The following is a 144179-nucleotide window of genomic DNA, read 5'->3' as shown; positions in this document are numbered from 1 at the left end:
ATGTATGAGTTATTCATCCAATAAATTCAATTTACAAATAAAATATTCATGTTTAAGGAAGTCTCATGAAAAATACTTGTGTGTTTTGAATTTTGAAAATAACTCCTGCTGCTTTTTTTAAAACAAAAACTGAACCTCTTAGAAAATGGAGGGTGGAGTAGATTATGGAAAAAATGTTTTTATTTTCTCAGGCTCTCATGGGAGGAAATGTTTGTTTGCTTTTGTATTCAAACCCTGCCAATTAATCTCAGCCATCAGTCTGATTGATGTTTTAGCATTTGTGATCACTTAAAGTCAACATAATTATCATCCCCTGAAATCTGACATTTCTTCATGATACTGTATCTGTACCATACACTTTTAAAATCTTTTTAATCTAAGAAAGTCTTATAATTCCTGGTCATAAAATATCTATCCAGAGTCTTGGCCAATATTTCACAATAATGTAGTGTAAAAATATTAAAAAATAAACTTAATATATTGAAAGATAAGTAAATGAACAGATTTGTGGCTAATAAAGCCTGTAAGCCTCTTTTGCTATTAACTCTCTCAAAGGCAATAAGATACATTAGAGAACATATACTAAGGAAGCTAAAGGTACAACTACATTGAATAAGTCACAGGATATTATAGATAATATCTGGTTTAAATTTTAAAATATTTTTATTATTTTAAAATGTCATTCTGCAAGGGAGGTAGATGGGAAGGGGCATAATAAGATAAGGAAGATAAAAGTGGCTGTATTTGTAATATGGATTAAGAGGAGTTAATTATAAATCTCCTGATTTCATTGCTTATTTAAATATAAATTGCATGAGCTTAGATCCCATGTACACATAAGATATGCTATCAAGTGTTCCTTTTCACTTGGATGTTGATGCTCAGTACATCACTTCTGTTTTGGGTGTTTTTTTCCTAAATGTAAGTGCAAAGGGATGACTAAACTTCACTATTCCTTCATGCAGAGAAAGATTATTGTCTTGATGAAGGAAAATCAAAACTAACAATTTAAAGGGAATTCACTTTGTCAAAGAAAATGGAAACTATCTGCTGACTTAGTGAAAGGAGAGAGTGTCCACTTAGGTTGTTAATTAAAAAAGATAAATAACTAGGGGGAAAATAGGTCTTGTTTTCATTCATCTATTAAATAGACATCCCTAGCAAGCAATGGGTATTATTTGGTGAAACTTGACAAGACTGCTTGAGATAAATCCTATCCACAGTTCCTCTTCAAAGATAACTATATTTGCACTTCTACACCTTTCATTCAAGGCTTTTTCAAGCAGTTTCCAGTCAGTGTCAGTGAATTAAACCTTTCAACAATGCTGAGAGATATTGAAAGTTTTGTATCTCTGTTTCATGACTCGAAGTATAAAAGTTTAAAGCCTTAATCCATAAAAGGCCTTCAATGTCTGATGTAACAGTTAACTGGAATATTAGGGAGACCAAATCTAAAACATAGGTTCTCAACTCTTCCTTTGTCTACAGTCTAACCCTTGTGATGCTTAAACTGCATTATCCTCTCAAATGAATTTCTCAGGGAGAAGGAAGATATTACAGCTAAATTAATGAATGTTAGGATGGTTTAATAAATAACTGGAATAAAAATAGTAAGCAGTTGGAAACCAGGTTTCCTTACTCTCAGGTGAGTACAGAGTGAAACTCATACATAGTGAAACAGGGTCATTCTCTTTTTCTCAAATTTTACAGTCCAGTGAACTTGTAGTGAACCTTTGCAAAGTGTACATCTTCAAAAATGGAAATAGGCAGTGATGTCCTACTGTCATGTGATCAAATCATTCTCCAGGAGTATAAGAGAGAACAGAAGTAGATTCTGAGTGGACTCTTCTGAGTTATGGACTGACATCTCTTCCTAAAACATGTTTTAATGGTGGAATATGAAGACAAGGGATTCAGAAAAGAAAAGAAAAAATGGAAAGGAAAAAGGAAAGTCAGATGGGAAAGGGGATGAAGCAGGGGAGGTGAAAGGTAATGGAAGACTGGGCAGAAGTGTTCATATACCATATGTTAATAAATTAAGAACTGTATTACATTTAAAAGGCTATACTGCTTCTAATTCTTCAAACAGCATGGTTATCTCTGTAAAGTATGGCTTTCTACAGTACTGAGAAACCCACCATAGTACCTGTAAGTGTATTATTAAAAATAAGAAGACACCAGTTTGTGTTCAGACCAATGTTTGTTTGGATGCATTTTTTATATTTCTGTAACGCCAATAAAGAGAACTACTTGAGTCCAAATGAAATATATTGCAACTTTCTTCATGAGATGAAAGCAAAAACAAATCACGAAATATATTCTGAAAAGATCTGACATGAAAGCAACATCGTACTGCAGCTATGGTGTAGCTTTTCTTCTAACCAGCATAAATCGATAAAAATGACTATTAATTCTTCAACAAAATTCTGAAAAGGAAATTATTTTACAAATGAAAATTCTAGTTTTGCATTGGCTGTCCTCTGGCCATCTTCCAAGCATTTACACTTTTTCCCATAAAACTGATGACTCAGTCTGGTTCCTATGCTTCTGATTCTGTTAATAAAATGCAGGCTGGAATTTACAAAGGAATCACAAGTCATGAATTAAGAATAATGTTATGCATCTTAGCTCCTTCTGCTTCTACTAAACAAATGAACACTCTCAGAATAGCTTTGAAAGAATGAAATGTTCATGTGTTTTAACAGAATAAATGAATATGAAGTACATTTCCTTCCATATATAGTTAACATGTCATATAAAGTTAAACATATTTAATCAGAGTTGTCCATTTGCTTTTCCAAAGTCAACATCTCTTTTAAATTTAGTAAGAAATTGAATATTTTTTCTGTGGAACTTGCATTTTTCATTTCCTTATTTGATTTCAGGTTGTATTTCTTCATTTTTATGGTTTGGTTTCTGATTTTCCACTATACTGTAAACTTATTTTTATGATTGAATTTTTTTTTCAGTGAAAATGAAGATTTTTGTACTGTGCTTATAGATGGTTATTGGCACTAAAAATGAATGACTCCTACAGTAGTTTATAGTTCTTGGATGAATAATATTTTGTGCTCCTTGGTTTGCATGTTCACCATCATCTTGCACATCAGGTTTATCAGGTTTTTAAGAAGAGGAGATAAAGCTACTTTTAAGAACATAAGATTTACACTGGTCATTACTGATATAAATAACATACTTCCAGCATTATTAAATGTGGAAAGAAGAAAGTAAATTCATTATTGACATGTTCATTTAAAGACTAACCTTCATAGATGTACTTGTGTTAGCTCTCCACTTTCATTCCTTACTTTGAATTGCTTACTTTGCATGTTCTTTTCTCTCTTCTTGTTGTGGTTGTTGCCTTACTCCTCACTCTTGCTTTGGCTCCCTCTCTCCACTTCTGCCTTTTTCACAAGTACTATCCTTTCCAGTTCTTTCTGCCTACTTTTTATCACCCCTGTTTGTCTATGGAATAGCAGTCATCATGATGAGACACACACAACCGATGAGCATATAGCATAAGCAAATGCTGTTTGTTGTTAACATTGTTTGCCACATCAGGTTGATGTTAAATTTTTGAATAAATCAATTAATTTTCTTAAAAATAAAAGTACTGGATGAGAGATGCATTTACTCTGGACTAGCCAAACTTTACAAAATTTGTCCAATTCCTTTCTCTCTAGCTCTCCTCATCCTCTTTCTCTCTCACAAGTGATGAAACCTATTATGTGTTCAATACCTCTAAACTCTTCTAAGCATCTAATAATGAATAGGCATGAATAGTAAAAATACCTAGCTCCTGCAAGTACCTGTACTGGGGGAGTTGGTGGGGTTTATTTGCTTCAGTTTCCTACAACATTGTGTAGAACAATATTAAAATTATCTCTTATAAACAAATGTTTTTGTGTTTTGTTTTGGTTGGTTTTTTTTTTTTTTTTTGTTTAATGTTGTAGAATTTGGATATATTTTGTAGAAGTTTGTTTAATAGTTTTCAATTTTTTTTAGTTTCATATCCAAAATCTGAGATCCAAGTACTAAGCACTGTATAATAAAGGCTCAGAATTTTTTTTTTTGATCTGCATCTTCAAGGTCTACCTGGAGCAGACAGTAGATGCTCAGAATTTATTTGAGTTCATGAAAAATTGTAGATGATAAATTTACCTGATCACTGAATAGGAAGCATAATTGTTGCATTCTCTTGAAATATTTTACAGACATTAGCTGTATTTAAAAAAAAATACAGTAGCTGTTGACTTCAGAAATAATGACCACTTGCCTTAAAGAATGTTCGTTTCTTGTAATAGTGCTCAAATTGCATTGCCTTTGCTTTCTGAAAACCTGTGACAGCACACTTTAAAAAACTTCCTGTGTGCTGCTGGCCTTTTTTTGAGATGACTATGCTATCACTTTGGTCTCACTGATTGATGGATAATATGGTGTGTCACTGACCTGATGTATCCATAAGTTTTTGAAAAAATGTATACAGATTGTACTAGAGTCTGACTAATTTCCTTCAGCACTTATTAAGCTCCTGTATTCCAAGTATCTGATTGTCTATTGAGAACAATGAAAATAGCTTACAAGACCATTTTCTCATAATATATTTTCCACTTCCAGTATCTTTTTCATGTGCATGCCTTTCACAAACTGCCTCCATATATATGCTCTAAAAGTGACATACTGATTAGAACAGCATGGAGAAAAATGGTGTAAAATTGTATGAAGTAGGTATTTCCCTATGTGTATTCAACCACATAAATTGAATTTTGACCTTTCAATGACTTCTCCAGCTCTGAACAGCTAATGTTTCCTTATATTATATTTCCAACTGCTTTGTAGAAACTGTTCCTTTCCAAAGAAAGATAGCTCCCATTAAAAAATCAAGCAAAGAATTTTCTTTTTCATTTCATCTTGAAAAGGAATGACTATTGGTATTTTCATAGAAATTATTTTAAGTTTTGTATAGTTTTGAAATATGTAGTGAAAGCAGAAAGCATTGAGTTAAGGTTGTCTTTTGTTAAAGTTCAGAAACTCAATCAAATTTTGCCTTCTAGAGAACTAGCTACCTGTTTCATATTACTGAAAAGCAGGAGATAGCGACAGAAACAAATGTTTCACTGCATCTAATTCTATTGTTTCTAAGAAACATTAAACAAACTGCAGTTTTTGTGATGTGAAACTGTATTGAACTAGATACTTTCCAAAGTTTCCAGTACTTTGGATAGAGTCTCCAGTCTTAATTGAGGCCTCTATAAACATTTCATACTTTCTTGACATTTAGCTACTGCACAACTTGAGTTTATGTTAAAGATGTCTAAAGTCAAGACACTCACTACCACTTAGTATTATAATATTTAACATTTTTTTGGAGGTAACCTAACAGCTCAGCTTTTTCAGGACATTAACATATATAGTAGAAATATTTAATTCTAGTCACAGCGGAACTTTTGATCTCAAGGCACTTCATCCAGTCTATATTCCCATGTACAGAAGGATATTAAGTAAGGTACAGTTTTGGTGTAAGCTGGGTTAGTTTTGAGTACGGTTTTCATTGCACAGCTTGGTCAGCATCTCCAGTGTATCCCTCATATCAGATGGCATAGGCAATTTCAGTTACATTAGATCTATCACACATTTACTTTCTATCATATCCTGCAATAAATCAATATGTTTGGGATATATCAGATTCACTCTTTATATGTAGCAATGTTTTGTGCGCGGGCTTGTGTTCCTTTCCCAGGATTGTAGTTGTGCTGTAGCCCAGACAGTCAGAAACTCAGCAGATCACTGCTAAAAGATCTAGGCCTGTGATTAGTGTTTTGCACAAAGGTAAGACAAGAGGATATCATACTATCTTTCTCTCTTCTCACGTATCACCATCCACCAATATGCATAGTTCATGGTAATTTTGAAAAATATTTGTTTAGGCTTTGCCTGCAAATCACAGTCACTGCTCCATCACTCATAGCTGCCTGTTCCTCCATGGAGTGGAGAGGTGCAAGACAGCTTTTGCCTAGTATAAACCTGAACAATTCTGCTCTAGTAAATATTCAAACCACATCTATTCTTTCAACAGCTCCTAAAAGCTTCATTTTAGTCTTTTGTGCCTTGCCTGCGATTCTTCTGGCAGTAAAAAAAAAAATCAGTCTGTAATTGTTTATGTACTCTGAGGTGACCTTCTCCCTGAGAAGACTTGGATATGGGGAGGAAATTCTGTCCTCTAAAATATGATTCTGTGCTGCTACTTTAAACTCCAGAGAGCAAGTAGTGATAATAACTCATTTTGTGGTTGTGTTTTCTCAATAATTCAGCAAATATGCCTAATTGACATAACCAACAGTGCCATAAATATTAATCCCTAAGAAAAGGGAAACACAGGGATTCCAAATAACTTATCTATGATCTCATAGCATTTAAAAAAAAAATGCTAGAGTAGAACTGGTATTTTGGCTTATAGGTCACTGTCACTGTTGCATCTCAGCCTAGAGAAGTCTTATTATCTACGTCCCATGTCAAGTCTAAAAATGAGTCCTGAGTGTTGCAGTGGACAATGGAAGTCAGGTTAGTGATACATTTAACTTAATTAGATGACAACATGCCTAATTACAGCAATACCTAAGTTCATGGTTGGTAATCATAGTAATGAAAAAGCTGCAGAATATATTGAATAGCCAGTACCCAGTATAAACCTGTTCCAAAGCCACCAGTTTATGGCAGATCACCCAAAGGCACCTTTTGGTAAAGATTATTTTCATTCTGAAATCTAACCTTTAGAACCTGGCCATGTAACCCAAGTGTGTTTCAGGAAACTGCACCTCTTCTGGATAAATACAAAATACTTCCTCAAAATCATAATGGCTTTTAACAGGCCATTACAGGAATGCTTTCTCTAAGTAAGTAAATAGTTAATAGATGAGGCAGCAATCTAATCAGCTGGATAATCAGTTCAAGACCCTGACTCTAGTTAACCTGTACAAATTTAGACCAGGCCTCTGCCCTTCAATATAGAAAGAATTCTATTACCTGTTACAGAAGCACACGGATGTATTTTCTAAGAATATAAGATGCCCATTGCGGGTTATACCAAAGACCAAGCTAAACACCCCCTCTGTCAATGCAAATGCCCCAGGAAAAAAATACAAATGTGTGTAAATATGCATTCCCAATAACCAATGAGCTCGAAGCTCAGGGGCTCCTGGTGACAGAAGCAGGATATTCCATAGTGTAAATAAAATGTCATGTCTTCTGTGAAACCATCCAACCCCTTTTTGAATCCTTTAGCACTGGAAATGTTTTGTGGCAAGGAGTTCCACAAGTCCTCTATGCATGGTGTATGGACGTGTTTTCTTTGGTTTCTTTTGTATGTGCTAGTTTATTTGATACCCTCTTGCTCTTGGACTAGAAAAAGCAGTGAAAAATATTTCCTTTCCCCTTCCTTGCACCAGTCATGGTTTTATTATCTGAGAATCAGCCAGTCAGAGCATGAAATTAAACAAGACATTAAACCCTAAACCCTTGAAACTTGAGTAATAGGTTACTTGAGTAATAAGTAACTTTAAGTTACTTGCATCTTACATCAGATTTCAAGAATTTTGTTTGGACTTACATGATTTGTTTTCAGTGTTATCTAACGTAACAGTTTTATATAGTCTAGCTAAATTTCCAAGCCCAAATCAAGGACTGAAAATACTGCTTTGAAACGGAAGTTTTAAAACGAACTGCAATATTTCTAGCACACAGCAAAAAATGTTGAGAAGGCAGTTTGCTTTTACTCTATAAATACATCTGACAAGTTTTCTGATACTCCTCCAGAAGGTTGACATTTGAGTCAAATGGAGAAACCTAGAAAACATTTATACAAAAAAATGAAAGTAATAAAAGACAGACATGAGTTGATTAGAATGAAAACAGTTTAAGCCACCCTTCACTACTTAACCTTTTTAACCAGTGCTTTTTTAATGATGATTTGGGAAAAACATACTTAAGCAGATGGTGTCATTAACTGAAGATGTAAATCTTCATAAAACTACTAATGAAGCCTGACATTTTCCTCCAAGGTTAAAACAATGTTACATTGATGTTTGTCCACTTCTGTGAAGGAAAATACATTTAAGAAGAATTTGCTGAACACTAGAAGCCACTTAATTGAGATTACACGGAGTATGACTTATCATTTTGATTATCAAGCTCTTTGTGTCTGCAGTCATGTAGCAGCAGCAGCAACTTTTTGTCTAGACCGATGGAGCTTTAAAAACTCTGTAGTTACTATGTGGGTGCTTTTTGCTCTCTGTCAGTCCTTGCAGTGCTTTACAGCTTTGTTTGAGTTTACTCAGCACACTTGTGAGCATCACATTTTGGAATCATTTAGGAAATACCACAGCAAGAGGCTTAGTTTGCAAAAACACTAAAGTAGATAATGAGAGAGCTTGTTTGGTGTTTGGTGGGAAAGATGGCATTTTGACCAATGCATGAGGTGCATTTGCCACAGAGGACTGATATTACATCTTGACTTCAGCTGGCAATTAAGCTACTTTTGTAGTAAAAGTCTCATTTAAGGCCAGATGGTAGCATGTTTTTGTTTCTAGGTAATGATAGGTAACTATGTAAGGTGAGAGGGCAAGACCTCTTTCACTTATTGTAATGTGCCATGCCTTGTTTTGGTTCCAGTCAGAAGGCACAGAGCACACCTGACCGTGACAGCAGCTAACACTCTCCTTTGATTTTATCTTTACTTGTGAACTGTACTTTAGAGGTTAACTAAAGTTTACTTTTTATTTTCCTGTATTTTCTGCATAGTTTTTGCAATATTTAATGCTATATTCATTAAGTCAATATATTCCAAAGATGCCATTCTGTGTAACTTTCTGTGCCATTTCTTTTTCCTATCATAGCATTTCTTTATATTTGCCAGAAAAATGGGGTATTTCAATATAGTAACACTGACTGTGGAAATTTTTTTGTTGGCAATCTATGTGCAATAAAAGTCATTAATAAAAAAAGAAAATTCAGTAGAAGATACCTCAACAGCAGTTTGAAATATGTTTCACGTGTTCTCTGTTATTTAAATTCTCAGTTACTAACTGTTTTACAAGGTGCAGTAATTTTGTCTTGGCAGAAATGTTTATTCTCTAGAATATTGATCTTTCAAAATATCCTTATGTACCTGGAAAATTAAAAATATTTAATCTAAAATCTGAATTACTGGTATGAATCAGTCACACTGGATGCAAATCACAATTCCATGTAATGTTACAGTTGAGCAGTTTCTGTCTTAATCAAGCTTCTGGCTCATTAGCCCCACACTAATATTAAAACCAAGATCTAAGTCCATTTACTCTATGATGTAAAGAATGTCTCTTTATTGACTCTCCTGTCTTTAGAATGTCTTCTATTTTTAGCGTCTTCTAAAATGTTACATAGTTTATTAATATTTTTTCCCTTTGCAGAAATTATTAGTCTCTTATATTCACTTTAAGGTTTGTGGATATTTTTTTTAATCAGTTTAGAAAACATCACTTTCATTGAGTAGTTATCCAGCTTATTTTGTCAGAAGTTTACCTATTTTCTAGCAAATCTGATATCCACCTTGTGAAGCAAGTCTGGCCACAGAATTTGAACATGCTATTGTATCCTCTTCAGTTTACGACTGTACCTCATTTCGTTTCTCTCTAGATGTAATCCATCTTCCCATTCGTAACTGACTTGACACAGTTCACTAATTTTATCTGTTCCACATTATTTGTGGTCATAAATGCCCATTTCTTCTTCTGGTATTGGTGTATAATTGGGTTCATTGTCTCTTTGCTGACACTTGCTGAAAAATGCTTTGCTATTCTAATGCCATTATCTTTTATATTCAAGTTATTCTGAGTCAAAATTTTCTTCTCAGTAATACTGTGCAAAGAAATGTGGCACCAACTTTGCACTGCCCGTGTGCTGTCTGCCATGTCTTGAGAGGCTCTTCGTTCTTTTTCTGAAGTCTGTCTTTCAAGTGCTGAGATTTTTTGTAGAGAGCTGCACTACAACAGTAGATCAATAAATAGGACAGTAAAATTTTTTCCCAAGAATATCTTGAACAGCTTGATTCACTTATTCCTTTGCTGCCAGACAGTGTTCATAATGGCAGAAGGCATCATTCCTCCTGCATCATCCCTCCTGTCTTCACCATCTGAATAATTAGGTGATTGAAACATAAAATATTAAAAGAACTTGGATCTCATTACCACCCATTTTCTGGTCTTCACTTGTTCTTGAAGGTATATGCCTAATTGCTGAGGTGGAACCAAACCTATTTGAAAGTTTCCAGTGTGAATGTTTTAAATTTATCATCTCACTAGATCTCAGTGTTCAAAATGTGTTTGTCTTAGAAACATAGATGATTTGCTGACAAACTTGTTCTTGGAGGTTTTTTCAGCCTGTCTTGCAGGTACTGTTGATCTTATGTAACAAACTTCAGAATTAAGTATCACTACTGCATTTTGAGCTACAGCATTTAAACAATGTAATAACAGACAAGTAGAATGTCCCTATGCTTGAAGTTTGAGAGTATTTCTGTGGCATTTTTGTGGCACTTCAACAATGTTCTGGCCTTTTTTCAGAAGGGGGCATGGGGCGGGGGGGGGAAAGAAAGAGTAATTATTGGTTTTGAAAAATGCTTTTAACAGACTTGGGTGACTGGTCTGATATGCTGCTGAATTTCATAGGAAACTTTGTTACTGATATAAGTTCTAAATTTTGATTGATACCACAATTTCGATTAACTTCAAATTCTATGATTCTTGTTCCCACACTCCCATGGGGAGGGAAAGGAAGAATGAAATAGAAACACTGAGATGACTCTTTAAGGATTTTTTCAGATCACATGGAAAATTCTTTCACTGGCTGAGTCTGCTGCTTAGCATTGGCAAAAATTAATCTATTTAGTTTTATCTCATAGCATATCAAGTATGCACCTAGCTTTCAAGACCCCTTCTTACCTGTACAACCCAATTCCTTTACCACTACTGTATACTACAAAATATGTGCATGATATCTTGTGTCTTTCTGATATGGGTTTTTATGTCTCTTTTGCAGCCTTTTCCATGTGTAAGTGACAGTGTTGGATAATGATGGTTTGGGGTGCTCTTGTGACTTTCTTCTCTCAGGAAGTTAATAAGTTCCTTTGCCAGGATAGACTGCAGACACTCACTTAGATATATAATATAACAAAGCGTAAAAATAAGGTTTCATCTCAAATTATCTTTATTTTTCTCTCATAATTTATTGTGATAGAAGGCTTTTAAAATTGTCTTAATTTTAGCAATGAATAATGGATGGAGTAATTACATAGAAATAGCATTTAATTATGCTTTTCTTCTTTGCACAATATGACCTATTAGCTACCATTATTGAGGCTCATTAAACTGCAGTAGACAATAACACTCACACAGTGTGTCTTGGTCATGCCAGAAACCTTTTGTACCCTTCTGTACTACTTGACATTGCTTTATTATGTTTGAGTGATTGCAATGAAATATGAACTCTATTGTAGCTAAAATCAAAAATTCATAACTAATTAATATTTGAAATAATTCTTAGTTTGCAACCCTAGAACTGTTCCTGAATGCTAGCACTTTATGCTCTTTCAGTATAACTTTCTAGTGTTTTGAACTAAAATTAATAACTTTTCATTAATGGAAAAGCATATGGAATGTTAAATACATATACCTAATTCTACTCATGAGCCATGAACTACCCTTTGTCCCAAATTAACACAATCCTTGAAAAATGATTATAACAAACAGTTAAACTAACCTGAAAATATGAATATGAAAATGAAGGACTGTCCATTCAGAGTGAGAGATATCAAATTTGGGAAATGAAAGGGATTTTTTTTGTAGAGGGAACAACCATATGGATGAGGAATTGGTTGGATGGTTGCATCCAGAGGGTAGTGTTTGATGGCTTGATGTCCAGCTGGAGATCAGTGACAAGTGCTGTCCCTCAGGTGTCCATATTGGGACTAGTACTGTTTAATATCTTCATCAGTGACGTATACCATATGTTCGAGTACACCCTCAGCAAGTTTCCAGAGGACACCAAGCTGAGTGGTGTGGTTGACATGCTGGAGGGATGGGATGCCATCCAGGGGGACCAGGAAAAGCTTGAGAAGTGGGCCCACGTGAGCCTCATGAGATACAACCAGGCCAAGTGCAAGGTCCTGCGCATGTGTTGGGTCAGTCCTCGGTATCAATACAGCCTGGGGGATGAAGGGATTGAGAGAAGCCCTGCCAAGAAGGACTTGGGGGTACTGGCGATGAAAAGCTGGACATGAGCCAGCAATGTGCACTTGCAACCCAGAAACCATTTCCTGGGCTGCATCAAGAGAAGCATGGCCAACAGGTCGAGGGAGGTGATTCTGCTCCTCTACTCTGCTCTTATTGGACCCTACCTGGAGTACTGTGTTCAGCTCTGGAGTCCTAAACCTGTTGGAGCCAGTCCAGAGGAGGGCCACAAAAGCAATCAGAGGGATAGAACACATGTCCTATGAGGACAGACTGAGAAAGTTGAGGAGAGTTCAGCCTACAGTAGAGAAGACTTTGGGGAGTCCTAATTGTGGCCTTTCAGTACTTAAAGGGGGATTATAAGAAAGATGGGGGATAATTTTTTAGTAGGGTCTGTAGTGATAAGAAAAGGGCTAATGGTTTTAAACTAAAAGGGGGTAGATTTAGACTAGATATAAGGAAGAAGTTTTTTACGATGAGTGTGATGAAACACTGGAACAGGTTGCCCAGAGAGGTGGTAGATGCCCCAACCTAGGAAATATTCCAGGTCAGGTTGGACAGGGCTCTGAGCAACCTGATCTAGTTGAAGATGTCCCTGCTCATTGCAGGGGGGGTTAGACTAGATGACCTTTAAAGGTCCCTTCCAACTCAAACTATTCTATAATTCTATAATATGAAGTAAAAGAATGAGGAAAATAATCTTCTTGTATTGGTAAATCAGAATTCATACACTCACATCCGTGAAAGTGCTGAATGACTGATAAAAAAATAAAAAAAACTTCCAGTGAACTGAGGACCTGAAATATAATAAATGGCAAAACTATAGAAAGTCAATGCCAATGAAGTGCTATGAGTAATACTCTTCACTGTCTGCCTGAGAGAATCTGATCCGATTTCTGGATTTGTTCCTTTTCCTTATCAGGCCACCAAGTAACTGCAGGATTCTAGCCAACATACCCTTTTGCTAAAATAAGCCTATGTCTTTGGATGTTCTCCAGCCTTTGCTGAAAGCATAGTGAGTGCTTTATTTTTCCATACAGTTGGTGCCCCTTCAGCATTTAACCCATACTTGGTAAAATATGTCTGAGTACAATGAGTGTGAAAATAGATACTTAGGAACCAAACTGTTCCCCTTCAGTTACTTATGGGAAAGGATGCTAGGAAAACAGGTATAATTCCAGAGTGTGAATACTCAATAAAATTCACTCCAGGAAATCACAATCTGACTTTAGTGAGAGCAGGAATAGTCAAGTATAGCCTCCATAATGAAAATTAAGCTACAAAACTGTGAGGTTGCTATAAGAAAATTCTGTTTGCACCCTACAGTTGAGCTAGTTTGCCAAGCTTCACAAGTTTTTATTTATTGTGCTTACAAAGTAGCTAATACAAAACCAGAATACAAGTAAGTTCATACTGTCCTTAGCACCTCATCTCACACCACCTCTTTGACAGCCTGATGCTGCAGTCCCAGCTCAGACAAATATCCTTTCTAATAGTGGCTAGCCCCATCCTTTGCAGCAGATGTCAAATGGATGAGTAACAATTATTTCTGTGAGTAGAGTACACAAAGGTTTAAATATCTCTTTCAGAAGCAGTTACTCAAACAAAGCTGAAAAAGCATAGAAATATTTAACTGTAACATTTAAATGCGCAAAACACACTTACACAGAGGTAGAGGAGTCAACTTAGAGAAAATCTTTGCAAGGACTTGTAGCCTCACCGAGTAGCTTATTGTCCTTAAGGATGAGCCATCTCCTTGAAGTGAAGTAAACCAGTGACTACAAATATGCAGGGGTGTCAAGTATTTCAGCTGTACTATTCCAGTCTTGTTTTACATATACCTCACTCTCTATATATTATGCAATAAGCAAGAATTACCAAATTGAACTGTAATTTCACTAGAGTATCAGTTAAGTTTTTATCTATTTTCTATTTTAAAAGATTAAAAAAACATGTAAATACCTTGGAATCTAATAGTCAGATTAGACAATGGCAGACTGAAGTCTTTCATTTGCCACTTGAATTTTTGTCATTACATACCACAGTAGTGCTGGGGGTAAAACACTATTTAGTAGGAAATGCCATTTATGCTAATATGAAACAGTAGCTTAGAGTTGTTGCCTCTAGCACTGCATGTGTATGTCTGGAGAACTACTGTTGTCCAGTGCAGTGCTGAGCATATGAAGGTTGAGCAAGGATAAGAATTTCCTCCTTTTCCATGAATTTACAGATATTGAATCAGAAATTTTTATGACTTCAATATATTATCCTTGACAAATAATGGTTTAAAAGAGTAATATAGTTTTACTTGCTAGTTAACTTTAGGAAAAAGCACTTTAAAAACCTAGGAGAATCTTTCATCTGATTATCTTTTCATTTGAAGAGCAACAAACCAAAGTCACTTGTACAAATATTTGGCAGTGATATCGGCTAAGATCATTAGGAGCTTTAAAATCCCAATGAATTCTGGAGGCTTGGCAAGCTGCCAATGTGACTTCCCAAACTCACAGGCCTAATGCAGGTTATGTAAGACAAGATACAGACAGAAGACTAGATAATTCTGACTGTTTGACACAATTTACTCATACAGTATTCAACTATACTGTATAAGACAGTTACTATTTGAGATGCATTTAGTATGCTGCAGGTTCTTCAGTGCTAAACCACAACCTTCAAGTAATGACAGATATGATGCAATCTGGGATGCAGCAGCTGCTAATGAGTATTAATACTGCATAGGAAAAGCAATTGTTTTTCTTGGCCTGTCAGGCTGGCTTTGATTAGAGAAATGCAGCAGAAATATTCAATTAAAGAGCTCTTACAGAAAAATGGCCTGTGCACCTTATTCTTAGAGTATTTCCAGTGTGCAACTGGACCTTTATAATTCCCTGTCAGACTTGCCAAATCCTGTTGAATTTTAGCTTTTGTTTTGCTTTCTTTAAATACTTTTCTTTTGCAGGCTTTTTAAAAAACTTAATTAATGTGTCATCGCAATCTTTGCTGAGTGAATAACACAGCCGCAGCACAAGGACCACAGCACAAGGTAAGGAGACTACACTGGTAGCTATTGCAGGGTTCTATGTATTTTCAGTCAAATTAGTCTTGTCTATAGAGTGTGTACTTGTCTTTCAGTTTTGTGTATTTTTATAATCAGTGGATGAAATGCCTTGTTATATTTAAGGTATAGTAATGATGGCATATAAATCTCTGCTTCTCTCATCAAACCTTCACTATACAACTGGATTGCATTTCCTATAAAGTGGGAAGTTCTTTTCTAAGGGTCTGAGACATGGCTGACCTTAGGAGCCCAGACTCCTAGTCCAGACACAGCACCTGCTGTCAGGCACGTTAAGCAGTCCTTTGCCAACCCCTGCTTGCCAGCTCACTTGGGAAAAGATTTGAAAGTGCACGTTCAGAGCAACAATACTTCAACAATTTCTGTTACTGGGGCTTGTGAGTCTATGAGGAACCTGTCATCTCCTCAGAGGTTTTTTACACATTTAACTGGCAGCTCAGTGTCTTGGCTACAGGAAGGCTGCGGGTCAGAGACAAAACAAAACTCAGCTCCTTTCTCTGTTTCCATGTAGACTATATTCAGTTCACTTCTCTTCAAATGTTAACTAGAGATAAAGACAAGGAGCTGCCATCTGGGATGTGTGATCCCTCACTGTAATTTGACCCTCATTTGAAAATGCCCTTATTAGGGGAAACACAGCAAGTGGACAAAGAACACAGATATTCCTCCTTCACCCAGGAGTGAAGACCCTCTAGGCTAGACCTCCATTCATTGACAGGTTGGCACTGAACTTGCCTACTTAACTTGTAAACCAAAGACATGAGTTTGTAGGAGCGTATGCTTTAAACAAGTTTTACAACTAATTGTCTGGTTTCCTTCACACCTGTCATCCCTGTAATGAGGAACTAGTACATGCTAGAGTTAAAGGAATGAGAACAAGTTTGAGAGTGCATCACAGCACATACATTTCTTTTGTCAGTCTCTGATTTGTTTCTTCCTTAGTATTTACCTTCTCCATCCTATTTTTAACTGTGATAATATTGCAAAAATCTCTATGGAGAAGTATGATTTTTACAAGATAATAGACAGTAGTTGTCAAAATGGAAATACCTTTCATTTGTGGCATTCTGAAAAAAAAATCCTCTGCCAGTTAACATGGCTATTCCTTTCTAACTCTGAATTTTGTGTAATATGTGTATATAACTTGGTTATTTCCTAACTAATATCTTTGTCAAAATCACATGAACTGTGGAAACATTGAGATATATTTTGTTCAGCTTTGCTAGCTTTGCTGAGCATGATGGGGTGAAGGATGCTAATTTTAGCACAGATCAGCTGATGTACATTGTTATTCCTGGAGAAATTTGGTCATGTGCCTAAGTCCTTTCAAAGTACAAAGCATGATAAGTGATGGGAAAAAAACTCTTGTTCCTTGTGAATTTGTGGCAGTAGATCTACTCTTTTGCTTCACAGCAGCCTGTGTCTTCCTACTAAATATTTTTCTGACTACTTTACTTACCAATCTTCTCAGTCAAGGAAAAAAATCTAAAAAAATGAACAAAGTGTTCATATCTGTATTGTGTAAGTCCCCCATATTCAACCTAGATGGAGCACAACCTTGTTCAAAGCACTGCAATATATAGATACCATTGTGCATATGGGATGGACAGAACTAACTGAAGTTTCTCAATTTCTTTTGCTTCTTTTGTCAAATAAAAATCAGATTTTTGGACACTAATTGTTCATACCCTTTTCTAGCCAGTATGGTATAAAATTGAATAATGTTCTTTTTTGTTTTTCAGTTACCAAAAGGATCAGTTACCTGTAAGAGGGGAAAGTAGTAACTTAGAGTGAATCCTTTAGACAGGAGTGTATCCTAAAGGGCCATAAAAATCGGAGACTTGATGTCTTGCTGTGAAAAGGTGACAAGTCTTTTTCTCCGAAAACTTTGTTCAGTACAAAGTCCAAATTCTGTATTAAAAAAAAAGCAATCTGTCCTTCCTTAAACCTTTTAAACACAGCTGTCTGTCATGGGATTCATTTGTTGCTAAAATCAGAATCACTTTGTGCCTGAACAGATACCCAGGATGCTCTTTTTCTCAAATGATCTCTGTAGAGTCCTTAACTGTAGATCAAAATTTCTGATTTTTTATACCGGTTTTAAAGGGAGTATTGAAAGGAAATGCTCTGTTTCCTAGAGCTAGTCATGGGCTGTTACATTTGGAGAGATTTTACAAAGTAGTTTCCTCACTGGTTTGTCAGTGCTATTACCTGAAGGACTTGACGGGCTTAAGTTGGTGTACCTCATTCCTTCCCATCTGTCCACACTACTAGACAGGGATAATGGCTCCAAATCCTTTGTAAATATGAAAAGAACTCCCAGTGCTAGAGAGACTGCTAGAGAGAGCAAACAGAGCAGATACAGGTCACCAAAAATGAAGGGATTCCTGATAATAAGTGAGGAGTGTTATGGAATAGAAGGGAGTGCTCTTCATACTGTTTAAGACCATGTTTGAAGGACTTTCTTGAATCAAGGTCAAACCTCATTAGGTATATGTGGTGGTTTGAGCACACAGGAAAACTGAGCACCATGCAACCACTCGCTCACTCCTTCCCCCTCAGGCATGGGAAGGAGAAAATAAAACAACCGACTCTGGAATCGCGATAAGGATAGGGAGGGATGATTCATCCATTATGGTCATGGGCAAAAGACAGACTCTTTAGGGGAAGAAAAAGAGCATCAATTTAACTCAAACACCACCACCACTTAACAATCAAACAGAGTAGGACAGTGAGAAGTATAACCACATCTTAAAAACACCTTTTAACCCCTTCTTTCTTTCCAGGCTCAGCTTTGCTCGATTTCTATATCTCCTCCACTCAGTGGTGCAAGAGGCAGGGGGTGGGGGTTGCGGTCAGTTCATCACCTGTTGTCTCTACCTCTCCTTCCTCCTTAGGAGGAGGACTCCTCACACTGTTCCCCTGTTCCAGTGTGGGGTTCCTCTCATGGGAGACAGTCCTCCATGAACCTTCTCTGACACGAGTCCTTCCCATGGACTGTAGGTCTTCCCAAACTGCTCCAGGGTGGGTTCGTCCCATGTGTCATAGTCCTCACAGTGACAAACTGCTGCAGTGCGAGCTTCCCTCAGAGTCTCACCCTTCTTTGGGCACAACCACCTGCTCTGGCTTGAGGTGTTCCATGAGCTGCAGGTGGGCATCTCCTCCATGGGCTGCAGGGGCACAGCCTGCCCTTTCACCACAGGCTGCAGGGGGGTCTCTGCTGTAGCACACCTCCCCCTCCTTCTCCTCCTTCTTCCACTGACCTTGATGTTTGCATAGGTGTCTCCCTCGCAACTCCTCACGCTCTCAGGTTCCCCTTCTTAAATACGTTATTGCAGAGGCGCAGCCTTGTCCAGAGTTGGGTCTGACTTGGAGCCAGGGAGCTTTGAGAAGCTTCTCACAGGGGCCACTGCTGTAGACCCCTCCCCTGCTACCAAACACCCCTGCCACACACACAAACCCAACACAGTATAGAAGTGCAAATTTTGATTTAAAATGTCATCCTCATTTTTCTTCTGGCCTGATAATTTCAGGCAAGCAACCTGACAAAGAGAATTGGGCAAAACATTAATTTTAGATTTTTCAAGAATTCCAAAAGTCTTTATGCTCATAATTCTTAGTTCATTCATAATCTCATCAACCTGGTTACCCAGAGATTTATTTTCTCTACCAGTCCCAAGAAATAAACCCTCATTTTCATCATTTTCTTTGATGTTATTGGAATGCTAGCATTCCAAAATTTTAATCTAGTAGCACCTTACATCTTTTCTTATTGGTTCATACAATCGATTTCTGTAAAATATTTATGTAGGAAATCCATTGGGTATATACTGCCAGCTTCTGAAATCACACATCTGCCTTCAGTTTTCAGTTGGCAACAGAAATCACTGAGGAAGTTATATAGAATTAAAAACAAAAGCCTATGTTAATGCAAATTTAAAATAGAATTCTGTTTTTTGAGTACACACCAATTAATTCAAAGATTCATGCTCACTGACAGCACTGTGTATACCTTTACTACTGTACTCCCTGACAATTAGAACTAAATTTTAGAAATGAACCTGAATGAAATCATTGCTACAACATCCTGTCTATACTTTATGGTAACTGGGGTTTTGTGTGGGTTTGTTTGGGGGTTTTTTTAGGTTTTTGTTTGGGTTTGAGTATTTTCTGTGGGTTTGGGTTTTGGATTTTTTTGGTTCTGTTGTTTGCTTTTTCTTCTTTATGGCCTAAAATCTAACTGAGTACAGATAGAGGCAGCTTTATATTTACAGTGTGCTGAACTAGAAGTCTATATCCAGACCTTTCTGAATTTCAATCTTTTTTATAATTACAGCTCTGGGTGTGAATGTAACTGCTTGTCCTGATTTTTATGGCATTGGAATTTGTGAACTAGTAGAAGTATTTAACTTCTTTTTCTCTTGCATTTTCTTCCCACTTCCTCTCTTTTCCATCCATCTCTCCCAGTAGAAATAGAAAGAAGGAAATGTAGAAAAATAAGACACTTGTCAGTACCTGGTTTTGATGGGATTTTGCACAGTTTAAACTTCTAGATGAGAAGTGGTCAGGATCCAAACCAGAAATCTACGTGAAATAGGAACTGCAGTGAAATATTACATTACAAATAGAAAGAAATATGGTAAAATTATTTACAATTTTATGAGCCTGTAGTCTGTTTCGTGTTGTGATACTCACTAGCAATCTCCAGTGATTTCCATAAGAGAAAAAGTATTTGATTTTCTCATGAGACTCAGTATTCACAGAGCAATATCCTAATAGAGGAACAATACTAAGTGCTTTTTGTTAAGGGAGCAAGAGAAAAGCTGATGTGTCCTGCTGTATTGTCACAACTGAAATCTTCTAAATAACTGAATTTGATCATTAAGAAAAATTACTTTTGAGATAATATCAGAGAAGGACAATGTATTTAACCTGTGCTTTGAATGCAAGCAGAAATTAGTCAGTTGATATCTGTTCATCTGGGAAGCTTGGTGCTGACAGTTTTGTTCTGTATGACAAATACAACTTCAGATAAATGACTTTGATTTCCAGAGTTTGACTTGAGTGTTTTTCAGAAAACTAAGCTGCAATTAAAGAGAAACTAAACAAAGAAGTTGAACTCTGTCAAGTTATAGTGATTGATCTGAATAATCACTACCACTGCTTCATTTTCACTGATTCAGTAAGATTTTTGGAAGTACAGCACACATCCATGTACACACACAAGAAAGTGGCTTATCTACTTGTCAAATTGTTTAAGCCACTGGTTATCAAGGGACCTGATCAAATATAATGAAGAAAGAAATCTAATTAGTTACAACAGACAAACAGATAGACACACAGTGATGACTAAGAGGGAAATTATTTTGTATGAGATTTCAGGGACTTCTTAAAAAAAAATATGCTTTTTTTCCACCAAGAAGGACATAGAAATTCACTGTGGTGTTCCCAGGCTCAAATTTCCATTTTACCTGAGCTGCCCACAGAACTTCAAATGTGTTCTCCCAGATTCCATCAAGTGCTCTAAATTCTATATTTTAGGACTATTCTGCTTGAATATGTGAAAATATTTAGTCCTAACAAATGGGCAAGAGTCACGTCTCCCCCATCAAATGCATTCAGCAGCAATGCACCACTTCTGAGTCTTGCCTTGTCAGCTTCCCTTAATTCTGTCCTGGAAGTACATGAAACAACAATTTATTCTGCCATTAGCTACGTTGTTGACCTTTGCTAAGTGAGCTAATATCAACCATGGTGATACTTTTTTCAGCCTTGATTTACCCTCTAGGTAGATCAGTGAAACACTCACATTGCTGAATATTTATAATCAGTCTGGATAAACTTTGAACGAGGTTCTTGAAAAAGATAACAAAGAGTTGTTACTTTTTTGAGCCATCCTGTCTCTTCACAAAGGGTATCCAAAGACGTTCCAAAGTTACTGTGGATTAGCCTTTGAAGTGGACTAATTAAATTACATGAAACCTCTGTGTGGTGATGCTTAGTCAGAGTCACAGGAGTTCAGTTCAGTTCGGTTTAGCTTAATGTATTTTGAAGTGAATTGCACCAAATCAATTATTCCATTTAAATTTTGGATGAACATGTTCATATGAGTAGTAAATGGGGTTAAGTAATCTACTTTAAACTCACACCTTTAGTTAACTTAATTAAATTTTTGACCATGCCCATGTAGCCTCAGTCAATTTCAGCATTTATATAAGCACAAGGAAATTTAGTCCCCAATCTTTTATCTTTTTTCTGTTCAATATCTTAGAATAACTAGAGAGAATGTAGAATTACTTATTTTCTGAAAAAACTTCCTCCCTCTGTCTGCTTGATTAAATCAGATCAAAGAGTTGCTGAATGTATTTCACAAATTCAGAATTACAGTAATGCTGTCATAGGTGCTTGATCTTAAAATAGCTAAAGAAATATACTGCTTACTTAGGTAAGTAGCATTCACCATAGTTGATACTCAAGGAAAAAAAAAATTAATAGTTTCTGATCTCTCTGCAGAAAAATTAAGTGTAGAATCTTCTCAGTAATTATCTCTTAGACAAAATCAGTTTTGAATTAGAGAAATTAAATCAATTTATTGCCAATTAGCAAATGTTTCATTACGGATTCTTGAGTTGAAAAAATAAACAAATAAACACTTAGGGAAAACATCTCTGCTTCCATCTGGACACATGTCCTCTCCCCTTCCCAGTCTCCAGTCTCCTCGCTGCAGATTACACTCAATCCCTCCAGGGAGGCGACGTGTGGAGCAGGAGATGGGGGTCAGTGTGTTGTGGTTCCTACTCAGCTGCTCCAGTGTGGGTTCCTCCACCGGCTGCAGTGCCTCTGTGGTCATTCCTCTTCCTGGATCTCCTCCCTGTCCCCACTCAGGTTTATCTTTTGCTTCTGCCCTGCTCAGGAAGGTTAAGTTTGCTTTGACAATTTTCCTGCTCTAGCATCCCTCCTGCCCTGGTGTATTTCTTGCTTCTCTCTTGCCCCTGCCCCCGTGTTGTCTCTTACATCTCCTCCATTGTCCACCATCCCTCCTTTGGTATTCTTTTCTTGGTGTTTACCATCAATAGTTACACGTCTTCACAGAGGCACCATAAACTCATCACATTGTTTCAGTTTTGGCATGCAGTAAATCTATGCTCTCTGTTGTGGAGGTGGCTGGAAGCGGCTGTGTCTGGCACAGGGCAGCAACTGGACCCTCCTACACAGGTTCCCCCTGTTCACCTTCACTACTAAAACCCTGACAGTTATGTCCAATACAGTAATGGGCTCTTAAATTTCTTGTTTGGTTAAACTCAGACTATAAACTTGACCTTTAGACAGCCAAAAGGTGTAGACTGTAAATAACAAATTTCCTGTTATTATTCTGCACCCTTTTATGCCTGAGACTATTCTGCTTCTGTTGGTGACCATTTTAATAACCCATTGACCATTTTTTATAGTCTTCATCGAGACAAAACTTTCTTGGCTGCTAGAATGATGATGTTTCTAAAGTGACACAGAAATGTTTCCCTATAAACGAATAATAAAGGCCTTACCATGTTTGAGACATTTGCTTGCAAAAATGGTATCTGCTGGGAAAACCCAAGCTGTTAAGAGTGAGATATTCATCAATTTCAATACAAAAATCAATTCAGAATTTTTTTCAGTTTTAAGTTTCACTTAGACCTTGGCAGTCCCTCCCTAAACAAAACCAACAAACACTCTCTGAGAGGATGGGCATTGCCCACATCAGATTTTCACCATGACTTGATAGTTAACTGGTGAACTAAATCAAGAAGAAAAACAAAAAATAAAGCCAGATGAGTTCTTGCATCTTGTTCAGTGTCACCCAAGGGCAGAAATTAGTTGCTAGGCTGAGAAAAAGCCAAGGCTGCTTCTTATGAAGACAGTGATACCTCATGCTGTCTAACATTTTCGTTAAATTTTTGGCTAAATGAAATTGCCTGTTGCTTCTCCTTGGCACATTTTCTTTTTTTGTTGTTGTTGCATTCCCAACAATCACTTCAAACTCTGTAAGGCTCTTCAAAGTAGTCCTCTTACTACAGCAGGGCACTATTTAGCTCAGCATTTTCAGTGGGAAATGTATGCCTGCCCTGCCTACTCATCACCAAACACCAGAATATTCACTCATGGGTTAAGAAGTTGGAAACTATAGCTCTGCTAGCAAAATCTGATCATGAATCTAGAGCAAGTCATAGATGAAGTAAAAGGAGAGAAAAGATGCATTGGGAAGAATGAAAGTCAGAGGGTTTCAGCATAGTTCAAAATCTCCAAAGTGGAAATCAAATCCAAAATCAGCTTTTGCATCTTATCCTTAAGTTAAATCACCTGAAATTAACACTTTCATATTAAAAGGTAGAGGATTATAAAATTAAATTTTGATCCACGATTCACAGATTATCTGCGTGAAATGCCAGGGCAACATGCATGCATCTTGCATGTCACTTCATGACAAACCTTCTGAAACATGACAGGTCAGTAAGTTACTGTGGCTATTGGTTGGTAAAAACCACCCAGGACATCCTACATCACTATTTTTTTCAAGTGAAACAATTCCAGGATCTCCAAATATCCTTTATACATTTATATAATCTCTATATAAACACCTTTTTGATGTTTTCTATAATAGTTCACATAGCTGTGTAATCATGAACATTTTATTTCAAATTAAGGAACATATATTCTGAATTTAAGCATGCTTTTTACTTCACTGCATGCAAATGCATCCAACATAAGAGCTAGACTAACTGCATTATGTATTCAGGTTTTTCACAGCTTTTAAAGACCTTTAAAAAAAACAGTTTTAAAAAGTTTTCATACCCTTCTCGGTGAGTGACTCCACTAGTTTGTAGGGCAGCAGCCAAAGATGGTTTTGTAATGAAAGCTTCCAATGTGTGAAGGAAACTTTAAGTATCATTATGCAGATCATCATTTTGCAGCCACTCGTATCTGAACAGATGGTGAAATCAATTCAAATGAATATGTAAACATATTTTCAAAGATCACAGCACCCTAAAGGAGAGTGCTAGAATTTATTTTTCTTGAAGACTTTTTGATGTTTTAAAATAAGACAGAGATAAGACTACTGAGACAAAGGTTTTTCACTGATAATTACCATTTTAGATGTCTAAATCCAAAGTTTAGATCCTTAAAATCTCTTCACAGCTTCAGAGGTTCCAGAATTTCCAAAGTGTCAAATTTTAATGCTAAAAAGACCCTTATAAGCCAGCATTTCTGAATATATTACATATTTCTATGTGAATAAATTTGACTACTGTTTGACGCTTAGTTTACACTGAGGGTCCAGTGACATTCACAGCTTGGCAATTTAGATGTTTTACCTGGTTCAAAAAGTATGACTAGTGCTACCTGTCTACCTCTCAGCCAAAATTTGAGAGGATACACGCTTTTCTTACAAACTACAATCCACCTACAATCCACCTGGACAACTCACCTGGAATATATGAGACTCAATACTTGTCTTGTCCTCTCCGGCACTTCCCTTCTCTTCCTTACCTTTCCTTCCCATTATCTATATTCTATGCCCTTCTGTTTTCTAAATTCTGATTTTAAATCAGCTGTGGGCCATTTATGACTGACTGAAATCACAAAACTGCAATTTTCTTATGATGATAGACTTTAAGTGTTACACTCCTTCATATTGGAGCAAAGCAAGAACTCTTATGGTAGGTGTCTGCAACTACCGCAGAATTAACTTGTCATAGGATACACTGAAAATCACATTTATTATTGCCAAGTGCAGACAGAATGGAGTTTGATTTCAGGCAGTAGGTAATTCCTTTGAACACTGAATTACCTCTCTGTACATTGTTAGCAGACGACATAAACCCAAGTCCTGTTTCCGACTTGCGCTTACCCTACTGCACTACTGTGAAACCACATTTATTATATTGCACTAAGAGCTTTGAAGTTTCAAACTGATGATCATAGAGAGAGGTGAAAAGCTTATAGCTTTGGTGAAATCTAGTATACACGTAACGAGAGGTTGCATTTAGGATATTAATTTTTACAGAATGAATGACAATGTAAATAATTTTTCAAAATCCTCTTCCTATTTTCATTGTCTGAATGTCCATTAACTCTTTTAAGGAATGGGATGATTGCCCATATTTAAATAACTCTTCACACAATGAAAAAAAAGTGAATCTTAGTATTTTCACTGAGATGTCTTGTTATTCTTGAATAGTAAAGCAAGGACATTTATTGCAGATTGCTATCTTGTTACTCGCTCTTGCTGAATTATAACTTTTTTTTACTAGTATTCCAAGATATTTGAATTAGAAGTGATGCCATTTACGGTGTGAATATCAGCTCCTACATTCTTTAAAGCCTCAAGGCCACTATATATTTTGCCAAACAAACAAAGTGTCCATTCTCCTTCCCTCTCTTTGCTGCCTAATCCCTAGGTGTTGCCAGAGTGCCCCTGAGAAGAAAACAAGGACCAGTTTTTGTATGCATTTTGCAAATGGCACATTAAATCATGCACAATCCTTATGTGTGACACTAACAGACAATTTAACTATCGTGAAAGTCTTTTGGAGTGTAACTGACTAACATCTCTTTTCACCTTCTCTGTAATTTCAGTCTCATCTGAAACATGTCTAGTTAACAGGAACAAAGAGTATCCCTAAACCCATTTTGTCATATTATTTTCAACTCTCACTGAACCAAGAGTTCCCATGTCAATTCAGAGCATCTTTTCTCTATTCCACGTGATTTGTTTCCTTACTACCCTACAGTTTCAAGTACAGCAATTCAGAAGTTGGCCATAGAGTTTGCATATGGGAAGACAATTCCAGACAAAGAAAATCACTTGCAGCTAAGCAATTTTTCCTCTTGGCAGTGGTCTGTGCCTACCTGTGTCTAAAAGCAGTTTCCCTGTGCAAAAAAAGACCAGACTTTCTGATGTCAATGACAAACTCTCTTTGTCACACACATATTTATATAACTGGACAGTAAAAGAAATCTTAGATTGAAGGAATAATTATGAATTTATTATCAAGTATAAAAGAACATGATTTGTATGACAAGTTAAACAATTAAGCTTTAAAATATATTGCACAATAGTTGATTGGAAAGAAAGGTAAACAGTGAAATCATTTTTTCCTACTATTCCAGTATAATCAAGACATTAATCAAGCCATGCAGCTTTATCATTTCATTTGTCACAGTGTATGTCTACTGTAGTCCTCATTATGCACAGAGGAGCTTCAAGGGATCTGCTGTGTGACATAACAGTAATTGTCTGATGTTAAGAAATCTCTTGATCAAGATGATAGGAAAGATTGCAAAGGCTGAAGAATTTTAAGATTCTAGAAAAATAGTAAGTAATAGCAATTTGTAGGAATAAATCAAGAAGATCCCATTAATTGTTAATATCTTAGAATATCTTAGAAATCTTAATAAAGAAAATTATTATAGAGAATTATTAAAGAAAATTATTATATTTTAAAGTCCATTTTTCCACTCACTTTTTATATTTATTTTTCCTTTTTCTAAAGCTTCCAGAGTTTTTTTGTGTCTATCTGATTGAAAAAAGGCAAATCTCTCATATGCCATATATCTGCTGTAGCTCTAGCAAAGTGCTATTGCAGCTCATATAAGAGCAGAAAAATATGAAAGAGGAAAAAGTGTGTATTAAAAAAATAGCACTTTACTGCCTGATATTGTGGAGAACTTATGCTGTGTATCATGTGATTATACTACCAAAAAATCTTTCTTTGGCATGTGTAACAATCTGACAAGATAATTATCAAAACATTATCAGGAAAAAAATAAATATAAGCAAATTTTTTGTAAATACAAACCAGAGATATTTAAATTTTAGTTTGATTTGCCTGTAATAGTCAAGGCACAGAAATGCCACTCTAAGTTTACACTCATTTCCGAAGCCTGAAGGGAAATAAGGTCAACAACAGCTGAAATATTGTCTGCCAGTATGTGTCTTTGTTAGATTTATATTTGATTGGTTTGATAAATCCCTTTCCTGAAATCAGATTATGGCAAGATGTGGTGATGTTTTTGCAGCAAAAGGCTACCCCTTTGTATTGAAATAAGCCTAATAACCTACAACCTAGAAGACGTAGAATCCTTGAGACAAAATCCTCACTTACTGTCAATATGAACTGAGCCACTACGTTAGTCATGGAAAGAGGAAGACATTTAGATGGCAAAACTACTATACAGTATTCATGAACAGCAGAAGTTAAAGGAGTTCTTGTGTATTTCACCTCACCCTGTACAATATAATGAAATTATTTTTTCAGTTACTGCAATACAGCTGGAAATAGGTTACTGAATTTTTACTGAGTGAAAATCTGTTGAAACAAAATGCTTTGAAAATGCAGTGAAACTAAGCAATAAATTCAATGTATATTTGGGTAATTGAACTTTGAATGTGCATGGCAGATGATTTCTCTAGATATTAAAAACCTGTGTCACTGAGACAAATTTTCTCATTGCTTTTTCCAGTCAAGAAGTTTCTGTCTGCCTACAATTTAAGGAATTGACTTGTTTGATTTGTCTATTTAAGCATGTTCTCTGGAAAACCTTAATGTATGTTTTATTCTTTCTATAAAGTTTAACGGTTTGTGACTCATTTTTCAGGTGGCCAACCCACAGGGATTTGTTAATGGAAGATATTATTTCTGCTTTTCTAAAACCATTCAGGGATAAGTTGGTCATCCCTAATTGGGAGACAGTAAGGTCACAAAATATTTGTAATTTTGAAGAAAATCTTAGGATGCTTATAATACATAAGCTGTAAAAATCAGGATAATGAGGTGAAGAAAAAACTTTTTTGTTAGTGCATTTTTGTATATTTTTTGTTTGTGTAAGCACTTCATTCATTCATATCTTTTTACCTGTGCTGTTAAGACCTGTTGGCAAGTTCGGAAACCCGCTTTAATTGTCACTGAAAAATTACTGGACATTGTCTTGGTCATAATCTCCATTCAATCCTCCTGACTGTCACTGAACAGAGAAAGTAAGATGGCTCAATAATTTATATTATTGCCTTAAGACAAGTACCTGCACAAGCTTGTACCTTACTGAAACTAGCAAAACTGCCTTCAAGTTCTAAACAATTTCTATAGAAGTGATTCTTTAATAGGATAAACATCTTTATCTGCCTTGGTTTAATGTTTATTTTCCCTTAAGACTGCAATTATACAGCTGGCAAACAGAGAATTGTCTCCTTAGTTATTCCTCAGCTTAAATTTATAGAGATTCATCCAAACAGTCTAGCAACTGAAACGTGAAGCTGCTTTGGAAGATCTGGTTGAAGATATCTCTTAATACTTGCACCTGTCATTTCTCATTGTGTTTCAAAATAGAACTGCATGCATGGGTAATAATTCACATATGAGTGAAATGCAAGTTATGGTGCATTGAGTGATGCAAGCTGGGTGTGTTGATACTGTCTGGTAGCTTGAGGTCCTGAAGAGAACTTTTGAGATCAAATTTGCTGTGCCATCATCTGCACATGAAGGATATTTTATCCTAGTCATAAGAACCTATGATCATAAATGTTTCGGAAAGTATTTTGAGAACATGAATAGAAGCAGATCATGTAGCTGTTTCTTGGATCCTAACAAATCTCATTTATGTACTTTTATAATTCAGTGTCTTAATCAACTAAAATTGAAAAGAAGGGAAGTATAATGCCCTACTGACAGTAAATATGATCAGACTTGTTTCTTTCTGGACTATTAAACCATATGATAGAGAACTCTTGCTTTACTGCATTTGAAAGAAAAAAAAGTTCTTGCCAGGAAATGTATACTGGCTGTAACTTTTAGAGGTCTTCTGAAAGTGTTTTGATAAAAATAGATCACAGTGGAGACTCTGAGACAAAAATGTGCTCAGAAAGAAGTAATTGTGACCTCATTTTATGTCAGAACATTTTTTGTTGTATTGCACTGTTTCCCTATGTTCGTGAAAATGTTATCTTAGGCTGATTGCTCAAGGTGCTGACCTGCAGATATAAGACATTTTGAGAGATTTTTCAGTGTAGACTAAAACCTGTTTTGAATCTTATCATCCAAGTAAATACCCTAACCTTTACACTTAAAAGGCACACACTTAAAGCATTCAAAGGCTTCTATTTTATTTTGAATCAAAAAATCAATCAAAAAATGAAAATAAATCATAAGAAGAATGCTATTATCTCTCCTGTGTTCTATTCACAGATCTTTCAGCTTAAGGCAATGATTTATATCAGCTTTACAGGGGATTACAGCAGTCACTTGATAGTTCATAAGACACTAGAAATTCAAGTGGTCGCTTATTTTCAACTTGTAACAAAAAAAGGCCCAAGGACCTGCTGTTAATCATTCACGTCACCATTATTAGGCTGTCTTTAACAACATTCTGAGTGGTATTTACCCATGAACTGGTACTTGAACAGCTTGCATAACATGTGCCTCACTCAAAAATAAATCACTATCAAAACGTTCATATCCCCAGACATGTGACTATATCATTAGCAACGTCTGTTTTCCTGCATGACCTTTTTCAATCTATTCTGAACTGTCTTATTATTCTTGACACCACCAGCATTTGACATCATGTGAAAGATTTCAAAGTAAGCGTTTGCAGGTGTAATTGCTAAATGAAATCTTGTCTGACTTTTCATTACCTCCTGGAAGAGCTGCATTCACTTTTTGCAATGGCTATCCTGTAGAAGTAGTAGAATATACTGCTCAAGGGTATTTTGCAGACAGAAAGGCATTTTCTGCACTGACTGTTTTTACATTATGGCATACCCTGATGATTTTGAAACTAACTTTATGTTAATATACCTGACAATGTAAGACACTCTTGCAAGCACACGAACATTAGTCGCAAACCTAGATATGTCTTATCATCTCATTTTTCAAGCTACTAACAAATGCAGAGATAAATTGCCACACATTGCTTGCCCCAAGGACAGTGAACTGTAGGTTTCAAAGCAGAGAAGACTAATTAGTCACCTTTCACTACCTCAAGGTCAGAGGAATAGGTTTTTTGTAGCTGGCATACAGTGATCATCTGTGTTCTCTTATGGTTAGAATGTCCCTCTCCATTTTTACCCTCCTTTACTTTCAGTATAGGCAGCCATGAGGAAAAGACTGAGATACTGAAGTCCTATTTTTTCAAAGTGCTTTGGTTATCATCAAGTCTTTGTATAATAATTTATTTTCTTCATGGAGTCAATTGATCACACAGTCATCTTGGCTGTGTTTTGGTAAGTGGGTAGTCAGCTACTGAAGTCTGTTTATCTTCACGTGTATTGTCATGAGTTTTGTATCTTTTTGATGCGTGTCAGGATTCTGCAACTTTGAAGGCTAAAGCCATCTTGTATTTCTATGTGTTTAATGTTCATATGTGGTAAATGATTGTCCATCCTCATTCAAGCTTGCTTCTTATGATGTGTTTGAAATAGCTTAATGCTACATTAATGCTGAAAATAAGTTTTTCATCATTTATAATGCACTGTATGATGTCTGTTCATTCACAGCTGTTTAAAATTTCACAGTGTAAGCTTTTTCACAGTCAAAATTATTTTCTTTAAAACATCCAGTAACAGTCAGATTTTGCACCATACAGTATTCATCTAGCCACAACTATTGCTCAAGTAAACATTTCATAATTTAATAATTTAAAAAAAATCTCACTGTAATCCTGTAATTGATGACACACAACTACAATGCAGAGGCATATAATCTTTTTTAAATGGGTTTATTTTACCTATGAAAGTATGACAACTCTTCAAGCTTGGCCATGCGATTCAAATCAGACCGTCCACAGCCATGTTATACTTTAAGAAGGGTAGATGTAACGGGTATGTTAGATTTTCAAGAGAGAAACAACTTCCTCTTGTGCTGTAGGAGAATGAAAGCAAAGTTGTGATAGACGCTCCAGAAAGAGTTCTGCTTATTCTGGAATATGGCCAAACCTTATTAATGCAGTTCTCAAAAATGTCAGATTCATCATGAAGCAAACACTCCCTTTCATCTATGACATCTGTAAAGCACATAACATAATAAACCTACTAGCTGGCATCTTCATCATGCTTTTATTTTTGTTTCTATTCTGTTCTCTCTTCATTTAGTCAGTCATACAAACAGAACATTTGCTTCCATCCAAACTGCAGTGTCCAAAGTAGTTTAAAAGAAAAATCCAGTAAGTCTGTAATTAAGAACAGGGGAAAATATGAATATTGGTTCTGGGTCCATGGTAAATTGACAAAAGAAAGGAAATTCAGACTGTGATTAAGGATGAAAGACTGTCTTTGAAACCAACAATTTAAATAGCTTTTTTTCTAATCTATAGCTAAGAGTATTGCATTGTATATTGTGCTTATAGCAAGATTTTGGAAATATTCATTCACTGCATTCAGAACACATGTAAATGCAGAGTACATTGTGGACTAAGTAACAGCAAAACTTCTGAATGAATTGCGTTTCTTTCCTTTTGCACTTTGAGTCATACAATGCAAGTGAATTTCATTCTTTCTCCTTTAAATATGGCCTTTTAATGTGGCATTATGAAAAGATTAAACAAGCTCTATTTTACTCAGGATTGTGAAACAGAAAAGATTTGACTCAGAATGCAGCTTTTATTATAGACAAACATCTAACTTTTCTGTAAAGGTCTGTAAAATGAGTGTTGATCCATTGTTTTTTGGGGGTTTTGTCTGACTGGGTAAGGTTTCTCTGCACTCTTCACAGCAGCCTGTAGCAGACCTGAATTGTAGAATTAACAGTTCAATCACTATATTGATTAAATTTAAACTGAGATTTTGCCCCTGAGAATGTAAATGAATCAGATCAAACAAGTGAGTATATATTTCAAGCACTAGAGCTGTGTAACTGGCTACAGGATTTCACCCAAATTGCAGAATAAGCACAGGCTGTGAGACATTACTGGTGTACTGACAGTGAGTCTGGAAGCCAGGATTTCTGGACTCTGTAGTTGCTCAGTGTTAAATCAGGGACTCCAGAAATCCCAGGAAGGATGTTTGACAAAAGAGAGGACCTTCCTGCTCATGCCTGGAGTGGGAAGAAGCTGAAAACTCCAGACTCTTAATCTCATTTAAGGACACTTATGATGACTAAGAGCCCTTGGGACTTCCAAGCACTTCAGGGAGCCTCGAATATTGCAAGAGCTCTGTGGTCACCAAGGCGGAGGAAGATTGCTTGGCAGTACTCCTTTCAAGCTTGAGAATCTGAATATCTTCAAGTCCTTGTGACCTGTTTGAGAATACACAGGGTTAAAGTGGAAGAATCTTTCAGGTCTTTTATAGCAGTTGGTTTAACAGGTGCCTGATGGGGAAAAAGCTAGCTTTCAAAGAACCAGCATCACCCAGTGGAAGTCTGGTCTGTACCAGCACATACTAGTACTTGGTCAGTAATTCACATGATATGACAAAGTCCAGGTAAAAATTTTCTTCTTTTTAAACTTATCATACAGATTGCATGCAAAAAATACTTTGACATGCATTTGTTTGAAACAGAGCCTGAAAAGCATGCTAATAAGAGTATCTTTAAAAACTTTGTATTATATCAAAATCAAATCTTGTTCAATGTCCTGTCCCTCACAATCAACAAGAGCAGTTTCTTAAAGGAAAAAAGAAATAAGGTATTTATCCTCCAGCTTTCCCAATTCACTCACTTCATGTCACTAATAATTCTGTGGGCTCCCCATCATATCTGTTGTCAGTAGCCTCTCTCCAAACCTATAGAAGCTATTCTATTTCTCTCAACCTACCTCCTGTCTTTTGATCCATATTTTTTCATTTTAATGTAATTTTTTTGAGATAGGATGAACAGGACTGTAGGCAATGTGTGTTCTAACCAAGTTGCCTATTTTGTTCTTTTTTCTATTCCTGATCATGGCTAACGCTTATTTTTGCCTTTTTGCCTGCTGAAAATTCTATCTGATATTTTCAAAGAGCTACCTACAAAAACTTCAAGAGCTCTTTCATTCATCATAATAGAGTCTGTTATTGTGAGTATGTCACTGGGTGATTTTTTTAAAAAAATAATTACCTTGTAACTCATTTGAGTTAATCTGCCACTTTATCTTCCAGTTTCTTGAGGCTTCATCCAAATATTCTAAGACTTTTTTGTAATACTTCACATTCAGCTTTGACTCTTCTGCATGATTTCATATTCTCAGCAAGCTCTATCACATCATTGCTCGTATAATTTTCAGATTTATTTGTGAACATATTTAACAACAGAGACCCAAACAGGTCCCTGTAAATGTGAAAACTGACCATTTGTTCCCATGTTTTGATTCTTACCATGGGAAAATCTTACCTGGTTGTCAAGTTCGCCAACGACACCGAGCTGTGTGGTGCAGTTGACATGCTGGAGGGAAGGGATGTCATCCAGAGGGACCTTGACAGGCTTCAGAGGTGGGCCCATGCAAACCTCGTGAAGATGAACAAGGTCGAGGGCAAGGTCCTGCACATGGGTCAAGGCGATCCCAAGTACAAATACAGGCTGGGTGATGAATGGAATGAGAGCAGCCCTGTGGATGGAAAGCTGAATATGAACCAGCAATGTGTGCTTGCAGCCCAGAAAGCCAGCCATGTCCTGGGTTGCATCAAGAACAGTGTAGCCAGCAGGTCGAGGGAGGTGATTCTCCCCCTCTACTCTGCTCGTGAGACTCCACTTGGAGTACCATATCCATCTCTGGGGCACTCAACACAAGAAGGACACAAACCTGTTGGAGTGGGTCCAGAGGAGGCCATGGAGATGAGCAGGGGCTGGGGCACCTCCCCTATAAGGACAGGCTGAGACAGTTGGGGTTCTTCAGCCTGGAGAAGACAAGGCTTTGGGGACACCTTATAGCGGCCTTCCAGTACTTAAAGGGGGCCTACAGGAAAGCTGAGGAGGGACCTTTTATCAGGGAATGTAGTGATAGGACAAGAGGTAATGGCTTTAAATTGAAAGAGGGTAGATTTAGCTTAGACTTAAGGAAGAAATGCTTTACTGTGATAGTGGTGACGTACTGGAACAGGTTGCCCAGAGAAGCTGTGGATGCCCCCTCCCTGGAAGTGTTCAAGGCCAGGTTGGACGGGGCTTTGAGCAACCTCGTCTAGTGGAAGGTGTCCCTGCCCATGACAGGGGGGCTGGAACTAGATGATCTTTAAGGACCCTTCCAACCCAAACCAATCCATGATTGTATGATTCTATGATCTCTGACATCATAGTTTATTTAGGAACTTTTATGTAGAATATGCTAAAAACCCGAGAATTGGGGTTTTTTTGGTCTATTAACCAAATTGCCTTTTATTTTCTCACAAGTTTATTGCTGTCTTGGAGAACTCTGGTGGATGTATCAGACATGGCTTTCTTCTACAAAAGCTGTGTTGATTCTTTGTAGCATGCAGTATTTACCCTCAGGTCACTTTTTCCTCTTGTTTCTACTATTTTGCCCATTGTGGAGTTCAGGCTGATCTATAATTATCCAGATCATTATCCAGCTTTCTTTCACAAGCTGGCATTCCTACTGTCAACTTTTTATTCCTCTAGCAGCAATTCCCATTTAAGCAGTACTTTAAACTCACCCATAAAGAATAGTTCCAGAGAGGGAACGTTCTCATCTCCTCTGTGATGAAAAACAATATGTAGAATTTATCTACTTATTTTTCTGATAATACTTTCGTTTTCTTGCATATTCTCTGTATATTGTCTGTCTCTGCCTTATATATCTGCCCTGTTACGTTTTCAGTAAACTGTGAAGCAATGGAAACTAAATGAAAACACTCCCTTTTGCACTACATCATGTATGTCTGATTCTGAAAGCACGTATGAAATCCCATTAAAATTTTCATCTTATAACTCAGAAAGTGGATGTGGCTTGTGGTGGAGTTTTCTGGCAAATACAGCATTTCATCAAATGAAACGAGTCATATGTTTATTTGGTTCAGATCTACTGTGGAAATTAAACCTGATCAATATGATCTTTGTAATTGAAATAATTTGTTTTGCAAGGGTAAAGACAATTTAATGATGAATTTGGGTCCATTTTTTAAAGTGCATTTCAAAGAAAAGTTAAGGACAGTATAAATTTTGTAACACAGTAGTCATTATACAAAAGGATGAGCAGACTATAACTCTCAGAGCATTCTTGAATTAACTTTTGAATGATCTCAGCAATGCTATTGCCTGTAATTTCTCCCTTTCTGTATGGCAGGTGAGTTTCTGAATATTTTGAAAGTGAACTGTTATGATTTTTGATGATTATTGCCTTATTATTTTTACAAATGCCATCATCTGACTGTTTCTCAGATTTATCAGAAAATCTAGGGATTATCCAGGAATAATTTACATTCCAGCACGCGTGTTCTCATCACAGGCCCTTGTGCTAGACTGTACCTTAATATTGTATGCTGTGGATAAAGCATAAAGACCTTTGCACTTATGTCATAATTTATCTTTTTTCTTGCTTATTAAACCTTTATGCAGAAGTGGGCTGAGAATCCAATTCTGAATAGAAGCAACAATCAAATCGGGCAAGGTGAGCAATAATGTGGGGCATCATCTCATGTACTGCACTAGGCAGCCAGGAGGGAAATGGGGAAGAAATACTTGGCACCTCAAATGTCTCAGGTATGTGGTGTCACATCGAGTCCTATACCACAAACAGCATAAATGCTGTAACTGAACTAAAACTGCTATACTTTCCATAGACCACTGAGAAATCACTTAAAGTACCCCATATATAAGCTTGCAGGGGTAGTAGTTTGTCAGACCTCCTCTGCAGGTAGTTTAGAAGGAGGAACTATGAGTGTTAAGCCCACAGTTTATGTTTTCGGATATCTTTTTTGTACGCTTCTTTTGTTATCTCTGAGTCAAAGACTAGACTGATTATAATGTTAAAGTGCAAAATCTAGTTCCCTTAATGGGGAAGTAAGCTTCAAATGAGCAGGACCATTGCACTTAGAGCAGCATAAGCCCAGAGTCTCATGAAGCTCAGCTGAACCGTGACATTTTTTGGTATATGGTGGATTTGCATCCAGAAAGATTCAGGTTGGATATTAGCATAACTGTTTGTAACAATAATATTTCTGAAACATGGACAGGAATTGCCCATCGAGACTTTGTTATCTCCTTTACTAGAGAATTTAAGGACTGGCTACACAAACATGTATCAGCAATGACAAAGTTCATCTTGCCTTGTGCCTTGTGCCAGAGAACTCAGTGACCTCTTAACTGTCAGCTTTATTTTCTTATGATTCTATGAAGATTTGAAAATAAATATAATAAAAGCTCTGAGATGCTCACAGACTGCAGTAAAGAAGCCATATAATGTTTTCAATAAATGACACCAATGCTGTCTTCCTGGGACTTTTGCCAGGTAAGTGATTTGAACTACAACTTTTCTGAACACTTATACTACTGAATCACTCCGTTTATTTCCAGTGATGCCTTTATTCCTAAATCCACATAAATAAATTAGGCACCTGAACAGAAGGGAACACATTCTGATTGTTAGGAATTGATTAGTATGCTATGAATACTAATAAATATAAATACCTCTAGGAAGAACATTTCTCTGATTTAGTCCATTTCTTTTTTGACCTTTGGAGACCTCTTTGAATTCTGATCGCTGTGCAGGTCATCTGATTAGTAACTTGTACATGTAGATCTCAGAGGGTTGTATGAGTCTTTTCTGGCTTTCAAGCCTTTTAATATTGTCAATGGAAAAAGGAAAGTTTTCTATGGTCAAAGGCTCATTCTGGTATAAATTTTAAAGATGAAATCCAATCAATAGTGTTAATTACTGCAAAGTAATTTAGTTATGGCATAGGTATAAATTTGAAAATTACCTTAAAAAGTACCTAAATCCATAAATATAATATACATTCAGAAGTCAGGTATGTTATATGTGAGATTATTTGATATCCTAATAATATCCCTTGTTTGTATAAAAATAGTATAGACCCTAATTATCACAATCTATTTCTTTTCTAAAAAGATGATTTTTTTTCCACAAGAGCGAAGCAATAGCACCATCTAGAAGAAGTATACTTTCAGTTATGTGTTAGTCTTTTCACATCTATCTTTTTCCTCTTTCTTTCCTACTGGGTGGAAGATAGCCCTAATGTGCTTCTCAGTGTCCTAAATTAGTCAAATTTGGGTAGACTTTTATTACTTTTATTATTTGTATAAGGTATTAGAAATTTAAATTGAATTCATATCCTTCTATTTAAAATAAGTTCTCTATAAAAATTTTCAGTGAAATAGTTGTCGTAAAGAATTCATTAGCAGAATTTTTTTCCTTTATATCAGACTGAGAAATGGCTGAACCATTCTTGACATTTTTCCAAGTATGAAGATAAAATCAGATATTAAGCAGAAAAAGCCTACACAAATGGATAAAGCTTAGAAAAGAATAAGAAACTGAGAATGGACCTTAAAATTGAAAATGCTGAAAAACTTGAGTTAAGCCTTGATACACCATCCAGGATTTGTGCTCATGTCAGTAACACTGGGACAATATTAACATGTCACATGACAATAATGTAGCTTGCAAAAAATTCTGTCTCATATAATACCATGACAATACTGATAAAATTTTCTCCCATAAAAAAGACAATGACATAAAATTTTACCTGTAGGCTAATATCAATTACTCAAGTGTGCAGTACATCAAAAGCAAGATTCACTGATCCTGGATCAATGAATGGCTAACTCGTTGAATTGTTAAACTCATTCTCTGTGCAGAGGATAAATGAGTGAACATCCCTCTCTGGGTATCTCTGCTGGTAATGTAGATTCAGGAGCCAAATTCAAGACTGCTCTTACTATGGATATTTATGCTTTACATTTGGAATTTCTGTCTCTAATTCTGCAGCTGATCCTACCTGACACCTGAGATGAAGAAGCCTCATAGACTGTCCAACACAGTTTTTGTGTTGCACCAATTAGTGTGACTAACATCATTTGAGTATTTGCTATCTTATTGTCTTGAGTATGCAGTGGAATGCTTTGCTTTGTTTTTTCTAGCTTGCAAACATATTGCCTTATATTTTGGAAGGGCTAGGATTTTTCCAGTGCAGCAGTTTGACAGAAGAACGTTGTTTGGGTTTTTTTTATTTAATTAAAACACAATGACTTGTGGAAATGAAACATTGTAGCAATGAGTTAGTTTCAAGAAAACATCTTTTGGGAAAAGTTTCTTATGTCCAGCATTGGATTTTCCAGGAAAGGTATATAAGTAAAAAAACAAGGCAGTGGTCAACATCTTGAGAATTACTTAGGATACAGCACCCCTAGATTAAATCTGTAGTCTGAATCAGAAAAAAAAACCAAACACTGGAACCAAGATTTCTCAGATTCCAGATGCAGGTTTCCTATTCAACTTTTTAAAAGTGTGTTAAAGAAAACAAGGTCAAAGAGATGAACATTGTAGCTGGGAAGAAAGGGGAGTATTTTTCTGTCCTTTGCTTCATAGTGATGATAAAACTTTGTGTCAGTTTCTTAAACTTTATCTGATGCTTTTACAGGATAGACCTATAATGTACTGTCATGGTTTGAGCTCAGAGGGCAACTGAGCACCACACAGCCACTCACCCTCGCCTTCCCCCCTCAGCGCTGAGGAGAAAATAAAGCAAAAGGCTCTGTGGTTTGAGTTCAGAGGACCACTGAGCACCACGCAGCTGCTCACTTCCCTCTTCCCCCCTCCAGTGCTGGGAAGGAGAAAATAAATCAAAAAGATTGGGAATCAAGATAAGGACAGGGAGAGATGAATCACTCATAATGGTTACAGGCAAAAGACAGACTCGTTAGGGGAAGAAAAAAAGAACATAAATTTAATACAGACACTAACAACAATACTTAACAGACAGAGTAGGACTGTGAGAAGCATTACCACATCTTAAAAACACATTCCTCCATCTGTCCCTTCTTCCCGGGCTCAGTTTTGCTCCCAATATCTCCACCTACTCCCTCCCAGAGGCCAAGGGGGCAGGGAATGGGGGGTGTGGTCAGTCCTGCCACTTCTTCCTCCTCAGGGAGGGAGGGAACTTCTGGCATTCCTCCCTGCTCCAGTGTGGTTGCCCTCTCACAGGAGACAGTCCTCCACAAACTTTCTCTGATATGAGTCTCTCTCATGGGCTGCAGCATTTCCTGAGCTGCTCCAGTGTGGGTCACCCCTGCATGTTGCAGTCCTCCCAGCACCAAACTACAACAGCAGGGGCTTCTTCCCAGTGTCCCGGCCTTCTTCGGGCACAGCCACCTGCTCTGGGCTGGGGCCCTCCACAGGCTGCAGGTGGGCATCTGCTCCACCATGGACCTCTGTGGGCAGCAGGGGGACTGCCCTGTCCTCTCACCACGGACTGCAGGGGAGTCGCTGTTCTGGCACACCTCCCTCTCCTCTGTTTTTCCACTGACCTTGGTATTCACACATATGTTCTCATCGCAACTCCTCCTCCCAACTCCAACTCCTCCTCCCAGATTCCCCTTCTTAAATACGTTATGTCAGAGGCACAGCCACCATTGCTAACTGGCTCGGCCTTGGTGCAAAGGCGAGTCTGACTTGGAACCAGGGGAGATTCAAGAAGCTTCTCACAGGGAGCCACCACTGAAGCCCCCTCCCCTGCTACCACAAACCCCCATCACTCACTCAAACCCAAGACATCTACAACAAACTTTTGATTTTTTTTTTTTCCTAGAAGAGTAAGCCTGTTGTTTGTGTCTTTGTCCCCAAAATTTGAATTGATCTTTTATTTTCTCTGGGCCCTGGCCATAAAGTTGCAATTGAATTAGGAATTATAGGGAAAGTCAAGTATCATGGAGAGGGAAGGACAAGCCTAGTCTGTTGTTATTGTCAAAAATATGTGCCTTTTAAATCTTCTTGCACAAACTGGAATTTTCTCAGCATGGGAAGTTTTGTGGTGGTGCTTATTACATTACTGCAGTTCAGCTATGAGGTGAGATAAGCATGATAGACATAAGTAATAAGGCAGATCTACATTGTGCAAAGGAACTTCATACATAGATAACTGAACTAGCCTCAAGCAGTGCCAATACAATCATGTGGCACACACAGCATCCTGTTCTAGAAAATAAACCATATTTCCCATGGGTGTCTTGTAGCTCAAGCTTCTTCAGATCATGGTTATTACCCTGTTGGAGATTCCTGTTTGGCAGCAAGTGGGATGACTGCTAGTTTGGAGGCAGCTACACTATGCTCCCTGGCATACTGCAGACATACCTGGTGAGACTTTCACTGTTCCATGAGGAGACAGAATCACCAAATGGGAGACTGTAAAATTGTAGTAGAGACCAAACTCCCTAAAACTTGTGTTTCTTCACATGTAGAGTGCCTTCACTGTGCATAAGCTAAATTTTGGACAACCTGGAGAAGCTGTAAATTTACGAAGTATAGAAAGCACTACTCCACAGCTTCAGATGAGAAGTGTTTTGGACCTTATGTTCTGTGGTCCTATAGGTGGAAATTGTCACAACTACACAACTGAGGTCTGGCATCTTATGTAATATGAATATGGTGGAAAGACCTATTACGTATCAGTTGATTTTCCTACTAAGCACAAGTTGGAAGAGAATCGATAAGAAAAATGGCACAACATAACCAGGAAAGATGGTATATGATCTCTAACTTTTGATTTTTTTTCAAGTCAGTTTATAAATTACAGGAACAGGACATATGGCTTTAATATATTTCAACTTACATTTAAAGTGTATTAAATGTAACTGATTTAGATTTTTTTTATTTCATGTTCTAAGTACAAAGAAGCAGGACATTAGTATTTAGTGTTCTTTTAATTAAAATAGCAGTTTACTCTAAACCCTGGAATTAATTACTTTTTGAACTGCTTCTCTGCTTTACTAATAATGTTTGACAGCTTTAAAACAGAATAGCTAAACTTGAAGCTATTCATTTTAGACAACTGATGTAGAATACACTGAGTAAGCTGAACTGTAATTTAAAAAACTGTTATGTTCAAGTGCATCCTATTTGTTTAACCATAAAGACCTCTGTGAAATTTTGCATGTGTGCACTATGAATGAAAGGCCATTCAAAAGATGGAAATCAAAGCTAATTTTAATGTTATTGACCTAATGATACTAAATTTTGTCCTAGCTACGACTTTAAAGAGCTGATTATTTTTCCATGAGCCCAGCCCTTGGGGGGGAAAAAAAAAAAAAAAAAAAAGATTTGCATTTTACAGGAAATGTGTACTAAAAATGCTGGAGTTTAACATATTTTTCTTAATTATGAAGAAATGTTATAGGACTTAAATGAAAGGCCATGCATTTCAAACTGGAAATTGAGAAAAGTTTTCATCTGGTAACAACTTACTAATGTAAATAATAGTCAAAGAAGAACTCTGTATTTATAGTTATATACTTGGAGAAAGTACAACTTTAATGCCTATTAACACTTTCTCCCAAAGTGTAATATAATAATTTTGCCTAATTTAGAATATTTTCATGCCAATCTCCTAACAGTAAAACCCCCATGTATGCAGAACAAGAAAAACACCCCAGATAACTTCAGGTGTGTGATGGTTTAGCCCCTGCCGGGGTCTGAGACCACGTGGCTGCTGCCCCTCCCCCACAAAGGGAGTGAAATACCAAGCCCCGAGACTGAGATAAGGAAAGGTTTAATACAACAGTGCAATAGCAACACAACAAACAACAACAATAACAATAACATTAATAGTGATAACAATGAACAGAGCAAAATATCTACCAATACAGCAGTGAGAGGACCAGATGTATAAAACCACACGCCCCGTGCTCCCGCGCCAGGATGTGACATCCGCATGGTATCTGAATAACCCGGCTAGAGCTCCCCGCCACTGCTGGGGAAACTTAACCCTATCCTGGCTAAACCAGGACAAGGTGTTAATAAAGTAGGCTCCTACACAAGGCCACTGACTTCTGGAAGCAGTAAAAAGACCCAAGTAAGGACAAACATGACATCAGTATGTCCTGCACCATTATAGACAGGGTCCAGCTGTGTGAACCATATGCAATATTGGGGTGGTTTCACCCCAACAGGCAGCTCAGTCCCACACAGCTGCTCACTCACTCCTCCCCAGTGGCATGGGGGAGAGAATCAGAAAGGTAAAAGTAAGAAAACCTGTGGGTTGAGATAAAGACAAATTAATAGGTAAAGAAAAAGCTGCTCATACAAGCAAAGCAAAATAAAGAAATCATTCACTACTTCCCATCGCCAGGCAGGTGTTCAGCCATCTCCAGGAAAGAAGGGCTCCATCACTTGTAATGGTTATGTGGGAAGACAAACACCATAACTCTGAACATCCCTTCCTTCTTTCTTCTTCCCCATAGTTTTTATTGCTGAGCATGACATCATATGGTCAGGGATATCCCTTTGGTCAGTTGGGGTCAGCTGTCCCAGGTGTGTTCCCTCCCAGCTTCTTGTGCACCCCCAGCCTACTCGCTGGTGGGGTGGTGTGAGGAGCAGAAAAGGCCTTGATGTTGTGTAAGCACCGCTCAGCAGTAACCAAAATGTCATTGTTATCCACACTGGTTTAGTCACAAATCCAAAACATAGCACCATACAAACTATTATGAAGAAAATTAACTCTATCCCACCCAAGTCCAGTATAGATACACAGGCAACAGTCTCTTCCAGACATTTGGAGTGCTACAAACACTCCCTGCAGCAGCAGTTGCCAGCCCCACTTGTGTAGGTGCTGCTGGGGCATTGACTCTTTGGAGTACTTTTCATGTTCTGCCCAGGTCAACTGTTCCCATTTTGGGGATGCTACCACTTGAATTTGCTTGCATTGCTGAGAACCTCAGCATGATTCTCTTTTCACTCATGGTCACTGTGTTTAAAACTCAAACACCTCCTGGAGGTTGTAAACTGGGTGGTACACTCCTGAACGAACTCTACCCTGGTGGACGCTGTCTCTGAGTCCTTCTGTCACATGAATTCAGGTCCTCAGAAGTATTTAGATTTCTACTGTCAGGTGTTGATCTGACATTTAATAGTGGAGCTTCCCAGATTTTTAAGTATTTGTAATGAAAGAGTTTTACCCGAAAAGGGTTAAATCTACAATATTGTCCATTAATATCCAAGTATCTCCACTAGGAGTATGTCACACTTGCCTTCATATATGTACTTTTTCCATCCCCTACCAACCTTTCCTTTTCTCCCCACCTCAAGATTAAGAACAGAACAAGATAATGGAAGTCTAAACTATGTGCTAATCTAGAATCTAGTAATTAAAATAGAACTTCATTTGGACTGATAAATGTGTATCCAACATCTTCAGTGAAATGTTGTTGATTTATACCTGCTGACCAAGCTAGGCTTCTGCTTCTAATTCAGTGTTCCCGTATAACTCTTCCTCTTTTACTGTCATCTCAATCTAGTTTTCAGTACATCATTTATTTACTTGTAGCTTTGCTGTATATGCTACATATATAACTCGTGTGCTAGATATAGCAAAGATGCTGACTTGGCAGTTATCAAATTGCATGCAGCATCCAAATTCCTCTTCTCTAAGATATTATAAATAAGTGCCCTTTGTGAACTGGGTCTACAGTAATGAGTATTCTCATGGCATCTAACAATAACTAATTTGAGTCCAAAATGTGTGACCTGTCACTGCCTCTCTCACAAGGATGGAAACTTTGGTAAGACAGCATAATTCATGCTCTTCTTTCCACAGCATGATATTACAAACATTCCAATTAAATAATAAAGACAACCTACCCAGCCTCACTAGTGTAAAGAAAGTATTTGTCTTAAAATATAAATTGAGTCCTATTAATAATCCCCTGGAAAAACGCATTTAATCACAGTGTTCCACTGGAATAATAATGAAATAAAAATTAGTTGAACTTTCCAATTAATCCTTTTAAGATTCCATACTATTAGGTAGAAGAAATGGTGTGTTTTGTCTTCATAAGGAAGTAATTTATTTTGTCAATGCCAAAGAGAATATTTAATGAACTTCAGGAAAATATGCAAGTATCTTTATAACTAAATTAAACTTTGCCTTAATATGCAATGAAGAACAAATACATACAGTCCCTACATATGTCATATTATCTTTAAATACAGTTTTCAGGTGGGATCCCCATTTCATATTTGGATATATTTACCGTAAACACAGTTATAGGAAAAAGTGTGCAGGGAAAACTGCAATGGGATGGCTCAGAGCTAAGTGCACATCTATACAGTCTACTTTGAATATTGTGCTGAGGTCCCAATGACATCAATCATTAGGCTATAATTTATTACCACAATAGTTATCTGCCTTATTTCCAGACATTTTCTATTCACACACATGGCAGACCAATAGGCAAAAGAATGCTCTGTTTTCATATTTGCATATAACTAGTTAAAGATGATATAGGAGGAATTTTCTATTCCCTCGTGGCTCAAAAGGGAAAGTTCTCCTTCAGAAGAGCGACAGGAGCGAGTCCCAGAACCGTCTTACTTGTGTGAGCAGAAAGTTCCTGCAGCTCATCAGCAGCTTACTGTTGGCTATCTATGGGCACTGGAGTCCCCCTATGAAGTATGCAGTCACTTGATTTTATTGAGAAATCCATCCTACAATTTACATTTCACTCCTCCACTTTGGAGCCTTTTGGTTTTATCAGATGCTTTCATTTTGGATTAACATTTTCTATAGTTGACAACATATGGGGAGGATTCTTTTTTCCTCCCTTTTTTAGGATTGAGCAAAATTTCTGCAAGGAATCCTTTTAATTCCAGTAAATATGGAAATGAATGCTCTGAGTTGTATGAGTATTCATACTTGAATTGGCATAGTTCAAAAAGGATGAATTTAGAAACCTCAAAGTTGGCTTATTTCTAGTCTTCATTACACAAGATAAAGCAGTGTTATTATGAATACCTAATTCCAAAGTTCTGCATATGCATGTTTATGTATCTCTGTAGCATTTGATTTTAGGAAGATTTAAAAATGTGAAATATAGTTTAGGATATAAAAGTGAAAGATAGCTTAGTTATTTTACGTTTGAATAATTCACAAACTTTTGTTTGTGTAAATATGAATCACAGAGGAGTATATTTCCCCATCCAATGGATTGCTTTCAGTATTTAAAAATAGGTAGGTATATCAGCATTTTGAACCATTTTTAATAAATCTTTGAATCTTTTAATATCATATTGTTCTTGAATCTAATATAGTCTTTCTTAGTATTAAATAGCAGATTTAATAATAAAGTAATTACAGACTGTTGAAATATTTACCATTTACCATTCTATATTTATAATTTATTACTTCATAATAAATATCAGTTTTAATTCTTCAATGCATTTGCCCAACTTAACATTCTGCCAAAAACAATGCTGCATTTGATTTTGCAATAGAACTTAATTTATTACCAATAATTGATTATATGGTGGTTATCAGGTTTAAAGGGTAACATGTAACTGTGATATAAAGATCTGAGTATTATACCCCAAGCATGGGCCAGTCAATGTTACATGGTACCCAAATTTAGTAGCACTTTCTTACTGTAATATTAGTGATTTGTATTAGACTGATCTATATAAAAGATGCCTGTTGTGTGGAAGCTAGCTGGAAGTTATTCTTTAGAAAAAATGCAAATAGCCATTTTTAAATAAGTTTTCATTGTGTGGTAAATTATAGAAGTTTTGTAAAGAGCAAGCTATCTATTCTTAAATTAATTTTAGCTTCTGCCATTTCAATTTTCAGTTAAGCATATTCCCATGGCTTATCCATAGTTGTCTTCAAATTCTTAGACTGTGATTGGTGATTCAGAATATAATCTTGGGAAAGATTTACCATGAGATTCATGCAATCTTACAGTTGTTTTGTTGAAAAGAGCTTATTTATAATTTTTTCTTGGCTTCTTTTTTTTTTTTTTTTTTTTAGCATTAGTTATTTTGGCCAGAGAGTAGTAATCACAAAATTCCTACTGGATGAGTTAGAAATGAGAAAATATTTTCAAATATTCCTGTTTAAAAACTTTCTTCCAGATTTTGCCAATAATAAGGATGGAATTTCTTGAGCTCTTTCAGGTATCAATATGTCTATGTTTAAGTCATAAACCAACTCACCAACATGTGATTTACAAAAAAAAATCCCATTCTGTTAGGAATGACCCTTATTCTTGAAATGGTAAAATCAAAGGTTCTTGAAATCCTTAATTTAAGTGCCAAATATATCTCAGCTTAACAATTGGAACCCTGACTAACACTTTTGCAAGTATCATTTGCTCCAGAGAAGACAATCGGCAGTTTTCTACATCAGTGGCCTCCAAACTTTTTTGATCACAAACACATATCAGTAAAATATTTTTAAGCATGCATCCTCTATATATATATATATGTATTTATAAATTACATACATGTACTACTGTACTATTTTGTAAATTATAAAACATATACAAAAATAGAAATTTAAAAGGATGCGATAAAGATGAAATAAACAGTATTTTAAAAAATATTTTTATTTTGTTTATTAATGGTGCAAAAAATATTTTCTTCCCACACCCCAAGGGGTTGTATTTTGCACCCCATGCGTGCACAATCTCCCCCCATTTTGGAGACCACTGCTCTAGATAAAGCAAAAAAACCTGAGTACAGTAGGCAACCTTGTCAATTCCTGTATTGCGCAACAAATACTTTTTAATTCATCCCATTTCAGAGTAAGACTAATCAAATGGGAAGGAAAAAAAAAAAAAAAGAAAAAAAAAGTAAGCATCCTGTAGAAGATATGTCAATTATCTAGTTGAAATTGTGGGGTATCATGTAAATCCAAATTGCACTTAATAAATCCTGAGCTAATCATGAGTAACTGAAGATAAGTGTCAGATTTTTCTTCTTCCCTTGTTTAAACTTCTTTCTTGTCATATTTCAGTGTTACCGCCCAGACTGGCTTCTAGAAGGGAAATGCGCTTCAATTTCCAATAAAAGTTTGTGAGAAGAGGTGTTCTAACCCTGTTGTGTTCAGGAAAGCCTTTGCTGGAAGGGTGCAAACCCAGAGTCCTCCTGCACTTACAGGAGAGAGGTCTACAAATGACCAGAAAATGGATAATGAGAGAACAGATTTTATTTTAAGGGATCAAAAGGTGCCATTATGCTGATATCAAACAGGGATATATATATTATGCCTCTCGGTAGGTATTTCATCACAAAAAGAATGGAGAATATTTCAGTTTTTCTTGTTTCAGCTTCTATCCCAGTTGAAAATAAAATTGGGTAAGTCCACATTAATAAGTAACTCAGTGCAAAAGGAGCTTATCTCAAAGGTTGAATGGTTGGTACTGAGATCTCCACACCTTCTCTTTAGCATTAGCTTTACTCTGTTCCTGTGGACTATGTGCCCTTTAGAAGTTGGAAAACAGACTGCTCCTGGAACACATTTCTCAGTTTAGTTTCATCCCTAAGTAAAACAGCTCACACACTCAAAGACTGCTCAATTTGCAATCCAAAATGCAGTAAGTGGGGGCAATTGGGAGATTCACTTCAAAACACACTTCTAATCTGAACTAAAACACGAACATAGATGTGCTGATGGGCTTGGTGATTCATTTTAGCATTTCCAAATGTCACACTGTGTATAGCTGTATTATTCTGAGCCTGTAGTTTGGATTTGTTACATTCTAGCAACAAAAACCATTCACAAAGAGATTGTGACAAAAAGTACATATGCGATTACATAGTTCAGCACAGAATCCACACTGTTTTTAAAGAAAGTGTAGAGAAGTGAAATATCACTCTCTTATTTCTTCTTTTCCACCCTCAGATGCGTAATTGCTCTCCATAAATCAGGAAGCCAATGCCTCCTCTGTTTCATAACTTTGCTGTTTCTTGCAGTTCAAGGAGTCTTTCGGTAGGAATGTGGGAGTAACTTGTGGCTACTTTGAATCCTTTGTGTCTTTTATCTACACAAAGAGGAATTAATTCACTTAGTTATTAAAGGGTGTAGTTAGAAGAGCAGTCAATGGCAGAGCAGGGATAGGACAGCAAAGAAAAGGTATAAATGCTGGACAGATTCTGTTTTCACAAGAAAGATTTTAATAGAGAAAAGTACAGGGGTAATTTACCTAGGATGCCTCCACGTTGGGGAATTTTTAACTGAGATTGAATAATCTTCCATTTTAACTGAGACTGAATAATCTCCTTTGGTTCAAGGAGAAAATAATCCAGATATACTCCTAATTCTATTATATGTTACAAATGAAAGCAAGCTAATTCAATCCTGAATATTAAGGAGTTTCTTTTTCTCAGTAACCATAAGAACTAAACTGTTGCCCTCCTTTATGCCCCGTTGTCCCCCATTGCTCACAAAATCACAGAATCATGGAATGTTGAGGTGGGAAGGGACCTCTGGAGGTCATCTGGTCCAACACCCTTGCTCAGGCAGGGCCACCTACAGCCACTTGCCCAGGATTTACTTCTGCTATTTGTCATATAAACACATAGATTAACTACAGAAGGGTGAAAGTAAGACAGATTTTTTTTTCTTTTTTTTTTTCTTTTTTTTCTTTTTTGTGATTGAAACACCACGATAACACAGTTCAGAGGCAAAATCTTTTCTTCTCTCCATTAAAGTGTCCAGTCCTTCACTTAGCTACAAATGGGAGACTCTACACTACTGTTTCTGACAAAACTGTTAGAAATATTTTTGTACTTGTTTGTCTTTTTTCATTTTGTAATGTTGATTTGAAAATGTTCCATTGTGCTTAAATTGGTCTCCAAATGGTTGATCTGCTTTCTATCATGCTAACCATCCTCAGGCTGATCAGTGTCTTAGGTTAGCCTAAAGATGTTAGACCACAGGAAGGAAGTGCTTCATATCTTGCTGAATAAAATATTCGGTGTTCAAACAAACTCCCATAAAAATCAATAGAAAAACTCAGCTGTGAAAATGAAAGAGAGAGGCTCACAGAATGCCCTATATGAAGAGATTACCATGTAATGGATGGTTTAAAACTACAAAGAATAACAGTGTATGTACTGAATCAAGGAAAATAAAATTTCAGCTGACATCCAATAAAGAACTAATAAAAGTACATTTCTAATTCAAAAGTGTAGCTGTCAATCCATGTAATAAAATAAGGCAGTGTTCTTCTCTAAGGAAAATGCAAAACTTAAAACAAACTTAAACCCATTTAAAAATCAATAGGACTCTTACCAAGTAAAATCCAAAGGATTCCAAACAGTACTAACATGTCATTTGAGACAATTGTTTATGGTCATTATTCTTTTCTATCAACTTTTTTTAACATTTCGTGTTTTATTAAATGTGAATACCTTTCTTGCTTTTTTTAGTTTACAGCCTAGTAGAAATGTAAGGGTATGGTTACTGGCTAATTAAGGATGCAAAAAATACACACTGAGTATATAAAAACCCATATAAAAAACAGGTTAGTGAAAGGTGCATGCTGGCTGGTGAGCTACTACCTTTTTAGAAAGAGTATTTACCAAACCTCACATAAACAGGTTTTGCAACAAAATGAGAAATAAAGCTAAAAAAGTTGGTAGGCAAGACTTTAGTAGTTGTATGAAGTTTGAAATTTCAAACTCTCTACAGAAGGGAGATGTATTGAGGTAGAAAGTGATTTTGACCAGTCTCTAACTTACAAACCCTGTGTGCTCTCTTACATATGCCTTTGAACAAGCTTTTAGAGTCCAGCTATGTAGATCCTGATATATCCCTTTAAGGTCTCATTAGCAGAACATGCAATGGCCACTGTGGCCATTCTTCAGCTATTTTGTGGATGTCTCACTCCATAATGATGGCGACTGATTACATTTTACAATATTTTAAACATTCCTGGTATCTACCACATGCTATTTGTCAATACTATTGCAATGGTATCCTTAAAATTAAGACTGAAAATCGAACGAGATCTAAGATCTTTAAAGATTAATACACCCTATTTCAGAAAAGGAAAAATATTGAAGCTCGCTGTTATATGATGTGACACAGCACATTTTCCCAGAACAGCAAAATCAGCTGTTTTGTGCCTAGTTGTTCTATAACCTTTTTTTTTTTTTTTTTTTTTAAAGTAACTATAACTTGAAACTTAGCCATATGGATGTCTGCATCATCCTGCAGAAGAAACATCTGACTGTCGATAAACACTCCTATGACTGTTTTCAACACTATCTTTCTTCAGTTACTCTACTGTTGCTTGACTAAGGCAGACTGCACATCTGTATTACAGAAGTTTATCCTATGGATAAATCAGGTGACTTTCAATTACTGCACAAATAAAGTTCTTTAACTTGAGATGGGAGAGAATAGGGAAGGTCAGAGAAATTGCTGAGAGGGTTAGAAATCAGAGTAGGACAGCTTATTAAGATTAACAGCTGCAGACTTGATATTGCTAATGGCAAAACAGATTACACAAAACATAGGTGAATCCTTTCATGAAGTCTTCCATCTTCTATATTCCTTTATTATAAGGAGCTTACTGCAGAGCCCTGTAGCTGAATCCTGTGCCCTTCTCACCCAGCAGGATTTTTAAATGCTCAGAGTCAGGCTGGTTGGGGTGATGCCTGGCTGGCTGATTGAATGGATGAATTCTGCTAGCCACAATCACCTCAGACTTAGCCTAATGTGCATGCTGCTGCTGCTGACTGACTGCATTCGTAAGCATCGATGACAGATACATTCCTGATTTCAGAGTACAGAGCAGACAATCCACAGGCTGAAAAAAGCCCTGAGGTTATTTGTTAAAGCAAGGCCAGTTACTGGAAAAAAAAAATAATATCGAGGCTTCCTCATCATTCACCTTCTAGAACATCAGTTGTGCTGTTCAGTGCTGTCCCAAAGGGAGTAAAGGTACCCGCCTCGTTAAAAAGCTGCCCTAAAGACAACAGGTCGCCCGACTACGTGCCCACCAGGTAGCCGGCAGAGCCGGGGCTGGGGGACTCGACCCCGGCGGGCAGCCCGGCTCCGCGGGTGCGCACCGCCCCTCCGCGCCCGGCCGCGGGGACCGCCTGCAAGCAGCGACCGGCGCCGTCTGACCTGCGCTCGCCTCCCCTTTGCCTTTCCTCACCCGCTCAACGGTGCATCCCGGACTGTATTTGATTTTTAATAGATTTGCAGCCTCCTCCCCAACACCCTCCCGACCCCCGCCCCGCCCCGCCTGCGCGCTTCCAGACACACTTTTCTCACTGCAAAACAGCGTGAGCATCAGGTGCGGGCGAGGAGGAGCGGGGCCGCCCCTGCCTCCGAGGGGCTGGCTGGGCGTGGGGAGCCGGGGGAGGGGGCTGACTGTGCCCCGGGGAGCTCGGCTGGGCTCCCCCTCCCCGCGGGGGGCGGCGGCGGCTTCCCCGCGCTGGCCCTTCCCCGGGCTCGCCGCCGCAGCGGCGGTGAGGAGGGGTCGGGGGATCTCATCCTGCTCCCCTCGCACTTCTCTGGCACAAACCGTCCCTTCTCCTCGGCGCCCCCCCGCCGCCGCGCTTCGCCCCTGCGGGTCCCCGCCGGCCTCCCCTTGCCCGGGCCGGGGGGTGCCGGGGCCGCGGCGCTGCGGGAGGCGGCTGCCGCGGCCCTGCAGGGCCGGCTCCCGGGGCCAAGGGGGGACACTGCCCTTTCTGTCCAGCCACTCCTTCTCCTCCTCCTCCTCCTCTCTTGTTTTTTGCTGAAATCATTTCAGCTTCTCTCAGAACTCTTACTATGAATATGTTCTCCCTGCTCTACTCTCCCCCTCCCTTCCCGCCCTGGACACTAGCCCTCCGCAGCCTCGTCAAAGGGATGGGTGTTTGGGGTGGGATGTAGCTGGGGAGGAAGATAAATCTGAGAAAGGGAGGGGGGGAGCGAAAGGGAGAGATTTTGTTGTTGTCTCTAGGCGGATTGGAAGAGGCAATCATTATATCTGCGGCCGGAGGATTAGCAGCTAAACTTTTATTGCTCCCTTTTGTGTGTGTGTGTGTGTGTGTGTGTGTGCGCGCGCGTGAGTGTGTGGAGGTGTGTAAGTGGAGAAGTCGCCTCTCAAGGGGGAAAACCTTTTCTATTTTCCTTTGGCAGGTGCAGTTCAAGGAGGAACTCATGAGCATTTTGTCTGATCCATGAGCTGATTGGGGAGGGGAAACGATCCCTTCCTCTTACTCTTCCTTTCTCAGTTTTGAAATAATTCTTTCTCCACCACCGCCACCCTCCCGCCCTTCCCCTCCCCTTCCCCTTCCCCTGCACTGAATGAATGGAAGAGTCTCCAGGGTTTTCTTCTGCTTCTCGCCCTGGACTGGAGAAGTGAGGGGACATCTCTCTACCCTCATCCATCTCTATCTCGCTCTATCCATTCCCGAGAGGATTTCAGACGGTGCAATGTGTTTCCAGCCTCTTGCCGTTGCTACCACTTGATACTATGCTACGCGCAGGGAGAAGATTTTGCAGAAATGGATTTGCTCGATTTTAAAGGATTTCTTCTCTAATAAGGATCGCATTGCACACAAATATGACTAAATCCCCTATTTGGTAAATCTTTCTTCCCCCCACCCCTCCTCTTTGGGTTCCCTCCCGCCCGCCCCCACCCCTTCAGAGGAGCAAGCACAGGGAGCTGATGACGGACCCATTAATCCCTTCTTCAATGCATCAAAAGAAGCTGAAGGGCTGGAAGTCGCTGGGCTCGGAGTCCTGCAGGAAATGCTTCGATCTGCTTTTGGTTTTGTATGAAACTGGTGACTAGGGGCTCGGCTCGCCCCGCCGCCGCCGCCGCCGCCCGCCGGCACCTGGATGCGCGGGCCGCCGCCGCCTTGCCCGCCGCCGCGATGCAACGCTTGTGGTGGTGCTCATGGTAGCTCGGCTGTGATGGGATCGAGCCGGCGGTGATTATTTGAAGGCGGTGAGGGAGAGCGAGTGAGAGGAAGGGCTGCTCCGCTCTGCTGTGTGTGGGCTTCGGGATTTTTTTTTTTTTCCTTCTTTTCCTACTTCCATCCTCTCCCCGCCACTGGAAGTCCTCCCGTATCTAAATGGAATTAGTGGAGACCGAAGCCCCTTGTGTAAGGAACAGACATGACCCATGGGCGCAGCTTCTTTCACAGTGAGTATCTATCTCCCCTTTCCCGCCCGCCTTCCCCCCCCCCGCCCCGGCTGAGCTCCGCCGCCGCGCACGGGCTCCTGCCCTCCGCTGCCTCCACAAGTAGCGTAACGGGACGCCCAGACCTCCGCGGCGTGGGGGTAAACTCCCCCCAAGCACGCACAACACCCCCTTCCCCGCCACTCTGCGGTGCAGCGGCGGGGAGCCGGTGTCTGTCAGCCCTGTGGGGCGGGGGGCTGGAGGATTTCACCTGGGCGCGACGTGTCTGACGGCTTTCGACGTGCCGGGGGAGGGAGCGGGGAAGGGCCCCCGCCGTCCGCGGCGGTGCGGCGCAGCCCCAGCCGGGGCTCGAACCGGCGGTGGAGCGAGGGGGCGCGGGGGCGGCCACAGCGGGCGCGGATCCCGGAGGGCTGCGGGGCGGGGGCGGCCCCCTGGGGAGAAATCCTCCAGGAGCAGCGGGGAGGCACCGAAACCTAACAATTACACGTCGAAGATACCCCCCCGCCCCCCCCCCCCCCAGGGGCCTCAGGCTGCGTGGATGGGACCTCTTCTCCCTCCTCAGTTTTGCAGAGGGTCACTCTACTGCAAGGGGCTCGGCTGGCCACAGTTCCTTCCAGCACCTCTCTCGACGCCCACACCTGTAAAATAGCAGCTCTTATGGCCAGGTATTGCTTGTCCAACAATTCTTCGCTAGGCTAAGCCATGCCTATGCCAAATCACAGCCTCCAAAAAGCTGCCTGGCCAAGAGATAAATCTCCTAACGTACGGCTTGTAATGGAAAAATGCACAGATCCGAAAAAATGCGAAGATGCATAATCAGAGGGGCACTAGAAAGCATGATTATAATTACACCCGTGATTAGGAGGGAAAGGGAGAGGAAGAACACAGAGAGAATGGAACAAGAAATTTGGTGGAAACTTCTTTAAAATAATTCCCAAACCCAGATAATCACAATACTGTTGCTGTACTGCCAAAGCTTCCACAGTGACAGTTTTCAATGAGTGAAGATTGCACCACTGGTCTCTCTGGGGTCTTTTTTTTTTTTTTTTTTTTTTTTTCCTCTGTGAGGAACACTGTTCTTTTCCTGTGGCTTGAGAAAGAAAAAAGACAAGGGGTCATAGATTAAAATGGAGTGCCTTGACTGCTTAAGTAAAAAATACCATGTTATCTTTTTCCTTAAAGCCCATAATTTTAATTACTTTCATGGCAATATACAGATTTTGGTGATGATGGTGTTAATGTCACGAAATCAAGAGGCTTTCTCTTTTTTTGAAATGTGGGAGACATACTTCACTTTATTTATCCACATGTGAGATATGATACGTCCAGAAAAACTTAGTCTCTTAGTTTCTTCTTATTACATTTTATTATCAAGATTATTTTGATTCCTTATTAATAATAAATACTTACATGATGATACATTAAGTATAGCTCCCTGCTTTGGAATAACACAGCTCTGCGACTTGGAAGTATCCTTTCTAGCGGTTACAGCTAGAATTTAAAAGTCTGTGCTTTGTCTGTAATCTTGGTAATAATATCTCTGTGACTTGGGCCAACTCTCCTTACTTCTCTGAACTTCAATTTTTTCCATATAGAAAAGGAGGGGAGAGCTAATAGATAAAGGTGCTTGAAATGAACCTGTAAGAGTCAGATATGAGTTGTTATTAATTGGCTAAGAAGAAACATTTCTCACATGGGGTTTGTTTGGCTGTTGTGCATCCTGTTCCAGCTTCTATAAATTTGTGGGCAAAAAGAACACCGGCAGCTGGCTCCGTATTCTAACACCAATCCACCTTACACTTATTGAGAAATTAGATTTTTGACTGGTGAGAATTACAGGCATAGATGCAGTATGTTCACTGCATGAAACACAGCTAAAGTAAATGAGCAACTTAGTAAATGGGCGAATCCTGCATCTCCTTTAGATTCTGACACAGCCGGAGGGCAGAGTCCCAGCTAGCGTGTATTTCCAGAATCCATCCCTGAGGAGAGTAAGGGCATGAATGGTTGGGTAGCGTTCAGATCCGAGCAGAAGATGTAATGTTCTCACTGAATGCCCATGACACAGAAGAGTTTTTAACTACCAGCTCTGCCAACATCCGTCTCTGTTAGCTGAGGGATTCAAAAAGACACGGGGGCTGTGAGCCTGACCAAGAAATAGTGAATATGCTGCCAAGCCTTCATTTTCCCAGAACTTCAGCCTTTCCCTGCTTAATAAGGTAGCCATCATCCATGCCTCAAACCCTGTGTCACACAGGAAGGGTCAAAGACATAGAAATAGAGATCTCAATGCCATCAGAATACTGGAAATATGGAGACTGGCTTCCTTTGGGGTAAAAATTGTACACTATTTGCAGTATAAAAGCTGAAAATGATGAAAGCACCATCTTTGAAAGGATCATTTAGGTAGCTAGTTACTAGCCCATGATGACTTTTGGTGTCTTTGGGGGATAAGAAGAGGAAAGTGTGCCATTCAGTTACATTTGTTAAAGACCACAGGTCTGTCAATTCCTCATCACAGTCAATAATACAAATGACAGCTGATCAATCCAAAATACTCAGAATAAACAACACAGCTTCACCTCCACTTTAACTTCAGTGCGGTCTGGCCAGTATGTCTGGGCCTAACACCGAACTAGCTGGGGTCAAAACCCCAAGCACTCCAAGAACTGATGGGTATGTTCTCTTACGCTCTTGCTATCCCACTGTCTCCAATAGCCAAAGAAGATATGGGAGATGACAAGAAAATGCTATCATCAGTGCATGATTTCTTTATCAGGTAGCTAGCTAGTCACTTTGGTCTTCCAAAGCAGTGTCATTATGACTGACCAAAGTGTTTGCCTCTTAGCCTGTTCTAGTTAAAATGTTATATTTGGAAACTCCCAGAAACTCAGGAAGTATCTCAGATTGAAGTCCATCTCAGAAAGGTCACATTTGTTCCCAGGAGGTATAGCTGTCCTATCACAGTTGGAGATAGGAGATTTCTATTTGTAAAATGGGCTGCAAATTCACTGCAGCACAAAGAAACACCCTCTCCACAAGTCAAACAAACTAGATTAATGAGACTGTTAAACACACACAATAATTTACTTCACTGGGGACTTGCAAATGCTTTGATGGATGTGAAGAACCCAACCCCTCACTTCTCTCATACTCCCAGTACTCATTTTCAAATTTTATTGTGCCATAGTGAGAGACATTAGTGAGTCCAGTGGCACTGAAACTTAGCCGGCCTTTGTCTCCCTCTGTTAAAAGCAGCCACTTTTCTATTACTGGCTGAAGCGAGTATATTTATAAATAAATATTGGTAAAATGTTATTTTCTCTAATATTAAAAAAAGAAAAAAGTAGGAGGCAAACATCAGTGCCTGGGGATTTTGTTTTAAACCCAAAAGATCTTCTCTTTATTTGGATACATTTTCAAAAATTAATACTTACAAGGACAGATCAAAAAGAAACTTGTTTATACAAAATGTTCAATTTAAAGATGCAAGTAAACATTAAACTTTTTTTTTACAGTAATTCTATTCAATTTGTATTCTTCTAAAATAAATGTTTACAACTGATTTGATTGCAGGCACTATCACACTGTGATATCTAATGCATGTTTCTCTTTCAGTTGTAGCAAGTCTAATCATCCTACATTTGTCTGGGGCAACCAAAAAAGGAACAGGTATGTAAACTTCAGACATTTTTTTCAGACATTAGAGTTCAAAGTATGGATTTGAGCTGTTAGTTTAGTTCTTGAAATTTTCAGTAGTTCACCTACTTCCAGCATCTGTCCTTTGTTCATTTGTTCTTTGTGTTAGTGTGCCTGTACACACACACAAATCCAGTGGTACCTTTTTTAAAACAGGTTAGTGATCTGATCCACAGCTAGATTGAACTAAAGACTCAGCCTGACTCTAACTAAAGATTGTGAAGTACCCCCACTTTCAGCTGGGAAGTCCAGTTTGGGCACTGAGCTTAAGATCTTTTTGCTTGTTGAATTAGAATTCAAAATCTGAAATTGGGTATCATGGGTGCATTTGTGCAGGGCAGAGATAGAAATAGGTTGTTAAAAGCCCTGGGTGCTTAATGTTGTGAGAGCCAAGCAGGGAGAGTTGCTAAGCACAGAGTGTGTCTGAACGTGTGTCTGAATGCTCAGTCCCTACGGGCATGAATTCAAGAAATTAGGATCCATGTCGTACTTAGCTTGGATACAGACCAGGAAGAAAGAGAAATGCTTGCAGAGCATAAGGCAGATCTCGGGTGGTTAAAATCATCCTTGGAAGGTGCCTGTCTCCCTCCACTGATCATAAGAGGGAACCTCAAACAAACTTGGCTCTACACATCTGAGGTTTAAGTTAGATGGGACACTCCTTGGATATAGATACCTCATTAGGAGCAAAACACAGGAGTCCTCTTCAGACACCTGTGTGAAGTCTACAACCTAGTATCCTTCCTTTTAATTCCAGCCTAGCTATTTTTCCCTCCAAAGAATCCATCTTATTGTAGCCTATTTGTTAAAGCATGGTGCCCAGGAAGTGATCCTTCATCTTCTTCGGCCTGAACAGACTCAAACCTTTGTCTCCAGGCTCTCTGCCAATGTGCAGAAAGGAGTGCAAGAGTTTCAGGGCTAGGAAGAAAGCAAACAAGAAGGTCTGACTCTGCTTTCTGATGATTCACAACAGAGGAGGAAAGTTCTGGGCTGTGATTCCTGGCCTCAGAGCTATTTGTTAATTTTATCGCAAACAGCAAGATAAAAATAATCTATGAACCAGAATCCAGGAATTCCCCTGTCTATCTCTGTCCGGTAAATATAGAGTCAAGCTGCTGAAAATTCAAAACATTTTGTATATTCTATGCTAATTCTGTGGGTTTTTTTCCTTGATTTTGCAACTCTGATGTATTCCTGTATTATGGCACATAGCTTGCTGATAGAGCACATGCTTGAGCCTTTTGAGATATACGAGTGGGAAATTCATGTCTCCCATTTCTTGAGCATGTGTTTTCCCTACAAGGTTATTATTTAAAAAGCAATATAAATAAGTCTTCCCCTTGACATCCAAGCCTCTTCTCTGCTTTGAAAAAATATTTTGAGTAAGAATTAGATGTTTGTACCCCTAAAGAACAGTCCCGCTTTCCTCCAGGTCAATGATCACACACTTAGTCTCAATAGAAAAAAGCTGAGGCCACTGACAGAAGGGCCTGTTTTATTCTGTAAGAGTTCTAAGTGTCATGTGAGCTAATTATATAATGCTTAATGTGATTGTTTCACAGAAAAGCAAACTACTCCCGAAGGACAGAAACCAGTGCAGTGTGGAACTTGGACAAAATATGCAGAAGGAGGCATCTTTACTTCTCCCAATTATCCCAACAAGTATCCTCCTGACAGAGAGTGCGTCTACATTATAGAAGGTGATCAGCTGAAGAATCTTTATATTCTATCATCGACTATATATGTATATAAAAAAAGTGGTTTTATTTTCTTATAGGTGAAGAGTAGGTAAGCCTATATGATCATGATAAATCTTTTCAAGACATAAGATTTAGAGAAGGTCTATTTCTGCACTTTTTGGTATAAAAATTTAAAAATTTTATAGAGCATACCAAGAAATACTGGAAAATACTTGATTTATTTCCTGACATCACTCATAAATTAGTTCAGGTGATAAGTATGTATGAGTCACTTAGTAATAAACACACTATAATTTATTTCAGGATATTCAGAGAATGAATAGAACCTAAAATTCTGTAACATGACAGAAGAAAGCATATTTAAAAATGAGTAAAAAAAGTGAACACAAGAAATAAAAATGTTTTTGACTTTCATAAAGATGTTTTAAACTTACCATAACTGAATCAGGGATGACATGTATAGCTAGGCTAAGTACAGAAAAGAAAGTCGTACAGAAAATATCCATATAGTGAATGTAAAAATTATTTTCTATCCAATTGTTCATGAGAAGTGAAAACAAATGGAAAAAAAAAAACCCAAAACAAAACCAGAAAAGAATAAACATTAACACCAAACAGCTGTAAGACACAGTTTTTTAAGAGTAGACAGTTGCAGGCATGGAGGTGATGTAAGAAAGCCTAGAGGTATATTACAAATAACTTATGCAGTTTCTTTTCATCAGCCTTAGTACAATGGATGTTGAAGGGATTGTTGTAAAAATGAATCTGTGGAAAGAAATAGAGATTAGATACTGTCAGAGCTTAGTAGAAAAGATGAATCAGGTACAGAATGGTAAGTCATTGGAACCAAGAAGATTCATTTATGAGTTGTGAATACATGCAGAATACAATACTGACGCTTGTTCCATCCATGCTTGGTTGGACAGAATTATTAACTACAAATGATGGACCAGGAATTATAGAAATACTTATTTTACTAAAGATGCGGGAAACCAAGAGAGATTTCCAAAGGTGTACAGCTGATTCAAATTGAACTAGCTCCTTTAGAACCCCCCACTAGGCCTTTCCAGAAACCAGTCTGTCTTTCCAAATCTAGTACCAGCTAACTAAAAGAAAATATTTTACAAAAACCTTTTGGGGAAATGATGCATAGTAAATGTATGTATTGTTTAGGAGAACAAATCACAGCAAAATGACTGAGATCTCTGCATTCCACCTTAGTGCTAGCTAACCTGGCAGAAGTCAGAAGTAAAGAGGTGATTATAAATCATGGAGTCAAACCCTTTAAAGAAAATTTATGCTTGTCCAGTCTTCCCACTTGAGTCCAAAATTTAAGCAGATGTGTGGTAAACATTTCTTCCATAATTTGGTCATTGATTTAAAATAAAAGTATTTTTTTAAAAAGATAAATGTATATGTTCAATGTGTACTACTTAGTGTTATATTTTTTGTTACACCTATATTGCTAGATCCAGGTCTTTTTGCATATGTTGATCAAATTATCCTTCTAACATTCCTGTGAGGCTGGGAAGAAGTAAGCCTATTGTATCTTCAAGGATCTGAAACACAGAGATGTGTTTTATTGTTAAAGAGAAAGAGTGTGGAAAAAAAGTGACCATTTTTATAAACCCTTGTCCAGTGTCTTAGGCCATAAGGTGTTCCTTCTCTTAGTAAGAAGGTGTCTGAAAGCCCTTTATTGTAAAGACCTTTGTCTTTATTATAGTAATTAAGTACTTATAAAAATAAAGTTAATAAGCCAAAAGGTGGCAAAATACACTGTTGAAACAACCTGATTTAGAGTAGCTTAAACTGGAAATATCTAAGAACAATTCAGGAAGGAAAGATTTAATCAACCAGCTTCTATGATGAAGATGAAATTCCATGTTAACTAGTTTGAAACAATGTATAGTAGAAAGAGTGATCTGAACTCAACAGACATCTTGTATTTTACAGGAAAAATCAATCTGGCAAAACCCAGTTGCACATAATTTCTTACAACACTGATATCTTCTGCTTCCTGTCCAGCCATAATCAACAGTTTGGATTGCAACTGAGTATTTTTAAAACCCATGATGATGGCAGCTCTATCAGCATATAATTTGATGAGAACCATGCATATTGTACAGCATTTTCAGCTCTGATAATCCCTCTATTTCTGTCTTCTAAAAACATCAGGAATAGTGATGTCTGAAAAATGTCACAAAAATAAACAGAGATGTAGTAAGATGATGAGCAATGATATTTTAAAAAGTGGAAGTTTTCAAAAAAGTCAAAAGGAGAAACACTGAAGGACAACAAAAATGATTTTGTAATTGCAGTCAATTATTTGCCCATATTCTTTTTACAACATATAAAACTGGCAGAAAATTATAAAGAAGGGTAGGGAGTGAAAACTTTTCCCCATGTCTTTTATATTCTGTGAAATTCATTGGCATAATATATTGAAGTTAGAGGACTGAAAAAAAAAAAAAAAGGATTAATTATTTTACAAATAGCAACATCTTGTGGTCAGATAACAATCTATGGAGTGGATAATCCTTGCTAATCCGGGACATAAATATCCATTCAATTTTAGAATAAGACAGAAACATCTCCATATGCATCTTATTCCTGTATTTATTATTGAGATTCCAATACACTTCAAAGAGCTTCTGGCTGCTGTTGAATACCAACTACCAAACTAGGGGGACTATTGATAGGACTTGTAATAGCATTCCCACATTGCTATCTCCCTTTTATATGTCTTAGAGAGTTCAGCATACCAGGACTGTATATACCATACTGACAGCTGCCTGATGTGAGTTTAAATACATATACAAATCACCAGGTTCCTTCCTGCCTGCCTGCTTTCATTCCTTCATTTTTTACTATCAAACACAATCTAGGGCAAATTCTAATGGCTTCCCTCAGACACAATTCCTACTAAATTTACTGGACTTGAGTAAGGACTCCAGCATGTAGTGTGTTGTAATAAAATTGAATTTCATCTCATGATACATTTTTTTTTCCTCCATATTGTAGCTCATCTTAAATGTGTGCAAGCCTTTTATCATTTCAAAATTACTTTGGTGAAGTAAAGGGTCTTGCAAAAATTGCCATGATCATAGACTGAGTTTCTAAAAGAGAAGAGGATTTCTGACTGCAGAGGCTTCTGTCCTAGCAGTCAAAGGCATAAGCAGATCAAACAGCTAGAAGTTTCTTTTTCTTTTCCTTTTTTTTTTTTTATTTCTTTTCTTCTATTTTTGTAGTGATGTTAATTAACTATTGGAACAACTAGGAATTTTAAAGTCCAGATTGGATGCCCTTCTAAAAGAAATCCTTTAGGTCATCCAGAAGTCATGGACTCAGTACAAAAATGATTATGCTATAGAGGAGCTTCTGGTGAATCCCATCTGCCTTTCAAAATGCATTAAGAATTCGTGTTTTTTTTTTTCTTTCAGTCTTATTTGGCATATAGAAAATGTAGGAAATAGCTGAGTGTACACATTAGATTCCCTGTTGGACCCAATTTCACCCTTGTTTCACATATTCATGACTCTAACCTGGCAATATTCACAGCTGCCCGGAACAACCGCAGCATTGGCAGCATTAGCCTTTGCCAGACTGAAGAAAATTTGGCATGTAAGCTCCAAAGGGAAATTTGCACAGGAGACTTTGTAGGAGCAAAAGCTTCTCTTTGTGTTAAGATATCTGGGGAGTGGGATAGTCATACTTTACACAATATATCTTAAGAATTGGTTTATAAATCCTATAAGTGAAATACTTGTAAGCTTTTATGCATTCTTCAGTTTTTAATAATGAAATGTTTATTTATAAATCTAGGTATGGGCTAAAATTGCTTTATGGAGATATGAAATAAATCTTCCACTTTATACATTTGTGGACATTTAGAGCTAGCTCTCTTGAAGGTCTTCTATGTTTTCATTAAAGACCATTAAACTCTAATCCTAGATATTTCACAGGAGTTAGAAAATGGTCACGTATCACTGTACAAAAAAATCTCTGCTCAAAGTCCTTTTGTATTTCACAGTGATTTTTGTATTCAAAAAGTTTTCATCAAAACAAGGAAAGAATCCTCTTTTGAAAGGATGATATAGGTGGATTTGTTATCAAGAGCAGGACAACCAGAAAGACCAAGGATTATTGAAGACTATTAGTACTGTAGCAGCTCAGATAGATGGGGGTATGTGCTGAGTTCAATGTCTTATTTCCATGCAGTCTGGTAAATTGAAACAGATTTTTTGCTTAACTTCAGCTGTCACTTACACAGACTCAGAGGCTGATCAGAATTAAAACCTTAATTGTATGTTTTTGCTGCAACTGTTCTTCTACTGCAAGTTGGAACCCAATGCCTTCTTTTTTATTGAATGTAAAATCTCAAGACAGCACTTGTGTAAGATAATTAGATGAAAAATATGACAAGACATGCAAGCATTAAGTAACCTTTCCATGGTATTAAACATTTTTGAAGAAAGATAATTGGAGTTAAATAGGGAAGATTTTTAAGATTTGAAGCAAAATCATTTTTATGAGACAGCTTCAATATATTTCATTTGGACTTGACAACAACTTTTCCTGATATTGTAGCCACAGAAAAATTCTGAAGATGTGAATAGGGATTACCTATGAATAAGGATATCAGAAATGACCACTCCATCCCTCCTTTTCTTACGAGATGGCCAGATTCTAATCCAGTATGGAAGAACCGCTTATTCTGGGCGTTTTGTTTGTTTTGTTTTTTTCTGTAGCTATTCTGGACTTGTTCTCACTGTATTTCTGAAAGTTTTAGTGTGACCACATTTGCACATGCTTTGTTGCAAAAACTGTGGCACAAGATGTGTATTTATACAATGCCTGCTTGCTTTAGCTTGTGTTTGGCAAAGAAACCCTTTGTTAAAGCCAAAGTATAAATTGGAAATGATACCTTTTTCACTAAAAGGAAGTTAAAGTTGGTAGTTTGAACTGTGTGTTTTCATCCCTTATGGTAATTTCCAGGAAGATTTGAATAATCCTGCTTCTTAGGTACATTATTGCAAACAAAACATTTAATTCTAAATATCATACAAGATGGTGAATTTAAAAGCACATGATTAAAAAATGCATGGATGCATGTATACACCCCTTCCTCCCTTTGCTCAATCTTCTGTGATCACCACAGTCCTTGCAGTTACAGAAACACAAAGTATTGCACTCCTTGGGAGTTAGGAGAAAGGACCTCATCCTGTTCCAAGTAGCTTGCAGAGCAGGCTGGGACACAGCCAGTACCTATACTAATACCTAAAACAGATCAGGAAATGTTCACTGGCCTTAAAGCCAATAGGCACAATCACACATGTACAGGTTAACTCCTTTCACCTTCCCAGTCAAGAGTACAGATACAAACTGCTTGCTGTGAATGGTCTTGACTGATGCAAACCACCACATCATGCCTAAGAATGGGTTTTGGCAGTTCTGACTGGCATGGCCAAAATTATGCCAGGAGGTGATTTTAACATTTACTAAGTGGTCCAGCTCCCAAACTCATTCTCCAGCCTTGTTTTATTTAGCAGTGTGGAAATGGTGTTAGTGAATAGTCAATGCTCCATTCTTAAAGTGGAGCAGCTCTACACACAGGAGCTTTGGGCCAAAGTAGAAACTCTTGAGTGCTCCTTGAGCTGATGTGATTCTCTCTGATCCTCTAGCAAGAACTGAGCTTCACTAGGCAAAGCCTTGTCTTGACTTTGTTGAAAGGTAAGTAAAAGCAGAGAAGAGTACACTATAGCAATATTCTGATCTTAAAACTAGATAGCAATGTGAGATTCAGAGAGTTACATGGAGGTTGTGGAAATTGCACATTTTTTTCTCAGGCTGTTCTTTCACTGATTTAATAGATCTCATGTGTAACTCTGTAGGCCTGATTCTTATTTGCCCACGAAGACTCCTTACTGAGGCTACAATAGGCTTTAGGACTCCTTTTCAACACCAAAAACCATGTCAAGAGGACTGAGCTATAACTCAGAGGGGCTCATGCCCATTTTTATCACGTTACATGCATCTTGGATTCAGAGAAGTCCTGTTAAGGTTTTAAACTTGTAAAACTCCTCTTGGTATTAAATAGAGTAGTGAAGGCCTAACACAGGAAGATTATAAAGGACAAATGTGTTATGTTAATGACATAAGCCATTTTTGAAGCAGGTATATCTTTGTTGCCATGGAAAGCAGAGCAGCCATACACTGTGATATGATGCTGTCTGACACTAACAGTACTAGCAGGATTCACCTTCATATCTAGTTTGCAACATTACAGTAAAGCTTTAGGTAAGTTAATAACACAATATTTGAACAGTGAATATATAAGATTTTCAAGCCTTAATGAACATTCTTAAGATTACCTAAAATGTTGTCAGGATAGAGTTTCTGATACCAGACTCTGCAGTCCCTAGGTGAATGGTGAGTAGTTCTCAACAAATCTTAAATGAATAAGAGCATGTAAATATGATCCTAGATTGAAGGTGCTGATTGCTCTCTTCTGCCCTAGTATTGCTTAAAGTTCAAATCAATATTTGTTATAAATATGTGAAGTCAAAGGTAGAAACATCTGAATAAAATTAACTGATGATGTCTTCCAGTTATTCAGTCTTTTACTATAATCTCAAAGATCTACTTTGGTCTTCAGACCTCAAAAAGGGTAGCATTAATAAGATCTTCTTTACAAGCTTTATTATATGATTTTATTTTTAACAGGTTTTTTTATACTTTCAGTGTAGTTTCATTTCCATGGACTGTGTATTTGGTGCAAATATATGTAAAGTTTTAGGTTTTGATTTGCTATTGAATTTGTATTGGCACAAAGATCACAAATTTCCTGTAAGTTGGTATAAATAGCAACAAGCCAATAGTAAGCATTTCCCAAAATGTGAATTTCTTCAAAATGAGAACAGTAGATAAGTTTTCTTTCTTATGTTATATTAAATATTTCAATAAATATCAATCACCCAATTACATTAACATGAAAGTAAACCTATTAAAATAATATTTCTTCTCAAAAAATGTTTTATTAACTTATTTATTCAATGCTTCTTGTAAAATGAGGCTGTATTTATTTACATGTAATAGTTGTAAATGGGATCAGACTGTGTGCTCTTGTGTAAAGATTGTAAGATTTACTTAATGTCTTCTTATTTTGTTCCTTTTAAATAGTCTCCACTCTTATGTCAGTAATGAGCTCATCCCAAAGTCTTCAATTTAAAACATTTCGAAATAAATACAAGATCTAGGTTCTGGTCATACTGATAGTTTTCTTATTATTCCTGAGGAAAGAAATGGAAGAATACTGACTTCAGGAGTTTCCATGTTAAGCTTATGGACTCAGCTTGGAGTTTGATCTTGCATGTTTTCATGTGAAAAGAATGGTAACTCAGGCAAAGCTCATAGTAATTTCAATCATCTCTTCTAATATGTGTAAAGTGTAGGACACGATCCCATGAGAGGCACAGCAGGCAGTGACACAACAAACCCTTGTCTTAGCAGAAAGCTTTGTCAGCAAAGGCTATATTGCGCCATGATCTAGACACTGAAGACATACATTTTTTGCTATGGATAGCATTAAGCACAGGGAGACCACACCCCAGGAGTGCTTCATCTGTTAAAATTTGTAGACAAACCCATGATTTTTTTTCTTTTCCTTTTAAGAAAATACTATAGTTCAACCTGTAGCTATTTTTCTTTATACTGGAGATACCAGGGGATATTTATTTTAGAGATCATTCTGACTGCCACCAGCCTTAGTATATATGAATAAAGATGTTTTTATGTCTAATGAAGTGACCACTATGAAGTTTCTTCAAGGTTTTCAGTAGAATATTGTTTGTTCTTTAGTTAGACATTAGTTTTGCTTCATCCTTCTCTATTTTCTTAAGTGAGAATTCACTACACTTGTCCTTATGTTTCAAATGAGATGATAAGTAATTCTGAGTATAAGCAATTACACTAAAGCTTGTCATTGACTGCAATACATACAGGGACAGAATTTGTCCTTCTTACTACAGCACACATCTGATCAGTTTTTTCTTCATCTTTGTGAGGATTAGGTAAAAGTATTCAGATTAACATTTCCCCCCCAAATACAAGAAAATGCTGGGTTTCCAGATGCATAAGTTTCTTAGAAAGATTTTGTGTTTGAACCAATTGATCCTAAACTGTATTTTGCTTTACATCATAGATATCTTAGTTTTGCTAGGAACTGCTGTCATGAGCACTTTTTTAAAGGAAAAGACAAGTAAGCTGATGGCATAAAATCTATAAAAATATAGATGTACTGATTTTCAAACAAGTTTTTAAGGAAAACATTAAGATGCATGCAAAATTGATATATTTGATTTTCTTTTATTTTAGGTTTGAAGGGTCTTGGTTTAGAAAATAATGCGATAATTTTCTTGTCATCTCTAGCTGCCCCTAGACAATGCATTGAACTACACTTCGATGAAAAATATTCCATAGAGCCTTCTTGGGAGTGTAAATTTGACCATATTGAAGTACGAGATGGACCTTTTGGCTTTTCCCCAATCATTGGACGTTTCTGTGGACAGCAGAATCCACCTATGATAAAATCCAGTGGCAGATTCCTATGGATTAAATTTTTTGCTGATGGTGAGCTGGAATCTATCGGGTTTTCTGCTCGGTATAATTTTACACCTGGTGAGTACAAACCATGACACTTTTTGATAGAAAAAGCTTAGCATAGTAACTTTGCTAATGATGTATAATTGTGCTGTGAAATAATGTCTTTGACTGGGACTGTGCTTGTTAGCAATGAAAATATTAACAGCTAGGAAAATCATAGAAGGTATATATAACTTTTGCATAGCAAGTAAAGCTTATTCAAGGAACAAATTTTCAGTACAGTTTTGTCCAAGATGCATATATTCAGCCTCTGCAGTTTTTAAAAGAATTGTTTTCAATTGGATTCTATTCTAAATTTCTATTAAAAATGTTTCATGGGAAGTTATGTGTTTTATGCTTGATTGTTACACTGTGCAGCTTTTCTTTCAAAATGATCGTTGATAAAGTATTCTAATAAAAAAATGTAATTATCTCAGAAAATTCCATCATTGCTTTTCCACTTCACCAATCATTTCCCCAACTGACGAGTGGAATCATTCTCCCTTTTCAATAAAGCCAACTATTACAAGTATTGCCAGAGGAAATGTAAGGTTCAAATAGTAAAATGTATTAAATATTTTTCTAAAAAAGATGTAAAATTAACTGTAATTGTACAATTATTCCCTGTCATTTTTTAAATTTAATTCATTAAAATAACAAAAAATCATAGACTTTCCATTAATTCCCCTCCTCCCCCTACTTATTGACAAAAAATTGCTGATTTTAAATTTCATTTTGACTGCAGCTACACTATACTGCACTGCTGGATTTGACGTAGTTCTGTACCTTCCTATGTATTGAGTGATGAGTCATACCTTAATATAGCTCGCTCTAAAGCACTGTAATTATTATGTAATTTTGACAATTATGTCACTATTGTTTCAGCTAAATTGTTGTATTAGGTGGAACAATATTCTTTAGAATATCTGCTAAAATTAAGAGGCCCCAAATTCTGCTTGCTTAATTATTTCAGTAACATCATAGAAGATAGCAGGACTATCTGCATGTTCCTCTATGCTGTCTTCTTTCCCCTGTGCAAGGAAAATAGTTATAAAATTACCTAGCATAGTTCAATCTTCTTTTAAGTCAAAGATACTTTCTTCCAGAGGGTACCCATATTTAGGTTAAAACAGAACACAGAATATCTGTAGCAAATAACCTTATAGCCAGATATGTATCTATTGTAAATGCAAAGACAATGGATGAAATTTTACTATATCCACACATATTTGTCTCTGAAAAGTCAGTTAAATTTATACCATCTCTCATTTACCATGGTTCTGTGAGCTTTTGCCTTTTTCCTCCCCACCTCTGTCAAAAGTTTGTTGCTTTAGATTTCATGTCCTTCTTGTTTCAAAGGGTTATGTATTGTGGTTGGAAAGATGTTTATAGCACAATCTGCAGCTTATTCTGTCTAAAAAACTCTCAAGTGAAAAACAATTTCATGGACCATGTTTTATCCTCATTCCTTTTCTACTGATGTAAGGTGGATTTCTACCCAGAGATCAATGCTGGTAAATTGCTATAGCAGCATAAATTATTTCAGCTTTCAGATGGCATAGCTATGTCTTTTTTTCTTTCTTTTCTTTTTTTTTTTTTTCTTCTCTCCATAGATTTCAATAGCAAGCTCTGCAAATAATAGAGGGTTTCTAGGAATATTGGCCAAAATGCGAATACAATTAGTCTGACAAGTGCAAAACATCACTGCTGCCTCCTCCATCACCAGTAACAGGAATCAGTTCTCATTACGCATGATTACTTGACCAGTCCCTCATTATGTAGGCATGGATAAGGCTTGACATTTTGAGATCTGTTGTCCAAATGTATCCAATGGGAGGGGTGACTGTCAACTCATCAAAAAGAGTGATGACTTTCAAAAGCATATAAAAGAGTAGCATAAAGAGGAATTGCCTCTGACAATTACCACCTAAACCATCTAGATCCATCCTGCGTAGTGACAGTATATGAAATTAAGTTATGAACAAAGGAGAGATCAGAAGAAAATTTTCAGCTAACCTCTCTTTAAAGAGCATCAAGAAAATGATCCAAAGCAAAGACTCATTCAGAAACTATTGGTGTCTAAAGCAGCTGAACGAACACTCAGGAGAGATGCAGTTTGTTGCATCCATCTCACTGGGCACAAGCAGCACACTCTGCCTAACTGCAGCCTACACAGAAGGCTTTCCATCCCAGTGACAAGCACAACAGAGCTATTTATTCAGTACCAGCAGTCTTTGATGCTCCCCACCTGTGTGTTCCCCACCCACCCCTGAAATCTTCCTCAGCTGCCACTTTTATATTCAATATCTTGATGGAGGCTCTGGTTTGTTGATAAAGACAAGAAATGTGATGTTTAATGTGTGGGTGTGTGGCAAGATTTAAATTAGCTAAATAAATTTGACTAAACTGAAGCTGCAACCATTTATTATTATTTGAATGGTACCTGGAGAAGCAGGGAAAGAAATTATTTACTATGTCTTCAGGGTGTACAAAACCAGCTAACTCGCTGAAGTTGAAAAAAAGATCAATTTGGGTATCAGAAAAAATGTTCCAATGAAGATCTGTTAGTGTGTGCAAATAGAAAGAGCCCTGTCACCTGAGGCATTGTAAAACTAGTTTGGACTAAGTCCTAAAAAAAGAAATTATATAGAACAATCCTAAGGAATAGACTAATATTTTACAATTACTAGGACTTCTCTGTTTAATAATTTCTTTGATTCCTTGGTATCGAAATGGTTGGAACTCCATCCACCAATACAAAAGTCCAGTGGAGTTTCAACAGTCTCTCAACAGGCTGGTGTTTCAGGCATCTTGAAAGAAACAATTCTCTTGCTATGAATTCTGTTCTGTTTAGACAGATTTTTTTTCTCAGAGCACCAGCACTCTAAAATGTGAGATGTAGCAGAAGAAACATCTTTAATGACAAATCCAGAACTACACACAAAATCAACACAAACACACCCAGTAAGTGGTGAAACTACTGAAAATTTTGCAAAAAAGATCCTTATTAAAAGGATAATTTAGGTTTTCATTTTTGTGATTTTATAAATTATAGGGTTATGCAAGATGCAGTTGAATGAAGCTGTATGTAAGGTATAAGGACAAAACTCTGGGTTAAGGGAGGAAGTTGTCTTTTTCTTTTATATTATTACAGCTGAATGACGGTAACAACCAGATGCAATTTGGATGTAAAGTAATTTTCAACCATTTTGTATACATGAGAGTTTATAAGCAAAACAAAACATATTTACTCTTTATGTACTATTTTAATTTTTTATTGTTAAATGTTGATTACCTGTGGTAATTTTTAAATGGAACTATCTGAACCATGAAACCTTCATAAATGTATACAAACATTTTGTTGTGTTTTTGCAGATCTCATGTATAAAAGCAATAACATATCAGACTACAATAGTTTCAGATAACTCTGGTTCATTTTGAATGCAAATATGACTAGAGAAAGACCTGCAAGACAAGTCACATGATAATTATTTCTTGGTCTTGTTTTGTCATTCTTTGGGCCATTGAAAGGCCTACACCTGAAATTTCATTTCACATCTCTGGGTCCAATCTGTTACCCTAATTTTTCCTAAAAAATTATGTCTCAAAAGCATTTTCTGAAATGGTGTTGAATCACCGTTTTGTGTAGAAAAATTCAAGTATTACTTCAAGAGGACTTATTCTTGACAACTGTTCTTTAAAATGAGTCAATTTTTTTAGTGTAGACAAGGATTCAGACAGAGAGAGGATATGTTTACTTGAGCTTTCTTACTCAGCTAGAATAATCAGATTTCTGTTTATCCTGGTCCCTGATTTTGCAGGACAGTGGCTTAAGATAGCACATCATTACTTTCAGTTCCTTCACTTAGTAGAAGCCATCTGTGTCTTTATTTAGCCTCATTAATATAAAGGTCAGTCAGTAATGTTTTTTGTTCAACTGACTGATAATGGAAAAAGAAAAAAAGCTTTATACTCTTATGTCCCAAAAGGTGGAGTGTAAAACACTGTCTAATCAGAATAACAGTACTTTTACATCCCCATTGCAGTTGTACAAGTAGCTGTAGAATGTCAGAGTAATAGAATAACATCATCTATCTTGAGGGGAAAAAAAAAACAAACCCAACCTCAAATTCTTCCCAACTGGGGAATTTCCATATTTTAGGACTGATGAAAAATTTAATGTGAAGTCATTACATTCAATCACAGTTCTAAAGAACTTAGATAAGATATTGTCAAATCATTTTGCCATCTAATGTCCATGTCCTGTCTTGTGTGTGTTTAAGGAAGGGGTATATGCCAGGCACCTGGGACAGCTGAATGCTTGTGGGAGCTTGCTCGCTTGCTTTTATTTATTTGTTTATTTTCCCATTCTCTTCTGAACTTGATCTGATTGCTTCTATGTTAACATCAGCAATGATAACTACTCTTAACCAACTTTTAATCCAGTTAAGTTTTTTGAGAAACAATAAATAAGCCATGTGACTTTGAATGAGTCAATCTTTTTCCTTTGGGAGTTGGTTTGAAATTATGAGAAATTGCTTATTATAACTCTTCATTTAAACTTTTAAGCCAGAACCTTCTGATGCTTAAAAAACCCCCGTGTGATTTTATTTATTGAGATTCCTAGTTCTCAGTGCTTCAGATCGTTATAAGCAGCTTCCTTGAGTTATGAACTTTTTGTGCGTTCATCCAAGTGCACAACAGTCAGGCACTTCACTGCTGTCTACAGTGCATTAGGGCATCTCATCTTGTGAATGAGAAACAATTTTACTGCTACATCTAGGATGATGCATTTATATGTTACATTGAAAATCGTGATTGGTCACAGAATATTGTCTTTACAAGGGAATTTGATTTGTGTTGTGCTGTTCTATAGATTCCAATAATTTACAGCAACTGTAGGATTAGGCCCAGAGTATTTCAGTACCATAGATGTGAGACTGTAATGAGGTCATATGTTTATTTTATATTTTAAGTGAAAAATAGTTTCTGGTGTGGAGAAAATGAGTGTCTAAAAGATCTCACAGGATTCTCAGGTCCCATATTATCTCTTATTATCACATACTTATATTTTTCTTTCTACAATACCCAAAAGGCAACTACAGAATTTCCTGGTTTAGAAACCCTTTCATGCTGGGAGTATCATATTGCCAACAGAAAGAAGTTGAGCGCTTAAGTTCCTACCCTGTTGAGCTTTGCTGTAAAAATAAGAGCAATAGAAATATAAGATATAGTTTTAAGTATTCTAACATTGGAAGAAAGAAAAAACCCAAGAGCTGTATTAACTAGGGACATTAGAGCTGCATTGGTATTGACTGTGTTTGAGGGGCTTTCCAAGTCATGTAGTGTTGTCTCTCACACTGGGACTGTAAGCAACAAATTTCCAACTCATGTCATAAATGTTTAAATTTGTATCCCTCTATTGATAGATTTTAAAAGACTTTCAGAGTTAATTTTAATTGGGTATTTCCTGCTTCAGACATTGTTATGGAAGACCTGTTCCCGGATCCAAATTATTAGGAATGTTCTTCTGATTTCTTACCTAAAATTATTCATAGCCAGTTTTTGCCTTTGCCTTCTTATTTATACCAACATTACTTCTTAGCTTTGAAACCTCTTTTCTCATCAGGACTATGTGGCACTGTGTCATGAGCTTAGAGATGACAGTCATCTTTTTTAAGATGTCAGTTTTCTTGTCTACACAAGCCAAATCCTTGTACTGTCTTTTTATGCCATAGGCTCTTTGTTCCCCCTGCCATCAGTACCACCCCTCTTCTCTCCAAGAATCTCTTCTCTGTATTCATTCCACAAAAAGTTGAACACAGACTTCTAGAAGTTTACTAGGATATTGTACTGCAGTACAGGTACAAATAATACTTTTCTACCTCCACAGGAAATACCTTTCTTTATGTGTAGGTGATCTCACCAATAAAGGTGATTATGGCATGGCATTGCTCAATACTATTTACAGAGGAACCACATTTCTCTGACAAAAAGTCTGTCTTTTTGGAAGCACCTGGGAGGAACTTTTAGCAAGCTTAGATGTGTATTCAAAGGTAATATTAGAAAGTCAACATTTTTATATTAAGCTGTGTTTTTACAATGTCATTGTCATAATTCTCAAAGCAGTTTATGTCATTACTTGTTACAGAACAATTAAAACTAAATCTTAGCGGCAGTAGAGGATTTTCCTTAAATATGGTATTTTTCTTATGCTCTTTCCCCTAAGGATGAACTTTTGGCTTTATGCAAATACTATACTCAGGTTAACCTTAGGTCTGATACAGAGTGATTACCCTTTTCTTTAAACACTTGCAAAATGCGGAAATAACCAGTGAGCCCTGAGAATCTGTTTTCCCTATTAATTCTTGATTCTTTTGTTATGTTTGTAAAGCACTTGGAAATGGCAGAGCAGGGAAGATAATATAGAATTTGTACTGAAGAGAAAGCCTGGGTAGTTGTCTTCCACAAGCGTTTGGAAACAGCTTGTTTACAATGAGAATTTTCACTACTAATACACATACTCAAAATAGCACCTCTAAAACCTGTTGTTAAGTATCTTCCTTGGTAGTTCTCATTCAGACATTTTACACCTATTTTTTCAGGGAAAAAAATGAAAAACTTCGTGCCTCAAATGTAATGGGTAAGGAGTTTTTGAATACTCTTCAAATTGCTCCAGATCATCTGACTTCCTTATCTGGCAAATTTTCTAATAGCTGTTTCTGGGATGCACTTCTGGCGGACTGTGTTGTGGCCTCATCCTGGCAACACTGTTGTCTGTAATAGTTTCTTTTAGTGACCTTGGCGATGTGGATATCTGCAGAGATTCTGCTGACATTGAGGCAATTCTTTTTCTTTACTTATCCGTTCATTCCTTAAGCGGCTGAATTTTCATCTTTATGTATTGTATCTACAAGTTTCTGAGGTGTTACGCGTTTAGCCAGTAAATCTTGACAATCACCTCAGGGCTTTTGTCTAATCAGCATGACTGTCTAGCCACAGAGTTTCAAGTGGTCTGATTTTTTAGCTGTCTGTATAGAAAATGATGCTTTTATGTTAGAGACAAAGCCATGTTTATATCACTTGTTTTCAGTCACCCATATTTGTTAATTTGATATTTGCGTAGATTCAAGTAACTGTGATTATTGTTCTTTTTTGTTATCATCTGTTTGTTTAATGAAATATTTCTCAATTCTAACAACAATAAGGATCTTTATTGACATATTTAGCTTTCCTTAACAGATTTTTTACTCTTTGAATAGTACTTCTAGGTAATTCTCCTTAAAGAAATGTGTACAAACCCTTGTTAGAAAGCTCCGAGTCCTCTGCAACAAATAAAAAGAGTCCTTGCCCAATAATTGGTAGCTCTGATTCTGCACAGTAGTCTTTGGAAAAGTCAGTCATGTTTCTATTTCTAGAACTGAATATTTTTGCAGTATGCAATGGTTAGTGAATTAGTAAACTTGTCAAATTCAGAGTATATCCTCTCTCAGCCTTTGTTGTGTATAATCAACTGTTTAACATTGGTTCATTTTCTGAGGGTAGGATTCATATTTTTTGTAAATAGATCGATCCAGAGAGTCTTTTTCGCTTACCAATACTGAGGTGAATGTTATTGAATATTGTTTTGTATATTTGTGGTTCTAGTAGGTGTATGTTGTCACCTTAATATGTCTTTTGTGATATTGATGGCAATGACCAAAGTTGATTTGTTTAATGTCGAGAAACACAGACTATGTAATTCTTTCATTTCAGATATCACATCTGAGCTGCTTTGGTGCTCAGGTCCAAAAGTAAGATTGTGCTTCCCTCAACTTTGATAGAAACTTTGTCCTAACTATTTTGTAAATAAACTTTTAGCTGGCCCGTTAGAGTATCTATGCCTTTGACCTGTGTTCTCTTTCTCTCTTACTATGTGATATCAAAGAGTCTGCAATCTTTAGTATCATACTGCTCTCATGGGGTAGAGAAATACTATCGTGCATAGTCCTTTCCAAGTGAGGAACAGAAATACAAAGATTTCTGTAAGAGGTAGATGTCATCGTATGGCTAATTCTAGCCAATATATATATTGGTAGACATAAACCCGGTGGAAAATCAAGAGCTTGAATCGAGCCTCTGAACACCTGGACTTTCTCCCATCTGTTTTTTTCCTTTCTCTCTCTCACTCTCTCTCTGTACAATTATAACCTACCTCAAGCTACTGCCAAGCTCTTTTTACCATAGATACCTTTACCTTACACATACACTAAGGAGTTATGAACAAACCCCATCTCAGTAATTTTAACTAATGTTATGTATGCAATAAATGCATGTATGTTATCCTAAAAATGATCATGAGAAGCTGAGGAAGTGAGAAGTTGACTTTTTAAAATCTAATCTTAAAAGAATCCAAACTTTAAAATATGAAAATCTATAATGAAGAGGTATATAATTGTAATAACGGGTTCATGCAAGAGTCACCTGTTTATTATGAGTGTTGCTTAATGTTTGTGAATGCTGAGTAGATTAAAAGGTTTTTTTCCTTATAATATTAATTCAGATTATGTAGAGCTATTCCTTTAAAATCTCATAAGTAGCATATTCTTCTGGTGAACAGGGTAAGGTTGACAAAAAGTTCAGCCACCAAATACAGAATGCCACAAGTGTCTAACATCCCTATTTAAAGTTTCAAAATTTGCTAGCCTCCTGTGGCCCATTTCTATAATGTAAAATAATTTACTCTGTATCTTGTAGGTGTTTTATTAGTTACCTTTGAAATAAATGAAAAAAATAATCACATAATTTTCATTCCTGCAGATCTTTAAAAAAATTTTTACATGCAGAATTCCACTAGCACAGCTAATGATTTTCTTTTGTTTAGGAAAGCCAATAAGTAATTTTTGTTCAATTTATGTTCAATGTGTAGATATTTTCAAGTTGCACACATTTTTTTATTATGGCAAATCCAAATGCTAGGCGTCTTTTTTTTTTTTTTTTTTTTTTTCCCTGCAAAACCTGTTTATTTCACTAAGGTCCTCAGGCCAAATAACAATAACACTTATATAATAAACTATAATTTAGCACTGTAATCCATCAAAAATCTCTGAAATTACTTTCTGATATGCCCAAGGATAATTCCAAAGAACAGTTGCTTAAGCTTACGGTATTTAAATGCTGCACTGACAAGCCACTAAATCTAGTCCCAATTTAGCAAAGAACTTCGGAAAGTCTACATTTAAGCATGTGCCTAAATCTGGGTAATCTCTAGGCTTGAGTACTTTCTTAAAGGTAAGTACGTTTAAATACTGTCCGCTACCTTTTCATCAATTGAAGGAAGTCAAAATTAAATATTTGTTTATTTTGAAGAACTGAACTACTATTTCTTCAACTCTTTTCATTCTACCTTCACACAAATTATGTGGTAGATATATATCAATTCAATGTTTGTCTATTTGATGAATATCACACTAATATAGCCTTAAGTAGGCTCAACTTATTCACTGACTCCCAGTATTCACTTGTTCACATATTCTGTTACAGTATATTGAGTTTCTGTTTGAGATAGAACATCATGATTAGTGATTCATCTGTCTTCCTGTGCTATTCTTCCTCTATAAATCCTTGCCCCTAAAAAATCACCTTGGAATCATCTGAAATTAAATTATTTTCTGTATGTAAAAATAATTTTCTGCAACCGTGCTTAGAACAGAATTCATTCAGATAAGTTGGGTTTTTTTGGTCCAACTCAGTTTTTCAATCAGGTTTACAAGTTGTAAAATGAAGTGATACTAGTTCTGCAACCATTTGCAATGAGTACTAATTCCTCTCCTTGGATTTCAAATTTTAAACATAAAGTTTCCAGTAAATTTTTTTACTACATTCCCACTACTTAAACTTGTGGTAGTGCATCCATTGCCAAATGAGCTTTTTAGAATAAAAATGAAGCAGTACCTAAGGATAATTTTTGAAAGGGACAATTATTTATTGATAGAAAAAGAATCCTGTGATTTTTTTTTTATTTATTTATTTTTTGTGCTATCGTGTAGTCTTTTCTCTAAAATTGGAAGTTAAATTCCCAGACAAAATCTCCACAAACAAGAGTTACCTAGGGAAAGCCAAGTTAATCTTTAGTATCTTGCTCTTTCTGCAAAATCTCGTCTTCTCACTCTAGCTGATTTTGAAACTCAGTAGCTAAGTCAGGACTGAAGAGTAGCTGCCTTTATCACATGCCTTTCCAATAACGAAGAAACTCAGATCTCTTAAGCCTGAGCTAGCTCAGCTGCAGATCTTCCAAAGAATGGTGTCTGTCTTCCATACTGTATGTTGTTGGCATCTATGACTATTTATCACTAGTTTACTTACTCTTTACTCATTAATCTATTCAGCAGTCTTCAGACATTTAAAAGCACCTACATTCTCTGTTCATGTATTTTCTCAATTTATTTATGACCAAGCATAAAGACATTTAGGTGGTGAGATGTCTGTTGAAATAAGCAGTCATTTAAGCAAAAAAACTTGATTTAGGAAGAATCAAATATAAGAAGTTTTTTCTTTGTGGACCCGGCACTTTGTTATCTTCCACTTACATTTTTCATATTTGTATTGCCTGCCTTTTCTTTCCCCTTTAGCTAAAAAAAACCCAAAACAAACAAAAAACCCAACTTGATTGTTTGCTAGAAATTGTATTCTATTATTAACAGAAAGGTGATATTTTTATATTATTACTATAAGAAAATATTTAAAAGTACTTTCAAAACTTGCATTTATAATTACCGAATGAAGACTACAGGATTCCTTAACCCCTTTTTGTTAAGTTTCAATTTTTTTCCCCAAAGTGTTTATTTAACTAGTATAATCTGATGCATAAAAGCATTATCTACAACTTCATACAATACAGAAAAGATTTCAGTTAAACAGACCAGATTTTTCTCTGGTTCAAGAATGAGACTTCTATTCATACTGATGAAGTTGGATACACAGTCAGGCAGGTTAGGTTTAGTCCTGTGTTCTGGTCTGCTGTGATATATCCAATCTGATTTAAGACTGTTTTGCAATCATATGGACATACAGTCTAATTGAGAACCTTTCATTAAAAAGATGTTAGTCATTCATAATCAAATCAGGCAAAATTATTTCTGCCCTTGGAGAGCAATTCTCAGGAGAGGCATTTTCTGTTTCTTATTAAAAATGCATGATATAATAAATACCACAAATATCAAAGTACACAAATGTCTTTGAAATTGAGAGAACCGGTGCCCTCATATGATTCTTGCTCTGAAGACTCTTCTTGAGTATGTCAAAAGCACATTGTTTACATGATAACAGTGTAGTCTGCAATTCACTAGGTAAATGAGTGTCTGACATTAGTGTTTCCTCAAACAGATTTGTAGAGGAGAATTTGACTTCAGTGAGACAAAATGTTTTGGTCTGAGGTACACAGTCTAAAATGGACTTTAAATTTTTTTTTTTTTAATGTTTAGGGTGATGAGAGCTACAAACTATTGAGAAAACCATCAAAAGAAATGAATTAATTGCAAAATTGTGAAAATAAGTAAGCAAATACTTTTGATCAACATTTAAAAAATATTGCTTCAGAGATCATTACACATTAGAGATGCAGAAAATTTATCTGAATACTTAGATGTCAAAATACTACATCTAATATCCAGGAATTTGTGTTAAGAAAGATTGCTTGAGTCATGAGTAACATGATGAGAACAGAATTGCCAAATGTTTTCTGAGAATTCAGATTCAAATAAACTGATGTCTGTGGCACATCCATTATTAAAAATTTGTACTAGCATGACAGAAGCAGACAGCGTGAAATGTGTTATTCTAGTCACATATCAGTCCCCTAGATGACACTGAGAAGCCAGAATATGTTGTGTAACAGGACTTACAAACATCATTTGCCAGATGTTATCTGATAGTTGAAGCTCAAGAGACAATGTTATCAAATCTGCTGGTTGCAGTATGTGGGTTAATAAAAGCTTGTATGATACCACTTCTTGTTTTCTCTTGATTTTTTTTCCTTTTCTGTAGCTCATTTCTTAACTGTATGTGAAAATTAATATTAAAAGAGAATGCAAAAAATTATTCTTAAAAGTATTTTGTTCTTTAATGCTTATTTCATTATGTGTATTAGACAGTTGGTTATTAACTGCTATCAACTACAAAGTCCGTACTGAAATTATATAAAATAAGTTTATAGGTTGTTTTTTTTTAATAAAATGCATGCTGGTTTAGTAGTTTAAAAATTGGATTTGGGTAATTTGAATCTCTGTAACTGTATGTTCTCTCCCTACAAGAATCCTTTGTAGCATTAATATAGCGTTTGTATTCCAGAATATTGCATATCAGTGATTTTCCAGTATACATATAGATCAATGATTTACCAAGTACTTTTAACTGAAAGGTTTGATTTATATTTGATTTTTTTTTTTTTTTTTATCACTAGAGCTTTAAATGACTCTTTCAAATCAAGCTAGGAAAAATCCTGCTGTTTGGCAGTCAAAAACTTGATCTGGTCGAATGAAATTTAATTATTGCCTGCTTGTCGGATAAGCCGCTGACCCATACTTAAAAATCCCGAGTGCTGTGACTGACCATCATGTTTGACCTGCTGCTCCTGAAAGTGAAAACTGTTCTGATACCTCATTTTTTCTAAACATTACCATATCAATGGAAGAACTGGAGAATCTCTAATCAGTACCCACTTTGCTGTTCTTTTCCCAGTCTCTTCAGCCAGTTAATGGCAATATTGGATATTGTATAAAGTAGACATAAGGACTTAGGAACACTGCCTTTCCGAAGTATGTGATTCAGTGAATCACAATGGATTTTTCATGGTGAATGTGATGCAAACCACCAGTTTTCATTCTCTGTATGAAGCTGAGCCAGTCAATCAGTGTAGCACTTAATAAATCAGTTGCTTAAATTCAGCTCAGATTGTGGACCTAAATCTGCTTTTGTTAGAATCAATATTAAAACTTGAGAGTAAATCCAGTGGAAATCAGATTGTTGCTTCAAACTGGTAGCTTTTGAACAGAGAAGAAAAACTGCAAATCTGTTAAATTCCATGGCAACTATAATTTTTTTAATCCGAATTCCCAAATTATGATAATAGAATTTAAAATTTACTATTCTATACTAATATAATCACTGTTTAGGAATAGCTGGATCTGGAGTTTCTGGGATCAGGAAAAGTCAGCGGTAACTGAGTTTATCTAACTGAGTAAATCTAACTCTGTTCAGACTCTAGATTACAGATCTCCAGTTATCCACAGACCCATTTGTTGGCCAGTGTTTATTTGAAAACAGGTTTGAGAAATGGATAGTGAACACAGAGAATGTATCATAAATGACATTCAAAGAGGACTGAGGATCCATTAGAAGAATCGTATTGTTTAAAGAAAAAGCCAAAAATGTTGAAGGCAGTACCCTTTGATTTAGAATTTATCATCCTGTTGATTTTTTTCATGTGGGCATATAGCAAAACATCTTGCTGTTACTGATGAGCAACAATGTTTATTCATTAAGTGGAAACCATCTGGGGCTAGAGTGGGTATGAATTATGCTTGTTTTGGTCAAATACATAGTAAGCATACTACGCTTTACTGTGTATTTGATGAGCGTTCCTTATCAAAATAATAAAAGTCTCAGCTGATATAGTGTCTTGTTTCTAACAGATTATGTCTACACTATGTCAGAATTAGCAATTAATCATGGTTTGAACTGTTCTCTGGCACTTTTAATTGCATGAAATTTGAGAAAAATGATCTTTGAACAAAAGGGAATGTCACTCTCAAAGTTGTAACCAACAGGAAGCAGGTGAACTGTAAGGCAAAACACCCTAGTTTGTAAAGCCTTACTTAAACAAAAATTTATCAAAATGTTTTCCTCCCCTAATCTCGGGAGAAGTTGAATTTCATAATACTGGAAAGAGTGGATAGGTTATTGCTCCGTTCCTATATATTATTTATGTCCTTTAAATATCTGAATGTTTATTTGTATAACAAAATGTAAAATTCATAAGTTTGTGGGTAATTTAAGTAGGAATTCAAAGTTTAACACACAGAGTTATCTTCTTTCTGGACTGTACTGAAGCTCCTCCTCAGAGAAAACTGCTACCTTATGCTGTTAAAAAGATGAATTAAAAAAGAAAGTGCAAGAATATCTCCAAGGACATACCACAGTATACTCTGTATCTAAAGCTGATGAAAACCCAACTTCTCATTCTGTAGAGAGGGATTAGTACATTTGGGAAAACTGCTGGTGTCAACAGCTCAGTGCTCCCTGAAAGGACAATTTCTAGGCAGGAAACCTTCTAAAAGTATCAGAACAAGAAGGCAATCTCTGGTGTCACTGAAACTGTACTGCTATGGATGCTAAAAGAACAGTACAGAAAACTTATTTTTCCCACAGTTGTTTCTGGGACTTGGTGTTGATATGCCTTCCTCAGCAATTCATTGACCTATGTGGCTTTTAGAGTTCCTCATCTTGCTCACTGCAAGTGTCTGTGGTGGGCACAGTTGACAGTTTGGTTTAACAAATTAATTTCACTCTTCCTTTGATATGTTCTATTTTTTTTATTTTTCCTTTAGAAAGAGAGCATTCAGGCTCCAGTGGGGATGAAAACCTAGAATTTTCCCTTTGATCCTAAACACCAACAGGTTTCTACTCTGGATATAGAACACATTTTAAAAACCTGTGACATTAGCTTTTGGAATCATACAAAGACTTTGTTATAGGAGAGCACTATAACATAATTGATGCAATAACTTTCAAAAGCCTAGCTTCTGCACAGTAAACTAATTAATAGCTTTTGTCTATGGCTGTTTCACTTGTATCCACTATAAGGATCATATTTTATGGAGTATTGAGTCTGTTCCTAGTATCTTATGCAGCCAGACGATTACACAATCAGTTGTTTTTACAGACACAACTGGGTTCTTTCCAGTGCTCTCTGACACAGTTATTCACTTTAGCGAAAGTCCACCTGGTACTTTACTAGGCTGTAAGAGAAAAATATTTGGAGGTAGTGCAAGAAATCTCTTGTTGAAGTGTATGGTGAACTATCACAGGTGGAAACTAAAGGAGACATTTGAGCTTCTCATGTGAGATGTAGTTATCTTCAAAAGATGTCAGTAGCATACATGCCATAGCTGTCATGGCCAGCTAGAGCAAGGGAATGTTAGTGAGTGTAAAAACTATGCTGACATTTCTGTTTGTATTGGAAATGTGTCTTAATGTGCAGTCAACTCCAGGTTATTCAGTACTATTTGAAGTAGCACAAGTAATATATTCTGTTGACTATAATAGCTGAAAAAGACGTAGCTCTTCAAAACAATTGGGAATATTGAAGTGAATGTATTAATGCTGTTGAATGTTCTGAGGTAAAACTAGAAGAAAGTATTTCTCCTATGATAAAATAACATGTTACTTTATATCAGCAAGTTATTCCCATCAGTTCCCTTTGTCCTGAGACATGGACTGATAAAGCATGAATGGCCTCTCTGAAAAGGATATGCAGATTTAGCACTCAGTGGTAGACAGCAATAACCATATATAAATTGATTCAGTCTGAAGAAGTAGTGCCTAGCAACCAGTTGTGGATAAACTCCCTGGATCATTTTTCCCTGTACTTCTGTCATGAACTTAAAGTGTTACTTCCTTGAGCTGGGTTAGGAATCATCCATAACAAATCAATGAGACAAAGCGCAAGCCTTAGTAGTATTACGCTGAAATTGCACCACTAGGTCATACTTAATATTCAACATCATACAGGAAAAGCTCCACAGCACTTTTATGTTGTACATCTTTCTTCCCAGTCAAGTTCAGAGACCATTAGTCAATCACAGGAAGCCACTGGGATATTGTCTTTGGGAGATGCATACAAGGTACTGCTCTTGACTGATAGTCTTGGAGGTCAAGCCAGCTGCACTGTTGCAGCAAGGCTTCATTGCTCAGATAAAGTGGGTTCCTGAGCTCATTGAGTCTTGTTTCATGTGTTTCCAGGCAACTGGCTGATAAAGGTATATGCAGACCATGAAATATTCATCATAAGATTGTTTTTCCCTGTGTTGCCACACACAGTGTGCTGCATAAGGGAAATGTGATGCCTAATTGGAGCACTCAGCTGCTAGTATAAACATTTAACGTAATAAAAACGATCTCCCAAATAATCCTACACATATCATCAAGGCTCCCAGACTTCCTCTTTCCAGTCAGCATCCTGAGTATGAAGTTGCTGCCCATTCTTGCTCTCCTCACTAGGTCAGTTCCAAGAAGCACTTCTCACTTCTGAGATTTAGGTGCACATATCAAATAGTCCAAACACCATTTGAGGATGAGACCCAGGCTTTCATGAGCCCTCTTACCTTCTAACATGGTTCCCACCCATACAAAATTTACACTGGGGAAAGAACCTACTCTAAAGAGTTTACAGCATAGACAAAGGACACAAGCAGGCTAAGATCTCAAAGCCTGCCATTGTGTGCATGAAAAGAGAAATCTAGGTGCAACCTCTGTAGTTATGTGGTCTGTTCCAATGCAGTTTATTTGGATACTTCTTTTCTGCTCAGTTTGACCAGTCTTAGCAAGAAGTTATGCAAATACATGGATTATCTTTTTCTGATGGTACTGCCTTTTCATTCCTAAATAGATGTTAAAGAAATAATTCTTAACTTTTGGCATACAGATGTCCAGCTATTGCTAACACTTGCAGTATCTCTCATCTTAATGAGGTCACCATAGCTGTGTAGTTTGTAAATCAGTATAATAAATAAATTAGACTATAAAATACTTTGATTGTGAGTATGAGCTGAGATTATTAAATGTGACAAAAGAAAAAACTAAAAAAATAAATTATTTTAGAAATCAAACTCCTGGGTGGCAGTTTGTGTTATTTCAATATAAGGAATCTAGTTAAAGTAACTAGAGCAGGTTGACTGTATTTTTCTAAATATGATTTTACTTCACCTACTGCTTGCAGCATTCATTTATAAAATTTCTTCCTAAGATAAATAGTAATTTTAGTGTACTTTACTGTGAATCAGATCACCAAAAGCAAGACAAAATAGTGTCTCCTTATGGAGCTACATCCTCAAAAACATAGTTTCTCAAACTTCTTCACAGTACAAATCTTTTTTGGCTTATTTGTTTTCATATGACTTCTTGCTGATCTAATAGCAGGTAGATCTTCAAGGTGAAATAGTAGGAGTCATATTCACTTCTATATTTGCACTTAACCACCTTTGAGTTCTTTCACGACTGTGCTAGGGAGTGAAAAATTTGAGAAGCATTGTTTTAGAGTATAAATATGTAGCCTTCAAAATAGCTGCCCTTGCTCACAATATTGTTCTTAAAAGAAAGAACACAGAAAATAAAGAGCAAATACAGCACATACTATTGCCAGCTATAATTATTATAGAACTGATTTTCAGGGTGTCTAGCAAACTATACACTTTCTTTGAAGATCCTTTGGTATCTTTAATACAGGCATAGGCATACATATGGAAGTTTCAACAAGACTACAGAGCTGAAAAGATTCATCAGAACAAATTTCATTTTTGGCCAACAAGTCAAAAATTTGTGTTATCTTTGCACATCTATTTCACTTAGTTGTTTTTTTGTTACTTAGTACTCTTCCTTTATTCTCCCCAGCAGAATAGCTAAGTCCCCTTTGTTTGTACACTTCACAAAAAATATTTACTTATAGAAATGTTTTTCTATTTTAGAATTGCTTTAGTGATTCTTTGAGCAGATTTTTATGCTTTTAAAATCTTTTGGTCATCATCTTCCACTATTTTTACTGTATCATCAAATACTAGGAGGCAACTACATAAAATAGCTTAATCCTGCTGTTCTGTACTGAGTTTTGCAAGTTCTGCTTTCACAGAGAATTATATTTAACCCCTCAAGAAGGCAGGACTTGTTTAGGCTCCCAGAAATCATTGTAGAAGAACCTAACTTCATAAACTTGAAAATAAATAACTGGGGGCTTGCTGAATAGTGCAATTCTCTTCATTTTTCCATGAGCATTTACATGTAAAATCAGGTCCCTAATAAGTTCTATGTCAGAGAACCACATGCATGTGTTAAAATTTCTTAAATATTGATAGATAGAAATTGACTGGAAAGACAGGAAAATTAAGAATGTATCTACAGCTGTCTAGTCAAAGAGTAAAAATGGACAGTGTCCCTACTTATCATTAGGAAATACAGTTTCTACATATTGTAACGACTTTGTGTATATATTCATTAAAAAAGGAGGTTTTTGTATTCAGAAACAGCAAAAACTCTTATATATTTCAAACATCAACCCTTTGTAGTGTATAGTTTGATCAAATAATTCCTCCATTTCTCATTTATAGAAAAAAAAAAAAGCAAAATGCCTCAAAAGTTAAGCACAATCAGGTCTCATATCTGCACCACGATTTTGCAGTACACATTTTCTTCATCTTGACTTCTGACCATACAGTAATTGCTCATATTCTTCACTGTATATAATGTACTTCAGATATTAAAAATTCTGTGTAATTAACTGTATTCTAGTCCACATATGCTAAGGAACATAACAGTTCAATCTTCCATTTTTTAAAAGAGATATTGAAACATCTGTTGACTTAAATCTTTTGACTTCCAAGAGTGATGTGTCTATTATTTCTATCAGTACAAGCAACAGGCTTGATGTTGACAGTGTAAGTAAGTGTCTGAATGAACTTTATGTGAAAACCTAAAGAAACTGATGAATAAAATGTGAGGTTTACTCACACATGTGTACATCTGTAACTGTAACTTTTCTGTATGATTTAAAATTACTTTTAAAAGCCTTGTGGAATCTGTCTTTGAAGGCAAGTTGAAAAGTTCTGATGATGTATGGATTTTTTATTCAAAATTTGATCTTTTTAAATAGATTTGTAATAATACTTACCAGTGGAATATCTTATTGCTAGTAATTGGTTTGAACTTTATACATTTTCCCTGTTCCTGTTAGATACTCTCTGGCTGTCTCTTACAGAAATCACTCAAGTAATAGAATTTTAAACAATTTCGCTTTCTGTGCAAGTGACTTAGTGTGAGAGTGCAGGCCTACATGTATGCATAGGTGGCTAAATATTCTGTGTGGATATGCAGCAGCTGGGCAACTACATAAAATGCTGCAGCTTACTTGTAAACAAAGTCATTTAAATACTTTTTGAATAGTTAATATAGTTAACCTACAATCCCTTTTTACTTTACAATTTTCTTTATTTCACAGAATCATAGAATGGTTTGTGTTGGAAGGGACCGTAAAGATCATCTAGTTCCAACCCCCCTGCCATGGGCAGGGACACCTTCCACTAGATCAGGTTGGTCAAAGCCCCGTCCAACCTGGCCTTGAACACTTCCAGGGAAGGAGCACCTACAACCTCTGTTCCAAGTCTCTCACCACCTCTCACCACCCTCACAGCAGAAGAATTTCTTCCTTACATCTAATCTAATTCTACCCTCTTTCAATTTAGAGCCATTACCTCTTGTCCTATCGCTACATTCCCTGATAAAAGGTCCCTCCCCAGCTTTCCTGTAGGCCCCCCTTTAAGTACTGGAAGGCCACTGTAAGGTTTCCCTGGAGCCTTTTCTTCTCTAGGCTGAATAACCCAAACTCTCTCAGCCTGTCTTCATAGCAGAGGTGCTCCAACCCTCTGATCATCTTCATTTCATAAGATTTTTGAGCAATCAAGTGTCCTAACTCATTACAGTTGTCCTCTTGTTTTCACATTTAAATTCTATGCTTGCCAGCTGCTTAGAAAAGCCAGACTTGTTGCATACTGACAGTGAAACTAAAAGTAAAGAAATGTACCATTGTTTCCATGGGCCAGGTATGGAATAGATCCCAGAGACAGCATCCTAGTGGATCCATTTGAAATCCGTTCTAAATATGGCAGATTTCTGCAGGTTGGATATATGTTCCCATGACTCAAAGCAAATTCTACCAAAACAAGTCTCCATTGTGATAGATATTTATCTAACCTCTGGTATTACCTTAGATTTGTCTTTCGATTAGTTATTTCAGTATTAGCCATTTCCAGTCAGTTATTACAGAATCACAGGACCACAAAATGGCTAGGGTTAGAAGGGACCTCTGGATGTCATTTCTTCCAACCCTCTTTTCAAGCAGGGCCACCTAGAGCTACTTGCACAGGAGCATGTCTAGACAGCTTTTGAATATCTCCAAGGTGGGACACTTCACGATGTCTCTAGGCAATCTGTGCCAATGCTCAGTCACCCTCACAGTGGGAAAGTGTTTCCTGATGTTTTGATGGAACCTCCTGTGTTTCAGTGTGTGTCCATTGCCTCTTGTTCTGTCACTGGATACCACTGAAAAGAGCCTGGCTCCATCCTCTTTGCACCCTCCATTCAGGTATTTATACACATTGGTAGGATCACCTCTGACCCTTCTCTTCTCCAGGCTGAACAATCCTAGCGCTCTCAGCCTTTCCTCATATGAGAGGTGTTTCAGTCCCTTAAGCAGCTTCGTGACCCTTTGCTGGACTGTCTCCAGTAGCTCCATATCGCTTTTGTACTAGGGAGCTGAGAACTGGACACAGCACTCCAGGTGTGGCCTTACCAGTGCTGAGTAGAGAGGAAGGATCACCTCTGTCAACCTGTTGCCAGCACTCCTCCTAATGCAGTCCAGGATAGTGGTGGCCTTATTTGCCTCAAGGATACATTATTGGCTTATGTTCAACTTGGTGACCACCAGGATGCCCAGGTCATTTTCTGCAAAACTGTTTTCTAGCTGGGTTGACCCAGCATATATTGGTACATGGAGTTATTCCTCCCCAGGTGAAGGTATTTGCACTTCCCCTTATTGAACTTCATAAGGTTCCTGTCAGCTCATTTCTCCAGCTTGTTGAGGTCCCTCTCAATGGCAGCATGACCCTCTGGTGTATCAGCTGCCCCTCCTAGTTTTGTGTCATCAGCAGACTTGCTGAGGATACATTCTACCTCATCATCCAGATCATTAGTGAAGATATTAAACAGGATCGGACTCTGTATTGACCCCTTGGGTACACCACTCATTACTGGCCTCCAGCTAGACTTTGTGCTGTTGATCACCTCTATCACAGGCCTGGTTGTTCAGCCAGTTTCCAGTCCACCTCACAGTCTGCTCATCCGCTGCATTTTTTTACAGAATAAGGAATTTAGAGGTTATCACCATTTTCTCCTTGGGTCACTCTGAAGTTTCTCATTCTGTTTGTTTGCCAGTAACTCTAAATAACCTGGCACAGATTTTTACATTTCATGTTTCAATTGTAATTCTGCGCTTCACAGAGACTTTACAGAAAAGCTTATAGTAACTAAAGATTGCAGGAATCTGTTATTTGTGGAATAAGTTGTAGTATACCACAAAGGGAATTTCTGGATAACCCCTATTTTGTTGGTTTTGATTGGTTTTAAAAGAGACATTCAGTGTTTCAGGAAAGAGCCACAGAAATTCTTTTGCTTTCAAGTTCTTCCATTTATATAAGTTTTACACATTTTCACATTTCTTATGAAAATTCCTGGTTTTCTCTTTACATACTTCATTTCTCCATTAAGGAGATTACCATTAAAAATTTACATTTATTGCATTGCCCTCAAGGTCTATTGCCTTATATTTTTCTCTCTCATTATAGGTGATCAATCTTATTTTTCACAGCAAAATTTTCCTGTCTTGGGAGGTTTTCCTAATGGGAACATGATTTTCATCAGGACTATCTGTCTATTGGAACATCTAGCCAGTCAGTGTTTGGATATCATTAAAAGAGCTCTGACTCAACCAGACTAATAAAAATTTGATTGAATTACATACAGAAGAGCTGCTAAAGTATAATCAATTTAATGGTAGTCTATTTAAAAAACAAACATTTGCTAGGTAAATACGCTTAAACATGGTTGAATTTTCAGCATCTCTAATACCTTATTTACAGATTGTTGTTTTTGTTATAATAATATTGGTATACAATTAATATTTAATGAAGTGTATCAGCTCAGGTGTCATAGATTTTATTTCACTATTACTCTTGAGATGTTGAAAGGTTGCAAAAAGATCATTTTTCAAAACTGAGCAAGATCTACCATATCTCTAGAATAACATATTGGGCACTTTTATGTGCATTGTTACAAATGTTACCGTATTGTTTATGAACGATAACATACTTTCAGAATTGTTTGGTGGGTCTAGATTACACTTCAGCCTGGATTCTTGCTACTAGCACTCCTTTATATGAAAACTCCTTCATACGGGAGAAAACCTGCCAGGACCTTTTTCTGCTTCTTTCGTTCTCCGTACTTTGCTAAAGCAGTGGGGTGTTTTCAGTAAATCAGAGTGATCCTTACAAACTCAGCAAAAGGAAGAAATGTACCAGTTACACTAGACATAGTTTTGATGTTAATTTGAATCAGTTGTCAAAGCAGGTTTTCTTTAAGTATCTTGCTTTCGGCACTAGATATCAGCATCTAAGTACATTAACTGAACTATTTAATTACATTTAGTGATGTTGGTTATCATATCTATCTACTGATCTATAAAACTGCTTAACAATTAATGCTAATTGCCTACTCACTTATATTTGCCTTAAGTTCATGTGTATTTACTCATGATTTATATTGTGCAACTCTAAGGGTAATTGGGAAGAACAACAGCAGCTTATAGAGGGACCGTTTAAAAAAGTAATTTTACAACTCCAATTTTTGAAGTCAACACATTCTGATTGTTCAGGTTAAAATGTCTGATCTTGATTATAGAGCACTAGAATTTTCAGGATATTATTTGGTTATGATTCTTACTGTCCTGACTTGACTAACACTTGACAGGAACACTTTTGGTGGTGGCTTGGTGGGTTTTTTTAATTTGATACATTTCCTACTTCCAAACTTTCTCCTCACTGTTGTATTTATAGCTTTTTCTACACTGACTCAATCCTGAAACAATAAGATCAGTTCCATGAATAGACTATGTGGCTCAAACCGTACCTTGGTTTTCCTCTTGTGCAATCCTTTTGAGGCTTAGGCGCTATGTATGTGGCTCAGGAGAAGCGTAATGCAGAGTGTTTGTATGCGAGTGTTTATCATTCATTTCAGAAGACCAGATAGTATCAACTTTCCAGAAAAAGAAAAAAAAAAGTAAAGGCCAGTGGTTTCTTTCTTTTTTTTTTTTTTTTTCCTTCCTGAAAATGAGAAAAACAGTGTAGAACATTCATTTTTGGTAGAAAAACAATACAAGTGATAAAAATCTCCCAGACAAGACCAGTCTGTTCTGAAGAAATCATCTTCTCTTGAAATACTTTAGCCTCTTTCACATTTCTGGTTTTAGACAGTATCTTCAAACTGGGCCAAATTTTGTGAAATGATGATTTGTCTATGGATAGTTGTCTATTAAAGCATAAATCTAAGACCAAACTCATTCCTTCTATGTGTTATAGCTGGCTATAAAAGCATAATACAAAACATCTCAGACAGTAAATATAGTTGTGTTTATCTGATTGAAAATAGCACTTGTATTAGACTTATTACCTTGACAGCACAATGAATTCCATGGTAAATCCTTATGGTATTTATTCCAGGAAGACCAAATGGATGCGTCTGGCAAAAAAAACCATTTCATCTTTGTCAGTAGGGATGCCAGAGTGTTCTTAAACACAGAATGGAGTTTAGATTTCTCTAGTTAAGTTGAGTGTTACACTGCAAAATGCAAAATAGGCAAAAGGATTCTGAATGGATCTGTAAATATATCTTCTTTCATTAGACTGATGTATTAAAATATCATGTGGTTAGCTGTTTGATGTTCTTGCTTACTAGTGTATTCAGAAATATTTTTGAACTCACAGTTCTGAAAGAGACAGAGAAAAGCAGGATTTTGTGACAGAAAAAAAAAGGAAATTGGTATGATAGTATCAATAATTTCTGCATTAATAATTAGTGTGTTGCCATAGTTTTGAAACATTTCTCATTTCCGAGAAATATATGTATAAATATATCACTGAAGTGTATTGTCAAATTTTAGCACATTGACATTATAACCAAGATATTAAACAAAACTAATTTTCTCTTTCTCAATTTTTAAGATCCAGATTTTAAGGACCTTGGTGTTTTGAAACCATTGCCAGGTTGGTATGTTGTTTTTTGGTTTTTTCTTTTTTTTTAACTTGGAGGCCTTTGAACTCTGCTGTAGAAAATTTTTTTGTTTGCTGTTCAGGTTTCATTTTTTCTGGTATTTTGTTATTCAGTTTGTGAGTTTGAGATGGGAGGACCTGAAGGAATTGTGGAATCTGTACAAATTGTCAAAGAAGGAAAAGCTTCTGAAACTGAAGCAGTAGACTGTAAATGGTACATCCGAGCACCACCCAGATCCAAGGTCAGTCCTTCATCCACTTGCTGATTTGCCGTTTAATTTAAGAAATTGACTTTTTTAATTTGTTGTGCATTTCTTAGTACAGTCAGGTCTTGTTTAATAACTTTACAGCTTGAACTTGTAAACTATTTTTTTTGTTCTGCCGTGGAAGGGTAATTTGTCACCTTAGCCAAAATAACCTTCTTTCTCTATAAATAATGATGTGGGCAGCGTTAATGTGCTTTTTGTGCCATAAGTAATTTTCTTAAATTCATCTTTAATTTTGCTCATAGTTTTAAAGAATCAGTGTGTTTTCTTAAGTGGGAGGTAATCTTATCACTTCAATTTTCAATATATTTCAAATACCTAATATAGAGACTACTAAGGGAACAGCGCTGGCTCCCTAAGGTCATCATTGTTTCTCATCTGGGCACTGTGAAAATGGAGCCAAGGTAAATTCACATTCCTCTGTATGAGACCTTTAGTTCCTTTGGTTTAGAGCCACAGACGAGAAGAGATGGTGTTCTCATTTCTCTCCCACCACAGTCAGCAAGCCATGCTTTTGTAACAAACAGTAGAGGGCTGCAATGAATTTAACAATTCTTTTCTTAAATTCTGTTTGAGCTCCTCTCTTATCCATGGTTATCATTTATTATATGGATTAACTGTTGCTGGCTACACTACAGTTTTTCTTCTCTTTGCAGTTGGAACAGCTTTGTGCCTCCCAGTTACTTTCATTCACTGTGTTAAAGACAACTCCACATTATATTTTTTCTAGCTGTCTTTTATTGGACAGGAAAGGTTTTACAAGGTACAATTGATATATCCACTAATCTCTGCCATCTTTCTAAAACAGATAAGGGCTTTTTTGTATCATCTCAGAGCAGACTGGGACTGTTTCAGCATTTGGTATTGAATAAGCAGGAGGAAGGGTTTCCAGAAGGTAAAAAGTCGTTAGTATCAGCATTTTTCTATTGTGAAAGTTTAGGAGAGGAGTTGAGTAGTTGGCTCATAAAGACTATAGATAAATTATTTCCAGAATATACTTTAATCTCTTTCATTTTTTTTTTACTTTTGGATAAATTCAATATTCATAGACGTTTTCAATTAAGTAGATGAGCTTCCCACTTTGCTACAGTAAGTAGCTATAGACATGAAATGATGAATGATTATCGCCTATGTTATATACTTAGGTATTAGTAGAAAGAAAACAGGTAAACAGAAAATTAGAATTGTGCTTATTAGAATTAGCACAACTAAGTAAGACAATAAAATTATCCTATTGTCTTAATTTCAGTTCATGCTTAGTTGGTTAGATAATATTATTGTGATACTCTTACTTGATCTAACTGTAAAGTTCTGTGTGATTCAAAGTCCTACTAGAAATCCCATATTTACTTACCTGTAGGATTTATCCACACTTCAGTGCTGATGTAAAAATACAAATTGTGTAGCTACATAACAATAAACACAGTGTGTAACAGAAGAATGACACACTACCACTGTTAATAGAGGATTAAAGATTGCTTAGTTCTTCATGAACTTTTATACCTGCATTTACTTGTGTTGCATTTCAAAAAGTGTATACCAAGTGAAGAGCATCTGGAAGGGAGAGCAATGAGAGAGTTCTAGAAAACCTGAGGAAACACTGAAAGTTATTTAATGTCATCTAGAAGATTTTGTGAAGGAGCATGATACCAGATAATAAAAGGCTTTTACAATGAGGAAGGAATGCTCTGATGTCCATGTCTATAGGATAAGTCATGGTCCTGCACTCCGAAAGAAAGATTCAGGTTAGATACTAGGGAAGAAAATTTCAGGCAGCTGGAAGGGGATTATGAATGATTGGTTAAGGAAGTTTGTTCAGCCAGCATTGCTAGCGGTCTTAAAGTGCAAGTTAGGTAACAACCTATGAAAAATGAGAGAAACATTATTAATGCTACCTTTACACAGAGGGATGGGCTGGGTCATCTTTTGATGAATCTTTCTGCTCCCATCTTACGGAATTTTCTAGGTAGAGATAAGAAAATATAAAAGCATATAAATCAGTGTTTCCTAACATGTAGAGATGAAAGCTTTTTCATCAAGGTAGGGAAAAAAAAGTAGTTTTCAAGTCTAGATTCATCTTAGAGAGGTAAGTCCAGTTTAGCACTTGAACTTTTTTCACATGTGTATACACAAATATATACATGTATGTATACACACATGCACACATACGTATGGTTATGGTATCATCATAATGGGACAGCTTGAAAAATTTTCAGATATTAAGGAAGGAATTAGTGGATAAAATTTTTAAAAACCTTGTATGAAGTAAGATTTATTCTAAGACTGTTCATAAACCTGATTCAATTGAACTATTATTGTCTATATTTTACAGTCAGCTTCCTTTGTGCTTATCCAGCCTTGAACTAATGACATATTTGGTATAATAATTCAGTGACATCATTCTAATTTATGGCAGCTTGCACCCATGAAAACAGGCTCTCCCGCTAAGACAGTAAGAACTCAGCAGATGTCTTTAAATCCACATGTTCCTGTACTCTGGGCTGCACAGCTTGTTACTGGGAACTATGCCTAAAAGGCCAGAGTTTCTCAGACAGAATTTGGGTTGAATCTTTTGTTTCTTAATTAAACTGTGCCAGAATATGGGCTGCTTGCAATTTCATTTGGCTTAAGCTCATCCAATCTATACTGTCTGCAAAAGCAAGATGCAAGTCCTTTCCTTGGTTTGCAATTCCAGATTCAAGCCAAGTCTGAGCTCAACATATGAGCAATGAGATCAGTCAAGGAGTATGAACTTGAGATCTCTAAGCCTGAGCTTCAAACTGACAGTGTAATGCTGCTGCTATCATCAGCAAGTTGGAATGGGACAGAGAACAGCAAATTTCTTGCACACACTTAAAATAAAGCCACCGTTTATTATCTCGTAGTACAAAAACCAAAATGCTGAAAATGCAAATGGAACTGAAACTTTCTGAAAGTGCAGAAGACAGCAAAAGGCAGTTTAAACATGACTTCAGTCCATACACAGACGTGGAGCCTTATGTTTGACAGTGATTGGTTGAAAAGTGTCTGTTTCTTGTAATCATTCGAAGACAGTTCCTGCTGAGTAAGATAGCTGTGAATCTGGAGTTCAGAAATACTGGGGGTTCTGCATTTTGTGTAGAAGCTGACTTCAATCAGTAATCAGATCAAGGATGGAAAATGGAGAGATGCTGACTGAATGTGCCAACCCACAGAGAGCACTAAAGAGCTGGAGGAACCTCCCATCCCAGAATTCTTCACTGTAGAACAAAGCCCAGAGGAAGAAGTGGATAAACTTACTGCACTGGGATTTGAAAAACTGCAGAGATATCATTGGCTACACCAGTAGATAAGCAAAGAATCTCTATGAATAGAAAATGAGAAAATGAAAAGAATTATTGTATTTTCTCACTTTCTGTCAAGGGTGAAATGTTGGAGGATAATATTGCTGAGAAACGTTTTTCAATATTGGATGTGTCAGAAGAGTTTGACAAGGCCCCCCAGGAAGACAGAATGTATGTCTGTGCTCGAGTAGTGATCCTTTTGGTGGGTAGCTTTCCCAGCAAGGTACCATTGTGTTGTGCTTGTTCCTTGAGAGATTTCATAAGGGTAAAAAAAAAAAGCAAATTTGACAGCAAAATTAGTAAAATATTTACAAAGATGATGTTCTAATGCTGGGTTCTTATAATCAGAAGCTCTGGGCAGCTCAGGAAAGAGCATCCGAACTACACATAGACAAGCATTAATTTGAATCCAGTCCAGTGGAAGTCATCTATTCAAAAGGAATGAGCTAGAAGTACGTTTAGAATGAGCAAATAGTGAAGCTACCCTCCGTATGTACACCACGAGAAATACAGTGAAGTTGTAAGCTAGTTAGGCAAAGTGATGCCTAATTCTTCTGCCCAACCTGAGCATGCTACCAGGCAAAGAAGATTTCTTTACAGGTTATAGGATGCAAGAATTAACAAAAAGCTTAAGAAACTGAAAGGATTAATTAATGAGTATCTACTTTTGACATATCATTGGAATATCCTTAAACCTGAGTTGCCCATGAGTGGTGATGTTTGTTCAAAGCAGAGCTGTTGGGGAGCAGTGGGAGGGGGATGTGCAGCACACAGGAGGGGGTCAGGGTGAGGGTGGCCACAGGGCCAGGGCATGGCCAATGAGAAGAGCCAGGCAGGACCAGCCATGACAGCTGGGGTGCAGTGGTGGTTGTGCTAGACTGTGGCAATGGGGCCAGCCCTGGCTCAACCAGGCAGCAGCTTGGCAATGCGTGAGGCTGGGGCAGTGAGGTGCGAGACTGGGCGTGGGCCAAAAGCCCAAGTGGGACCAAGACACTTGCATATTTACAAAGGATAGGTATTGCTATCTGGTAGAGGCTCTAAATCACTTGTCACTGCTTTCATGGTAGACCTTGTATCCACCTACCTGTCCAAATAAAGAGATGATGCTTTTGGTTCCAGGTGCCTGACTTCAGATTGAATGTAGTCTGGAGAGAGACTGGGTTGCTGTGCATGCGTTTCCTAGACAGTTAGGAGGAAACATGCAGTGAAGCAAACTTCAGAGCTACAAGTCTGTATAAACCAATCTGACTAAACCAAAATATTTTCTGTTCTCACATGTGAAGAGGAAACTTGTGCTTTTGGATGAGAGCTGCAAGAAAAACAGTTTAAGCTGTCAGCACTGGCAGACTATAATATCCCTAATTTTTGGAGGCTTCTTAATCAGGTGTAGAAGAGAAGCTTTAAGTAGTACACTAAAATTTAATAGTCATTTGAGTGGTGATTGCTGAAATGTTACAGAAAAACGAAATTCAAGGACTGAAAAACCTAATAGCCAGAGGCACTTTTACAGGCTTCAAATGAGCTCCATCTCTGAAGAAGCTCTGAAGCTTGGTAACATACAGGTCATGCAAGTAATATGAATGAAAAAAACCCAAAACATTTATATAACATCCCTGGAACAAGATGAACAAATTATGTTTAAACAAGTAGAAAATACTGTTTACCTATGTTAGACTATTAAAATCAGTTCTTTGAAACAGTTTTGTTAGATGAAGATGAAAGACAAACGTATGTGTAGAATCGTGTATGTAGAATCTCTTCTAGCAGGCATGTTAATACACATATAGCACAGAGTAGCAGTGACACTTTTAAGTTAACATGAATCTATTTCATTCAGGTGTAGAAATGTAACCAACCTCAGAATCCTCAAACCAAATAATTGTTAGGAAATGTGATTAAAAAAAGCTACTAATGGAAGTAATAAAGTATCTGCCAAAGAGAACAGCAAAATCAAGATATGATCTACAGTTTTCAGTGTGAAAAAACAGAACAACACCAAGGAGCTGTAAAGGTTGTCACCTGCGAGCATTTTGCCACTGTAGAAGAGAAAAATGAGGATGACTTGACAGTTAGAATAAATGTCAGTTATTTGGGACTCATAGAAGTCTGAAGAAACAAATAGGACAAAGCAAAGAAATCCAAAGAGCTTCACTTGTCCAGGAAAATGGTATTTTGATGTCTGAGCCTGGCTGTGAATCACAATGTGTTAGAAGTACCATATAAGGTTGTCACCTTCGACAGACAGTACTTTCCAAGCCTCAGCAGAGAGGAAAATACGAGGTATGGAGTTCTCTGCACAGCATGGTCTCAAACTAGTAACAGCATGTCAAAAAAACCCAAACAAACAAAAAACTGAACAGAACATGTACTGTTAACAGTTTTGGGCTGAAGCAACGTTGATTTAAAAAAAAGTTTAGGATCCAAGCAACGGAACAGGTTTCTTTAGAAGACAAATTCAAGCATTGTTAGTAATATGCTTTTTAGGCCTATATACCTGTTGTCTTCTTGCCTTGAAGGAGATTAATTGGTGTTGCACAATCTGCTTTAAAAAACTGGCCTTCCCAGGCCTAAATTCTGGAGGTATCATCTTGAAAGTCCTTTGTTAATCACATAGAGCTGAACAAGATGCAGAATAAAGCAGGCACTGTAACTGATCACTGAACAATGGGGAGAGACATAGGACCATTTAACCCAGTCCTGTGCTTACAAGAGAATTGACTGAACCTAGAAGCTGAATATGCAAAATCTGGATGTTATGCCCTGACGAAGAGGAGGCTTTTGTCTTACATCTAAATTACTTTTGGCAGTTGAACGATGGCTTTTTATTTGTTTGGTTTGTTTTTAAGGGACTGAATGTCTGTGCACATATATTAAGTCTGATATGCTGGGATATGGTTTGAAGCTTTTCCTGACTGGCCTGATCAATCATGTTGTCAGCCCTAACCTTCAGTGATTGATTAAAAAGCAGAACTCATCAGAAGTGATTCACTATGAAGAGATTATAATCTGACCATTTTACTGAGGTGATATATTATTCATAGTTTACAATCATTCTTTTTTTCCTAATATATGCAGTCAGAGATTTCTGTTGTTTTCAAATTTAAATTAAAAAAATAGTAAAACTTATACAGTACTTCCTTTTCATTATTATGATGACAATGCAAATCTTAAAGATGACAATTATTTAAAATATAATGTGACCAAGTGTGAATTATATATGCCACAGTTGCAGTGAGGCTTTATCAGTTTTGTTGTTAATGGCATTGACATTTGCAGTGACATCTCAAAACTCAGTAAAAGCTAATACTTGTGCACTAGCATCCTGTTCTTCTAAGTAGTGTGGAACTGATGATTTGAGGAAAGTGTCTTATTAAAACTTTACAACAAAAATGTGAAAGAAGAAGATATGGCAGTTATGCTGCTTCTTTCAAATAAGATGTTCTCTTCAAAAAGAATGTCCCGATTATGCTAATATAATGTGTCAGTATCTACAGAAATGTTATCATTCTAGAAGCTCCCATTGGCATCAATGAAAAAATGTTTAATGAAGGCAGGTGGTGGAATTTGAGTTTGTCACCTCTTTTTTGTTCATTTGTTTTCTTTTGGGGGAGAAAAATTTCTTATCCACTGCTGGTAGAAGTAATGACTAAGGTCTCAGTAAATGAAATAACCAGAAATATTGATAATTTCTCTCTCACTTTCTGCTTAATTTCTTTTAGTGAGATCCACATACCAGTGAAAGTAATGAGAATATTGCCACTGATTTCAGAAAACTATGTATCAGGAACATTTTGCATTAGATAACAGTTTGTCATATAATCAGTTTTATTCTTTCCCCGGGGAATTCAATTTATTAGTCATTTTCTTCTGCCAGTGTGGGTCTTACAGCCAGTGACAAGAACAATGGCAAATATATAGAAATAAAACCATAAAAATTGGCAGAGACGTGCAGATGCAATTAAATTATTCCAGCTCTTTAAAATAAAATCTGATCCAATATCAGGTTGTCAGTTTGTGTAATCAGTTTCCAGTTTTTAAAAATGCACTGCAGTCTTAATCCATATTTATGATCCAAATAAGTAAATGGAAAGATACCCACTGATTTCAGTGAGCTTTGTATCAAGTCCTCGTTATAAAGTTCTGGGAATAGTCATCTCTAAAGGAGACTATGAGAGTGAAATTCCAACTCACCTCAGAATAGTCAGGAATTTATTTTCTCTAATTTATGAAATTCCATGCCATTGCAGAAGGTGCCATCTTTCTTCTGAAGGATGGACATAGATTTTTAAGTCAAATATTTTTTCCAGTATTTCCATTATCTATCAAGTCTATATATGTTATGATCTTAGCTGAATTTATCACACACAAGAGTGAACTGGTATGACTGACAGCAGAATTCAGGCCTAGGAAGAACTGAAAGCGTTGGCTTCTTCACTGAAAGACTCAAAGTGAAATAAGTTACTGTCTCTTGATTCCTTCTCAGCATTTATAACTGGTACTCTAAGAAATATTTACTATTTTATATGGGTAGTGTGCCACCAGAAACTAGAGAATGTCAAGTGATAAGCCCATAGAAATAAGACTTTGGCTCTACTGTTATATGAGCAATCTGTTTGAACAGATCAGGAATAATTGATGAAAGCTGGAAATTGCTGTGAGAGCTGGTGTTTTATAACCAGAGTGAGGATTAGCACACATTTCTTGTAAAAATGAAAACTGATATAAATTACATCTCAATACTGAAATGGGATACCCTATACAAGATATATGTGTGCTTATATATATGTGTACACACGTACTTATGTACATATAAATGTATATATATAAGACAGCAGGATAGAAATAGAGAACAAGCATAAGAGATCTTTCCCCATTAGTTAAGGTAAAGTTTTACTATTATTCTGCAGTCAAACTAAGATTATTTTTTTTTCTGGAGTAGGTAAGAGCTTTCCTGAAGAGTGGAATAAGCTAAAAATGTCATATATGTACACTGCATTATATCTATATGGTCTATTATATCTGTATATGGTATATTGTAACATATAGATGGTATACATATGATAGGCTTATGTCATAAAAATAGTGATTCATGACAATAGTATGTTAGAAGTCTGCTGTGCTTTCTTATGAGATTTATGACATGCTCTGCTTTCTGAAAAACAGTCATGTATATACAATATTGCATATAATCAGCTGCAGAAGGTTTTATTGCATTACCCGTGACAAAGCTGACCATCTGAAGCAGGCTGCTTCTGTTAGGGGAGGAAAGAAAAGCAAGGTGCACATATGCAGAGATGGACTAGGTACTATCTCAGCAGCTTCCCAGGAGAGGCTGGGTGCCAGGCTTTCACAGTGCCTGTTACACTCTTCTTGTGAGCAGCAGTGATTGGTCTCTAGGACACAGAAGCAGTTCTCTGGTGTGTCCCAGCTATGGCCAGTTGCTGGGTGTGGGTATCATGGAACTGCGTCTTCCCTCCCTTGTGCATAATCTTGCTCTGGCAGGACAGTAGCATGCCTGTGCCAGCTGGACCCCAGGAGCCACTAATATAAGAGGGTCTTATCAAACCATGAGAGTTAAGAGTAAGAGCCCATCTCACATTGCCCATCCCAGGTCTGTGTGGCTGTGTCCAAGTCATTGACTGGTCCAAAATGCTTGTCTGTGGCTCTCTCACTGGCCTTTTGCTGCTCATTTTTGCTTGGTTCCAGTTAATTTCTGCACATTTTCATACACTTACTATCAGAGGTGTAACAGTTTCTAGGAAGTAGCTGGCAGTGAAGGTCAGGCATCTGCTTGGTGGCCATGGAATTGGCTGAGGCTATATGAACTGAAAAGAGCAAGAGCCACACTGAAGATGAGGTTTACCTGTGGGGTTAAAGTAATCAGATATCATCAAGACAAAAATGCTTTAAATAGCTGGAGAACACCAAGAAGAACACCAAGGATTTGGAACACAAGAAGGAGTAAAGGGTCAGGTGCCTGAGCACCTGAGGAAGGGATGAAGAGAGTAGAGTGTGAGAGAGAGACTTGTAAAGGGGTGTAGACAGTGCAGAGGAACTTCAGAAATGCATTTTCTGCACTCAGCAAATCTTCATCATTCAAAACAAGCCTTTCAGTATGACTTTTCCAAGGAAGTAGGTGACCTGTTTTAACAAGAATGGAAACTGCATGTCACCCAGTAGGAGAGGAAATGGCAAGACATTTCAAAACATGTTTATAAAAAGTGGTGGATACTGTGAGAAAGTTTCAGCAATGTTAGGTGACTGAACTCTAGTAATTTTTCATTCCACTGCAAGAGTGGAGCAACCCATAAATTAAATGAAAAACACTATAAAATGTATTGCTTGATATAAAATATTGACATCTAAATATTACTTTGTGTTTTGCTTTTAACTATTCCATTTTGTAGCAATCAGTGGAAGAAGCTTCCTTAATTTATAATATTTAAAAACCAGGATACATGGTAAAAGTAGAATTCACTTAACTGCAATTTACTTGAAATATATTTCTCTGAGTTCTTCTGGAGGATGGGAATGTTGGAACATAAGTAAGGATTACTGTAAGAAATACACTAGAAAAAGGTGAGGCAAGTATATTGAAACTTAGTATACCAAATTTCATATGCTAATAAAAATTGTTTTACAGATATTCTTTTCTGAGAGACCAGTTGCAAAGCATAACAAGGAATGAAAATGTACCATAATATGCTACCTGAAAAGGCTCATTTAAAAATCTGAGCTATTATTAAACAGGGACAGACTGCTTAATAGCACACAATTCTCAAACTATAAGAGCTTTAATATATTGAGGTGGTGAGTCCTGTTGCTACTAGGATATGCTATGTTTGTGTACTTTATGTAAATCCAGAGAAGCTTTTTAAGCAACTGCATGTAAAAAAAGCAATTTTTAAGCAATTTTTAAGCTATTGCATGTAAAAACCTACCCGAAGTTAATAAGATTGTTTGTATGTGAAGAAGTATATCTGATATCTAATACAGTGAAGTTTCTTTTTGGCTATTTTTTCAAATGAAGATACATAGAGCTGGATGCTGGACATGTTTACTGGCTTTTTATGTTATTTCTGCCCTACTTCCCCTTTCTGTATCATTTTCCTGAAGCCTCTTGGGTATGCTTGGCAGTTTGATTATGTATCATGTATCTATTGAAAATATTACCTGCCTTCTCTGTAGCTGGAATATTTGAGTTGCTTGTATTATCAACTGCTGTTAAAATGAGTGGTTTTCCTTATTAAAGTCCGTATAGGGTCAAATATCAAATAACAGTATTTTCTCCTCATCCCTGCTTCTTTTTGGGTAGATTTAAAGAGTTCTTTGCAAAGGGCAATACATCTATTACTTTTGTGAGAGAATTTAGCTTGTATGCAAGAAACTTTTCCTAAAAAACTTTCTAAGTTTCTAGCAGTTTCCATGAAATACACTTGATTTCAACCCTGTTAAATTATGAAGATATATACATAAGGCTTTGTTTAGAAAAGCTGAGGTTGTGTCCAAATTGCTTGAGGAAACATAAAAAGATTGAGTTCTGCCTGGCTCCCAAATTCTCCCTGAATTGGTGTAGCTGAGACATATCACAAAGATGACACATATTGACTCTGGGGAGGGAGCAGCAATTATTTGCCTTATTATTTTCCATGTCAGGCAAGTAATAGAGCAATATTGTGCCAACCAGTGAAAGAATAAACTTCTAGCTTCTCTGTTCTCCAGCTTGAAGAATTATTGTACATTTTCAAAGATGGGTATGTATTTGGAAATTAAGACCTTACTACAAAGAACAAAAATATCTAGATCTTCCACTAGATTCTACTTTGAAGCAAGACAAAATATCAGGAAGTATAAAGAGTGCTCATTTTCCATATGAATGCCCTTCCAGAGAAGTGGCCTATGGATCACCAGCTCCAAAAAAATTATTCTGATGGTGGTGTTGCGCAGCCTTTCTACCACAGGGTAGAGCAAAGGTGTTCAGTGTTTGTTTAGTCATTCTCAAATATCTGTACATGTTGCCTTTGTTGTTTGTTTCATAGATCTATTTGCGATTCTTGGACTATGAGATGCAGAATTCCAATGAATGCAAAAGGAATTTTGTAGCTGTCTATGATGGAAGCAGCTCCGTGGAGGATTTGAAAGCAAAGTTTTGCAGCACTGTTGCTAATGATCTAATGCTGCGGACAGGTCTCGGTGTAATCCGCATGTGGGCAGATGAAGGCAGTAGAAACAGCCGATTCCAGATGCTCTTCACATCTTTCCAAGAACGTAAGACCCTAATAAATGCGTCTGCTTTCAGCTTGTTAAATGACAACAAGTCCCCAAAACTGTTAATGTTTTCTTCATGCAAAGTACTCACTGAACAATATAAATATTCGGAACAGTTTTTAGTCCAAGCATTTCTAGTGTACAGTAATTTGTAGTGCAATAGATAGAGCACAGGATTCAGAGACACAAAAACAGGCATGATTAGTCATGACCTGTCCAGTAGTATGACTGTGACTTTTACCTGATCCCCAAGCTACCAGGCAGCTGTGTCTCAGTTTCCCTTACACAGTGTGGAAAATAATGCAGCTCTGAAGGTTTTTATGAAGCCTGATTCTTTTCTAGGAATTTGATTTTTTAGATCTCATTATGAAGGGCATTTGAAAAATACCTTATGATTATTTTGTCACAGATGATGGGTTTGCTTGTGCATATTCCAGAATGCATATATTAATACCTATATGTCAGATATTGTTAAGCAAATAGTTTAGTTAATTTTTTGTAGTAATAGAAGTTTTCTAAAAGCCTTACATGATATTTTGCTTAGTATTCTCTCTGTGCACCTTTCCTGCATTCATATGTTTATATGATCTCTGGACTCAGATAATAAGCAAAACAGCTTTTGAAAGAAACCAAAGGTAGTTCTGGACAATTTTAAAAAAACCCAAAAAACCCACAAAAAACCCTCAATAAAAGCCAATAATCCCATTCACTGAAAATAATTGACTCAGGTAATCACCTGTGAAAGGTATTGATTTGTTTTCTTTGATGGAAATAATGCATATTTGGTCCCTTGAGGAAGGACTATATGCATGTATTTTCATATGCTGATTCATGTTCATTTTTATTGTATTTTTTGATTTTTGCATTACATGTCTGACAGGAAGATTTCTGTGCAGCTTTCAGTGGTTGGAATGAAGGCACAATCCTACCAAACACTTTCTTCATCTGTATTCTGTGTGTGTGTACCCTGCAATGAGGCAATGAGACTCTGTTGAGAACAGCCTCCGTAATTCCTTAATTATGGCTCTGATTAAAAATTTCTGACAGTCTACATGCCTGAAACTGCATACGCCACTGTACTCTCACACTGCAGCCTTAGGGTGGATAATATTTTTCTTGTCTGTAAATCAGACCAAGGTCTAAAAGATATTGAGAACCCTCAGTTGAGATGATACTGCCCTTTTCTCATTTCTGCAACTGGAGATGTCTTGAATATTCAAGATCTGATTCATTTTTTTTCACAAGGCATCCTGATCTGTTACCTTAGAAACAACTGCATAGACACTGGAGGTTCAGAGCATATAAAGATCTGGAGAGTGAAGCATTATGATGACTAAGTTGAAATGAAGGTTTGAATAAGTGTGTGTTTGCAAGGCTTTCATGTTTTAAAGGAAAATAAGGAAAAATGTGGTTTTTTCTCTTACAGTATTCCTAAGATATTTATCTGACATGCTACATCTTTGAGCTACTCCATTCTTGTGAACAGATGATAGTTTATACTGCATAGTATTCTAACTGGGAAGCTGAAAATATTAACATGATGTGTTTTCTGTAAATTTTTTTTGAACAGTCATTGCACGCTAAAAGCTGAAAATTTATTACGGGATAAACTGTGTTTTGAGATACGTATACACAGCCTGCTCATAAATAGTAGAAGAAACTGCATCTGTGTTTTTAATGCTGGAAACTGACTTTAAAGATTTAAAGGTGATGCAGATTGTACTTTCTGTGTCATGTTAAGTGCTGCCCTATGCTGCAGGCTGGTGCTGGCTGTCAGGAGTTAGCTAGAGCAGATGTCCGGTGTGTGCACTGTGAGACACAGCTCAGAGCATGTAAACTGCAATGTCTTTCAGCAGCATGTGGGAATAATTAGATCATCTGCATGGAAGAGAAGGAATGTCAGACCTCATTCAGGGAGATGTGCATCAGGGAACAGACACCTGTGTGTCTACCTGGGGACAAAGAAAGAGGAAAAAAGCTATTTTGTTCACTGAGAGCTGAGAAAGAAACAAAATAGGAGATGACATTTATGTTGTGGTTATGTGCCACATAGAGTGAAAAAGTAAAATTCCTTTATTTACTGTTGCTGTGGGAATGACCAGGAGGTGTTGTGATCTGTAGCCCCCCAAGTTCCTCTTCTTAGTGTGGAAGTTGTCAAGTTTGTGTGTCTTCCCTTACGCAAGGCTCCGTGAACTGGAAGTGGGTTTTTGTGGAAACAGGCTACTTAGCCTGAGGAATGTTTTCTCTGTAAATCTGTTCAGTGTTAATTCTTGTTGTAGGGCTGTTTCCTGGGGACTTGACATTTGTGTAGAACAGAGAAAGCTTGAAGAGATTTCTTATATGATTATTTTCATACAGTTTGATCAGTGTGCTCCAACTAAATTTGAAATATATGTCTTTTTTGTTGGTGTGTAAAAAGTGGTCTTACAAGTTTCCAAACCTCTAGCAGTGATTCTCTGCAAAGCAGCAGTGCTATAAATTTGTTGGAAGGAAAGGCATACAATGCAAGAAGTTGTTAAATTTTCTACACCAGAAAATTAGTAATGATTCTCACATCATCAAAATAGTAGTAGATCAACTAATTCTTAATAGCTGATAATTTAGAGTGATGATCTGATATTTCATGATCAGGATTATTAGCTATTCCAACTAGCGTTATGGGTTTTGTCTGCTTATGTCCTTACCTTTTTAATGTTCAATATTTCTTCTAAACATGTACACCTAATCATATTTTTGTGTATGGTAATCACTATCTACAATAGATTTTAAATATCCAATAAATTAAGAATCAGAAAAAAGAAAACAAGAAAGCTGATATCATCAAAAGGTGTCTGTTCATCTGGTAAGAAGACCTGGAAAATGAGTCTTTGTTTTTTCACCTGCTGACGAAGTGTTCATTTTCCATGACTGTGAGAGTGATCTCCAGCTTGATTGATGACAGACATGCTACACCTACAGCTTCTTCAAAGAGCTGCTCCTGAGCAGACACACCTACACTTTAACCTAAAAACAGATTCGTAGAACCAGGGCATATGGGTTAAGAGAAGTTCCCTCTGCATGCACAGCAGGCAAGATGTTCTTTCTCTCACCTCTGACTGCTCTTTGGTAGCACAGCTTTCTTCTCCATCCATAAGCCTGCATCATAAAACCCAAACTAGAAAAATATAATTTCTTCTCTTCTTTCATTGCCCCTTTGAGATCTAAGCCTGTTTTTAAAGCCCTGTCATACGTGGCTTTCCTAAAGGAGCACAAATTCTATCATTCTTATTTTCTTTTTATTAATAAACCCCGTACCTGGATGGAAATCTGGGGCCATGTTTAGAAGAGTAGTACACAGCTTTATCAAGTAACAGCACTCAAGACCTTGTTTACAGCCAGAATCCCTGAAGGTGATCACCCCAGCATGGGCAATTCTCTAATGGGGAAAAGGCACTGCGGGTATGCAGCGTTAATGACTATGTTTATTGTGGTAATGGAAAGGGAACAACAAAGTGATAAGTGCCACACCTGAAGAGATGGTTGCCCTCTGCAAGGATTTAGGAGTGTAAATAGATTTCAGCTTTGCTGGTTTTGCTCCCTGTTTCCACACTAATATATAAAAAAGGAAACACTGGTATTGCCTCCTTACTGGTGAGCACTCATCTGTGATTTTCTTCCCCTCTGTGCTATTTGCAGCTATCTCTAGTGAAAAACCCTCACTGGCTAAGCATCCCAATGACTCTCTGACCCTGAACAAAATAACTGTTTGTGGTGCCTAGAGTGTATAAACTGAACACAGACTGGAGCTCTGAGCACATGCTTCTGAGCTGCCATTCTCTGGTGAGTTCGTATATCAAAAAAACCCCATGAAACCACATATAAGTGTTTTTTAAAGATAGATTATCAATGTGTATCTGGTATTAACTATCCATAAAAGTTACATTTATCTTGAACAGAACTGTCTGAAGGTGGCTGAGAAAGAAAATTCAGTATTAAGTACATTTCATTTTCAAGTTTCTAATAGCTGTATATTAGTAATATTTTTTTTTCATTAGTGGCAAATGCAAAGATAAGTAATTTTACTTTAGGTAAAATACTTGTAGTGTATGGTACTAAACCCATCTTAATAATTTTATAATTTTAGTAGAGTAAGTGAAACAGTTTCTCAGCATGACTGAAATGTGCCTTGGAGAGGCTGAGAGAAAACTTCTTTCTCTGTTTCAAGGATGATTTAAGGAACATCTGAAGAATTTAATTTTTCTTTATCTTGTGAAGGAAAGCTCTATTTTTCAGTAACAGTGGGAAAATCCAAATGATCTATACTTAAAGAATTCATGTGCTGAACATGATTCAATGAGCTATCTTGAGTACGTGAGGAGTAGGTGTGAAATGTCTAACAAGTTCAGTGTAAAATATTTCTCACATTTAACCATTGTTAAGAGTTCGGAATTTTCCCATTCACTATCAGAAGAAAGCAGGACCTCTCAAATATGTTAGACAAGAAGGGAAGGGTGGGGAGAGAAGCCTAAAAATAGCAAGTAGGGTAGGGCATTCATGTGAGATTAGGGAATCCCAGACTGAAATCCCTGTCTTGAAACAACCTCAAAGGGTAAATCCACACGGTTCAATGAAGTGCGATGTAGACACCCAAGCTGCTTGCTCGGAAGTAGTTCACACCCTAGAAGCAAAGGAATTGTGCTAACTCTGCATGGTGCTGAGAAACAGTGCAAATACAATGGGGAAAGCACTATAGTGAGTTGGAACAGCCAGGCTTCACACCAGCTCCATAACAAGTCAGCTTTTGACTTCATCTTGTAGAAATGTTTTGACCTGGCCATGTTTGCATTTTATACCCAAAGTATCTTGTAATGCCCAACAAAATGATGATCAACAAACACAGATAATGTATTTTATTATTAAAGTAATAAAATCACAATAGTAATAACTATTAAAACAACACAATATTTAATTATTATAGGGCTTTATAAATATAATATAAATGGGCATGCATTACTTGTGAATATTTATTTTATTGTCTCGGTGAAAACAGTATTTTTTAAAAAATATATAACTGCTTTTATTTCAGGTTACTTTGTAAACATGGCATATGGAAGAACTATTAATGCTTTTTATGTTTCTCTGCCTTAGAACTATTCAGGATTAAAAGAATTTATTATTATTTTACATTAATAGATTATTGGCTCCGTGTGCATTCCCCAAACCTTCCAAAAGTAAGAAAATACAGAAAACTCCATTGGCTGAATTTTTATAAATTTTGAAAGCAGTAACCTTCAAACACTAAACTCAGGTTTTTTAATACTGTGATGGTAGCGTTCTGGAATTATGATCATTACAACAAGTTACTAACTTGTACTAGAAACAAAATATATTTACACACCAGATGAGAGAATTTTTTTTTTAATTATTCTAGTTTTTTTTAAAGTATAGACTACCTAAACCTGAAAAAGATTCTGGGATATCATGTCTGTTCCTGTTAACTCGCTTATATATCTTCTAGGATAAGTGCACCATCTTGTGTTCAGTATAAATACTAGTTGCAAAGCAGAAGACATTACATTATAATTAATTCAATGAAACCTGTTTGTATATTAACATACAAGGTATCCCTACATACCATATAAATTTTTAAAAAGAAAATATTATCACTAAAAATCATGTAGAATGAAAGTGTTTGAAGATTTTTGTTTGGTATGTATTATTTTATATAAAATATAATTTTACATAAAAATAATTATTAGTTAAAATCCAAACTGGAAAACCTTTAATAATAATCTCTTTTTTAAATTGGTGATTTAATTTAAATTATAGTGGTTTCATGCTGTAAAAATCCAACAATTTATCAAAGATTTAAAATTATTAAAATACATCAGGTTGAATTATATGTTTAGTTCTAATTTGCTCCCTTGTGTTGTAATCATTATGAATTCTTCATTGTGCTGAACACAGTATCTCACTTATTTCTAGGCCAGAACCTTGGCAGAGCTTGACTCAAGGCAGCTTTGGGACACAGGTGAAATAACATCACTGTGTGTTCCCAGGTGTTGCTTTTAATCTAATTATGAAGCCATCTTTTCAGCAAGTCACAGAAGGGTTGAGTTTGGAAAGGACTCTGGGATATGGTCTAGTCCAATCCTCCTGCTCAAGGCAGGGTCAGCTACAGTAGCTTGCTCAGGGCTGTGTCCAGTCAGATTTTGAATATCTTCGATGACAGAGACTCCACAAGCTCTCTGGGAAACCAGCTCCTGCACAGTGTTTGACCAGCCTCAAAGTAAAAGTTTGTTCTTGCATTTAAGGGGCATTTCCTGTATTTTGTTTAGAGCTCATTGCTTCTTGTCATGTCACTGGATGCTGCTGAGAAGAGCCTGGCTCTGTCATCTTTGCTCCCTTTCATCAGGTATTTGTACACATTGATGAGACCCTCTCTGAGACTTCTCCAGGATGAACAGTCCCAGCGCTCTCAGCTCCTCCTCATATGTCAGATGATCCAAGCCTTTAATGGTCTTTGTGACCCTTTGCTGCACTCATTCCAGTATGTCCATGTCTCTTGTGCTGAGGAGCCCAGAACTGGACACAGTGCTGCAGATTTGGCCTCACCAGTGCTGAGTAGAGGGGGAGGATGGCATCTCTCAACCTGCTGACAATGTTCTTTCTAAGGCAGCTCAGGATACTGGAAACTTTCTTTGCCACAAGGGCACACTGCTGATTCCTGGTCAGTTTATTGCACAGCAGCACCTTTTCTGCAAACTCAATTTCCAGACAGTCTGTCCCCAACATGTACTGGTGCATGAAGTTATTCCTTCCCAGGCACAGGACTTTTCATTTCCTTTTATTGATCTGATTGAAGTTCCTGTTTCTCCAGCCCATTGAGGCTCATTTGTACAGCAACCCAGCCACTTGGTCTATCAACCTGTCCTCCCAGGTTTGCACTGCCTGCCAACTTGCTGAGGATACACTCTGTCCCATCATCCAGGATATTAATGAAGAGGTTAAAGAGTATTGGCCTCAGTACTGACCCTGGGGTACATCACTAGTGACTGGCCTCCAGCTGGACTTCATGCTACTGATCACAATTTTTTGAGTTTGGCAGTTTATCTAGTTTCAGTCCCACTTGCTGTCTATTTATCTAGCCCATATTTATCAGTTTGTCTGAGGATGTTACGGGAAACAGGGTGAAAGCTTTTCTTAAGTAGAGAAACACAACATCCACTGTTCTCACTCACCAAGCCAGTAATCCAATTGTAGAAGGCTGTCATGTTGGTCAAGCATGATTTCCCTTTCATAACTCCATGCAGACAACACTCTTCTTGTCGTTCATGTGTTGGAAATGGTTTTCAGGATTATTTGCTCTGTCACCTTCCCAGGGATTGAGATGAGGCTGACTGACATGTAGCTCTCAGGATTCTCCTTCTCATCTTTCTCAAAGATGGGGAGACATTTGCTTTCTTCCAGTTCTCGGAAACCTCCCTTGATCACCAATGACCTTTCAGAGATAATCAAGAGTGGCCTTGCAATAACATTAGCCAACTACTGGGGGCATCACATCAGGGCCCATGGTCTCATGTCTGTCCAGTTTGTTTAAATATTCCCTAACCTGCTCCTCTCCCACTGAGGGCAAGTCTTTCTTGCTCCAGGCTTTCTCCTTTATCTCAAGTGCTTGGAACTCCAAAAGACAAATCCCATCAAAAAAAAAGATGGATTTGAAGATGAAATTCAGTACCTCAGCCTTTTCCATTCCCTTTGTCACCAAGTCCTCTGTCCCATTCAGCATCACAGTCACATTTTCTCCCATCTTGCTTTGGCAGCTGACATACCGGTAAAAGTAATTTTTGTTGCCCTTTACAACCCTCACCAGATTTGATTCCAGGTAGGCTTCAGCTTTCCTAACTGTATCACTGCACCTTTGGTCAGTGCCCCTATTTTTCTGCTGGGGTCATCTGAATTGTACGTGTTCTTTTTATGTCTGAGTCTCGTCAGGAGCTCATTGTTCATCTGTGCAGGCTAGCTGCTGCTTTCACTTGATTTTTCTGCTTGTCCAAATAAACAACTATTGAGGTTGGAGAAGGTGATCTTACAGAATCAACTAATTCTCCTGGAACCCTTATCTTTCCAGAACCACCTCCCATGGCATTCTTCCAAGCAGACTCTTCAACAGTGAAATTTTGCTCTCCTAAGGCCCAGACCTGTGATCCTACTTTTTGCTTTATTCCCTCTCTGCAGCATCCTGAACTGCACCATCTCATGATCACTGCAGCCAGGGCTGCATCTGACATTCACATCCCCGACTGGTTCTTCCTTGTTTATAAAACTATGAGGCCCAGTAGAGCTCCCCTCATCAGCTCCGTGATTACCTGTATCAGGAAGTTGTGATCAATGTACTCTGGAAACTTCCTGGATTGCTTCTGCCCTGCTGTGTTGCCCTTCACTGATATCAAGTGGTTAAAATCCCCCATAAGGACCAGGGCCTGTGAACATGAGGATTTTTCCAGCTGTCTGAAGAAGGTTTCATCTACTTCTCGTCCCTGATCAGGTAGTCCGAGGCAGACAGACACCAACTGCAATATTGGTAGCTGTGTGCTAATCCTGACTCAAAAAATCTCACTTGGCTCCTAGCCCAACCCAAGGCAGAGCTCTGTGCATTCCTGCTGCTCTCTCATATAAAGGGCATTTATATACTCAGGGGGAAGACTGTAGATTGATAGATTAGGGCTTCTGCTAGGTGGAGAGGTTTGTGCTGCTATCTTTATCTAGTTGAACCAAATAATAGCAGTAGCTTCCTTTTGTGAAAGCATCCACAACCTTTCCTCAGGTTTAAACATTTATATGTTGAGGTATTGCCATAGATGATGTTCGAGACTGAGGTAAAGCTAAAAAGTGTTGCTGCCACATACCTTGTCTGCTTGATTTCACTCCCATCCTGGGTTCTGTAACAGCTTCAGGAAAGCATCAGGACCAGATCCATCTTCTTGTAAAAGAATCCTGTTTACTACCAGTTAATTTGTCTTTTTGCTATTACTAGAATGTCCTCGGTGCAGCATCCCAAGACACCTTTGCTGTGCCTCTTCAAGGACAAAAAACCTGATTCCTCCAATGTATAATGGGACTGACAAGTTTTCAGCTTCCCTTGATGCTTTCATTCATTCCAACAAAAACCCTTCATTAGAGGGGGGGAAAATATATAGATTTCTTGTCCAGCTTAATCACTCCAGGTCCAAAGGACCACAGAGAGGGCTTGACTATACTAATTTTATAAACATGAACAAGAGGGGTCTGTTTATCATTAGGTTTAGGAATCTTACATTTGGGTTTCTCTCATGCTAAGTGTGCTGTACTTATTCTGAAACTGCTCTGCTTTGCTATTCATCTAGTTTTGATATTTACTCACATACCAACCCTTTCCTCTATAGTTCAACAGCACAATTTAGAGAAACTGAAAATTTGTTTTTTCTTCCTTTATCTTGACTTTCATTCCCAGATCCCCCTGCCGTTACTTTTCATAATTATCCCTTCTTCTTAAATCTGCAAAAAATGTCTTTTGTACTGCTCTTATTTTTTCTCTCTTATTTCTGAAACATTTCCTAATATTTTTCATTTGATATAAAATCTCTTGTCATTCCTTTCAGTGCAGAATGCCTTAAGTGTCATCTATTTCTGCTGTGCAGTTCTCTTTCTTCCTTTCAATTCCTTTACTACCTTCCTCTAGTTCTTCTTTTCTACTTACCACCACTATGCTTCTAAATTCCTTTATTTCTGCCTCACACGACTGTCCTTTGTTAACTTAAATTGTTCTCTATTCTTTTGGGTGTTGTTTTCCATTATTAATCCTTTCTTTGCTGTTACATTCAGGATGCAATCAGACTGATTTTGAAGTGGCAAGAGCAAGTCATACATATCTAGGAGGTTCTGCCTACTCAGACACAGCACTCTGTTTTCACCACTTCACTTCTAAGGCCTTTCATGCCACTGTGCAGGTTTTTGTGTGTTTCGGTGTTGTTTTTCATTTTATTTAATCTTTATGGCTTTATTAGCATAAACTTTCCTAATCCTGCACTTCCTTTTTTTTTTTTTTTTTTTTCCTTGTTCCCCTGTCACTCCTTGTGCCTTCTCTATTTATCAATTGGGTCTTCTTTTCTTGTGCATTTCCTACTTATTACCATGTATTTTGAATAGGTGCCTGCTTAGGTTTTCTTAGGTTTCCCTTTCATAAATTTTCTTCCTCTCTGTTTCACATTTTTGCCTAGAGCAGGCAGTGAGACTCTTTCTGTGTGTTGGAAAGAACCAGTCCCAAAAGATCCTCGCTTTGTCCAGAAACAGGGATTGCAGCTAGAGTGTGGAAGAATGATAGTGCCTCCAGTGGGTTCCCTATATGATGTGTCACATCATGATGTGACATAGAATCCTCCAGGCTCAGCCCTCACTATCCCCAAATGACAGCAACAGATAAGGACTGTCCCAAAGCACCCTCCCTTGCTAATATGCATGTGTGCTGTTCTGCTCTTTCTGTCAGTTTAAAGTAAAATCCTTCCTGTAAGAAGCTTAACACCTTACTAGGGTCGCTGCAGTTTAGGAGATGGTATACCAGATTTTTCCAAAAATTGATCAATGGGCAGAACCAGCCTGGCTGATCAGTCTTCTGCATTGGCTGAGGCAGTGTATGCATACTGTTATATCTGAGTGGATGGTTGCGTATTTGGGGGTTTGTAATTTTATTGTCTGTGTATAAAGGTTCAGGCACTGTTGATATGGGCACTGAAGTACATATCTTCTTTGAATCACACAAGTTTTCTTGTAAAACAAGTTTCAGCAACAAACTTCAAAACAAATTATACACCAGAACTGGCTGGGATACAGTTAACTTTTTTCATAGCAGCCCATAGGGTGCTCTGTGTTGGATCTGCAGCTAAAACTGTTGATAACACATCAATGACCCCCCACCAATGTATGGGGAACCAACCCACTACAACCATGAGAGTCAGACTATGGGAAAGTCCACCTGTCTTAGAACTGAAAATCTCTTCCCACAGAATAATAAACAGTGTGTGAGTGGAGTGCTCTCAGTGCTGCATGTCGAATATAAAATATGCTCAAGGAACCTGTGTGTATAGCGTTTTCCTATTACAGATTACATGATCACTCCTAGATGTGTTTGTTGCAGAGGTGAATGATTTACTACTTAATATCAGCTTTTTCTCTCTTGTTTCTAGCCCCTTGTGAAGCCAACACATTCTTTTGCCACAGTAATATGTGTATTAATAATACATTGGTCTGCAATGGACTCCAGAATTGTGTGTATCCTTGGGATGAAAACCATTGCAAAGGTAATGTTTAGAAATGGAAATGTCAAGTCATTTAGACTGCATGGGATACAGCATATTATCCTTAGTTTCTTGTTAAGTATGTGCCAGATGGGTCAAAGCTCAAGAAGAGTAATTCAGGGAGAGCATACATCAAGCAATAGAGAAAATGAAGAGAGATAAAAGTACTGATGGATTTTAGTTTCAGTGTTTGCATTTGTTTTGCTTGGTGTGGATTTGTGTTGGTTATGTCCTTCTGGCTGGTTATGTCCTTCTAGGAGGCTTTCTGAACACTTGGTCTCTGTTTTCTGTACAATCTAAAATGTAATTAAAAGTCATATTTTGGTTCCTTTGTCATAGCTACCTTTGCAGTGGGGTAACATATGGGTAGCAGGTGTCTTTTGGCTTCATGCCATGCCCATAATAGCCCAGGTGGACTAAAAAGCCAAGGGGAAGTTGAATTAACACTGTAAGAAAGCAACCAAATCTACCTATAATCAAGTGAAATTGAAGAGTAAGGAACAGGCATGGGAAATCAGGCATAACGTCTATTTCTTAGATAGGGATTAATGTTCCTAACCAGGTGTTCACAATGGTTTCTAAATATTGCTCTGTGTTTCTGGAAAAAAAAAAAAAATCAACATCTGTGTCGTCTTCAGGGAAAAGAGCTTAACTAACTTACATTGCAGGCTGAGGAGACAGTTCACTTCCCTCCTGCTCCCCCTCGCTACCACAGATTTGTTCCTGGAAACATGGGATATGCCAAATTTAGGAACCAATCAAGAAAAAATTCAGAATGAGGTGGATTAGTAGTCAGCCCATAAATCTGCTGAAGCCTGTAAAATCCTGACAAGCAGTGCAATAGGGTAAAACACAAATGAAAACACACTTCAAAAGAACACAGCAAAACTGTGGCATGGCATAATATTCTTCAAAGAAACTAAACATATGATTGGGAAATAATTATCTGTTCTCTACTTCTTCGGCACAGTGGAAAACAGAAAACTTTCTCCGCTCTTTAATTTCCAGAATTATTTTCATCTTTCATTTGCCAAATATCTTTTTATTTGATCTTGTGCGTTTATCCTCTCTTGTTTTTCTAACTAGCAAAAGGAGGTTTGCTGATCCCAGTAAAAAGGTTGTTTGCTGCTGTGTTGCTTTTTCTACCTCTGTTACTTCCCCAAAGTCTGTGTCAGTCCGTTAGCGAAACCCCAGGTGAATCTACAAGAATAGGCAATGGGGAATACTGAGAAGTTCATTTTTGGTATCTATGAGATTATGAAGAGATGGATGTTATTATTTTGGTGCCAATAACTTTCACTTCAAAGGCTTTTTATTAAGTCCTTTGGTATGTTTAAGGTTGCTAGGAAAACTTACACTAAACTGGGTGTTGATACTTAATCACAGTTGTGGTCTTGCTATGCCTGTGAGAGACTGATGTGAGTGCTTTCAGCTTGGATTTCTACAAGGCTCAGTCACCGTCTCATGTGTCTGCAGCCATTTGAAAGCAAATCACAGAGAAATATACACAACAGAAGGGTGAAACTGGTTTTCTTTTTATTGTTTTACTGCATATTCTCTGGTTTTCTTTTAATTTGCTGGTTAACTTCCTAGAGGCCCCTGAATAAAGGATAATATGTAGGATCAGCTTTTGGATTTTTATGGGTGTTTAGAAATGTTGTGGTATTTAATAGGTCAGGAACAAAAGAAACAACTTGCCCACTTTTTTTTTTTTTTTCTTTCTGAAACCTCAATTTGAGTAACTTTTCTATTTTCTCCTGATTTAGCTTTTTCATTGAATACTGTCAACAGTCCCAGTCATCTCATAAATATTAGGACTTCACTGAAGTTCCCAATGCAGAGAAGAATTTCTTCTTAAATCCTGTAAAGTCTTGGTCTTTCATTGGTCCTAATGTTCTAGTTGCATATATTTACTGGAAGAGACAGAAAATAATGAAGAGAATGTCTGTAACAGTCCTGGGGGCTTTAGCAGGCAAATGGAGTTCAGAGGTGACACTAAAGCCATCTGCTTGTTATGGTGGTTGGTTTTTATAAAAAGCATAAATAATTCTTTCATCTAATTAAGCTTGTAACATACCCTGAATAATCGCTTTCCAAATGAATAGGCGTACAGAGGACCTGTGTGTTGTTTATTTGGCTTTCACAAATACCTGATTTCTTCCTTTTTCCTTTTTGTCAGTGAGATTGATTAAGTAAACTCAGACATAGACTAGGCTCAGTTTTTCAGTAATCTGTGAACCCATCGTGGTTGTTTTTATTCTTGAACTGCAATTAACGCTGTGCTTTTTTTTTCTCCTGTCACACAGAAAAAACAAAAGCTAACATATTGGACCAACTTACCAATACCAGTGGGACTGTAATTGGGGTGACTTCTTGCATTGTGATCATCCTCATTGTTATCTCTGTTATAGTACAGATCAAGCAGCCTCGTAAAAAATTTGTCCAAAGGAAAACAGACTTTGATCAAACAGTGTTCCAGGAGGTGTTTGAGCCTCCTCATTATGAGTTATGCACCCTCAGAGGGACAGGGCCTACAGCTGACCTTGCTGATGTTGCAGATGACTTTGAAAATTATCATAAACTGCGGAGATCATCTTCAAAATGCATTCATGACCATCACTGTGGATCACAAGTGTCTAGCATTAAGGGCAGCCGTAGTAACCTCAGCACAAGAGATGCTTCTGTCTTGACAGAAATACAACCCCAGCCTGTAAAACCACTCATTCAGCCCATGAACAGGAGAAATATCCTTGTCATGAAGCATAGCTACTCACAAGATGCTGCAGATGCGTGTGAGATAGACGAAATTGAAGAGGTACCAACCACAAGTCACAGGCTGTCCAGACATGATAAAGCTGTTCAGCGGTCAGTATCAATAGATTTTTGATGAAGACTATTGTGTAAGGACTTGATTGCCCAAACATATTCACTCTTTATTCAGTAAAGACATATTTTCTTTCTTCTTTATTTATTGTTTAAATTTCTGTTTCCTGATAGCACATACCATTATATTATCTCTTTCTTCTTGTCTCTCTTTCTCTTTTCTCTGCCTCTGTTTCCTAAAGGATCCTGTATCTCAGCTTTACCTTTATACTTTATATCTTTCTTTTTCTTTTACTATTTTACATGTACCCACATGCATACACACACAGGTCAACAGAAAAAAGGTACAATTGTTAAAAACCAAAGAAGATTTTGTGTGAATCTAGTTTTTGAAAGAGCCACATACATGTGGTTTCCTTGTAACTGAGGTGGCCTTGAGTATCATCCACTGTTGATCTAACATCTTTAAATCAATACATTAATAAATAAAAAATACATATATCTATTTTGATGCATGGCACAATAATGATAAACAAAATCCTGGGGTAAGGAAACCCCTTTTCTCATGAAACGCTATCTTTTATATAATGAATTACAATATTTGCAAAACTTTACTGTGTCTGTTCCATTAGTAATCACAGTATCTTGGCTTGTTATATTAATATCTATATATATCTCTCAATTAGAACATGAGACAGCATAGTGAATAGAGAATATTCATATATTTGCATATAAGAATGTAGTTAAAAGGAATCTTTCTAATTAATAAAAAAATAAAGTCAAGCATGATATTTTTAATAAAAGAGCTATTTCTACTGTATATTGCACTTTGAATGACTGTAAATATGGATGATTAAAAGTTTACAAGTAAAAGAAAAAGAAAAGCAGAAACATTTATGAACAATTTATTTGAAAAAGAACACAGAAACTTTTTATATATATGTGTTTTCTCTTGCATGCATTATTTATGCACTTCTTGTGACTGTTTACATGCCCTTCATATTTTCTTTTTACATTAAGGCATTTCTGTCTCTTAAAAGAAAGTTATTTTATTATTTTAATCTAACTGCATGCCAATGTAAATTACTTCATGACTATTGCTCATATTATCAAGGTATACTGTTTATTAAGTATCTATATGCATATATTTCTTTTTTTCTATATAAACATTATTATTTTGAATGAAATAGCCATAACATTCCAGGTTCTGCCTCATTGGGTCTCTAAGCAAACATGAGTCTGAGTACAACACAACTAGGGTCTAAGAGACAAACTTGAGGTAAGTGAACATACCTGTGCAACAATTGAACCATCTGTTGCTTTTCTTTTTTTTTTTTGTTATATTGCTAAAATGCATGTTAATTCTCAAGTTACATGTCACCTTGTATGGAGAGAGCCAGGTTTGAATACTGAGAAAAGTGAAAGACAGATGACAACTTTAGTATTGTAAACTAAAGTAAAATCTCTTAATTCCTTATTCTTGACAGCACTATAATCATCCCCTAGCTAAATATAACCTTAATTCCAAACACATTATAAAGACAGATCTTTTGCATGGCTCTGGTGTTTATTTTTTGATTTATGAAAATAAAATTCAGCATGTGACTTAGTATGTAAAACTTGGCAATCTAACCCCAGTCAGGAAGATGTGGAATTATAAGTTTTCAGCTCATTTTATTCACTCAACCTTTTGAAGTGTCAGGGGAAGGGTATGTGGTAGTACTGATAAATTTAGAGATTCTGTAGCATTAATGTCAATGTCTGCAAATTAAACTTCAATTTTTGAGTCTTTTCCTAGGCTTTTTATTTTGTGTAATTTGTTATCAGTGTTAAATCTCAATAAACATAATCTCAGATATTTATAATGAAATTATAGATAGCTACTAATCTGTCAATTTGCATATGTGTATATATATAAACATAGATATGTGCATATACATGGTTATATGTGTATATATGTATACAACAATTTTACTGGGAAAGAAACCTTTAATGCTTTTATTGCTTCTACATAGTTTAAGTAAATATTTTTCTGTATTTTTTCCTCATAGAGAGAACTTATTTTAACTTTGTTTTGCTTTCAGACAACTATTCATGCAGTCATGCAAACTCTGAATGGAAAAATCTATAATGAATTATTTCAGCTGTCTGAAAGAGAGAGTGGACATGTTTCTAATTTCATTTCATTGCCTTTATCCAAACCTAAGAAGTACAGACATATCTTACTTCTTTAGAAAGATATTCCCATTGCACAATAATATGTTTCTTTTGTAATTTGGTTTCTGGCCACCAAGTGTTCCTTAGTTTTTAAATACATTTGGAGATTTGTTGCAAACTTGAAGAAGAAATTAGCTCCTAACTGAAACTGTCCCTTTTTTAAAAAAAAAAAAAAATATCTTAGTTTTATTTCAGTTGATTATGTTTTATATGTCTGTTATTTACTTGCATGTTGTGTGATATGTGGAAGAAGATTTACATTGAACTTTTGTTATATGTACATTGTTTTCATTATATAGACTGCTTGAGAATAGTGCGCTCCTGGTGATTTTGAACATGCTACAATGAAATGTGAAACTATCGTCCTTGGAAACACCAGCTAGAGGTTTTATGGACTCTCTGACCAGCTATTCTCATAACATGACAAAATTCAGCAGTGTTGAGTAAAATTATTAGAAGGCAATAAGACTTTGGTTATTATGCTTATCAGTCATTTCTCTTTTTCTTTTTCTCCCTTCTTTTTGTTGCAAGTTTATTCCCAATTTCAGGAAAAATTTATTGAAATCAGGTATTTAGCCATTCATAATCACTTCAATAGAAATGTTTGTTGGATAAGCATCTAGCAATATGACTGAATTTGACATTGAGAAAATAATCTGCATGTATGTTACTGAATATTTGAGTTGGCAAAAATCCCTTTATTAGATACATTGTAAAAAGCATGCATTCACAATTATTGCTGTTACTGTTCCATTTCTGTGTCATATGCTTGCTACTTGTAACTTTTTATATAAAGATACATAAAACAATGTATAATAATTTCTTACCTTGAGTTTAATGGCAATGTTTTCTTTTACCAAATTTACAAATCTTGTGTAATTCAGAAGATTAAACTCAAAATGTAGCTTCTAGGAACTTGAAACCCAGATACATCAGAGAATCAGCTGTCTATCATCCCTCACTTATTGAAAAGCAAAATACATTAATTTTTTAAGATTTAAATGAATTCATAATACATAAAGTTAATCACCTAATTTCAGTTAAAAGGTTTGTGATAATCTTTTTGTTCAATTCCGTACTCTTCAAGTAATTTATTTTGATGACAGTTTGCTTCAGTGTAGCAGATTTTTATCAGTTACACAAACGTTACGGCTGGGCTCCAGTTTTAGAGATACAGATATAAACCACTTCCTATGCAAGGTAAATTTATATTATAATTCAAGCTATAAACATTAGCAACTAACACCAAAAACAAACCTGAGAGGCTAAGTTGTTCAGGAATTACTGTAGGTTGAAAAGCCACAATTATGTAAAGTTGAAAATGTCCTCCTTTAAGAACTCAATAACCATGCATAAATTCATAGTTTCATTATCTATTTAAAGTGTTATCTTCCAAATTCTGTTTCAAAACAAATCCCAATTCCTTCTTAAACATAATGTGTCATTCATGGTTATGTTTTTCTGTATAAAAATTTTGCTAGCTTCAATGAAAAAGGGGGAAGAATTCCATGGAACTTCCCAAAGTATAAATAGACAGGAAAAGAGAAAACCTGAAAGGCTGACATCAAAAATAAGGTGATCTATATCAGCTATTTAAATATATAGCACATAATTTACATAATTAAAAATACAGGAAAACTGATTTCTACAAAACAATGTCTACAAACGTGATTTAGGAATGACATGAGAAGAAGAAGGGTTTCAGGTACTTGCCTCTTTTTTGTACACTGTATTTGCCATGTATTTTACATAATTTAAGCTTGATTGATTTGTTTGTTATCACATAGTAGCTACAAAAAACAGTCCTCCATCCTTTGTAGTCATCGAGTATCATTGAGTCATCTCTCAGTTACATGGATTTTTAGCATGCATTAATTGTTCATTTCCCGATCAATATCTCATTCTAAGTTCATATACTTTATCACTGTTCTTTTCTTAGTCTTTCCAAGTCCTCTCTCATGATCCTTTCTTAAGTATATTACGTTATTTGCCACATGCTTAAAATGGATGCGTCCATGCATCCATTGAAAAATCAATGAAGAATGAAAGACTTGTTGAAAGAAATGCATATACATGCACACACATTTGTGTATATTTATAAATATTTGCTAATGGAGATAGTGTATAAATAAATATGTAAGGAGAAATCTAAATATGTGAATTTAGCTTTGAAAGAATTATATTGGTCACCTAGAAAAATGCTGAAGCCTTGGTTTTTAAAGTTGCTATATATTTAAGTGCCTAAATCCCACTGAAACAGAGTTGGTCTAGTCCCTCCTAGAAAAGCACACAATGAAATCCATTTTATGATTTTTCCAGTGAATTGTTGACTGAGAGAACTTAACTGGTGAAAACATGACTATTAATAAATGTTGCATGCACATTCTTGCTTTCTTAAAAAAACCCCACATTGCATCAGGGAAAAATTTGTGAGAAACATAAAACTCTGTCAAAATAGAACAGGTCAAACAATGGTAATGCTTACCTGATCTTGGAAACTCCTTTAGAAACATGTTGTCTAATAGCTAGGTATACCCTTAAACAAAAACATCATCGTAAGTGACAAAATGTGTGTATACTGGGGGAACAGGGTGAAATTATAAAATTATCTATTAAAAAAAATAGACAACAATAAATTGAGACCCAATTAAAATATTATAATTGAAATATTTAATTTTAATTATATTCTGTATATAGTCAGTGTAAATAATAGCCTAGTCCATTATATTACAAACAGTAAAAATAAGTTTTGTTTGGTATCACAAAATAGTAGGATATCTTAATGTCATCTATAAAATTTGAAATATTAAAATAAAAGGGGTTGTTGCTGAAAGTAAACAGTTTGTCTTTCCTATGAGTATTTTTTATTATTGTGAAACTACTCTTAAAACAGAAAGCAGTTCAAGCAAACTAGTTCAAACAGACAAGCAACTTCAAGTTCACTTACCTATAAAGAGAACACTCAAAACTGGTATTTGAGCACATACTATAAGTGAAATTTAACCTCTTCTATTACACCTTTTCCATTTTAAGGAAAGAAGGTTTGGCTTGTTAAATTAACACAGCTACATGTATTCTGTGTAACAATTTAGTAAATTACAGTGGATTAGCTGAGCTAGTAGTGTTAGTTTCATGTGGTTTACCTCATGTTTGCCTTAATGTAAAACTAAGAATGGCAATTACTAGACCATTTTGGTTTGACTGGCGCAATGTGTGTGATGTATTCCATGTTGGCAGTATGCTTTTTTCTTATATATTTTTTAAAGATGAGTTTTTGTTATCACATTGCATTGCCATATTGTTCATAGTTTTGCTTTTTATTTTCTTTTTCCCATGGGTGTAGTGTTATGTATATACTTTTCTTTTTAGATGACAGTATGAGCAACCACGCCCAACTATTTTTCTCTACTACAGGAAATACGGCCTTTTCAGTTTGTGAAGTCTTCTCTGCAGCATAATTTAAAAATCTCAGGAATTCCATTTTCTAACCCCCCTCAGTGTAAACTTTTTCTATATTCCCCATTCTAAAAACAGTTTGAAGAGAAAAAAAAGGGCTCTGAGAGATATTAGCACCTTATCCTTCTATTTTGATCCATTTTATGCTGGAGTATGCTGGAGATATTCTCTTGAACCTAACAACGATGTAACCAACGGGAGGGAAAGTAGAAAGGTTTCCCACTCAAAAGTAATTGCTAGCACCAAAAAAAAAAAAAAAAAAAAAAAGCAGACAAAAGGAGCAGAGAAAGGTATGCTTTAATTGGAAGAAGAGTATGAAGGATTGTTGCTCATACCTGTTCACAAATTTACAGACACATTTAGGACAGATAAATTCTTTAGCCACCAAATAAAAATGCACTGTCCATGTCCAACTCCAACAGATAGCTGTAATACCTGTGTTTTATAGAACACTGTCCTGCAAACAAGAAGTTGGCCTTCTGTGTTTTCCTGTCTTCTACTTTATGTGCAATCTCCCTGCTACCACAAAATATTCCAGCTGAGGGAGCACAGCTGAAGAGCTAAGTGATACAAAGAATGAAAACTGCACCATTCAAAACAGATACAGAAGTCTGTATCTGATATGGAAGTCTTTTATCTCCTCATTCCTGACTCAACATTTGTTGTGAAGTCCTGGACTCATGGCTTCACAGCTCTTCCTCATCATTACCTTAGCATCATGTCTCTTTGCTCTTTGATGATCATTTTATGTCTTCATCACTTCTGCCTTTCATTTCTGTCCACAGTGAGTTTAGTTCTGTTCCCTTCTCTCCTCCAAATTCACCGAAAATGCTGAAATCCTATGAGCTCGCTGACCTTGTGTTACCCTTGCATCCACCTGGCTCTTTCCCACCTATCACTTCAGAGTCATCTTAACCTTACCTTGCCTATAATCAGCAAAATAAAACCATGTGATTGCAGCATATCTTAATTACCTTTAATATATGCAGCACAACAAAGGCTATGAAGATGTATTGGAATGGGCTGGAATATGAGCTGAGGGATGCTGGATTTGTATTTTAATGACTGCATCAGTGTTGTCTGGGCTGTCTACCTCTGAGCTGGCATGCCTGCTCCTGCTATGGTCATGCCTCAAATGTTCCGCAAAGAGAAACTCACCACCACCCCTTTTCTTCTCCCAGTGATAACTGTACCATGGTCAAACCAAACTTTGTTTCAAGTGTTTCTATGTTTTCCCTGTGCTTTATTTATATTAGTATGTCCCTCCACACAACATAAATCCTTGTCTTAGCCTCCTTTACATGCCTATTAAAACACATTTGAGCTGCACAGGCTAGCAAACACCTGCCAGTGGTGTGGCAGGGCTATCATCAGCAAGGTAAGAACATCAGCTACCAGGAGAAGCAGAAGTTGCTGCTTTCCTCCATTTTCTTTCCCAGGAAAGGAGTCGTGCTGATCTGCAATCTCCCAACAAGGTCACTATGGGAAAAAAGGGAAGCTGCCATCCCCTTCAAGCAACAAATCATAACTAGGAGTAGAGAGACAATCTAAGCAGCCCATGATGAAAAACGGAAAGAACAAGGTTGCTCAAATTTCATTACCAGAGTAACTGGCCTGACCAACACCATGCAGCAGCATTACATCTCTTCATTCCCAGATAAGGGAAGACTGAAGTACAATCCTTTATCCCAGGGATCAGGATACCACAACTGTGAGTACCAGTGGTGTTCAGGGTTCTGGAAGGACTGGACAGCTGCTTGCATAAGTGTAGGCAGATGAGGAGTTACTGGTCCTATAGGGACAGTCTTGTGCTGCCACATGAAGTGGACAGCTCTGCAATATCTAGTTACTTAGACCTTTTAAGTTTGCCAGTCTGTCCTCCTCAGCTCCAGTGAGAGATAGTAAGCACACTCAACTATTTCTAAAATGGCGGCTTCACTGGAAAGTGATTACTTGGCATTTAATCCAGTTGGATGTGAAAGGTATCCATGGCAATTGCTGCAGCTATTGTAAAAAAATAATAATAATTGGGGGGTTTTGCACAGCTCCAAGATACATATATCCGGTTAAATGAACCATTCAGCTGCATCAACTGCATCAGTAAATGAAGACATCTTCCATCTGAGGTTTTGCTAATAAAACTACAGGTCCTGATTCATGCTCTATTTACATCATCCCTCTAGATCCTGCCTTTTTCTGAGTTCAGTGAAAGTTTTAATTAGGAGAAATCAATTGTTGAAAGCAAATGGCTTTCACCATCTTTAATGAAGCACAGAATATAATTGACATTGGGGAAAGAAAGATTCATTCCTCATTTCTTGCTTAGTGCTAGAGTTTTCAACATCAGTGAAAATATAGGTGAGCTGCTCTTTCCCATTGTTTGTCAAATCTGTGATTCAAAGCACACTTAATGTTCTATACTTAACTGACCCATCTAAGTTAGAAAAGGAAGTAAAACAATGAAAAAGAACACCAGAAATCCAAAGCAAGCATATTTTCCCAATGATCAATGCAGCAATAATATTTTTAAGTTACAAGACTAAGAGCTGAACACTTGGTTACTATACAAACCCAATTCTAACCCCCATTTTTCTAACAAATTTTGTATTATCATAAAATGGAGTTCAGCTGAGGAATATGAATGATTTTATATCTGTATACCAGTTTAAAATTATAAATATGACATTTAAAAATCTGTAACAAGGAACTGATAATCTTTATTTTGGGACAGACATTTTAAATACAACAGATTTGCTGGACAGAAAGAATTATTGTTGTCTTTTTTTCAGAGCCAAGTCTCTGCATTTTGAGTTTTCTTTGCCAAATGGAAGAAATGATTAATTCCTTTCCAACTTTTTCCACTCCCACATTCTACTGACTGTTTTGGTGTAGAAAACACCCAATGGGGTGATTTTGTTTGTGAGCATATCTGGCACCTCTTTAGTAATGCAACAGTACATTACAGCTTTGTCTGCAGGAGGAATTTCTTCAACTGTTACCTAAGTTGCATGGCAAAGATCCAGGCCCAGAGACTTGTGTTGTCATTTGAGAGTAACTTTGGTGACATAAAGGATCTTATTAACTGTTAGTGTGTTGGTGGAAAGTCTACACCAATCTAGGCAAACAGTGAGTGTTAGGTAGTAATAACTTAAATCTTAAATTATTGGAAATAATATGAATATGGAATATCCATTTGTTAATAGTGTTATCACATTGGTGGTTGAAAAAGAGTGATATTAACACAGAAAACTTTCAGTTCATAGCAGAAAGGAGCAAAGATAATGTGACATTATTATTATATATGCTAGGGATTTCAGATCTGCGATCCTTCTCCTTAAATTCAGATAGAATTCTTGGTTTTACTCCTCCTCTGCCTTTTGTAATGCAAACTTTGTACTCTGCATCTGTCTATTGGATGTCTTTTGCAATTCAGTATCTTATCTTGGTGGGGCTTCAAAAGGAAAAAATATTTTCTGTGATAACATATATAGCTTTTTAAAAAAGGCTATCAGATGTCATTAGAGTTTAGCTGAATCAATGTGCTGCTGGAAAATGATCGGATCAAAGATGCATAAAAATAAAAATGGGAGGGTACTTTGGAAGCTCTGCATGATTTTAGTTCTCTAAGATTTTATTATTCAAGTGGCTTTGTTCAAAAGACAGAAGTCTCAACAGGCATAAACTTTTATGGAAATCTCAACAGGGATATAAACTTTATATAGCATAAAGCTTTAAACACACATCTGTTTGGAGTATATGGAGAAAAGAAAGGGAACATTTAGGAACTTTTTTAATGGTTTGAGAAAGTGAGTGGTTCTTCTAGCTCAGAATAAGTCAGACTGCTCCTTTCTGTAGAATCTGTGCATCATACTGAACACCACATTTAAATAGGAGGTATAAAATGCAATCTTCAAGAAGCAACAGAAGTAGATCATGGTAGTGAAAGTGTTTAGAAGTATGGTGTGAAATTCTCAACTTAGTAAATACTACCCTGAAATACTGCAAAACTTAACATCTCCCTTTGGTTTCCTTACTATAAGGCATATGGTTTCAAGATGCTACATACCAAGGGGGACTCCAATGAAGTCACTAGGAAACGTCTTTTCTCACTGAGGCTTTTGTCTAGTTAAGATTCAGGATCTTGTCATCCAGACTGTGAGGGTAGTCTCACCACCCTCTGTTGCTGATGACACTACATGGACTGATCATTCAGAGGCGATGGTCTTCATGACAGACCTGTTGTCATTTTTGTTGCAAATCCCACCTCCAGCTACTATGGTAATAACAGAAGTTACTGGGTGATGGAGAACTAGGGCTAGTTAAGCCTTAACTATATATCTATATTGTCTGTATCTGTCTCTATATTTTAGCAGTCAAAGTACAAATAACAGGGTAGCTAATTTAATTTAAAATACATTCTATCACTCTGGATTTTCTTTAACATCCTTGAGAGTTGTTCATTGATAAGCACCTATTTGAAGTGTTTCTTGTTGAATGCCATGGTTCAAATAACATTTAGCTTGAGCCTGAAGCTCTGAAGATCTGAATTTTTGTATCCTGCCTCCCCTCCCCACCCCCACCTCTGACAGTTATTAATATTTTAAAGCTCTCCAAGCCCTCAGGAACCATTATCCAGTTTGGAGCTGACTTTTGTCAGTGATGCATACCAGCTGGGTCAGAAGAAAGAAGAAAATCTTTACATCTGAAGACTGCTAATATATTTTCCCAGTGTGAAGAACAATCTGAGTACTATAGCCACATGGATCCTTCTACTGTTAGGGGACAAACAAAACCTAAAGTTCCAACTAGCTAGGTTTATGCCACAGTTGTATTTTTGCCATGAGAAAACAGTCCTTATTTTCCTCAGTTTCAAAGTACATACAAGAGAAAGCAGAAGAGGCTGCTAAGAAAAAAACCCATCCAAATCCCCCAACAGTGGTAAGTAAATAAATCATTGTACACTTGTGCATAAAATTAATGTACAGCATACCATGGAGTGGAGTCTCTTCTGTTCCTTTTGGACAATCTGCAAATCCTCTAGTGATTTTACAGGGTTTGTTTTTAACCATGGATCAGGCATTGTAAGCTAACAGTTATGTTTGCTTCATCTAGTTCTAAGAATTATGAACTCTACATTCCTAAATACTTTTGAAAGCTGTTAGCCAGACAGATCCAACACCTTTCTCTGCTCTGTGTATTTTATAGATAATTTTGAACCAGGAATTATGCTATGGAATGCCTGTTGAGCCTAGCAGAACATTGCAGAGCTATGGCATCTAGCCAGTATTGTAATCATAGTGCATTGTTTGGAAAATGGGGAAAAATGCAATGATGTAATGAGGATCCAATCCACAGAACCTTGGAAAAGCACCTTTTAGTGAAAAGGCAGTACAGAGTTATTTCTGAGGAGCTTGAATTTGTCCTTTTTCATATGCTAATGTCTAAAAGGATAAAAAGCATTGTGAAGGAGAAAGGGAGAACAAAAGCATAATCCAGATTTTTTTTTCTTTCATTAGAATAGTAATGCTTATCTCTACATCTACTGCTTGGGTGATGTATTGTTTGGGGAGAATTCTGTGATGATAGAGGCTTTCAATCATAACATGTAATGCTGATGCTTATGCAAGCCTCCCCCAAGCTTATTATTGAAGTTTCATAAAATTCATAAATCCAATAAACATGATATGAGAATATTACAGCATTTTGCCTTTGCTGTTTTCAACAGGAAACACACTCCAGATTAAAAATTTGCAGGAAGCTCAAGTTTGGAAAAAAGTAATGAATCTCTTCCCTCCCCCCATTTATGCATATAGTGACTAATTTGTCACTAATGCAGCCTAATTTGTAAAAAGGTGGTGGATACACTGACATATGCAGTCAATTTTCTAATATGGCATGCTTTTCATCACTTAGCATGCATATCTCCTAGGTACAGGGATACTCCATGATGAACACAAGAGCTTATATGTCCCCAGATGACAATAAGCAGTCATCAGATTGCTGAAAACTGCAAATGTGCCCAAGCTAATGCTGCAAGTATTTGGACCGATATTGCACAAAGAATTTGGACAGAGAAATACAAAGAAAGGCTTTCATCCATTTCCAGAATATTTCATGCTTGGCATTACAAAATGTATTTCAATTGCTATGATGATGAACATAAATTAAAAAGATTTATCAGTTTGCCTTCTGAAGATGCTGGTAGTGTTTTATTCTGGGGGGAAAAAAAGATGCAGTTAAAATGTCATGATGCTTAGAAAACATCTGTTCTATCAGATCATGACTAAAGAAACTCCACACTTAATTTGTGTTTTGTTGGTTTTTTGTGACTTTCAATCACTCTTAATGAATGTTAAAAGCTGTTAGTCAAAGGTACGTAATGTCTCAAAGCCAAATCTTGCTTCAAGAAGATCTTGGATGGGTTGGACCCTTTCTGGGATAAATACAGCAGGAGCCAAAGGGAATGATGGGTACTTGGCATTTCCTCAAGTCTGTGCCACTGCAGGGAGAGTAGGGAAGGAAACAGCTTTGTCAAAAAAAAACTTCTAGAGGATTGTTTGACTCCTTAACCCTATTGTACATCAGAAACCAAAGCACTATAAATAAAGTCCCTCTTCTGCAAAAGTATTTATTTTAATGCCATCAAAAAGAATATGAAAGGCAGATTCAAGCTGTCTGACATTCATCTAACTTATTAGTAGGTGACTGTTCATCTGCATTAGTTTTCATGAAACAGAATTGGTCTCTCCTTCTGAAACTGATCTGGGAGGTTTCAAGCTTATTCTTCCACTTGAAAGAAAATGTCCTCTAAGCACTGGGCCAAGGAGTTGACTCTTCCTTATGCCTCTCCCTTCAGTTTCCCTCTTTTTCTAATGAATGGTTGTCTTTAAACAGAAAGGGAATAGTTTTCACAAGAGTAATTTAACAGAGAATTATGCAAGAACAGCTAGTGTTGCACTTGCAGGCAATTAATTTTAGAATTATTTCCGTTAAGTTACTTGAATTCACAGTTTCAGGTAACATTACCTGAAACCTTCCAGTTGAAGGGAGGCTCTGATATTGCATCTGTCTTTCCATGTCTCAGTTCTGCTATTCCAGCAGAATATGGAAGATCCTGCTTCTGAGGGCTGGAAGAAAATCCCTGTAGAAGAAGGGCTGCTCCCCAACATATGCCTTAGATAGCCAAGTCTCCCTTCCTCTCAGCTCGGTCACTCTCACAAGATGACCAAAGTCAAAAAGGTGGCAGCAACCAGTAGCAGCTGGAGAAATGAGACCCTGAAATGTTGTTGTTGGCAAAGGGAAATTAAGGTATTTTCTGGGTCTAGTATTACTGCTCTTTCACCAGTAACAACTGATAAATCACCTTGCATGAAGTAAAAGGGAGTGAAGGTTTCTTTGGGCAGGTCCTCCTTATGTGAATTTACATCTTATGTGAACTTACAGCAAGCGCTGACTGGCAGAGGGGGCTGTAAGCACAAGATGTACCTTTTTCCCTCAGCCAATTCTACATTTTTATTTTCAGAGAAAGGTTCAATATTTATTGTTTTTAAAAAGAGATACCTTATCAGCAAGGTGTTTAGACACCTCAGGTTTTAGTGCTGGACAGGTTTGAGACACTTCAGTAGGGCAATCCATTTATATCCGAAAGCTCAGTGTCCAGCATTGTTATATCAATGAATTCATAGTCGAAGTTACTTTCCTCACAAATACTTATTTCTTTTGATCCATCTCAAAACAAACTCAATTACCTGCATCTGTGACAGATTTCAATAAATCTTTCTTATTTCTTTCAGCTAAAATGGGAAGATGAACGGAAGAACGTAACCTATTTTATCTGCAGTCAGTTCCTAATTCAATTAGAGCTTCATCTTGTCCCCATTGAACTCACTGGGCTTTTTGCCACTGACTTTCATAGGGTTAGAATCAGACTCATAACATGCAGGTTTTTATTTCTTCCAGATAACCAATTAAAATATTAAATATCTCAGGGTGAACGCTTCCTTCTCATCTACCTGTCCCTTGATATTGTGTTATTGCTTTTTCTTCTGTCCTTCATTAAGTTTTAATTAAGAGTTCCTTTGTGTGTAGGTAAAGGAGGGCTGCTTTATTTTAAAACTTTTCAGGATATGCTTCAGTTTTGATGGTTTCTAAAGAGAGAAAAAATATGTACATGATTTTTTTCTAGTGGAGGCCTAATCTACCAAATGTGCTTGCCTGAGGATGAATTGGGAAATGAGATGATGAATAAGGGATATGAGAGTAAGCATGCACTCTATCTTCTCTTTTAATTAAAAAAAAAAAAAAAAAGAATGTATTTGATTAATAAGAATCCTGGTTTTCATCAAGGCTCTCCAGAGAAAATAAACCTCCTTTCTATTTCACAGAATGTCCATTGTGAAAACAAGATTAATAATACTGATAGTTGGTTTCATTTCTGAAGTCTCGTTACATTCATATCCATTCATTCTTCTTTTTAAACCTGCCAGATCAGTGCTTATTATTTAACATCAGTGACAACTAAAAGGAATGCCTTTTAATCCAGTTTGTGGCATTGGTTGCTATGCCTGATGATATAGGTGAAAAGAATGTGATACCAGGGACTACAAATTCAGGTAAGAGTGTGAAGGAAAAGATGTGGGCGAAGTAACACCTCTAAAAACATACTTGAATGCTGGTATGTTCTATACAGAAGGAAGATACTTGAGTGGTGAAGAAAGAAGGGAATGATTTGGCTTGATTTTCATTCAGAGTTGTTCTAATGACCATACACTTGATGGTTTCAGTGTATGTATCAGTGCTACTTGGCTAATACTTGAATGAGTGTATGTTGCCCTCCTTTCAGGTAAATATTTGAAAATCATAACTTTGGTCTAAACAAAGGTTTTGCACTACAGTTACTGATTTAGACCTATGTGCAAGGCCAAAAACATATTAGTTATCTCTTTTCTGTGCAGGTACATGCAGCATATTGGTATACACAAGATGATAGTTGAAGACCTCTGTAGGGCATCTGAAATTAATGAAAAAAATAATTTTTACTTGGATTTAATAACTGTAGAGGGATTAAAGGGGAGAAAGCAAAATCCCACCCAATCTACTGACTTTCCAAGTCAGCAAGAAGTTAATTCTAGTGGTGTACAATGTAACATTCTACTAACATTTTTAATTCTAAAAACCTAAATTACACAGTCTAGATGCTAGTGCTAGCAATTCCCACTCCTTGTAAGAATTAAACTGTTGGCTGCTTACAAGGTTTTCTAGTGACAAAATTGTCTTGTGAATTCATTATGGCCTTGTTTATTGATTTCTCTAGTCTCTAGGGAGCATTTCAGACTGATCTGATTCTGTCTCAGGTGTATATTGGAAGACTTAGATCTGCTGAAAACAATATCTGAAGTACAAATACCTTTGTCTAATTTTTTACTTTAAAATTAGATTAAACAGTGTATTGGATGTCATCATGGCACTAACTTGTCCCTCTGATGAAGGTGTTTGAGCATCCTCCTGCATGCTTGTAAATTCCTTGCTATAGGTGTATTAAGAGCAGGAAATAATTTTTCTCAATACAGCATTGTGCTGTGAAATCCTCTCCAACAAAGCATTTTATCCTGACTAACACTTTTTCCTTCTGTCTGAAAATCAATGAGAAATGTTTTCTATACACTGTACATCCTGGACACCTTCCAGGGTTTGAATTTTGGCCAGTGTCACTGACTCTAGGGGCAGGAATTTCACATTTGTTTAGTTAAATGAAATGAGAGCCATAGATCAAGATGTTATTTATAATCCTATGACCCAGGCTAATTTTAGTAGCCAAGCTATATATGCCTTGAGTAAGCAGTTGCTAAACCTTGCTTAAAGAGCTTTGATGACTATTGATCTTGCTGAATATAGCCATACCTTTCATCTAGAAAGTGATAAATCGACACCCTTGGATAAATTGAAGACCACATCAAGAAAAATTAATGCCTTTTATTTAAACAAATAGATATGAAACTTTATTTTGGCTATATTAGCTTCAGCCAACAGCATATAAACTGCATGAAATTTCTTCTTTTTTCACCTGATCAAGGTGGTGGGAGGCTTCCATCTTCTCTGTCAAGTTTAAAAGACTACGGTTTGAATGAAACAGTACTGACTAGATATCAATTTAAACAAGAATGAAGGGGTGGAAAAAGATATTGAGTCAAACTGAAAACAGGCCTTATACTTCATTTGTTTAACAGGCTTGCAGTTTTGTTAACTTTTGTGTTACTAAATACGAGATTCTAAGCTGAAGTCATGTGTGGCCAGAACTTGTTAGATGAAGAATCACAGACACTTATCTCAAATCAGGTGTTCCCTGATGTCACTCATGTCTATGTGAGTTTTAGATGTGATTAAAGTTATGCTGTAGAGCAAGGCAAATTTTCCTTTGCCAGAAACCAGCAAGATTTGTAACATGGCATAAGTTTATTTTACAGCGAAACAATCACATGATTTTTTTTTTTAATTCAACAAGGAAAAAAAATAGATCCAAAACCATTTTATTATAATATTAATGCATTTTGGAGAGAAATAAAGGAGCCTGAGGTGATCCAAACCTGAGATTTTTCTGTATTTTGGGAAAGTCCTTGGATGAGCAAGTTTGTACTTACACATACGCAAAGTAAATCTATTCTGCTGGAAAACTGGCATATTTTGAAGTAGAGATATAAGATCTGATTCCATTATCTCTAAAATTAATTAATAGAAATGTTACAAGCAAGTTTTTGAGTTGCTTAAAGCTAAATCTGAATGGTCAAGCAGTATTGCAGAAATGGCTTTGGTAAAATGCCTGACGTAAAAGCGAAGGCAAAACCAGTTCTTCTTCAGCTCAAAAATTAGCTTAAATTGATCTATTTCACTGGCTTAGTGGGAGGATGGTGACATGTCTGCAAGCATTTATAGATCAGTGAATGTGCTGATCTGTTAACAGTAAATCCTATTTAAATTATGGTAAACTTACATTGATTTATTTTTAAGCTCTAGAATATAACTTTAGAAAGATCTTTATTATAAAGTGGATGGCAGCCTGGATGATATTTTTTAGTGGAACATTAGCAATCAATTACAAAAAGAAAATGCTTCAACTTTTGAGCCTTTCTTGTCAGTATTAATAACCAAGGTAAAATAATAAGTACTGCTAATGGCAATTTAATGAAATATGAGCAATAGATAATGCTAGGGATCTTTTGGAAAGGCTGATCTGTCTAGTGGTTTATCAGAAATGAAAATTTTAAACAGTAAAAGCAGAAATTATGTTAGTTTCAGATTTTTATTTTATATAAAACTGATCACAATATAGATATATTTTTATATCTGTTTTAACACTATAGTAATTCTATCCATTTACTGTCTGTCTGCCAAAGTTTGTACTAATATAACATTCACAATTGACATCTGCAAGTTCCAAGAACTTAAGGGTGTTATTGCTATTTGTAATGCTAATATCTTTCTGCCACTTTTCATTATTTATGAATCAATTGTGCTTTGTTGTGCAAACTGAGAAAACACTTTAAGAAACCTTGTATCTTGCCTTGTCTGTTAGTTTGCAAAGAAATACAACCGAAAACCTTACATAGTTAACTGTGTTATAATCTTTTAATTTGTTCCATGTAGTCAGGCTCTACACTGAGCCTCCAAAAGTATCAATAGGCATCTATTTTTCATTGTTCAAATCAAAGCCTACACTGTGTTCCTGAAGCATGCACTGAACAACATATACTTCTTTGGTTTCACTTGTTCTTGCTGTTTTCTCATTAGGATGCTTAAAGATTTTGACTGAACTGGTGGGATTGAATATCACTAGGAACTGAAAATGCACCCAGTTAAGGTTTCTTTTGTCACTGAAAAAGACCTCGGCTTCACCTTTCAAATTCCAGTGGACGGCAACCTAACGTGAAATTGTTCAGCTGAAATTTCTGAGATCTTAGGTACTCCAGGCTACTGGAAAGACATCTTATTATTAATTCTGCATTAACGAAGAGATTGGACTTAGGGCATGATCCAGAGCCCATTGTAGTCAATGGGAGTCTTTTTCCATTGACTTCAGCGGGGTTTGGATCAGGCCTTTACTTCCTAAAATGAATAGACTCCCAGCGAAAATCTGCTATAAGCAAGTGGCATCCTTTCCTGAGATCTTAGAAGATACTGAAGACAATAGTATACTCATCTTTTTTCTAACGGGTATGGTTATATGTATGGCTCACTGGTCATCAGGAGCACCCAATGTATCTTAAAAATAAAGAAAACCCTTAATGTCTAAGTGCTGCTGGTCACAATCAGAATACTTGATCTAGACAGCAGGGATTTATGTTCATATAATAACTTGGTAAGTTATGAGAAACAATGCAGATAAATTTCTGAGTATTTTTTAGTTCCCAAGGGAAAGGGGAGAATTTAAGTTTAAAATTCCCAGAACTCTAGTATGTGAATCTCTGACATTCAGAAAAAAAATCCCAATGCTATCACTGGAGACCTCACTTTCTGTCACAATGACTATAAGGAAAACTAATAGTATCAACACAAAATAATAACCTTTTCTGAGGAATGACCATTTTCAAAATATCTATTTCTATAAAAGGGATCTAAATTGAAAGAAACTAAAGGATTTATTTTAAAAGAACAAATTGTAGGGATTACCAAGCTCCTGTTTTTTGTTGGTTTTGCCTTTCCTGAATAAGTTTAAAGAATTTTCTTGAATTGAAGAGCAAGTAGAAAAAATTTAAATCCTCCCCTACCTCTTGAACCCATGTACTTTCCAAGGAAAAAGTTTTGTTTCAAGTCATGTAAACATCTGAAATCCTGGATGTCTGAGAGCACAGACTGAGGAATAGCTTCAAGGATTTTGGCTTCATAGTCTTGATTAGTTACGTGATGTCTGACTTGGACATCTGCAGGACTGTCTATGTCTGAGCTAGTTGCTCAAGATTTCCTTTACAGATAGCACTTTTGTAGTGGAAATCTTAGCATGCTCATGCAGTTGTTTAAAGTTGATCTGATGAACCATGCCCCAAAACTACCTCAATCTCTCCACTCATTATGAAGGGAATAAATATGACAACTCAAAAATACATGTATACATTTGAGCACATGATTTGCTTCCGCCTCAGTTGATACAAACTGAGAACCTTAAAACCTTGTGATTGGGCCTAAGAATCAGCTTGTAATTAAAGCTATAGATTCAAGAGTGAAGTGGCTGAGAAAGCCTTTGGACATCCAGCAACGCTATTGTAACAGTGAGAGGACTTGGACACTGCTAATTGCAGTTTCCACAGCAATAAATCAAATGGTTTACAAAAGGAAGAAAAGGGAGCCTGAAAGATTTCTGCCAGATGTTCAAAGACATCTCAAGTCCAGACACTCCTGATAACTACTTCTCCTTTTCTTCCTTTCACGTGAGGGTGCTCATATCTTCCATTTCTGACCAAGAGACTGAAGCAATTACTTTTTGGTACTTTTTAGAAAATTTAGTCAAAAATTGTCATTTTTTAACAGAGAGTTCTGTCCTCCTTTCCTAGGCATAATGAGATGCATAGAGAGAAATAAAATGTCTCTGAAATTTTTGTTCTTTCTGGCACCTCTGAAGAGAGTTGTCTGTAGTGTTTAATTAGCATAATCTTTGACAAAAATAATAATTTCTAGTGAACAAATAGTATGGGACAGATTGTTGGTGCTTCTGAGACAGTTCCATCCTCTACAATAATTCCATAAAGGTAGAGTCCCTTGGCTGACTGCAATGGGACTTAAATGGAAATGGAGATGCTTGAAAAATCTGTTTTGGAAATAGAATGATATAGTGGAACTCCTTAAGAATTCTTGCTTTTACATCTAATCCAAATTTCTTTTCCCATTACAAATTGAATGCATTAATCTTGTCAGTTAATGGAAATTTTACAGGAAACTTTACAGTTAAATTATGTAGCATTATTGGCATCATTATTTCACTTGATAATTTGTCTTCTTATAAAAAGTTACATTTCTTACTAGGTGATTCTTATCATAGTTCATATCTCCCTTGATTGATGTGATCCTATTTTACCCCATTTGTGCAGTTTACAATGTTGTATAGGCCAAAAGATCCCTTTGAACACTGGAAAGGTGCACTATTAAGTTTTGCAAAGTTATATTCTGTGGGGCAGATTGGCATGACTGTAGTTTATAATGCAACCAAAATGTAAATCTGTATATGTAAATTGTAAATATGGTCTTGAGGTTGACTTTGGGATGCTGGTTTTTGAATTTGCTCTTATATTGTATAGTTTCCTAATAAATGTACTCACTTGTTCTTTTATTTGATATAGTCTCTTCAGTTTATCTTATTATTATCTTATCTTATTGATAGACTTCATACAAAAACACTAATTAAAACTGTTAATATATTGCCTGCTGAAATGAATCTCTTTTCCTAACTTGCAAGAGAATGTTGGTAGTATACCTCTTTATATTCTTGAGAAAATACTGTGATAACACTGCCGAAAAGTTTTGGAATTGTTTTCCTTTATACGGTGTAAATTATTTATGTCATCTCTGTTATTAGATTTCAGTTCAGTAAAGCTGAGCTAACAAACTGTGAAGGGCAGAGATATAAACCTTTCAATGGCTTTGGCAAGAAAAGCTGTGCAAGGAAAATACATGTGCAAGTATGAATGGGGATTTGGAGGATCAGCTGTGTGAGTGAGTGATGTTATAAAAGAAGGACTGTAGTATTATGGATGATGATTCACATCGTCAGCTTGGAAAAGAATCTGCATGTGTTTGTGTGATAATTCAAAGTGACCAAATTACAAGGATGTCAATAAACTTCCTTTTCTGTTGTCTACCTAACACAAATCACTTTTCTTCTTTGAAATACCACAGAAATATAAAATTAAAGAATTCATTCCAGCATGCCACTGTGATTTTTTTTTAACAGAGAATAACCTGACCATATATTCTCCTGGGTATATTAGCTTGGAAACAAAGATGATGAAGGGTAGTTTAGGTTTAGATCTACAGACTAGAATACTTTCATTTCAGCCTCTGCAGAATTAAAATCCTAAACCCCTAGCTTCTAAGGGCGAGAGAAGAGAGAGATTTTAGAAAAATTACTTTATTTTGAATCCAGTGCTCCATACCACACACTGAAAATACAGAACATAATTTTGTAATGAGATCTGACAGGTGAGCTATCAAACATCTTTTGCTTTATGGCTTTCATAATCTTACCAGGTAAAAAGGACGCAAAGGTTTCAACATGGTTTCTTTCTTTTGTCAGATACTCATCTGTTTGTGTGTGTTCTTAAATTTCCTTTTTGTAGTTTATGGCACTCTCTCTTCCAGGCTCCTTATTTATTTATTTTCCAGGAGTGATCCAGAAGAAAAATAACAAGATGGAACTGGTTTTGCATATTAATTGTTAGAGCTCTAACATATAAGCGTAGGTGTTTCTGTTGTTGTAGGAGATAAAGTGCATCCTTTTGGCCTGTGAAAATATTGGAAGTATTGTATACTTTCATGGTACCAGATGGTTTCTAATTACTAAGGCCATTGCCTGGAATACTGTTTTTAGTCACTGACAAACTCACATCCTATTTGCATTTAAATGGCTCTCAGATGTACCTAATAGCTTCACAATATGCTGTCAGTAGGGACATAATTGTACACTCCAATTCTATACAGTAGCTTCCCTGAAGTAGCTACTAGCCTGCTGTCTGTCTAGAAAATGAACATTTTGGATTGGGGTAAGTATCTGTGGCTCTAGTGTGATGATGAGTTACCTTTTATTTCATTCTTCAGAACAGGGCTCTCCCACTTGCTCCCACCTGATAAACAAACCTCTATCTTGACAACCTCTTGACAACAAACATGGCAATGTCTTACATCTCTTTCATTATAATTTTCCCAGGGCTAATATAGTCTTCCCTAATGAAGTGAATTACTTCCAAGTACTATAGGTACTGTGCCTAAAAATCTTCATTCTACTTAGAACAAAGAAAAAAATTTCCATTTGTTTATGTAAAGCTTTTATCATAGTACTGCCAATGCAGAGTCATTATTGCATTTCATCTAAAGTTGACTGAAATTTGGTTCAAAAATAAATTCTATTCAGTGCAGATTAACTTCATAGAATAGATTGTACAAAACTGCACTTTGCTTCAAAGGCAACAACTTTGCTGTGTTGCTCGTGAATCCTGTGTTGGCAAAAATTTGTTTGGAGAATGTGTGTAACATAAAACTATAAATATCTAAAAGTCTAGGAAATAACTGTGTTATCCCCAGACTTGTACACTGCTGATCACTGACATACAGATACTTTTATCTGAATTTTGTTTCAAAGATTATGTTTTTGAATTTGACTATTCTAAGATCAAATGGTCAGAGTTGTTTTCTGATTTCTATAATTTAATCAAGGTGATAGGTTGCTTATTAAGTGATTATGTGACTGTCTTCATAATATTCATTCAAAAGCAATCTTTAGAATTTTTTAAAGATGTTTCAGAGTATTTAATTTTATCATTGGAATTCATAAAGATGAGAAAAACACTAACTCCTTATAGTTCCATTATTCCAGCTAATGGTGTGTACTATTAATTTCTTCAAGTTCTTTCTTTTTTAGTTTCTGTTTCAGGGATAGACCAATGTATCTATCTATATTACTATAGCAGGCTTACATAGTGTTGCTGTTGAAAAACTGCAATGTCAGCAAACAGCAGTGTCATCCTATCATCATCTTGAACCTAATGGAAAGTTATGGACAGTTTTTGTGAACTGTCAGATGAGGTGATCACGTACTGATGTTAAAGGAATTGTAAGATGGGCAGTTAATTGTATGCACATAATGTATTTTTACTCTGTGTACTTTTTCTAGTTCAGTGTTTTACTCCACACAAAGAGGAGCTTTTCTGGGACAAAGCCTGAGTCCTGCTGAAGTCAATGTTAAAAGACTCACTGAGCTCAGTAGGACAGATTTCACCTCTAGTATTTACATTCACTGCAGACCAAGGTAAAAGTTAGTGACAGCTCTTCTGTATTGCTGTTTGTTTGGTTTGGGGAATGGGGTTATGAAATTAGCCAGATATGGATGCAGACAGTTGGGACAGGATTGTTTTTATGAGTGAATGAGCATGAATCATATTCTGCATCAGGAAAACCAGCTGCTAGAATTTCTACCACCCACACCTTTGAAATACATACTTTGCTGAGGCATATTATTGTATAACTGGTGGCAGCAGTCCTACACCTGACAGTTCACATGACAAAAGATGGAGGCCTGATAACAGTTGACAGTGATAGGAACTTTTTCTTGCACTTCAATATGATTCTGGAATGAAATGCTGGCCGTATCTATAGTTTGTCTACATCTTGTTTTGCTCAGTACCCCTTGTGGTCAGTGGGAAGGCATAGGCCTCTCTAGAGAGTGATTCATTCCATCCAAAGGCAAGTGTGAAGAAGTATGTGGAGAGTGATTCACCTGAATTATTTCCTTCCATCCACTTGGAAGGGAATGAAAAACATGACTAATGCAGGCAAGTCAAATATCCAGATCTCTAATGAATCTTCTAAATGGGATCTTCAAAATGCCATGTTGAAAATCTTGACATGTCTAAATATAACAGACAAAAATAAGTTTAAATTTAGTTTCAAGACTCACAGTCAAATTGTGCTCAAGTTTTTTAGCTGAGCCCAAGAGAAGGATGAAAACAGTTTTCCTTATTGAGTCTTGTCTCCTATATAAGGTGCTTCCTACAGTGCAGACTGTTTTGTCTACCAGTAACATTTTTAAAGTCATCTGTATAAACAGGAACTGTCAAGAGCAAAACTCCATTGGTGCCTCCCAGCCAAACTGGGCAGGCCTATGCTCTATATTGCTGGAGGGATATAAAAGCAGGCATGATCCCTCCCTGCTGTCTGGGAAGTGAACAGACCTAAGAATCTGCATAAAAACATTGTTTACCCAACATGTTGGTATGACTTGCTTGGTTCTAATAAAAAACTAATTTTCAAATCAGTATTGTGATGATTGCCTTTAGGGATATATATACTTCTGTAGCAATGCTGTGGTAGAAAATATTTGAAATTGATCCTGACTTGAATAAACATTGTCAGAATCTGTAAAGGCTACATCTAGTTTCTGGTGCAACTGCTGTTGCAAAGTCCCCTGCCCAGGGAAAGGAGAAGATATTCTGGTAGGTGCTAAATATGTTATGGTGAGCAAGTAGAGAAAAGGAAGGGAACTGTAGACCCCAGATCCAGATCTCACATCAGGAATGTATGTCTGTTCAGCAGTGTGAGCTTAATGTATGCCTTTCATCTGCATGCACCCTTGGCAGGGCTGTGTGCTTAAGAGGCATTCAGAGGAGAGGAGAAAAGGGAATTTACAGCAAAGAAGAGCATTCACTGGGGTTGTTCTGCTGAAAAAGAACCAGAATGAAACAATCCTTTCCACACATTAGACTTGCTTTCTGCTGAAGGCAATGGAGATATTATCTGAAAATTTGTAGAGGAACATTTACCTCAGTGTTTTTTGGCCATATAACACCTATTAGTTTCTTCTAGATTATTATTAATGGTCACATCAGATGAAACAGAAATTATATGAATTCAATATAGTCCTGAGACAGCACCACCAATTAGGCATGCATGCTTCAAATTTTGAAAGCTGTAAAGCTTATCTGCAAAAAACCCAAAATTCTCCTGAAACATCTTTACGAAAACTAAATCTTGAACTACTTAAGTGTGAGTTACATTGACAAGAACGGAACATTATCATTTTGGGGAGGTTCATTTGTTTGTTTGGTTGGTTTTGCTTGGTATTTTGGTGGGGTTTTTTTGTTTATTTGTTTGTTTGTTTGTTTCCCAGACGCTTAGTTCATTCCACACTCCCTGAGCCATTAGTTTAATATTTATAAATTTTGGAGAGTTTTGAGAGTTAACTGGTCAGGAACAGCAATGCACTAGGTGTTAACAGAACCTCCCCAGAATTATTAGCTTAATAATAATTAGGTTAAGCCAAGGTGTATAAAGAATAATTTTGTCTTTAAAGGTCAAAAGAAATTACAAATTAATGGAAGAGAATGTTGCTTTCTCAGCTTTAATTACAACCTTTATTAATGTCAGACAAAATGAAGGCTAAGGCTCATATCTTCCTCATCATGATCTACAAAAGCCTGCTTTTTCTCTCATACAGAAAAAATATTATAGAATATTAGACTGTGATGAAAAGAACAAATACATACCAAATATTTTTGAGATATCAAATGTTTTTGAAATAATGTGACTAACAGGCACAGATTTATAGATCCCTAAGACAGTTTTTGGCAATATTTTGCTTCCGATCCATTGCAGAAAATGTAAAGATCTGAAAATCCTGATAAAATAACTGGATAGAGAGCTGTTTGACTTGCAGTTTAAAAACAGTAAAAAAGGCATCCTTGGCACTACTTAGCATTGATATTAAATTTAATCAAGGAAATGTAGTACTCTCAGTACTCTTGAACGTAACTATGAGAGAAGTGGCACAATGAGTATAAAAATTCTCAAACTGGACTAAATTTAAGGTGTTTGAAAAAGTTTCTGGCTAGGCTCATGTTTTAGTTGGTGTACACTGAAGGGACCTTGAAAACAGAGTCAAGATTTTGTCTGCCATCAGGGCAAGAGTAATATACTTGAAGAATGAAATGTAACAAATTTTGTGATACTTTGGGCAAAGTGGTATAAACAGAGAAAGCTATTTCCCAGATAGGGAAGACCTATGAATGACATGAATTACAGTCAAGGAGGGAAAAAATATGACCTTGGTACAAGACTGTATTCATAAGTGAAGTAACTGATTACTGGGGCTGTGACCCTGCCACCTGGGTCACAGCACTGTACAGCAAAGCAACTACTTTGTTGAAGAATAGAGAAATAGCAGGAGTTGGCCAGTTACTGCTGGGGTTGAGAGCAGCAGCAGTACCTCTTGGCTCTTGGCCTATACTCTGTTTGAGTAGGAAGCTTGGATCTACAGGGACTTTACTAGTCTTTTCTTCAGCCCCTTTCATGCTCAGCCTCTCACTTTTAGGGCAGAAAAATTCAGTTCTGCTTTTATAATCCTCACTGCCACCTGCTTTCCTAGAAAGAGGCAGGCGTAAACTGTGAGAGCAACCAAGGAACTCTGGGATATCTAGATCCATAAAACATTCGCAAAAATTTACTAAATGGCAAGTTTTCTGCCATGTCTGCTCTCTATAAATTAGATATTTTAAAAAAAATGTATTTCCCTGGTATGCCATTCTTCTACATTTCTTTGCTAATAAATGGCTGTCATTCTTTAATCCTTTAATCTCAAGCAGTCTGGCATATAAAAAGAAAAGAATAATCTATCTACTAGACATATTTTGTTATTTTAAATCAAGCTAGTAGAGCAGTGTTATCAGCTGAATCGATTAATTTCATTTTTATTATGTCAGCCTCCCCGAACTGTTTTTATCATTATAATTTTTTCCTATTCATCAGTCAATCCTTTCTAAATTTTGGCAATTTCTGCTAACCAGTGGAACAATATCAATTTTTTTTTTATAATGAAGAAAGAACTGTGTCTCTATATGAAGTATAAAGGCTATGGCTGGTGTGCAAATTATCCAACAAGCACACCACAGGCCAATGCATTTATTCATTCAAGTACCATTTACTTTTGGACTTGTTTTGCATCAAAAGCCATTGCTATTGTCTTATATAATTAAAAAAAATGAATCTTTTTGCATTATAGCATTGTTCATTAAATCCAAAGCCTCTTTCAAAGCTGAAGCATGACTTCACTTGCTTTAAGGAGTCACTTCCCCACAGAATTTAATATATGTATGTGTGCATGCATATTTAAGGTAGACTAGTTAAAGAATTTCTCTGTTGCCTTTGTCATAGTTACTGCTTTAGTGAGATACATGTCTGAGTACAGCACTCAGGCCTGGAGAGAAGACCAAGAAAACCTTGTGCATATCTGGTAACTGAAT

The 144179-nt window shown here is 36.7% G+C and overlaps 1 protein-coding gene across 7 annotated transcripts; it reads left to right on the top strand.

Annotated features, from left to right (window-relative positions):
* The first annotated feature begins 52368 nt into the window (after positions 1 to 52368).
* On the top strand, positions 52369 to 120557 carry NETO1 (neuropilin and tolloid like 1). 7 transcript variants are annotated; one of them, XM_074822918.1, is made up of 11 exons: positions 52369 to 53366; positions 56982 to 57035; positions 58625 to 58762; positions 67190 to 67438; positions 91477 to 91518; positions 91639 to 91766; positions 103153 to 103381; positions 114583 to 114696; positions 117000 to 117558; positions 118745 to 118795; positions 120033 to 120557. In XM_074822918.1, exons 1-10 carry the CDS (start codon positions 53339 to 53341, stop codon positions 118779 to 118781), a joined length of 1578 nt encoding a protein of 525 aa, XP_074679019.1. In that variant the 5' UTR covers positions 52369 to 53338; the 3' UTR covers positions 118782 to 118795; positions 120033 to 120557. The 7 variants fall into 7 exon arrangements, 6 of the variants coding, with proteins under 6 accessions (XP_074679019.1, XP_074678979.1, XP_074678990.1 ...); XM_074822878.1 differs by having other exon boundaries at positions 118721 to 118795; XM_074822889.1 differs by having other exon boundaries at positions 118721 to 118795; positions 119601 to 120557.
* Positions 120558 to 144179: the final 23622 nt, after the last annotated feature.

The sequence above is a fragment of the Strix aluco genome, chromosome 1 (assembly GCF_031877795.1).
Source record: "Strix aluco isolate bStrAlu1 chromosome 1, bStrAlu1.hap1, whole genome shotgun sequence".
In the NCBI taxonomy this organism is placed as follows: domain Eukaryota; kingdom Metazoa; phylum Chordata; class Aves; order Strigiformes; family Strigidae; genus Strix; species Strix aluco.
Note: the sequence above shows the minus strand (reverse complement) of the source record. Positions and strands in the feature narration are given on the sequence as shown.

What these genes read in the sequence shown, in the direction of transcription:
- NETO1 (XM_074822878.1), top strand. Translation starts at nt 53,339, where the DNA reads ATGACCCATGGGCGCAGCTTCTTTCACA. An exon ending in TGTTTTGAAACCATTGCCAG is followed by an intron (nt 91,519 to 91,638) that starts GTTGGTATGTTG and finishes TTTGTTATTCAG; the next exon opens with TTTGTGAGTTTGAGATGGGA. An exon ending in GGATGAAAACCATTGCAAAG is followed by an intron (nt 114,697 to 116,999) that starts GTAATGTTTAGA and finishes CCTGTCACACAG; the next exon opens with AAAAAACAAAAGCTAACATA.